We start from the raw sequence: 132,730 nt of genomic DNA, 5'->3' as shown, positions 1-132,730 counted from the left end.
AAATTTGCTATGGGATAATTTTCTAACTGGCACTGGACAGATTATTCCGTTCATTGTTATATTTCTTGCAGTACTTCATGGTGATGCTAATTTATAGAATTGGTCAGAAATTAAACTAATATTTAAGTTGTGCCGCTTGGTGCTGCTTAGACAGTTGGAGTAGAGGAAATAATTAATGGATACTGTGGCTGATATCACTGGTTGGGTTTGCCATGGTGCTTGACCTTTAGCAGGTGCCAAACAAGGTCACTACTAAAGCATTCACAGAACTTATACTCTATTTAATCTTATAATCCTGTTCCATTTCTAACTATATGAACAATATAATTACTGTTACTATTTTTGTATTGATTTTGGGACATTAATTAGAATGAATGCAGAGAAATGAGCAAGGTGAATTCACCTGATTATTTTGTATATCCTAGTATTTAAATTGCAGTATATATAGTGGGGTAGTCATGCTTCAAATAAATTGAAGGAAATATAAAATGATCTGAGCATTGCCACTCTACCTATGATTAGAAAAACGAAGATAAATAATACTTTTTACCCATAGCATGCTTTAAACACAACTGTGTTAAATAACAACCAACTTAGTTTATGTGAATTGGTTGTTGCCCTTAGTACGGAGTTCATTAAAATACAAAATGCAATGATTTCTCCTGCAGATTTTATTTAATGGATTTAAAAAAAATAGAAGTGACCTGTTGGCATATGTATGAAGTGTGTGTGTGTGTGTGTGTGTGTGTATGTGTGAATTTTCCAAACTGATCAACATTTAGTTTTATAGGGATGGACAACATATGGATGAACACATAAAATGATTGACTATTTTACAGTTTTGCAAGCAATAGCAATAAAAAACAGGCTTGATGTAATCCAACATCACAGTTTAAGTAGCTTTTCAATGACCAGGCTGGCATAACAAACTTTCTGGATCTTCCAAAATTGAATTGAATTGAACTTTATTTGGCCAATGATTGGAATGCATATTTGAAAGGCATTTTGGAGATTTTGTTCCAATCAAAATAAGGCTCAAATTTCTTGAGATACTGTGGAGAATACATTTTGTCACAACGAGAAGCCACTTATCATGTCATAAAGTATTTTTCTGGAAATCATTGTAATTAACACTGAGGCTATTTCCACTTATCTTGGTAATCCTTGATTGAACTCAGTGTAATGCATTTTAAGTAGGATAGTATGAATATGTTGATGTCCTGCTTGATGGCTTCCATAATATCTTTTTTTTGTTTGTTTACATTTATACCCCGCCCTTCTCCGAAGACTCAGGGCGGCTTACAGTATATAAGGCAATAGTCTCATTCTATTTGTATATTTTTACAAAGTCAACTTATTGCCCCCCCAACAATCTGGGTCCTCATTTTACCTACCTTATAAAGGATGGAAGGCTGAGTCAACCTTGGGCCGGGCTTGAACCTGCAGTAATTGCAGGCTCTGTGTTCTTAATAACAGGCTTTACCAGCCTGAGCTACACCGGCCTCCCTCAGTCTGGAATGGTCAGCTGAAGAAGCTCTTGGCTTAAGCAAATACATCTGTTCTTACGTTTGTTCTTTAAGATTTACAGATTTGTCTACTGTAAATACTTCTCTTTGACAAACCATTAGAACTAATATTTTTTTCATCTTTCCACCCCTTCATTGCATTTTATAGGAAGATAACACAAAATTATAATACAAAAAAAACAAAAGGTAAGCAAGATTAGTAAATTATTGAGATAGTCCTGGAGTCCTTGGTACTCTGAGCTCTCTCCTTGGTAGTGCCTTGATTAGGGTATTGTTTTATCCTTGATTGTTTGTCTAGTGTTAATTCCTGCTTGTTTGGGTGTTGGCTGTTTGAGAGGATGTGGTCTGGTCTTTTTGTTTTCTTCTGAGTTCTTTATTGTTTTTGTTTGAATGTTGTATAAATGTAGTTTATGTGTCTACTGATGGTTGATTTGTCCACATGCCATGCTTTCAGGAATTCTGTAGGATTTTGGGATTTAAATTGGTCTAAGTTGCTCACAGTTTTCCAGTTAAAACTATGGTTGAGTCTGTCCATATGTTGTGAAATTTATGCGTTTTCATCGTGTTTCTGATTGCTTGTTGGTGTTCATGGTGCACTCTGCTAGTCTTCTGTGTCTCAGTGGCTGTTGCAGTCCTTACATATTATGTTGTAGATGACTCCAAGAAAGCATTTTTCTATGCCTCTCCTTTCCACAACTTATATATCAGTTCTCTTACTAAAAAGCTTTTCTCATCAGTATTTTAATTAGCGGCTGTAAACAGGACTGCTGGGGGGGATTCTATTAATGTAAAGAGCTATAAAAGAAATGCAATCTATGACTTTCTTCAGTTTTCAGCATTTGGTTATGTTTGTTGCTTGATTACATTGAGAAAACAAATACATGACAATAGTTTTAGTCTGTCCCTTGAGGGAAGAAAGCCCCTGGAACTAACAAAGGACCTTGTTGTTAGAATGCTCTTTGATATACAGTACATGTTTGTTATGCACTGCCCAACAACCTAGCTGAAAACCTCAATAATATGGTGATACCGATATGTAGAGATCAAAATTCCAGTACTGCTTCTCGACTGTAATAAGAGCTAGACTGATAATAAAAAGGGAGACGGATTTAATCTCTCAGCTTCATAAAGTGAAGAAGGCAGATATGTGACCTGTCTCAGATTCTCATATTTTTGTTCTTGAATTATTTTTTCATCCAGTGCTTGAAATAGATATAATTAAGTCTTGCTGAATTTTAAAAGAAATCTTAATCTCTTTCTCTTTTCTTTCACTCTAGCTGCTGTCTCAGTCATACAATAGCAATTTACATTATTTATTGTATGTACTCCCGTTAATTTCTGAGAAATGTGTTTCTGTTCTCTCTGGGCCTTGTAGTGGGATAGTGGACATAATGAAATTTTAAGCCAGCCAGCCTACTATTGTTGTCCCACAGGATGATAAAGACAGCAAATAGAAATAAAATGAAACAAGGAAAATGTGATTAAAAACAATGTCGAAGTGTTAGTTGAAAACATGCCTCAGTCTTTTCTAAAGGTAGAGAAACAAGCATTCTCTTCCACTTCATCTGATTGCTAGAAACAACAAATCATTCACAACTGGATAACTGCAGCAGCAGCAGCAGCAAAATTTTATTCACAGTTGTTCTCCTCATTACCATGTTGGTACAGGGTTTCTATTTGGCTTGCATTTTATTGTGAATAAAGCCAGACCTGTAGGCATGCTCTGCAACAAAAGGTTTTGACTAATGTGGTCTCTATACCTTGGACATTAAAAAATAATGTTTCTCTTTACCGATGGGATTTGGAAGCAGCACAGTTCTTTGTTGCAAAGTACCACTCTTGCTTTCGGCTTTCCAGTTTTGACTCTAATCTTGTAAATATTTAATACTTATGATTTTAATTATAAGGCGCCCAGAATTGCTTTGTAGAGTGAATTGGGAGGCATATAAATGCAACAAACAGACAAATAATCCTAGTGTTTTAAAGTAAGCAGAAGTAAAAAATACGTTACAGATCAGCTTCAGCTTAGTTTGAGGGAATTGGGGAATGGTCAATGCAGAAGTGGCCTCAGAGTTATTGAATTACAATATGTTTAAGTTTCTTCGGTGATTCTTTGGGAACAAAAATGGAAAATTACAATAAAATAAATAAACATATACCGTATATACTCGAATATAAGCCGATCCGAGTATAAGCCGAGGTCCCCAATTTTACCCCAAAAAACTGGGGTAAACTGGGGACTCGAGTATAAGCCGAGGGAGGGAAATGAGGCCCCCGCCCCGCCCTCTCACTGCACCGGCAGGGCTTCCCCGCGCTAATGCAAAAGCCCGCCAAGTTTGCACCATCCGGTATAATGTGAAAAAAAGAAGAAAAAAAAAAAAACTCGAGTATAAGCCGTATATACTCGAGTATAAGCCGAGGGGACGTTTTTCAGCACAAAAAACGTGCTGAAAAACTCGGCTTATACTCGAGTATATACGGTAAATTGGTTTTTTACAATAAAACCAATAAACATATAAATGGAATCCAGATTTCACAATTGCAAAAGCCTTGTGATATTCTTAATACATGCAATTGTTCAGTTACGGGCTGAAAAGCTGTTTAGGGCTCTCTGAGTGCACCTACAGGAAGCAGAATCTATGAAAGGAAGAGTTCTAATTGTACTCCCAATAATGAAACATAACTCCTGAGTTGCAAAGTTTGATTCCGGTTGCCAGGTAGGGTTCCATGTTTATTATATGTATTTTTAGTTCAGTAGTCTCTCTGTTTTATTAATAGGAGTCATTGCCTTGGTAAAGTGCTATTTATAAAGTATGTGCAATAAGAAAGGAAATCCGTCTCATGTAGTAAAGAAATGTTTCACTGAGGTATGAGGTCAGAGCATCTATAATTAACATACCCCACACCTGGATGTTTGGTGCATCTTCAGGAAGCACATTTTAACCTAGGATCACTTAAAAGCATGGGGAAAATAGACAACTACTGGGTTATTTAAGGTTATTTTCCTGCCTCCAACTGTCAGCTATTTCCTAGATACAGGAAAATGAGACATTAAATAACTGTTGTGTGTCCTTATGTGCAGTTATAACTGTTATTTTAACACCCACGATGTGTACATATTAAAGAGAACTATGAGAAAGCAAACTCCTACACTATATGGATTGAGTATTCAAACACGGTCAAGTCTTGGCTCCATCTTCAGCAAATGCAAGAATATTTCTAGATTTAGGTTCTTTAAATGATCCTACCTCTTTTTGTTTATTTAAATTAAAATGTTTTAAAATAAATCAAAATCATTTTAATACCAAGCAGTCGGAGCCTTAAATCCCTAGGAGTTTCTTTCCCATCATCCATAAATCAGCTAGAAAGTTTGATGATCATTTGGATTATGGAACATCACAAGGAAGTCAGGAACAGGGAAAACAAGGAAACAGAGAAACAAAATTGTCTCTTACAATAGGTGTGGTCATTCAGTCAGAGGCCTTTAATAAGAATGACAATAACCTATAACAGGGGTCTCCAACCTTGGCAACTTTAAGCCTGGAGGACTTCAACTCCCAGAGTTCCCCAGCCAGCTGCTGGCTGGGGAATTCTGGGAGTTGAAGTCCACTAGGCTTAAAGTTGCCAAGGTTGGAGACCCCTGGCCTACGATGTATTTTTGTAAATGCTAAAAAATAACTCATAAAGACACAATATATGGTAAAAGCTTTGTTCTGTTCATCTTAAAAAGGCTATGAATTATGCATAGGGCAACACAAGTTAAGTGGCTAGGAAACTAAGCTTGTTGATCAGAAAGGTCGGCAGTTCAGCGGTTCGGCGGTTCGAATCCGTAGTATAGGTCTCCTGCATGAGCAGGGGGTGGGACTAAATGTCCTCCAAGGTAGCTTCCAACTCTATTACTATTACTGTTACAGGTTATTTCCATATTCTTAATGATAGAATCAAGGTTTGAAGAAAGTTTCCATTCAGTTGTTTGAAGGGACATCTCCATAAGACCAGAAACTTTGCATTGTTGGAACTGCCAGTAGCACAAGATGTCTGCTATATTCATGAAAATATGGATAGGATTATCTTGAAACTTTGCTACTCAGACTGACAAGTTCAAAGAACGGGGATTGTTAAGAACTTCGGCTATGCTTAATGGCGTAGTATGAATACATCAGGAGTGAAATGCCTCCGGATCGGACCGGCTCATGCGATCCGGTAGCAATGGCGGCTGCTGGTTCAGAGGACCGGTAGCAAAAAACCCTGCCCCCCCCCCGCCTCTGCTGAGCCCCACCATCAGCAGAGGAGGTTTTTTTACTTTTAAAAGCCGGTTTTGCTTCAGCCAAAACATGCCTTTAAAAGTGAAAAAAAGCCTTTGAGGATCCCGCCCCTCAGCTGAGATCGGCAGAGACTTTAAACTTTTAAAAAAATATATTAAAGTCTCCTCTGGCGATCTCACCTGAGTTCCTCATCAGCAGAACCTTACTTGTACTCTTACTTGTAGAAAACATGTTTTCTACAAGTATGAGTAGAGATTCTAAGACACTTACCTGATTACTGATGAACGCATGGCTTTTTTTCCAGCCCGAAAGCCCCAGTTTCACTTTCAGCCAGACAGAATCAATTGCTTAGCTAATCTATTTCCTCGGTGATCAACTGGTTGGCTTTGCTGGCTGAGGAACTCTGGGATTTGAAGTCCACAATAAAATAAAATAATAAAATAAAATATATGTGCAGCTTTCTGAGATTTGGTGTGTTTCTGTAATGTTTCACTCTAACTACACAAACACACAAAATCTCAGAAAGCTGTAAGTGGCATTTTGTGTGTGTGTGTGTGTGTGTGTGTAAAGTGTGAAAGTTGATTTTTGAGCTTTTTATGGCTGTGTGAAGTGTGAAGTGCACTGCTTTTACATTGTGTGTGAGTCAGTTGTGTTGTGTTGTGTGTGTGTAAAGTGTGAAAGTTGGTTTTTGGTACCTCTTATTGTTTTTTATACTTTGTTAATTATTTTTATTATTTATTGCTATTGGCCACGCCCACCCAGTCATCTGACCACCAAGCCATGCCCACCAATGAAGCCACACCCACAGAACCGGTAGGGAAATTTTTTAGATTTCACCCCTGGAATACATCTACTTGAAAATTTGGCCCCTACCCTGTATAATTGAATTTGTGTTATAGCCTTAAACTGAGAGCCCACATAAATGGAGATTTCTTTTTTAATTTTTTAATTAAAGATTCTTTTACAAAATAAAAGCAATACAAATTTTGAGAGAAAAAAGACAATAATGAAAAATGATGAGCAAATAAAGAGAGAGAAAGAAAGAGAGAAAGAAAAGAAAGAAAGATAGAGCAAGAAGGAAGGAAAGAAAGAAAGATGTAAAGAAGTGGTTTCCAATGTTCCTTACAGCTGTTATAAACACATTCATATTTTGTCCTCTTTGTAATAGAATAGAATAGAATAGAACAGAATAGAATAGAATAGAATAGAATTTTATTGGCCAAGTGTGATTGGACACACAAAGAATTTGTCTTGGTGCATATGCTCTCAGTGTACATAAAAGAAAAGATACCTTCATCAAGGTACAACACTTGCAACACTTAATGATAGTCATAGGGTGCAAATTTAAAACTTAATGATAAAACACTTAATGATAGTCATAGGCTATAAATAAGGTTACATCGTGGCTCCCTTCTTTTCATATTCTCTCTTTTTTAATAATCAAATCCATAAACCACAAGTTTTCACCAAAAATCCGTAAAGGGTTTCCAGTCACTAACAAAGGTAGTTATTGTCTTCTCTCAAATCAAATAAATCAATTTTGCCATCTCTTCAGTTCTATTATCTTCACCAATCATTCTTCATTGTAGATATTTCCACTTTTGTCCATATAATAATCTCTCTGCAGTTGTTGTTGTTGTTAGTTGCGAGTCGTGTCCGACCCATCGCGACCCCATGGACAACATTCATCCAGGCCTTCCTGTCCTCTACCATCCTCTGGGTCCATTTAAACTCGTTTCTACTGCTTCAGTGACTCCATCCAGCCACCTCGTTCTCTGTCGTCCCCTTCTTCTTTTGTCCTCAATCTTTCCCAGCATTAGGCTCTTCTCCAGTGAGTCCTTCTTTCTCATTAAGTGGCCAAAGTATTTCAGTTTCATCTTCAGGATCTGGCCTTCTAAAGAGCAGTTACCATATTCAAAAAAATCATTCATAATTCTTTTCTAATTGTTTATTAGTTCCAGCAGGAAAAAACCAGTTTCAGTTGAATTTTAATCTATAAAATTCTTGGCATCACTGTGAGCTTTTGAGCCAAAATTTTCTAGCCTTTTTATAAATCCACCAAGCATGATAAAATTCTTCTTAATGTTTTCCACATTTCCAATGTAATTTACAAATTCTGGAAAGCTTTTACTGGTTTTATGTACCAACAGTACATTGTTTTGTGGAAATTGTCTTTTGAATTATAATGTAATGTGAATTTCAGTCCTTTCACCCACCTGTATATTATTGCAAAAGTTCTTAGCTAATTGTATCATACATTTTTTAACTTATACTTCTTCTGGTTCAAATATCAATAAAAAGTATGGTCCTTGACTTCCTGTAGAAAGCAAAACTCAAATTATTTGCTAATTTTATAAACTAAGTATATATATGCACAAATTATCTCATGTACTATAAATATTTTACAATTTAGTGCATATTTTTGAATTTTTCCTTGTGTCTGATTTCTTTTTATTCAATAATGTAAGCTTTATTTTAGTGATAGGTAAATGTGACGATAATTGGGCATCTCCAGAGAAGAATTCAGAATCAGTGTGAAAGTAATCCTGGGCCTTTTATGATTGCAAGGACTCATTAATGTTTGGAAGCTAATTGATTTATTTACACTTCCATTGGGGTAGTTTGAAATAGCAGTGAAATAACATTTTGTTTGGCATTCTTTAAATGTTAAGCTTTGGGGTGAAGAAATTTCCCATTGGTGGGAATCCTTCTTTATCTTGCCTCTTGACCCAAAATCAAACCCACCTTTACAGATAAAAACAACATATGATTACAAAAATATTTGCTTCCATCCTTGGGCTTTAAATAAAATAAAAGGAAGGGTGCTTTAGCAACTGGGTAGATTCCGCTGGTATCTACATATAGCTAACAAATAAACAGAACCTGTACTGAAAATATGACAAGGTTATAGTAATTTATTTCATTGTCTATGTGACTTTTAAAGGATCTATTACTGCAGGAGCTATGGCCGTCTAGAGGGTGGAAAACTGATTGGGATGCTATTTTTCCATTCCTCGGTCAGTCAACTGGAGGGGAAACTGATTGGATTATAGTTATCTCTCTCCCTCTTCCCCTTCTCAGTATTTCAATATTAGCAGAAGTGACATATATTTGGAGGGTGGGGGGACAAAGAAAGAAGTCAGTTCCAAGTTACTTTTGTGGAACTAAAGAATGAAAATGGCATGTTGTAGAAATTAAAGGTTATCATTTTCAAAAGGATGTCACTTTAACATATTTATTGTTTTTAAATTTATTAAAGCTGGGTTCATGTTCTTTCACTTATATACTACACTGGATTCTCTAACATTTCTCCCTGCTTAGAAAATCCCATCAAGTCCCATATCCTGGTATGTGTTTATTGCTAAATCTTGTTCAGAGAAAGAAAAATTTAATTTAATCATTCTATCTATCTATCTATCTATCTATCTATACACAAACACACACAAATTTGTAAATACATATACAGTAAAGGGAACACAAAAATACTGTAAGACATCCTAGATCTGAAGGAATGAAATATTCTTATTAAATACAGTACATTGTGTTGTGTGGGTGTTGCCTTTATTTTTTTGAGCTGTGTGTATGTATGTATGTATGTATGTATGTATGTATATATATATATACATACATACATACCGTGTTTCCCCAAAAATAAAACCTTGTCTTATATTTTTTTGAACCCTGAAATAAGTACTTGGCCTTATTACCATACGCTCAAAAGCCCGATTGGGCTTATTATCAGGGGATGTCTTATTTTGGGGGAAACAGGGTGTATATATATTTTCTGAGGTTTTCACAGGTGTTTGTATGTAGGTCTTTGGTTGTTCGGGTTTTCTCCCATGTAAACTTGGAAGTGTCTTGGCGACGTTTTGGCAAACGTCGCCAAGACACTTCCAATTTTACACGGGAGAAAACCCGAACAACCAAAGACCTACACACACACACACACACACACACACACACACACACACACACACATATATAGTTTTCTTATTTTTCTTGGATCAATTTCACATGAAAAGGATTTTTCTTGGATCAATTTCACATGAAAAGGATTGCCAAACTTTCAAGGATATTCAGAAAATTGGACAACGATGATGTCCAAATTTAAAAAAAGAGCTAAAATCATAGAATTATTTAAAAGGCACAGTTTGTTTATGTTCCAGTTGATATATAATCAATAGATGTGTGTCATACTTAGAAAAAAAGCACATAAGACAAAATCTAGTTCAGCTAAATCTAAATCTTATATCAGCTGATATCTCTTATATTACAATCTAATTAGGGAATAGCCCATACAATGAATAATTAACAACAATAGGATACATACATATATAAACTATATTCCCATTTCAAGATTATTAATAGAATTTAAATATTGCATTGGTATCATACATCTTTTAATTCTTCACTTTAAATTAGTAAAGACTAATAAATCAATAGACCTTTCCTCAATAAGAAGCTGTTATACACTGTATTTTTGTAATTACTTGTAACAGCTGATGGATACTACTACTATCTTTTATATCTATTTAAATCAGATTGTTGAATGTTCCCCTTTATTTCCAGTGTTCTCCAGGATCAGCATTTGCAGAAAAGGCTAAAACACAACAATAAACTATCCAGATGTCTTACAGTTTTTAATAACCACAACAAGAATTAGAGAACCCCAGCGGGCTGCAAAATATTTCTTACTGTACTATTACCTCAAGAGCTTTTCCTGACTTTTTTATTCTTACAGGAGGGCAGGGCAGGATAGAATCACTTCAAATGATGTTATCCATGTACATATAATCTTCCTTAAGCACATGAAATAAGCATTTCTAACATATTTGAAATTATTAGACCAAATGAGGAGATATACAGTAGAACAAAGACCCTATAAAATGCTATAGAAAATGTGTGAGAATGATTTTAAAAGAGGTTTTTGATCCACGAATTATACTAGCTGGAAAATATATTCATGCAATACTATAAGCTTCTTTGTCTTTGATTGTTCACTATGACCCTTTTCCTACTTTTGATTTTTTTTTTTAAAGTTATTTCATGCTAGGTCTATTTAATCATAACTAAGCTTTTTAACTGGTACCATGGGCTAAATTTACTGTACACATTCCTGACTTTCATCCTCTGTAATCCATTTTATATGAAATTGAGGGCTAAAGCAAATAGAAAAGAGATTTACAAAAAGAAAGGACATAATTTAACTGGGAATTAAATTAGATAGTCACATAACAAAACAAGACAAAACAATTGAAGCAATTGGATTGGATTATGGATGTCTTTCTTTGCCCTATGTTATGATCCTTAATTTGTTAATTTGTGTAGACTAGTGGTCACCAACCAGTGGTCGGCGGACCACTGGTGGTCCACGAGAAAATTTTGGTGGTCCTCAGAAAAATTATTTGCATTTTTTATATTGCACTAAATACTATTTATCTTTTTAAAAAATTCATATTAGTGGTCCATGGGATTTTAAATTATGAATTTAGTGGTTCCTGAGGTTTAAAAGGTTGATGACCCCGATAGACTGTTATTGGCCAGCAGCTAAGCATTGACCAGGTGGCAATTGTCCACACTATTAGTTAAAATAAACTAACGCTGTTTGGCTGGTCTCCATAGTGGTTCTTGCATGTAAATGTAAATTCTCTCCATTAAGTATCATGATGGCCCTGATGCTATATAAACTTTTAAAAAATGCCCTTAATTTCACAACATTATGATACTGTATACTGCAAAGTTCTGATAACTCATTTTGAACCTTTGCTTTTATGTTAGGTTTTTCTTTGGGCTGCTGTGAGGAACAAGGGAAGCTGGAGTGTTATAAAAGTGATGGACTCAAAAAGTGCTCACATTTTAACACTTAAAAAAACAAATACGCAAAAAGCTTCTCTTCTGATTGATCATTACTACCTAACTACCCATCATCTCTCTATATATTGTATCTATCTACAAACATACAAAACCCTCTTCAGTCTTTATATTTAGATCCAAATATAAAGAAGTTTAAAAATACCTCAAGCTTCTACAGATATTAGACACAATCCAGTGTTGTTTCATCCAGAAAGAACCAAGACCCTTTTTCCTAAACAAAAACTTCATTTAGAAATTCTCTCATCAACCACATTTTCATTTAAAAATAGAAATAAGGGGGAATAGATAATTACAGTTGGATGGAGAGATTAAAATACCGTTATTCTACAAATTCTAGGTTCCCTGCTTAACCCTCAAAATCACAAGTAATAGCACTGCAAACTCTTTTGGACATTCAGAAAAAAGACTGAGTCATATATTTTATAATAATAATCTTTGATTCGGAAAGTGCTTTATTAAGATAACAATCTTTGCTATAGAATGAAAAAGATCCTTCTGGTCCTGAAATGGAAAAGAAGCATCAGAACATAATTTCATGGTGTTTAGGGGAAAAATTTAAAGAAATGGTCTTTAAAATGAATTCCATTTGTTTTATTTATGTGTTCCTCAAACTAAACTACAAAAAGAAGATAAAATACCCTAAATATATGAATATATAATAGATAAAAACAAGGCATGCAAAACAGATAAAACCAGATAGGAGAAATATCAATTAAGTACAAAAATACAAATACAAGAATAATTACTATATAATTATAAGACTCCTTTTTAAATTATAAATTTAGCCATAGCCACATAGAAACTTACTGTTCAGTATTTGTTTTATAGAAATGAAGATTTAATTCAAAGACTAGAGTTAATATATCTTATCAAATCAATCATTGGTATTTGATATCAAGTATATTTCAAGGAACATATAATCCCCTTTTTGGCAATCATTTTAGTATGACAAACATAAAGCTTTTCATGACTAAAGTCACATTTTTGAAAGGGTTATAAATTAACAATACACACATACATACACACATTTCTTTAAAAGAACCTAGTTTACCATAGTAATAATTTTCAACCAATAGTAGCAAAGGGACAAGTTCAAAAAATGTGCATTAATATATTTTCATTTATTGCATCTGCAACGTAAAATCAACAACTAATCCTTTAAAATATTTCCTGAAGTATCTAATAACCAAAAAAGAATGCTTTGATAAACTAAAAAGGAACATACTTAACAGTTCTTTAAACTTTAGAGAATTGACTTTGTAGCAACACAAATCCCAATTTTCTGTTTCATATTCTATTATATATTTTTAACATTTTAAAAATGTCAGTAAAACAGAATTGGCCAAAATATAAAATCTCCTTTTTTGTGCACTTTAACTTCTGTCTTCTCTTTTTTCTAGATTAAATTTAGTTTTTTTTAAAAAGTCTTTATAGGTGTTTGAATAAAAATCACAGAAGAATCAGTGCATCTTGACTGATGTGTTCAGGGTAATTTGGAATAAACCAAATCTTATATTTTGTACATTTATTTTGCTGATAAAAAATAGATTGCCAGAGGGCAATAAAGATATTATTATACACAAGAAAACTATTTGAATACTCTGAAATTCTTGATTTGTGACAAAGTCTTTATAAGTAGGCTTTTTTTATCTAAAATTCTGAATTGATCAAACAGTCAATCTTTTTAAAATACTAGCAACTTTTTGGAAATAACTTTATTTAATATGAACAGTACTCTATAACATTATAGCTCTTATGAAATTGCATGGTTATTGGTTTTAGCAGTTCCACTATTCTTTTAACTTGGCTAGCTTGACATCTATTTAAGGAAAAACAGAAACTACACATGGACAGAAACAACAAACTCCCTCCTCAATAGACTTCCAGGCAGGGTGAAATTCAGCAGGTTCTGACAGGTTCTGGAGAACCGGTAGCGGAAATTTTGAGTAGTTCGGAGAACCGGCAAATACCATCTCTGGCTGGCCCCAGAGTGGGGTGGGAATGGAGATTTTGCAATGTCCTGCCACGCCCACCAAACTGGTAGTAAAAAAAATTTCGCCACTGCTTCCAGGGCAGTTTCATGCAAGTCACAGACATAGTTCTGCCATGTCTGGAAAGAAGAATGTATGACCCCTGTCTGAAATTCTAGAGATTGATTTATCTTCACTAAACTTGATTTTCAGGTTTGTGGGAGATTATAACTCCTATTATTCTTTGTCATTTGGGAATTATTGGAGTTATAATTCCAATGCATCTGGTGTACACACACAGAAGGTGGATGTTTAGATGTTCAAAGTAGTGCACTAGAGAGATCCAGCTGGATTCTGATTAGTTCACTAATTGCTACAGCTGAGAATTTTACCAGAAAAAAATTATTTGGAAAATTCTGATTTGCAAACTTGATCAGAATAAAGCCTTGTCTAATTCCTCAGCCTGAAGCTGAATGTGACATTATAGATGTGGCAATGAAGAATTGCTTCTTTATTAAACAAGCTTCTCTTTGCTGATTCCACCCACTGTTCCCACAAACACAACAGCATTGTTCATTTCCAAAATGCATATTAAATGCAGTTGCCACTTAGAAACATCACTCTGTTTTGAATAGTTGTGTGCCAATATTGCTTTGAACGAAATAGAAGGATTTCTTTTTTAAAAAAATGCCAATCAAAATGGCAAAGTTCATGGTTGGGTATGGCAAACTGAAGGTCTCTGTTGGAGACAGTGAATTAAGCTGCAGAAAGTTACTTGCAGTGTGCGATGGGAAGAAAGACAGCTTCCTATCCAGTGGTGGGATTCAGCCAGTTCGCACCTATTTGGGAGAACCGGTTGTTAACTTTCTAAGCAGTTTGGACAACCGGTTGTTGGAAGAAATCTTGTTTTGTTTTTTTCCACTTTACAGGGCTAATCATGTAAGGAAGGCAGGAAAGAAACATTCTGGTGTTCTTTCTAGCCTAATCTTTATTGCCCTGTTTACAGAAACTGCTTCTCTGGTTAACCCTTATTACATTATAACAGCTAAAGGAAAGTGCCCATTGACATGAGTGATGTTGAGTTGGCCACGCCCTCATGGTCACATGACCACCAAGCCATGCCTACCCAGCTGGTCATTAGGGCAGAGAACTGGTTGTTAAATTATTTGAATCCTACCACTGTTCCTATCCATTAGCAAAGGATAGCCTTGCAAGCACAGCAGATTTTGGTGTGTGGCAACATGTAGTATAGTAGTAGTCTTGCATTTATAAGCATCTGTTTCTAACTAAAATACCCAGGTATTGAAATGTATGTCATATGATCTATTACAAACCTTTTATTTATTTGTTTGCCTTACGACAAATACATGCACATTTCATCATTTGATTCGTCTTTGCAAATGCCTATGCCTTTGTCGCTACCTTTAAAGCCTAGGTGTTGGGTGCAAAGTCCTGCTTTGAGTGTACTTTTAAACAGTTTAAGGAAGGAATATATGGTATGCCTCAAAATACAGTCCACCCATAAAGAAAACAAAAGAATTATTGTTTTCCTCTGCTACAAGAAGGGATGTGTCAGTGTTCCAGAACCCTTCCCCCTCCAAGTAAAGACTTCGAAGCAAGTATCTTTCAAAGTTCCATTTACTAGGATAGGTAAACTGGCACATCTGAGAAAACCCGAATCTGAGAGGTCCGGGTTTCCCCTCAATAAATCAAAACCACCAAGACCATCCCCTGACTCCGCAGTCGATCACATGCTCCAATTGCCAACCGTCCCATCTCGAGACAGCACTCCAACCACTCCTCCTCCTGATGCAGGATCGGCCTGACCTTGACTGAAAGGAAGAATGTTATTATGTGTAAAGACAACCTCTGTACTAAATACCCACCCCCTACTTTCCCACACATGAGAAAGTGGCAGCACAGAAGCTTCTGGCCTAGTATGGCTTCCAAAACTGACAGGATGTTTTTCCCCAATGGGAAGGTATGTTTGTCCTGAAAGAAGATACGTTTCATCAGATGATTGCTTCCATCAGAGGCAGAGAAATTTTGAATATAACTTGCTATCAGCCAGATTTCTTTTTTTATCTTAAAATGCATGGGCTGAGGATTCATTAGTTCTCGTGATTCATAAAACATCTCCACAATCAGAAACAGTACACACAAAACACAGATTTACCATCTCAGGAAGTATTAAAAGTATGGCATAAAAATGAGTTCTGATTTGTAGCCTTAGAACATTGTGGACCACGATACATACCGAAAAAGCATTGTTGATATGCTTATAAGAGGAGAAACCTAAGAATTCAAAAATGAACCCACATACCATCATTGGAAGTGATACTTCCCCCAACTCAGCTGGAGAGGATGAGTCATCTGCCACAAAGAATGGAAACCATTTAATTATTTCCTAGTAAATATATATGTTTATATAACAGAAGAGGAAAGTAGGCTTAAAGCAAACAAATGTATCTTTTGGAATGTGGAATGGGCTAATCCAAGATGAAAGAATTTGAGGAGATTTAGATATTTAACACTGATTACTGTAATCTATGTTTCCAGACTTTTAGTCCTCTTCTGCTGCCTTATGTTTCTGGAACTTTCTTGCAATGAAGTCCACAGACAATTAAAACCCACTTTCTTTTAGAAACTTTAAGTTGATTAAACGTGTAACAATATTTTCTGATTCATAAATGATGGTTTATTTTTACTTCTCATACTACCTCCATCTCACCATTACTGCATAAATGCTCAGAACATCCAGGACAATTCTACACATCCCTACTGCTTTCAGATGCCAACTCATCTACAACATATAAAATTGCCATCTACAACGTATAAAGAATTAATTGGATGATTACCAGTGCCATAAACTAGACTTAATAAGCACCTTGTTAGTAATTTGACAGTCTTCCACATACCAACACTTCTTATACCCATCTATAGGCATTCCTTGATTTATTATTGGTTACTTATTGGCCGATAGAAGTTATGGTGGATCTCCCAAAAGCTACTTACGACACAGTTCTGAAGTTATGGCAGTTGCAGCGCCTCACATTCAGTTGCCTTGTGACCAGCCACAGAGACACTACCATTTGGGAGATTCACCTGTATAATCTTTGGTGGTTTAAGATATAAAGGAGGTATGACTTGGCTATGCTCTTACGCATTAATGCATTTTGTATGTGTGTCACAGACCATCCTCAACATCTGTAATTAAGAATTCTAACAATATCCCAAATACCTTTAAAAAAAAACCCCGACTAATTATAGAGTCTAATGTTTGGAAAAAATTAAAAGTTCCTTGAGGCAATCTACTAATCTTCCTTTTATAAAGGTATATATTTAGAGTATATTACAAAGTTCGCAGAATATGTACATTGAGTTACATCAATATTGAATATTACCTCTTTAAAAGCAGCTTGTTTCATGACACAATTTATTGACTGAAATCTAGTGACTCTAATGTCCACAAATGCTGTTTAGGAGATTTTGGTTAATATGCAAACACAGAAAGCTATTTTCCCTGTTAGTTGTTCCTGTTCAAACCACAGCTGTCCTTTTGTACACAGTGTATGATTAAACCTTCTAGGATGGTTGAAGTTAATAACCAGTTGCTCTAAAAGAACTTTTTTTTCCTCTTCCCCATTCAAACAGATGTATTATCTGAAGTCATGCAGACACAGATTTGCAACTAAAAGATAAACAAACTTGTTATCACCAGTCAAATTGGTATGATGCTTAAATGAGAGATTTATCACTGAAGGTATTGCAAGGTCATACACATACAATGCTAAGGGCCTACTCTTACCAACATTTGATCCAAAAAGATTTGACTAGAAATAGTATGGTGGATGTGTTCTTGCCACAATAGTGGCTGATGTCCTAGATCCGGGGTATCCAACCTTGGCAATTTGTGGCTCCAACTCTCAGAGTATCTCAGCCAGCTTTGCTCTCTGATGAATTCTGGGAATTGAAGACCACAAGTCTTAAAGTTTATTTTTATTTTTATTTGTTTATTTGTCAAACATAACAATATATATAAGTATAAGCATGAAATAACTATACGAATTGGATACAACCAAAGGGAACGGTAGGCACGCTGGTGCTCTTATGCACACCCCTTACAGACCTCTTAGGAATGGGGTGAGGTCAACAGTAGATAGTCTTTGGTTAAAGCTTTGGGGATTTTGGGAAGAGACCACAGAGTCAGGTAGTGCATTCCAGGCATTAACAACTCTGTTACTGAAGTCATATTTTCTACAATCAAGATTGGAGCGGTTCACTTTAAGTTTAAATCTATTGTGTGCTCGTGTATTGTTGTGGTTGAAACTGAAGTAGTCTTCAACAGGAAGGACATCGTGGCAGATGATTTTATGAGCTAAGCTCAGGTCATGCCGAAGGCAACGGAGTTCTAAATTTTTTAAACCCAGGATTTCAAGTCTGGTGGCATAAGGTATTTTGTTGTGATCAGAGGAGTGGAGAACTCTTCTTGTAAAATATTTCTGGACATGCTCAATTGTATTAATGTCCGAAATGAGGTGTGGGCTCCAGACAGGCGAGCTGTAATCGAGAATTGGTCTAGCAAATGTTTTGTATGCTCTGGTTAGTAGTATAATCTTTCTGGAGAAGAAGCTATGCAAGATTAGGTTTACAACTCTTAAAGCCTTTTTGGTGATATAGTTGCAGTGGGGTTTGGCACTTAGATCTTTTGATATGAAAACTCCAAGGTCTTTGACGGAGTGAGGGTCATCTACAAGGTCATGTCCGTCAAGCTTGTATTTAGTGTTCTGATTCTTTTTTCCAATGTGTAAGACAGAGCATTTGTTGGTTGAGATTTGGAGTTGCCAAATTTTTGACCATTCCGACACAAAGTCAAGGTCTTTTTGAAGGGTAGCCGCATTGTTGGTAGTGTTAAATAGTTTAACATCATCTGCGAAGAGAACACAATTACTTATAATATGGTCACAGAGGTTGCCAAGGTTGCAAAGTAGCAAGGGTTGGAGGTCCCTGCCCTAGATCACTAATTTGTCAGTTTGTAACTATGACAGAAATCTTCTGATTCAATTGTTCAATCTTTGTAATTCTTATTCCAAACTGGTATCCAAAACTGTTGTTTGTGGTTACATTTTCATTAGGTCAGTGGGCTTGGTACTAAAAATGCATGGTATATTGTCTGAGGTTTTATAGCCAACAATATGTACCATATATCCTCCCACTGCAAAGCATTTCTGTGGACTTTGATAAAAGTTCTAAAGCTTTAGGTTTTTTAAATCAAACCTCCAAATTGTACTGTAAAGTTTTAGTTTGGAACTCACCAAACCTGATACATGACCTATCAATTATCCAAATAAACTTGATTCTTGTTCAGCTCTGTAAATTGATTTGCCTGTAGATGATTTGTTGAGCATGTGGCTGGTAGTCTATGGCCCCTGGCTTATTATGTAGTTTAGTGGATCACAAGTTGTACAAAGAGACCGAAACGGACAGTGATGTTTGTTTCTAAAAGTAGATACTGTACAATCTACAATCTATCTAGGTAGATTTATTAAGTGAACATGGATAACATGGATAATAATTTGAAAGGAGACATGTCCTTGAATAAAATATTCAAGGAAATATCCAAAGAAATCCATTTTTGTTTCTATAGAAAAAATGTGTAAATGAAGCATAAATCAGTGATTAAACTTAGCAGTACTTCAGTTTCCTACAATGGCAAGTGAATGGTTGTGATTCCCCATGAATCAGACAAATGATTTCATTGATGTTAGGGTTGGGCAAGAACTAAATATAGCACATTTAGTAATTAAATATTAATTTATAAATATACAGAATTTCCCTAACTTTGCAATACAGCAATTGCCCTTTCAAGCTTATGTAGGAAAAAATCCTAAAACTTTTGAACAAGTTTTGATAATGCTCTAATTTCCTGTACAAGCCTGATCAGTTCTGTTTTTTAAAAATGTGACCAACCATCTTACGTTGCTTTCTTTCTCTTTGTCTCCATCTCACACACCCAAGAGGTGCTGAACCCATTGTATGAGAAAGCTTGGCACAGATGTTAAAATTGGACTAATTAAGAATGAAACTTTCAGCCTGCCATCTGCCTTAACGGAGCAGGGCTTTTGGTTTTGTCTATTTTGACCAGCAGTGGCATTTTCCAGTCTGTTTCCGGCACCTGCTGTCTCATCTTTTTAATTGCAGGGACCAGGAATTAAATCTGGAATTAATTGTATGCAAATCATGGGCTAAAGCCCTTTCTCTATTACTTATATCTGTAGTATTTGGGTGGTCAAAGGAATATATTGCAGTCTTTCATATGCATATAATCATTACATTAAATTATATTAAGGAGCATTTGTAATTTTTATATCATATTTTCTATTCTGCTATTTCTGTTTGCTTTGTTCAGTTCTTTGGTTGGGCAGTTGATTACTACTGTTTACTGTGAACTGATGTACAATAAATCCAGTACTAAATATCAAGTTAGCTTTTGCCAATTTGCAAAATCAATTGCATTGCATCTGGTTCTGTTTTCTTATTTTCAGAAAGAAATGCTATTTTCATGGTTTAGTCTGAATGTATCCAAATCTATGAGTATCATAGAGATGAGTGTCTTAGATATTCAAAAAGAGGAGTAATAGAAGGAACTAATTAGAAGTTGTAGCCGAAGACTGAGCTAAAGCAAACCATTTTCCTATCTAATTTCAAAATGAAAAAAATTAGAAGCCATAGCTAGAAATCTGCAAAATAGCTTGAAGAAGGTAACTGTTAGCTCTTGCACTAATCATTTTACCAAGTTGGATAATCTTGGTAAAGAGCCAAACTCAGACAGCACCAAGGACTCCCAGTTGAACTCTTAAATGGCTTGTCCTGAATTTCTACTTCCAGAAATGAAAAATGTATGGTGAGTGACTAGATTACGAAGTGTTTCATGATAATACAGGATATTGTGAAATTAATGTGAACTAACTACTTAATGTGAACTACTTAATTGGGGCAGATCTCTATTTACAAGGAGGAAGAAAAGCAGAGTAAGCAACTGTGGAAACAGCAAGCAGTAAGCAAAATAAAAATAAGAAACATTAAGTCCTGAGAAAAGCCAGTAGGAATGTAAGTTACTAGGGAAGTTTTGTGATGGCTCATTGAAATTAGGGTATCTGTTTCCTGTTTCTTCTTTCCTAGGGTTTCCCTTATATTCTAGTCTAAATTATGATCCTAACAATCACCCCCTTTAGGTCTAGCCTTGAATAACAGTAATTGTGTTTCATGCTTCGTGGTATAACTAGATCACCGCAACTCTGGAACAAAACTTGATTTGCTTATTCTGTATATACAATAGTGGGATGGGCCTTCCTGTTTCATACAAAGGGTTAGTTGCTGTTGGAGACAGAAGATTAGCATAGGTGAATTCATGAACTATACTATTTAGCATTATAAAAGGAACAAAAAAAGTCTGTCTTCATTTCTCAAAAGGACATGTTGTCAGACAGTGAACACATCAGAACACAGTGTCTGATGATAGCCTAGCGTTCAGTAGATGATTCAGAGCATGAATACATGTAAAAATATGATAATCTGAAGAATAACAATAGGTTTATCATAATTCTACAATCACCTTTCTTGGAGATTAAGTAGAAAATACTGAAGCATCACCATGCCTATCTTATGAGTCCATGAAGAATGTAGAAATATGTGTCACAATATGTACCTGTTTCAGATGTCAGGATACAAGTACATCAGGGCAGGATTTCTCTAATGATGTTGCTGCATATGTATTGCTTTTTAAATCGTCATGTTGCTGAAGATGCCACTGGAGCCTTCTATTTCAGTGTAATTCTGGTTTTCTGACATGTACTTTATTAAGTGAGGAAGTTTTTCTGTCTTAAGAAAAAGATGAGTGAGTGACTTAACATGAATGGAGAGAATGAATACAAATTTGAGTGTTTAATTATGGATGAAAATGCTAAAACATAATATCAAAATATGAACTATTGTCACATATTGTTGTATAGAAAAAGTGAGTTGATCATATGCAGAATATAAGAATGAATGAGATAAGGTACTCTCTACATCTAGCAGACTTCTGGCCACTAGGGAAAATAGTGGAGGTATATTAGTCTGCAGTTGAATTTGGAATGGCGCTTAAAGTGTAATTTATTAAATCTTCACTGACAGACATTTCCTTTTTCACAGCACTGTAATTTTCTTTAAGAAGTCAGGAACATTTCAGATGATGACATAGGCATGGCATCCCTGGTTTTACAGTTGGTTCCTTTGATGGTGTGATATTCTAAGTGGGAATTTTAGCCAAAGGAAACATGATTGGCCTACATTTCAGGGAAATATTTGTTCACTTATCACACGGAAATTCTATTTCAGAATTTACCAGCATGACAGTTTTGTTGTAAAGTCCTAACGACATAAAGGTCTTCAGATTTTCTTTTCTGTAAAAAAGCAATCCACGTGATATACCTGATATAAAACTGCTCATTGCCCAGATCAGTTCTGCTGCATTGCAATGTTTCATTGCAAATGAAAAGCCAAAACATTTTTGGCCATGAAATATTTATTGGCACAAAATCAGAGATATGTAGACTTCCAGATTTGCATGATATAGGAATACAGGAAGCTGCCTGTGAATAAATATCTTTGTTGTTTAACCCAAGGGGTGAAATCTTCTGAAATCTGCTACCGGTTCTGTGAGTCTGCTACCAAGCGTGTGCTTTGCGCACATGTGCCCCTGAGCACACCCATGCAGTGCTAAAAAAGAAACATTTTGAAGCCTTCCAAGACTGCAAAGGTAAGTAGAACAGCGAGGGGGGACAATCCGCTGTGCCGCGCAATTTAGATTTGCTAGAAAGCAGGAAATCTGTTGTGGCTCCTGCCCACGAATCTGGCCCCATGCCCGAAAGTGCCTTGGAGCATGGCCTGCTGCCAGAAAGTGACTCAGAGCTGGGCCTACTGCCAGAAAGTGATTTGGACAGTGAGGGAGAAGGTGGTCAGGACTTACCTCAGAAGCACTGGCCTCCCTGGATCAGCTCCAGGAGCCAGAAGCAGGCCAAGTGAAAGTGATAACGAGACCTCCTTCTCCTGACTCTTCCCCCCCCAGGCCACGCCTGCAGACCCAGCTGACAGCAATCAGGCTTGGCTCAATCCCAAATTTTGTAGGCAGGAGAGAAGGGAACAACAGAAACAGGGGAGGGGCAGGCCTAGGAAGTGCTGAGTCATGGAACCACACCCCACAGGATATAAAAGGCAGCAAGAGCTGGTGTGTCTCTTTGTATCAGGCAAATCTACGGATTGACTAGAGCTGAAGGTTGTGACTCACCAGCGTCTTGGCAGCTATCGAGGGCTCTTGGCAGACGCTGATTCTTTTGCTGCCAGAGCTGATAAGGGCCGGCTAATTAAGCCATCGTTCGGACAGAGGCGAGGAGGACACAACAAAATCCGACGATTCTAGCTAATATAAATCACACGCCACAGCTGATCATCGCCCAGCTGATCATCGCAAATACCGGTTTGCCCAAACCGGTCACATTTTTTACTATTGGTTCACCCAAACTGGTCCGAACCAGTAGCATTTCACCCCTGGTTTAACCCCATATGTTGACTCTGACTAAAAGCACTTCTTTAAAGGTTCAGATATGAATTTTTCCAGCCCCACCTGAAATGCCTAGGACTGAACCAGCGAAGTTCTGCATACAAAGATTTTACAATTAACCCTGAACTTGTGAGAAGCCATTTAGCTACCATTCAAAATTACAGTGGACAGCTCCCCCAAAGCTAGCTACTACCCAATTTAGAAGTTATAACAGCTGTATCCTATAACTACTTTTGAAATATCAGATACCATTAAAAAGAGGAAAAAACAAGGAAAAATGGACCACCACATCCGTTTAACCACCATGGTGTTCACTTAACAACTACTCTAAAAATCGGGTCCGGTCACATGATGGCCTGACTTCCATACACAATGACTTCCAAACATAATTATGGGCTCAATTATGGTTGTAATGAAGGATTACCTCTATCTTAAATCTATTTGATCACGTGAAATATTCTACTTGATCTATGTACAGTATTATTTCTCATTCTTAGCCTTACACTATTCTCTCATTTCTATTGTTAATAATTTAGGCTACAATCTATACCAACAGTTTTTTACATTACTTCCTAGTCCACCTGAAAGAGGGGCTTTTCTCAGCACCTGAAGTGCTGAGAAATGCTGTAGCATTTTCAGTCAGCCAAATTCAGTACTAACAATTCTTACTTCTAATATCATTTGAGCCTGGCTTTGCACTCTCACACTTGTTTCCTGTAGCTTCAGGGACCCGAGATTTTTCACAGTTGATAGTGGCTAAAATTCTGAACCTCTTGCCTAAATACCACTTATGGTATATAGCTTGCTTTCAAGTATCTGCATCCTGGGCTTCTAGACCCGTGTTTTTCAACTTTAGCAAATTTAGCACTCTGTCTGTAGAATTGTTGAAGTTGAAGTTGAAGATCTTTAAGTTGCTAAGTTGAGAAACACTAGAGCATTTGATAAGGTTTCGTATGACGTAAATGTTCCATTGCCATTAGAGCATCTTTGCTGTTGAAAGCACCCTGTCTCATCAGAGCGCATTTGCTAAATCTTGTCAGAGTTTTCTTTTTGAAACAGCTGACTTGTGATCCTGAATTATGGAGCCCTTAAAGATAAAAAGGAGGGATTTAAAAGAGAAAGGGGGCATGGAAAATTATTTGCCATGTGTCCTTTCTTTCATGCATCCTGAAAAAGATATCCTGAAGTACATTACAAAAGCATTCTCTTAAAAAACAAAATAATTATCTATGTCTTTGTATTAAATCACACATGAGACTGTTTGGAAGAAGATGGAAAAACTTACGCTGGCCAAAAGCTGTACAATATTTCTGTCAGATGAAAAAGCATTATGGTCAGGCAAAGATGCTAAGCAGCAGCATTGAGGAAAGGACAACTGGAGGTCACTTTTAAGTGAAATCTGTTAATCCTATTTCAAGAGCTCAAACACTGTTGTTTTCATGCATTGTTTCAAATGGCAGAGAACTATGTTTTTGATTTTTGGCAGCTGTGTCTCCAAAATAATGTGGCATGGTTAGCGTGATTTTTGAGGTAGATGCAAAAAAAGAAATTACAGGCTGCTAAAACCCTGGGCAGCCCACTTCCAGCTTAAATTGTGTTTATCCGATTTTCTCTGGAATGCGCACAGAAAGATTTAAGTTCACACAGTGCAACTTTTGATGTGTTCCTCTTGAAAGTGACTCTTGTAACTCTGACATAGACTAATAGGCACTAACTTAACAAAGAATCTTTCTATTGCTCCGGAATCTGTTTTACACTTGTGAAATTTATTATCTTCTACATTTCTCATTTGAGATAATATATTTTATTTATTTATTAATTTATTATATTTTTATGCTGCCCATCTAGCCAAAGGCAACTTACAGGTATTGAATTAAAGGCACTGTAAAACATTAAAACAATAAATAAGGATCTTAAATTTAAAAATTCAGTTAAAATAAAACTAAGCAGATTGGAGATAGAGAGAGCAAAGTATGCACAGGGAGAGGTGGGGCGCTATCTATTCTATTAGTCACCTCCAAAAGGCCACACTGCCCTTGATGCCCCAGGTTAGTTGGCACAGCCTTTAAGAAAATAAAAAGGTGGAAGCAGATCTCACTTCTGGGGGATGAGAATATACTGATTCAGCTGTAATTTAAAATCAGCATTGTAGCTTTGTGGAAAATGCATCTCAGGGATGAAATGCTCCCGGTTCTGACTGGATCTCGCAATCCAGTAGTGATTGTGCCCGATGGTTCAGCGATCTGGTAGTGATGGCAGAGCAAAGCTCTGCCTACCCGCCCGGGTGTCATTACTTCCTGGTTTTAACCAGGAAGTAATGTGTTTTTTACTTTCTGTGCATGTGCAGGTCTGAGCGTGGTTGTGTGCACTTCCGAACCAGTAAGGAAGATAAGTAGACTTCACCCCTGATGCATCTGCTCCACATTGTCGTATCGGCAGGGAATTTGTCTCACCCTATTTTAGGCTCCTGAATGTTGGCTATTTTACAAGATCTTTCAAAAGGAAAGGTTGCTTGGCATCTTTGCACTGTCTGCCTTAGAGAGGAACTACTGGTTTGGTTTGGCTTTGCATATGACCAGAAAATGCTCAATGGTAGAAATATAGTGAAGGCAGTAAGAAAACTATTATTAGATCCCAAGGTTTCCCCAGGCTGGCTTCTCCTTGCCCTGAGGTTCCCACAAACCTGGTCAGGCATGGTAGGCAGTGGTGAAATCCAAATTTCTACCAGTTCTGTGGGCGTGGCTTCATGGTTGTGCTGTGGCTTAGTGGGCGTGGCTTAGTGGGCCTGGCCGGGGAAAAATACTGCAAAATCTCCATTTCCTCCCCACTCTGAGACCAGCCAGAGGTGGTATTTGCCAGTTCTCCGAACTACTCAAATGCAAAATGTTCCATCTCTGATGTCAACAGATCAGAAAATTATCTAATGTCTGAGTCCAGTTTCTTAACGCGGTGTGTCAAACTCATATAATTGGCAAACCTCAAAAGCAAGAACCACAAAGGTTTTAGAAAAGCATCTTTAATCCTAGTCAAAGTAAAAACAAAATCTGTAAGGGTAAATTTCCAGACAAGCTTGGAGCAGCCAATTAAGGTGGAATCTCTTTGAAACATTTCCTTCCCACAGCTTCTACATCTGGACTGGTCTGTCTCTTCTGACACCAACTGAACTTCTGTTCCCCAGCTGGTTCCCACAGTTTTCACACCCTGGGGTTGAATAATAAATGTGGTGACTAGTTTTCCTTAATTATGCCGATATATAAAACAGATTGAATAGATTGGAGGAGCGGAAGGGGAGAGATTGTATTCATTATCTCACATGGCATTACTCAGGCATTGGCATTACCAATAGCAGCTATGAAAACCTACATTCTGTGATTAAAATAGAATAGAATAGATTTTTTTTATTGGCCAAGTGTGATTGAACACACAAGGAATTTGTCTTGGTGCATATGCTCTCAGTGTACTAAAAGAAAAGATACGTTCATCAAGAATTCTAAGGTACAACACTTAATGATAGAGATAGGGTACAAATAAGCAATCAGTAAAAAATCAATATCAATATAAATCATCAGGATATAAGCAACAAAGTTACAGTCATACAGTGATAAGTGGAAGGAGATGGGTGGTGGGAAAGATGAGGTTAATAGTAGTGCTGATTTAGTAAATAGTTTGACAATGTTGAGGGAATTATTTATTTAGCAGAGTGATGGCGTTCAGGAAAAAAATATTCTTGTGTCTAGTTGTTCTGGTGTGCAGTGCTCCGTAGCGTCGTTTTGAGGGTAGGAGTTGAAACAGTATGTCCAGGATGTGAGGGGTCTGTAAATATTTTCACGGCCCTCTTCTTGATTCGTGCAGTATACAGGTCGTCAATGGAAGGCAGGTTGGAGGCAATTGTTTTTTCTGCAGTTCTAATTATCCTCTGAAGTCTGTGTCTGTCTTGCTGGGTTGCAGAACCAAACCAGACAGTTATAGAACATGAATCCTATTTAATCCAGTGTTCCAAAATGGGTTAAAGTTGCATGCTTAGGATATGTGCTATATACAAAAACCAAGGAAAGGCATGGAAAGATGAGATTTTTATAAATCTAGATCCATGGGACACTCGCTTACAGAATGATATTCTTTGCTGCTTTTCATTTCATTAGTATTCTAAAGTAGTAAGTAGTAAAAATGTTGCACATTATCTTCAAACTACTTTTGAAGGATTGAGGATTACCAGTTTGGAAAATACCTTGCATTGCTTGCTGCTGTTGAAAGTACTTAGTACAGTTTCAAAAGCAGTAGGCTATGTCTGTAGAGCTTTATTTTTATTATTTCTTGCTTAGAAAAAAAAGAAAGAAAGGAAAAGAAGATATGAATGGTATGCTTTTCTTGAATCAGAGCCCAGATCTGGAAGAAGGGGAAAAAAATGAATAGAAGCTAGATGTGAGGCTTAAAACCCCTAAATGTTTTGCTCAGGAAATGAAATATATTAACAATTGAATATGGTGCATTCTTAGGCGTTTTACATGTATGCATACTCAAGGTTATCGTTTTTTTGGCCTTACCAACAAAGAATATAAATGAGAAGTTATAAAAAAAAATTGGCCTCTAGAAAAAGGATCTCCCTGTTATATCTTTTCAAAAGGAATAAAAAAAAATAGGCCTTCAGAAATGTTTCTATTCATATCAAAGTTCACAGTGCGTCCTTCCCTTGAGGAAAAAAAAAATGCTTCTTTGCATGTGAACCATGCAAGGCATTCAGATGTCTGAGGACTGGCAATGAAATAAACATTTGGTACACAAATTGAGATTACACAGGGCTCTCCTGAACAATATGCCTTTTCTCAAAACTGAGAAGTTTAATTCAGTCTACCAGTCTGTTCCAAAACAGTTATTATGGTTCTGGGATTTCTGTAGACTACAGCATCAACCAAGAAATAACTGCAGCCACCTAATCCTTTGACTCAGTGGAGAAATCCCCAATGCCATTACTTGCTATTTGTATTCCATATTTAGGAATGGATGGGATTATAGACACTGTACTATTCAATTGTTTCCCTGGTGCTTTTAAGGTAACAAGTTCTTCAATATTAGATTGCTAAGCATGGTTGTTTTTTAATCTGTGTTAAAGGCCAAATAATTTACTTCCACTCATGCATATGTGAGGTTGGAATTTAAAAGAAAGCAAAGACCAACTGTCATTCAACATAAATTTTAAATGATATACTGGATTTACATTTCTGGTTTCCAGGCTACCGCTAAATGAATTATCACAAAGATTAATTATAGAAAAAACATTCAAAATTTGCTAAATTTAAAAAAAATTAAATTAAGGAAAAGCGTGGGTTAACAGGCAATAGCAAGTGGTCTATCTCTTTGCAAGATAATAGACAGTTTTTAAAAATAACAATCGGATATTGATTAGATTGATAGATATTTGATAGATCATTACACATCTATGACTCTGGAATGCAGAATTTTCTGTTCTGTTTTTTCCCCTCCACAACCTCCAAGTTTGGTTAGTTTTGCTGTTGGAAACCTCAACATTAGCATGGCTGAAAAGAAAATATGAAGAGATTGAACAGAAAATGAGTCCAAAAAATCAGTACATCTGAAGAATCCTAAAGCTTCCATCATTTCATGTAAAATGGTAATCTTCCATTCTCAGATTTACTGCTAGCAGTACTAAAAGTCTTCAATTCTATTGACTAATGTTCAATCTATATTAGGATTTTTCTTTTCTTCCCTATTTTTTTCGTATTGTATATTTTAACTAAAGGTATTGGAATTTTTCTCTTGTTTAGGTTTGCAGTCTTAAATATATAGTGTTAAATGTGACTGCTTATAATGTGTGCATTAAATTTTTTAAATCCCAAACCTCTTGGATCTTAAAGTAGCATTTGTGTGTTTCACATTTACTCCTTTCACCACAACAGGTCTCTGAAATACATTGCAATGAGAAAAGGAGACTGGCTCATAAAAAACCAAAAAAGTTGGTTTTTGATGAGTGAAAGATTTAAAGATTTAAAGCTTGGATTCCCTAGTCCAAGCCCCCTAGTTCCCTAGTCCAAGCCCCCCTCCCCCCCTTTTTTGTCTTTAAATGATCTGAAATCCCTTGCATCAGGGTGGAGTCGGGGCAACTGAATGCAGCTGAGTGTTTACTGGCCGGATGCCCTTCCTGTTCCCAATGCAGAGTTCGCAGCAGATATTTACTCATTGTGCCCAGAGAGAGAAATATCTGCCGCTACCTAGGATCTAAGTCATAACCTCCTGATTGTGAGGTGAGAGCTCAGGGGTGAAATCCAGCAGGTTCTGACAGGTTCTGGAGAACCAGTAGCGGAAATTTTGAGCTGTTCGAAGAACCGATAGCAGAAATTTTGAGTTGTTCGGAGAACCGGCAAATACTACCTCTGGCTGGCCCTAGAGTGGGGTGGCAACGGAGATTTTGCAATATCCTTCCCCCAGGAGTGGGGCGGGAATGGAGATTTTGCAATATCCTGCCATGCCCACTAAGTCACACCATGCCCACAAAGCCATGCCCACAGAACTGGTAGTAAAAAAATTTGGATTTTACCACTACGATAGCTCCACCTCTAGACCACTGCACCACTCAGTGCAAGACCCAAATATGTAGATAAATTGGATTATAAATTTATTTCTATCAATAGGGATTGACTCCATTCAAACAAAGCTTTTTCACAGTATAAGTGACTTGGCTGGTTTGGATTTTACAATTATCTTGGAAACCTCTTTTTTTAAGCTGTTTTTAAGTGAAAGATATAGATGATGTTTAAATTACATAATGGTTTATTCAAGGAGCAAAGAATGGTTTCTGGCTGGAGACCTTATTGTGTATTAAAAGTCTAAACTTTATATTGTGGTTTTAACATTGTTCCTTCTGAATTGTTTAGCTTGGCTTTAGAAGACTCTTGTGCTGGGGAAATTTGTACGGTATTTTAATTGTTTAATTTTTTCAAAAAAATATTTTATTTATTTACAATAGATAAAATAGATGGGCTTAAAATAGTAAACCAGAGTGAGAATAGACTGAAAATCATTTGAAGAAGAATGTTGTGGCTTGAAAAAAAATACCTTTCACTACTCATTGAATAGCTCCTCTTTTCAAGTTTTGGAACTGGAGAGATTTTTTAAAAAAAGAATCCAACTGCTTTAAGTTAATACAATTCTTAAAGTGGCTGCACCACATGCTCATGGTCATGATGAAGAAGTCTCAGATGAAGAGACTGTATTAATAAAAGAATTGTACTTCTTTGTTCAAAAACACTTTGAAATCATTTTTCAAGTGTGCACAGGGCTAAAAAAAGTAGGGATTCAGAGTAGATATAAGTAAGAAGGATCCATTAAACAGAGTTTATCCATTATAATTTTTCATGAATCATGTTGTGGCTCCAGCCCCCCCCCCCGGGGCCTGACCCCCTGCCAGAGGGTGACTCAGAGAGTGAGGGGTAAGGGCCGTCAGAGCTCCCTTCTGCAGGGCCGGCTTCCCTCCCTCCCTCCAGGAGCCAGAGGCAGGCCAGGTGGAAGAAATAATGAGGCCTCTGTCTCCTGTATCTCCCCCCACCCAGGCAATGCTCCCAGACCCAGCTGTGGACAATCAGTCCTGGTTGGATCCTAGGTTTCGTAGACAGGAGAGGCGGGAACAACAGAAGCAGGGGTGGGGCAGGCCTAGGAAGTGCTGAGTCATGGAGCCACACCCCACAGGGTATAAAAGCAGCAGGGGCTGCTATACTACTCTGTGGAGAACAAATCAACTGCTTAGAGAGAGAACTTGAGCTGAAGTACTGTTTGTTCCTGGTTTCCTGGTTGACTCGCCGGCATCAAGAAAAGATAACAGAGAAACTTGGCAAACGCTCGCTAGTTTGCTGCCAGAGCTGATAGCTGCCGTGGACTGAATTGCCAGCTAATTAAGTCATCGCTCATGCCTCCCGGACTGAGGTGGGGGGGACAGAACAAATCATTTGATCAAAGCATGTTTCCTGATTGGAAGAAAGAGTCAAGAGTATGTTGAAAGATCATTCTGCTAATTTAACCAATGACATATGCTGTACAAATATATTGTGCATTTTAAATATGTAGAATATATATATATATATATTTCGATTGGTCGAAACAGCCAACCAATCTGCAAACACCCACTCCATCTACCAATCAAGATGCAACCACACAGCTAACCAACCCGCTCACAGCAACACTCCCCACCTCCCCACCAGAATTTATGGAGAGATGGCAGCTCCGACCACTCTTTGCTCAAGAAGCATATATATATATATATATTGACCCTGGACCCAGGTCCCAAATTGACCCTGGACCCAGGACAACACACCACGCCACCACCAATCATCCTCACCATATTCAGACCCAAACCCATCCCACAGACGAAACACAACCACCATCCAGAAGCCAGACCATGCTGCCACCACTGGCTGCTGCGCCCCCCTCCGATCCTCACACAAAGCAGGCTGACACACAACAGGAACACATGACAGGACCTCGGACTCGGAGCCAAACCAGGGCCCAGGATGCTGCATCACAGCCATTGTGTTGTGGCCTCTGAAGTTCTGTGATGTGATGTCTTGAGCAGATGGCTGTGATGCAGCATCCTGGGCCCTGGTTTGGCTCCGAGTCCGAGGTCCTGTCATGTGTTCCTGTTGTGTGTCAGCCTGCTTTGTGTGAGGATCGGAGGGGGACGCAGCAGCCAGTGGTGTCAGCATGGTCTGGCTTCTGGATGGTGGTTGTATTTCGTCTGTGGGATGGGTTTGGGTCTGAATATGGTGAGGATGATTGGTGGTGGCGTTGTGTGTTGTCCTGGGTCCAGGGTCAATTTTTGTGGCTGGAACTCGTTTGTTGACCAAGGCTGGTTTCCAAATGTCTGGTAGGCGGGAGGTGTCATCCGGTTTGTTCATATTGTGGGGGTGTTTCTCTACCCAAACCAACACCAAATCTCAGGAACAAAAGACCAGGACCACACCCACACAGGATGCTACGAAACAGCCGACCAATCTGCAAACACCCACTCCATCTACCAATCAAGATGCAACCACACAGCCAGCCAACCCACTTACAGCAATACTCCTCACCTCTCCACCAGTATTTATAGAGGGACGGCAGCTCCAACCACTCTTTGCTCGAGAAGCACGAAGCCGAACACCAGCCTGAAGATAATGAGTGAGACCTCATCAAAACGTCACCAAGATACTCTCAACCTTACATGGGAAAAAACCCGAATACGCCAAGACATACATACATACATACATACATATAATAAATCAGGGGTATCAAACAGGAGGGCTGGATCAGCATTGTAGTTTTCCTCCACGGGCGGGGGGAGATGGGATGGATGCCTCCTGCAGCACTTTACTGGCCAAAACAGGTCATGGGGGAGGCTGCACGCACCCCCCGCACCTTATTTTCACCCTCCATGGTCTCCTGCAACACTCTGCCAGCTGAAAATGGGCCAAAAACAGGCCCATGAGGCCCATTTTCAGCTGGCAGAGTGTTGCAGGAGGCCGAAAATGGGTCATTTTTGCCAGCAGAGGCACCGTGGGCTGGTCCTTTGATATTCCCAGGCCAGCCCCATGGCCCGGATTTAAACACCCCATGGCCCGTGGCTCACAGTCCTTGAGTTTGATACCCCTGATACCCCTGATATAGATATATATAGATATAGGCAGCATGCTTTGTAATTTTGGCACAGAAGCTTTTAATTACATTACACATTTATGTCCTTTTGCATATACACAAGGGTTTGTTTTTGTTTTTCATTAGTATCAGATTGAAATGCCTGTACAGGTAGTCCTCAATTTACAACCATTCGAAGTTAATACAGCACTGAAAAAAGTGACTTATGACCATTGCAGCATCCCCATGGTCACATGATTCATATTTGGATGCTTGACAACTGACTCACATTTATGACGGTCGCAATGTCCTGGGATCATGTGATCACCTTTTGCAGCAAAGTCAATGAGAAAACCAGGTTCACATACCAACTTTGTTACTAATTTAACAATTGCAGTGATTCAATTAACAAATTTGGCAAGAAAAGTCGTAAAATGGGACAAAACTCACTTAACAAATTTCTCACTTAGCAACATAAATTTTGAGTTCAATTGTGATTGTACGTCAAGGACTACCTCTAATTTAAGTCTGGGGTATTCGACATGCAGAGCTTGTGGTCTGTCACTGAGTGATGGTTCCTTGATCATTTTAAATTAGATCATGGACTTTTCTGCACAATATTCAAATAGGAAACTTAATTGGCCATTATGCCACTTATTTACTCTATTGTTTTTACCACACATGGACTTTGTGTGGAAACTTCCTGGACTTTCAGTGGAAAGCCTGTCAAATAAGATCAAATCTTTGCTTGCTACTACCATCTCTAGATAGATAGATAGATAGATAGATAGATAGATAGATAGATAGATAGATAGATAGATAGATAGATAGATAGATAGATAGATAGATAGATAGATAGATAGATAGATACCAATATATCAATTATAACCTCCACTAAACAGGTCTAAAATTGTCACTCTTTTAACAAAGGAAAAAATACATAAGACTGTTGCCTTCAGACTCCTGTAAATAAAGAATTGCAGTCTAAAAGTGTTAAATCTCCACTCAGCAAGATACCAAAGAGAGGTAAATAAAAATATGCATGTCAGGTCCTTTGTGCACCAGATCCAATATTCAGTTAATAAATATTTTAAAGTCTCTTCAGTGTTATTATAAATGAACACTGAATTGGTCCTTTGTAATATCCACTGGGATATGCACAGGCATGCAATAGTATTCCACCACCCAACACAATTCACTCTTGTTTCTCTCATCGTGGATCAGATTTGAAAGGAAAGGTGCATTCCATCCCATAAATATTTTAGATAGAAACTATTAGCCTGCATGCTTATCGGAGAGAGGGAATTGCTCTTTAGTCTACATGAGTGTTCTCCAAACAAACAGAGTAGGAGTGGATTGGATGGTATGTTTCAACATTCCAGATATGAAGTCAGGCATTGTCTCACAGCATCTCAATGTGTGGGCATATTGAGTTTGACAGAGGAAGTCTGGCTAATATTCTCAGACACCAAGAATGCCAATGGTGCCCACCCAGAAATTCATAGATAAATTCAACCTTTCTATCAAAAACTAGTAAGATGGCCAAGATTTTCAAATAACCTTTATTATGGGTCTGCCGAAGCTGCAGGCCTCATCTTCCATAAACCCAGAGATGTCAGGAAGGAAATTTCACTTTGCTGATGTGGACAATGGCTGAAAAGTTAAGTCAAGTCATGAAAATTTTGTGTTATCTTTTTCACATTATATAAGCAGGGCTGCCAATGAAATAATTATGCAGTGTGGCCAAACAATTGTCAAATCATATTTCAAAATATGAGTTAGTAACAGAGTTTGGAAATATATGGCAGGCTATGTGAATGAGACCATGGGATAGTTTTGTTCATATATTCATAATATATCAGTACATTGATAATTCATTGGATATAAAAGGGTTTGCTACGGGTATCTTTATAAAAAAAATCACAGTTGTAAGATTATTATTTTTTATTATGCTTTCATAGAAAGCCCATTTAGAAACTTAAATATGACCTGCTGGTAATAGTGGGAAACATGAAAACCAGCCAAAATAAAGACTATCACCACAGTTAAAAGAACTGGCAGGGCTAGAAGCAATTCAATCAAATCAGAAATAGATTAACAAAAGATATCTTCAAAGAAACTTTATTCCACAAGTATACAAAATCTAATATCTGATAGCGCATTCACAGACATGTATAAAGAAAGAATCAGCATACTTAAACAAATGCTTCACACATACCCAAACAAATGTCAAAATGGATTTCCAGTGAAACCATACAGCAATCAGATTAACACAAAACACACACAACTCTTCTACAGAAGCACACTCCTTCTCTGCAAGTACGCATATATTCTTTCCTATCTGGGACTCCAGGATAAGAACTTTGTAGTCTACCTTTTTGGAAGCCAACCTCTGTGTTGTACTCTCAAAAGGAAAGAAATCTCCTCTTCAAGCAGTGGTCTTCATTTCCAGTTCATTTCCAGTTAAAGTGAAATAGTTAAAGTGATAACAGTATTAATATTTATTATGATTTTTATGTCCTCAAGGATTTTAAAAATATTTTCATGCAGTTCCAACTTTTCTAGTCTAGTTCCAGGGGTGGTATTCATTTACCTTCACTACCGGTTCGCAAATGTGAAGCTTGTGCGTCTCCTCCACGCATGCGCAGGGCCTTCTCTACGTGCACAGAGGGTCAAAAACGGGATGTGATGACATCTGGGTGGGTGGGCGGAGCCTCCCACTGCCGGCACTAACAGATCACATGATTTGGATAGAACCGGCTGAATTTCACCACTGTCTAGTTCCCATAGGTGGTTCAATGGCTGGAACTGTCCAAGTAAACTGAAGTGAAGAAGCTTCTTGGATGAGAAGCGAAACATCCTCAAGGAAAAACTAAGTCCAGTTGCCTTTGAAAAAGTACTTTCGAGACAACCATGACCTGGATGACTGGGAATCTCCATAGATATGTCCAAGAAAAGTTGTACACCAGTAATTCAGTCTCTTTGCACAAAATCCCCAACCATATTATCTTTGGAGACTTGGCATCTTTGTTAACACTTCCAATCTTCATAAGTCCTTATTGTCCAGAAAATCCTGTCATGTATTTGAGTTGTTTCATTCCATATTAATGGGACAAAGGTAACCATGATAGCAGTGCAGATTCTATGCCACAGGACTTGGAAATTGAGGCACTTGAAAGAAACATTCCTGTAGAAATCAATGGCAAACCACCTCCACATTCTTGCCAAGAGACCACACCCTATTGACTTAAAAGTTAATGGAACTCACCAGAAAGCTTTTAGCACAAAAATGTGTTAAGCAAACAGGAATATTGAAAGGGGATGCCAGCATAATAAATAATGAGTGAAATATTGGCAAAATAATATCAAAATAATTCCAGTGTTACAAAGAGGCATTTCACCACTTGGAACTGAATGATCTCTCTTGTTTGAGTTGAAACTAAACAGGTTGAGATTTAAGTTATATTTGGATGAGAGCTCATAGAATATTTTAAGAGAATAGGCTTATTCTTTTAAAATGGATAAATGCAAAATTACCTTTTTTTTAGCCAATGGAACACAAATGTTTGTATTCTATGATGAACTAAATAAGTATATCCACGAAGTTATCAGAAATGAGTTCATCAAAAAGGAGATGAACTTTTCACTTTGGATGATGCTATCTAGTTTTTATGGGAAATTGTGGATCATAATTAGCATTGGACAGAAGCATGCTGATGCATCCTGAGCAAAGGCTTATATTTATTTTCCTTTGATCTTCATAACTTTTTACTCCAGCGTGAATAGATCATTAGAACCTAAAAGTAAACTTATGAACTATGTATAAATCTATCAAAGTAAACAGCTCAATAAAAGTACACTTTTATGATAAATAAGTATATAAGTAAGTTGTCTCTTTCTGCATACCTTATAAACCTGCAGCTAAATAAGCCTTGAAGTCTTCCTCCCGCAGTAACTATATATTTGGAAACCTGGTATCAGAAGATGTTATGATATTTTCTGCCCATTAGGATGTTCTTATGTTTCAGATGATTAAGGAGAAGAGGGCAATTGCAGCATAAAAGGATTTTTCAGTGCAAAAGGTTTTACTAACCAATTGAGCTAAGAGGATATTGCAATCCACACATCACCTATCCGTCACTTTTGACAGACTATGCTATATTTTGCTCAAAAACTAGTACAAGGAAAAACCTGAAGATAATATAGAATTCAATTTGATAAACAGAGAACTGCTTCTTTTATCATAGAAATGTATTTATTTATTTATAACCCAGTGGTGAAAACGGTGCTCAAGGTAACTAGCAATAAAAATAATACCATTCCAAATTATAATTAACATCCACCCAGGCATCCATCTATATGGAGTGGGGAAAACAATGACAAAAACTGAATGACAACTTTATATACAAGTGCTTCAGTTTACATAATAACATCAGATTTGGGATACAAATACATAATGTCAGCATTTGTGTGATCGTATCACTAAAGTACATATGATGATTTGACCTTGTGGTTTGTGAAAGATTCTATTAGATTCCAGTCCAATACACACAAAATGTTGCTTTTCATTAAAAATATTAAAGTACTTCTTTTTATCATTTCCTTTCAATTGTACTAGCTTTTTAAATTAATGGTTTTTATAGCTTTCTAGAATGCATTCAGTTTTCAATTTGCTCTATGCATTACAAATAATGAAAAGGTGTATAAAATATTAATAAGCAGTTAACATACTTGGACAGTTGTGCATAATCAATATTATATACTATGAGTAAGACTGTATCTTCTGCTTCTCTCTTCTTAGATTATATGCATGTATACTCAGAAGTAAATTTCATTATTTTCAGTAGCATTTGTATCACAGAGATTATGTTTAGTGTAATATTGCTACTATAAGCCCTATGGAACCTAACAGATCTTATCTTCTAAGAAACAATACATGCATATGTGTTCAAAACTTAAGTATATATTCCTGGAAATAAATTCCATTAAGTAGTATCATGGAATTTTCTTCTGTTGTAGCATAATAAATCTACAGGCAGTGAAGAAAGGTGTCCACAAGCAAAGAGAAAAGTTTCGATGATAATTGGACTACAGTAGCAAATACCAGCATTAGGTATTCTACAGTAGCAAATACCAGCATTAAGATAAACAATATATCCATTTTTCATTGGTTTATGAGGACCAGAACGTTGCTCCATATGGTTTTGCTCCATATGGTTAAATTTTGTACTTTTTGCACACACAAATGCACTTCAGTCTACTATATAGATTAAAACCTATATATTTAGCCTTCTAAAATCCTGACTGGTCTCTCAGTTGATTAATACAACCAATTTTTCCTGCTAACGTTTTCCAAGCTTTTAAAATACAAAAGATAACTCATGGAGGAGGGGACTTCACTTAGTCTAGATCAGGGGTATCCAAACTTTTTTTGGTGAGGGCCAAATACAGAAAAATAAGCAAAGGCCCGGGCCACACCATTGAACGGGGGGGGGGTCTAAATTTTTTCGTACCAGTTCTGTGGGCGTGGCTTATTTTGGGGTGTGGCTTGGTGGTCATGTGACTGGTGGGCGTGGCTAACTGCTCATGTGACTGGGTGGGCATGGCTAACTGCTCATGTGACTGGGTGGGCATGGCTAACTGCTCATGTGACTGAGTGGATGTGGCTATGGGCATAGAACAGGGGTGTCCAAACTTGGTCTCTTTAAGACTTGTGGACTTCAACTCCCAGAGTCCTTCAGCCTGCAAAGCTGGCTGAGGAACTCTGGGAATTGAAGTCCACAAGTCTTAAAGAGACCAAGTTTGACACCCTGATCTTGGCTTTTGTTTTGTATTTGGTATGAACTTGAAACTCCCTTCGTTATTCCCTGCCCAAGGGGTGGAGGCGCGAGGAGCCTCGCCAGGCGGCCCGAGGAAGGTGAGGGTAGAACTGCTGGGGTCGGGCACGGCCAGCAGCCTCTTTCCCGCTCGCCGCCTCCTCACCTGTTTCTCGATGGCTGTCACTGCCGCCACGCGTGTCCGACATGGGGAGGCGCGAGGAGCCTCACCAGGCGGCCCGAGGAAGGCGAGGGTAGAACTGCTGGGGTCGGGCACAGCCAGCAGCCTCTTTCCCGCTCGCCGCCTCCTCCGCCCCTTCCCTTCATTATTCCCCGCCCATGGGGAGGAGCCGCGAGCCTCGTAGCGAACCACCGGGCAAGCACCGGGAGGCGGCCGAAAAGGGCCATATTCAGTTATACTTTCAGAATTTGCTGCGGGCCAATAAAAACTGACCCGCGGGCCGCAGTTGGCCCGCGGGCCGTAGTTTGGACACCCCTGGTCTAGATGATAAATGAAGATGAAGCCCACAAAAGTTAAAGTTAAATGTTCACTACAATCTGTATTTTCGTATTTCATATTTTTGTCCCATGGAAACATGAAACAAAATTAAAACAATCTAGGAAAAACTTGATTTCTCTGTTAAAAAAATGTTAGAAGAAGTTTCATAAAACACAGATTACGCATCGCTGCTGAGTATATCTTTCTGTTCTATGCAAGATTGCTCTCTGGATAATAGTTACATATAGCATTCTGCATGTTTTAAGTTTAGCTGTGATGTAGAAACTTGACTTCGCTGCGCCAGCAAACTGATTCATTTGCTATTAATGCAATCCATATTTAGCAATGTATCTGCAGCATAAAAGATATCTTATTTATCCCAGGAATCAAACCATGCAGAGAGCAATAGACACAGACTTCTGGATTCTGTTTTGTATGTCCAAATAAGGCAAGACAAAAATTTAAGAAATGCAAACTTACATTAGAATACCCCCAAATTCTTCCAGGAGTTATTTTTAGCTTTAAAAGATCGTTGTTATATATCTGAAGATGCTGCTTGCCTTTGATGATATCTTTTTGTATTGCTCACCAGTTACTGAAACAAATAAACAAACTGAGAAGCCGCAGATAACTTTTAAGCAAACACAGCTAAGATAATGCTGGTACAAATCCTAGCAGCAGCAACAGCAGCACAGCAACAGCTCATGGAATTTCAAAACAAATGTTGAGCCTTTGTTGTTCAAAGATACCTAGATTACAATTCAGACTATAATTTTAGATTGGGAAAGATGCTTTCCAAATAGTTTTCAGTTCCTAGTTGGTAGGGGACTAATGGCATTAGAAAGTTTAGCTTTTATATAGCTGTGGATCTCTCTTTGGATGTTTAGTGACCCTCTTTCCACATTTCCTACCTATGCAGGAAAAGAACAATCTATTTTGCAGTCATTTTTGATACTGCCATATTATGGGCTGTGGTGGCGCAGTGGTTAGAATGCAGTGCTGCAGGCTATTTCTGCTACCTGCCGGCTGCCTGCAGGCTGCCTGCAGTTTGGCTGTACGATTCTCACCAGCTCAAGGTTGACTCAGTTTTCCATCCTTCGGAAATTGGTAAAATGAAGACCCAGATTGTTGGAGGCAATATGCTCTAAGCAAGTAAACTGCTTAGAGAGGGCTGTAAAGTGAGAGAGAGAAGTGCTACTGATATTATCATCTAGATTGTCCACAACTGTGGATAATGGGTTGATATAGGATTGCCTGCCCTTGTTTATGGGTGCTTCCTTCCTCTGGAAGAAGTGGAGGCAATGCAAGGGAGATGTTGCAGTTAGTATATGTGATAAGCTCACTGACTATCCAGTGAGAAAGGCCTGGTATAGTGGACTATTACGATTGTTGGCTGCTGTATGGGAATGGAAGGTAATATGTTGAATTCCTTGTGGTTCTATGTAGAAATGCTGAAATGCCCTTGAGAATGATGGTTAGAGTATAATGTTGTGGAGATCTCCTATCTTGAGAGCTGGAGGGTATGGACCAGAGGGCAGTCAGATATTAGGAAGGAAATTTAGGACAGGTCAAAGAATCCCCATGGTGATAGATATGGAGCAGCATAATGGGTGAAAAGGGTGCCCCTATCACATAGAAGCATGACATATTTGATTAGCCCATTCCTGGCAACCAGTGGACCCTGATGAGGTTTAAAGGGAAGTGGAGATATTTCTGGGTGACTGCTTTATGGTCTGATTGAGACCCTGGATGAGATAATGCCCCTGTGACTTATCTTCTTTTCTGGCTCTCACCATTCCCTGTGGTTTACAGAAGAACTGAGGGAGAAGCCTGGAACATGGTTGAAAACTGCTAAAATGTACTTTTCAGTGATATGGGTGGGATAGAGGGGGCTGTTTTAAATACACTTCCAGGGCCCGGCAGAGGAGTTTATGGAACAATGTATTAGACAAAAAAACACCCCAATTTGTTCTCAGCCGGCTGCCAGCTTTAGTACATGTCCTATTGAGATGTCTGGGGCAGTCTTGCCATGCTATCTGGGAGGAGTTTGAACCTGTTGGGCCTGAGAAAGCAGAAAGGATCCTTATGACTGAGCTTGGCCATTAGAGCTCTTCTGGAAGCTTTCTTGGTTAGTGAAAACTTCCAGGAAAGCGAAGTGTGGTTCGGCTTCAGCAGTAGGAAATTTCTCTCTGTGTGAATGATTCCGATAGCCTTTAAACAGGCTTTGGTCTATTATCTCTTCAGGAAGCCATTGCTGAACCCATCATTCTTGATAATTTTTGTCTAGTTTGAGAAGGTGGTTGCACATCAGCTTTAGAGGTCCTGGATAAAGTAGATTATATGGAACACTTTCAGTTGGGTTTCAGACTTGGAAATGGGACCAAGACAACATTGGTCATGCTTTTTAATGACTTCTGGCAAGAGCAGGATAAAGTTAGTGCATTCATCCTTCCTCTTTTTGACCTTTCAACGGATTTCAGTACCATCAACCTTGGTATCTTTCTGGACTGACTGGTTGTGAAGGTTGGGAATGAGCTGGTTCTCCACCTTCTTCAGTAGCTAGTTTCAGTCAATATTGATTGAGGGCAACAGATTCTGCTCTGAGCTCCTAAATTGGGGATTGCTTCAAGGTTTGGTACTCTTGCTGCTGTTTAACATGAAAGCCTACATGACTTGGGAGAGAGAGCGCAGACGTCCATAGCCATGGGTTGAGGTATCATCAATATGCTGATGATATTCACCATATATCTCTGCCCCTAGTGAAGTAAATAATGCTGCCAATGACTTAGTATCTGGAGGCTGTAAGAGTTTGGATAGTAAACAACAGGTTTTGGCTCAACCCTAGCAAGATAGAGTGGGCTTGGGGGGTGGGGCATCTGGATCTAGGCATTTGCTATCTTTGGTTCTGGGTGGGCTTGCAGATTTGGTACACAATCTGGGACTCTTTCTGGTCTCATGACTCACACCCTTGAAAAGCAGGTGGAGTCATGGCTAGAAGGACCTTTGCACAGTTTAGAGTTTTGTGCCAGATGTACCCTTTCTTGCATAAGGACGCTCTACGTTTAGTCACTATGCCCCGGTCACTTCCCATTTGGATTACTGTAATGGGGCTGCCCTTAAAGAGTGTTCAGAAGCTTCTGCCACTGCAAAACACAATGGTTACATAGTGCATACCTAGACCTATGTATATTACATCTCTGATCCATGTGCTGCATTGGTGATCAATTTACTTCCAGGTCGAATGCAAGGTGCTCGTGGTAACTTATAAAGGCACGGAGCCAGTTATTTGAGAGAATGCCTGTCCCCAGTAAGAGGATCTATCCATCCCATCAAGTCCAGCAGAAAGAAATCTCTTGTCAGTTCTGACCACTAGAGTTTGTCATCTGATTGCATCCATCTGAAGAGGATTACCTTTGCTGTTGCTGCACCCAACCTAGTAAACATCATTTCCTCTCTCCCCTTCCCCATAGGTTACTCTGACTCCAATGTTGATGGTCTTCTGAAAGTGCCTGAAGACCTGGCTTTGCCATCTGCCTTGGGGATAGAGAGTGGCTCGAGCCTGTACAATGGTTGCCCTGTTCTTGAATGACTGCTTTCCTAGGGAGTGTAGTATATGGTTTCTAATGTTTTTTTTAATGTTTTGAGATGGGTGGTTATATAAAATGAATGCATGAATGAATGAATGTGTTGGATCCGATGATGGAAGAGATAGACACAGCTCTTTCAATAACAACAGCTCTTTATTAGTAGAACAGTATAACCCAACAGAGTGCTAGACTGGCAGTGTCCTCTTTATATAGAGGGCTGCCAGACAGCTTAGCCAATGAAACTCAAGTATTTTCTCACCTTTTTGGAGGACCTGAGTGAAAACTATAGCACACTCCTTATATGGTATATAACCGAATGAAGGAATGATGCTGACCTTAATATTCTTCTGAAGCATTTGGATTGGTTGGATAAATTCAAAAGTATGTGTAAAACTGTCTGTTTTATGAATACAGTGAATAAATGCTTGGGTTGAATCAGGAGTGAAATCCACTTACCTTCGCTACCGCTTCACAAATGTGAGTGCACGCGCCTCCTCACAGAGGGTCAAAAATGGGACATGATGATGTACAGGTGGGGGGGCAGAGCCTCCTGCTGCCAGTGCTATTGGTTCACCTGAGCTGCATAGAACTGGCTGCATTTCACCATTGCATTAAATCTATCAACCATATAGAGTATAATATTTATGCAATGTGCTGGGAGTCCAAAGAAGTTCAGTTAGGAGAAAGCTGGCTGTAAACAGGGATTGCAAAATTTGAAGTGTTCAGCAAAGCTATGAATATGCAGATAATTTGGCAGCCTTCCCATCCCACCCCCTTACACTTCTACTCTATCTGTCATTGCATAGACTGTGCAATTTCAAAGAAAGAAATTTCAAATAACTGTGTGTCTGGTCAGATACTTTACAAAATCAAATTGTACATAATGTTGACAAATAAATTGGGAGTTATAGCTTACCACAAGGGTTCTTGAAAGTATTTCAAAAGGTTCAGAAATTGGTGTTAATCAGGAATCATTTAAGCTACAATGGAGAGCATTTTTTCACCCATGAAAACAGGGCTTATATTCAAAGCTTGAATATAAATGCCCTTCCTTCTACAGGGATAATTTTCTATGTGCTATATTTAAACCAGAAGAGCCTGTGAGTAGTGGGTAAATGTTGCCCTTCAGGCAACATAATAAACAATTCCTTTCTTTTTTTAATGAAATCCAGAATTCTGAGAACCACGTCAGTAACTATATAAACCTTCATTTAGATGCAAAGATAAAGATAGCTTAGAGCCATTATCTGTATCCCATATGAGAGCCTGTTGCTTTGAGGACTCAATTTAATTATTTAAAGTGTGTCCAGATGTTTCTTCCTTCCAATCTTTACTCCTCAATTGATAAATGTCCAGATAGTGGCTCAAATCTTTTGCTTCAATTATGTCCAGATGTACCTTCTGGGAGATGGTAGGAGTGTGAACAAAACAGATAATAATAAAGGATCCGTATTCATCCTGTTTTCAGGGTGAAAACAAAATAAATGGTTTACTCCTAGTTCTGCCATCGGAAGAAGTTATACCTGCAAGTTGCCTATAAATATTTGCTTACATGTGGTTTTGAAACCAGCTGAATGGTTTTGGGCCAATGACACTCTGTCAGCCCAACACATCACACAGGGTTGTTGTGGGAAAAATAGGAGGAGGAAGGAGTATTAGGTATGTTCATAGCAGGGGTGGGTTCTTCTTACCTTTACTACCGGTTCGCAGCAGGATTGCGCATGTGTGCTTGCTTCTGCACATGCGCAGAAGCTTCCTGATGACGTCAGGGTCAGTGAGCGGAGCCTCCCCCCAGTTTTACTACTGGTTCGCAAGAAACGGGCCGAACCGGAGGCAACCCACCACTGGCTCATAGCCTTATAAAGTAATAAAAGCAGGACAAAAATTTAATAAATAAAACAAAAAATTGTTTAACTCAGAGATGGAATGAAGAATAATCAAAGGAACATGATTATTTTGTAGAAAGACCCTTCTGAAATTGACCTACTTCCTAACTCAGACAAAAGGTATTCCTGGTAAACATAATAAATGTGTCCTGCAAAAGAATTTTTAAAAAGACCCAGATATAGACACATCCAGGACTATTCTCCATGATATTAATATGTTATACTATATTATCTTGTTTTTCCCCTCAAAAGGTCCTGGCTTTTTATGTTACCAGTAGACCGTTGTACCTGGTTAAAAAAGATCTTCTACCGTTATTTGCCCCAATTACATGATTCATTTGCTACATCCATGAACATATTTTTGCACTTAAATGCATATGTTTCTAGTTTCTCATGAACTCATACTGCTGCAACAGCTTTAGTCTTTTTAGGATTAAACAAAAATATTTTCATGGATGTAACAAGTGAATAATGTAATGGGAAAATAATGGTAGAAGATCTTTTTCAACCAGCTACAACTGTCTACTGGTAACCTCAGAAGTCAGGGCTTTTTGAGCGAAACAAGATAATATAGCTATAACATATTAATATCATGGAGAATAGAGAGTCCTGGATATGCCTGCATATCTTTTTTGAAACTCTTTTGCAGGACACATTTATTATGTTTCTTAAACTTAATGGGAAAAATGTTGTTCAGTGATTGAATGTATGCTGTGCATGGGAAAAATTGTCCTAAAACAACTCAGTCCTTGTTCTGAAACATCATGTACGTGCAAAGAGGCTTATAAGAAACTATATGAAAGTCTTTACAAAAGACTTGTAAACATAGTATGGAAAATTGCTTCCACATGACCAGCCTTCTTTACCTGATACTGCAGGACTCCTGTAGTTCCCAGCTAGTATAACAAATGAAAGTTGCCAGGAAAGCTACCATAGACTGCTTGTAGCCAGATGTGATAAATTAAGAACTATAAAGACTGAGCAGATTGATAAAAATCCAGTCTGCTTTTCTGTAAATGTTAGGATGATTTAAACCAGTATCTTTTCCAATTTGGCTATTTAAAGATGTATGGATTCTCCACCCATTGTTGGCTAGGTAAACTTGGTAGTTGATGTCCATACACATTAAAATTGTCAAGTTTGAAAGACACTGAGTTAAACGTATAAAGCCCAGACCTATATTCACAACTTCTTACAATATTTAGAACCTTTGGACCAGTGGTGAAATCCTACCAGTTTGCACAGTTTCAGATGAACCGATAGCAATAAAGCTACCGGATGGTCCAAACTGGTATTTCCAACGATCAGCTGTGCCACGCCATTTATATTCCTGCTTTCTAGTGAATCTAAATAGCACCGCACAGCTGTTCCCCCCTCGCTGTTCTACTTATTTTAAAAAGCGTCCTTTTTCCGTGTGAAGCCGTGTGAAGCGCATGTTTGGTGCACACTGCGCATGCATATACACATGCATGCAGCATGTGTTTGGTGCACACTGTGCATGTGCATGCAACATGCATTTGGTGTGCACTGCACATGCACGTGCACGCAACATGTGTTGCATGCACACCGCGCATGTGCACACACACAGCATGTGTTTGGCATGCACTACACATGCGTGGGCAGTGAACCAGTAGCAAACCACAGAGGATTTCACCACTGCTTTTGACTGTCTTTGTTTTGTCTTCGTCTAATTTATGTGCCAATGCCGGTACTTTTTATATATACAAGCAAATAGTCCTGCTACATATAAATATCTCTGACGTAGCATACTATTTTTGTCTAATATTAATTTCTGCCTCTGTATTTTTCTTTTATAGCTCTATATTTTTTGCTCTATAATTTAGAGCAATTTCCAATAGCATATTTTCACTTGCATGGCACCAATGAATAAGTAAGTGTTGTAAATGAGATTTAGACCATAGCTGACCTGGATTCCAAGCATATGTGACATATGACATACTTTTTTCCATATAACTTTATTAATTTTTAAAAAGAAAAATAGAAAAAGCTAACAAAACTAACAAAAAACCTAGTGTGTGTGAGGGGGTGGGGAGAGAGAAGACAGAATAGAGAAAGAAATTATAGAAGCACAATAAAATAAAAGAACTATAGACACAAAAATACTTCTATAGAAACAAAAATGACTTCTTTTATAGCAAATATAAATAAAACATAAGTTCAATTGCCATTCTATAATTATAGTGTAATCTCCATTGTTTATAAAAAAATCTATAAATATTACTAATACTTAAACTATTAAGTCATGATTTCAATATTTTTTTGTGTGTGGAAAAAGTCCAAAAGGGGTTTTCAGATGGTGTTAAGTTTAGCCAATTTCTCTAAACCAAAGCTGTCATTTTTGCCATCCTAGTCAGTTCTATCAGCTTTAACAATCACTTTTCCACTGTAGGTATTGTCACATCCTTCCAACTCTGGGTATAGAAGTCTTGCTACTATTAAAATGTACAAGAACAAAATTCCATGCATTTTTTCAGACTTTTTGTCCATCAACTTTAACAAAATATATATGGTCTGAATTGTATATAACCTTGATTTTTTAAAAAAAAAAATTAATATACTGTATATGTAAAAATTCTAATAATTTTTAGCTTTTTTACAAGTCCTCCAAAGGGGATAACAAATCCCTTTGTTGTGTATTCATTTCAAATATATGGTTAAAATCATATAGCTTTTTGACAATATTTCTGGTGATAAATACCACCTATACATCATTTCATAGAAATTCTTCTTAAGATGGTAACATAGTGTACATTTCAACCCTTGTACACTGCAAAATACTCTCTTTCTTTCTTTCTTCCTAGAAATCTCTTAGCATTTTATTCTTTTTAGACTTTACGTGTTAATTATCACCAACAACCTGTGGTTAAATGTCATAGTTTAGACAAAAGTTTTCTACATTTTAAATTATTAACCATTCAGTTGAGAATTTAACTGAAGAGTTTCAGTGGATCTGACTTCAGATCAAACTGGGAGTTTCAGTGCATCTTACTTCAGTAAATATTTAGTGAGGGCAAAACTGCAGTTCATGTTAAAAGTATTTTTAAATTTAGCACGTAACCTATAAATACAAATGTCATGAACTGGAAATTCAGAAGTGGCTGAGATCACATAGAAGTGGAGGCGAAATATATCTCTACTCTGGTACCAATAGAAAACTTCCTCATATGCAAATGTTCTTTCACAGAAGAATTTTCTTGACAACTGAAGCAGAAAAAGAAGTTCAATCTCCTAAATTTACTGCAAACTTCATAGTTATTAGCTGCACACCAAATCAAGCTCCCTGTATTTGAAAAATACTTAGAATGCTGTATTTATCCTTACCAGCTATTTGCACTAAGTCGCCTACCTTGAGGTATTTGGGGTAGAAGAGTAAAAGGGCATCTGGTCTTGGATCATGAAAAACTACAAATTTGTCCAATGTTAATACCATAGTGCTTAGTTGGGATGACTCATGTGAGACCCGGACTAGGGAAATTTGGTTGTATTCTTTTCCTGTGGATTTTGTGATTCATTTTAGCATAGACACACCTTATGTGAGGTGTAGGCACACCCTTTGGAGATGCATAATTGTGCAGTCAGGATTAGTCCCTCTTATCTGACTCTGTGTCAGCCAGTTTCTTTTCCTTGAGTTTTAACTGCTGGTTAAGGATTGTATTGATAGAACTTTTACATCAACTTCCTGCTTTTTAAGTGACTAATTTTTATTTAATCACTTTATTTAAAAAAAAAATCAAAACCACACATTTTGTTGTGGCAAAACAATAGAAAAAATAAACACACAAATACTTACTGTGGATCCAATGCTTAATCCAGTGGAAATTGCTCCTGAACAAGGTTCATCGAATAACATGACATTCCAGGAGGTGATACCTGCACACTTTTAACCTCTTGTTTGTTTTAAGTGGCTTATACATAAAAAGTTATTGTGAACTATGCCCAGCCTATTTAGAATCAAGGTTTGATTTAGAATGAAATTCTAAGAGATTTAGAATGTAACGTTTTGTTTTGCTTTTAAAAAAAATCAATGTAACCAGTGGTGGGATTCGAATAATTTAACAACCGGTTCTCTGCCCTAATGATTTCTTCCAACAGCCAGTTCTCCAAACTGCTCAGAAAGTTAACAACCGGTTCTCCCGAAGTGGTGCAAACTGGCTGAATCCCACCACTAAATGTAACCCATTACAATGCAATATTAAGCAGAACATTTTACCAAATAATGAGTTGTTAAATTATGGAAAATACGTTAAAGTAAAATAAAAAGGAAATACGTCATTTTTTTTCCAAGCAAAATTCTGAGGATTTCAATAGAGTTCATTTTCACTATGGAAATAGGAAACACAGAATATGTTAGTTTGTGCAAAATCAGTCTTATACATGATAAACAATCAATATGTAATTTACAGAAAAATGGCAGTTACCATGTGCCAGTACTTATTAAAAGTTTTAAAAACTGATTGATGATCTTAGGAAATTGGAAATTTCAATTCTTTGGTAATTTCTCGCCTTTGAATAATTATTTGTCAAATGTATTTCAATCTGCTTCAGATAGATAGATAAATAGATAGATAGATAGATAGATAGATAGATAGATAGATAGATAGATAGATAGATAGATTAATTTTGAGTGAGGAAGGTTTTACATAATGGATACATTATAGATTGACTGTCATATTTTAATCTTTCCATTTACAGACCTTTCATGTAATAGGTAAACCACAGTTTACAATTTCTAATTGCTTTTTTTCCCTGGAACTAATGAACATTATTTGAACCAGAGTTAGTTCTTTATAAATTGATGGGAAATGGTGTTGAAAGTAATGTTTGGCCTGTTCACCAAAGTCAAGACTCTATGTTGGGCGATATTGATCCGATTTCCATCTACTGTTTAAATTTGACAAGAGCCAAGATGATACGGGAAAGGTAGCTAGTGGGCAATGAACAGCCAGGAAATCAAATTACACAAATATAGACATCCTTACTTAACTACTGTTTCAGAAAATCTAGTTACATGCAAACCTAGCCAATAAGTGATTCTTGGAGCAGTTGACCAACATCAGGAGAATCTCAGATTCCCTATGTGAGAGGTATATAAGGTTCATTTTGTGACTGCTTACAATAGTCATAAAGTCTCAAATGTACTTTTTCAAGAGGCAACTGGATTTTCTCGGGTTTTTCTGAAGATGTTTCATTTCTCTTCCAAGAAGCTTCTTCAGCTCTGAGGATGAGAAGCGAAACATCTTCAAAGAAAAACCAGACAATCCAGTTGCCTATTGAAAAAGCACTTTTGGGACAGCCATAACCTGGATGACTGAGAATCTCCATAGACATAGTCATAAAGCATTGCAGGATTTCAGAAATATTTCACTAAGAAAATTGCCAGTGTTGATAAATAAAAATATCCACAATAAGAAACAAGTTCAAAGTGCTGCACTACAAATTTTATTTACTGCTGTTTATTGTTATTTGTTAGACATGGGTTCAAATTCAAATTCTAAAAAATAAAAGGTAGTACAAATATAAATGTTTTAAATTATTCCTCCTCTTGATCATGAAGAAATTTTACAATCCAGACAGATTCTCAGGATTTCTTGAACATTTTTTATTTATTTTTTTATTTTATTTATTTTGTCACACAGTATATATAAGCATAAGCATGAAATAAGTAAACAATATATAAGCATATATATAAGCATGAGTATATAATAACTATATTAATTGGATATAACGAAAGGAAACAATAGGACAGGAACGGTAGGCACGCTTGTGCTCTTATGCACACCTCTTACAGACCTCTTAGGAATGAGGTTGGTCAATAGTAGACAGTTTTTGGTTGAAACTTCGGGGATTTTGGGAAGAGACCACAGATTCAGGTAGTGTATTCCAAGTATTAACAACTCTGTTAGTGAAGTCATATTTTCTACAATCAAGATTGGAGCGGTTAACATTAAGCTTAAATCTACTGTGTGCTCGTGTATTGTTGCAATTGAAGCTGAAGTAGTCTTTGGCAGGAAGGACATTGTAATAGATGATTCTATGAATTAAACTCAGGTCATGTCGAAGGGGGCATAGTTCTAAATTTTCTAAACCCAGGATTTCAAGTCTGGTGGCATAAGGTATTTTGTTGTATTCGGAGGAGTGGAGAACTCTTCTTATAAAATATTTCTGGACACGTTCAATTGTATTGATGTCAGAAATGTGGTATGGGTTCCAGACAGTCGAGCTGTATTCAAGAATTCATCTAGCAAATGTTTTATATGCTCTGGTTAGTAGTGTAGTATTTTTGGAGAAGAAGCTACACAAGATTAGATTTACAACTCTTAAACCTTTTTTTGCGATGTAGTTGCAGTGGTTTTTGGCACTTAGATCATTTGATATGAAAACTCCAAGGTCTTTAACAGGGTGGGGGTCATCTGTAAGGTAATGTCCATCAAGTTGTACTTAGTGTTTAGGTTCTTTTTTCCAGTATATAAAACTGAGCATTTGCTGGTTGAGATTTGGAGTTGCCATTCAGATACAAAGTCAAGGTCTTTTTGAAGAGTAGCTTATTGATGGTGGTGTTAAATAGTTTGACATTGTTAGCAAAGAGAACACAATTACTTGTAATACGGTCACAGAGATCATTAATGTATAATATGAAGAGTGTTGGTACAAGATTGGTTCTGCGCATGTCCAAGATGGAGGACTGACCGTTTCTCGGAGCGGCAAGGCGGCATTGTCCCCGGACCGTAGATGCAGCCAGCGGACGACCTGGGCTGCCTGGGCTTCCTGGCCGGATGGTGAATCTTGCCGGCAGCCACGAGGGGTTTTTCGCCCCTGAGAATTTTGTGGCTGCCAAGTAACGAGCCAGGGGCTGAGTGGCAACGGAATGGTGGTGGCCATCTTGGCTGCGGGGCAGGGCGGCGTTCTGGCCTATTCTGGCCTATTCCCCTGGCAGCATGGTTTGAACTTTTGCTGCGGGGGGGGGGGGGGCGACGGCAGCGGTGAGGGCCCCGTTCAGTCTTTTTGCTCATCGCTCAGCAGAACAGCGGAAAAATACAACGTAAGAGCCCCAGCGAGGTCCCTCATGGAACAGGGGTCATTGGGGGGGGGGGCATGGCCGCGGCCGCGACGGTGATGATGAAGACATCCGTCGTGGATACTGGCGGCATCGGAGCCTTCCCGGCGGTAGCAGCGGCAGCAGGCTCTTTTCCTTCTTCGTCCTCCTTTCCCTGGATGTTTTCTGGACCGGATGGGACTGCCTCAGGCCTGGTCGTTTCTGCTTTGACTATGCAATGGGCTATGTACTTTCCATGGATTCTCCTTCCTCCTCCCCCCTAGAGTCTGGATTCTGAATGGGGAGTTTAGACTCTGGAGCTAGTCTCCCCCCCCTTTGAACTCTGGAGCGTCGTGGATGGGGATAGCTGGGGCTGCCTATTAGGATCGTTATAAGATCATGCGTGGGCTTCGGGTCAGCTTTAGTATGTTGCCCGAGATTAGCCTTTTTCAGGCTAATCAGGTTAAGATCAGCCCTATCCTGGGTCCCTCCCCCCTCCCCTACATACCCATTTTGGGTGTGAGGTGTTTAAAGGGGGAGGATGCTGGCAGCGGCTACTTTTAACATCTTGAAAGGGGACTCCATGTGAGAATGTCCATAGTTTTTTACCATCTGTGGGACCTATGTCACCGGCCCCAAATATGACTGCTTTACCATCATCTGCGGATTAGGGACAAACTCATCAATCATTTATGCCTGATTCGAGATATGATTTATTCTTCGGCTGAACTCCATTGTCTGCGAAGGTCCTCCGCCTTGCAGAAATGGCCCTCCACGTTATCGAGGGCCTATCTCAATGACGGGTTTTGGGACCCAGAGAGATGGCATGCGTTAAAAAAGAACCTATGGGATTTTTAGATAAACAATTTTTAAGGGGAGGGAGGGTAAAAACGGTTATCGGGGGAAACCCGTTGGGGAGGGAGCCAGTCCTTGCGATTGCTCGCGGCAATATTCCATCAGGTTCGGAGGTAAAGGGGAAGCCCCTTTTTCCAATTCCAGAGGGCCGTTCCATCAGTATGGGGGGCCGTATCATGTTCAGGGGGTGCGCACTCGCTGCCTAAGAGCGATTGCGCACTCCGGCCCCTCAGACTTTTCCCGTTCCACGAGTGGCCAGTATCCCCAGGGCTTGGACCTTCGGCTGATGTTATGCAATGCTAGGTCTGTAGTGAATAAAGCCCCCCTGATTTATGATCTTATACGGGGGGGGGGCTGCAGACCTTATGGGCATTTCGAAGACTTGGTTGGGCATTGAAGAGGGGTTCCCCTGGTGGAGATGTGCCCACCTGGTTTCCGGGCATTTCATCAGCCGAGGGCCCAAGGTAGGGGTGGAGGGGTGGCGGTTGTTATTAAAGAGAATCTAGAGCCGAGGGAGGCCACTGTACCTCAGATAGCCGGTTGTGAATCCCTTTACGTGAAGTGGGGGCGTAGGATGCAGGTGGGCTTGTTGATCATGTACCTGGCTCCTTGCTGCGTGACAACAGCCCTGCCTGAGTTGCTTGAGATGATAGCCGGGATGGCAGTTGATACCCCTAGGCTTATGGTCATGGGGGATTTCAACTTGCCATCGGCCGGTGTGTCATCAACGGCAGCTCGGGAGTTCATGGCCTCCATGACGGCCATGGACCTGACCCAACTAGTTGACGGCCCCACCCACGTTGGGGAAAGCACACTGGATCTGATTTTTGTCTCTGGACAGTGGTTGAGTGATCTGGAAGTACGAGAATTAGCCATTAAACCTTTGTCATGGTCAGACCACTCTCTCCTTCGTCTGGACTTTCGGACCGCCGCTCAACACCGCAGGGAGACGGGGCCAATGCGTTGGTTCCGTCCCAGGCGACTGATGGACCCGGAGAGGTTCCTGATGGAGCTTGGGCCATTCCCTGGTGATCTGGCCCACGGCTTGGCCGAGGAGCTTGTCGCAACCTGCTTTGGACCGTGTCGTGCCTTTGCGGCTTCTGACCCGGCATAGGTCTCAACCAGCTCCCTGGTTTTCCGAGGAGCTGAGGGAGATGAAACGCCGGAAAAGATGCCTAGAGAGTGCTTGGAGGTCCAGCCGTTCTGAAGCTGACCATACACTAGTTAGGTCTTATATTCAGACCTATCTAGTGGCATTGAGGGAGGCCAAGCGGGCCTATGTTTCTATCCTCATTGCGTCGGCAGAGAACTGCCCAGCCTCCCTGTTTAGGGTGACTCACTCTCTCCTTCACCAGGAGGGGTGCGATGATCCCTTACAGGGTTGTGCTGAGGATTTCAGCAGGTATCTGTTTGACAAAATCGCTCAGCTTCGGGACGGTTTGGACCAAAATTGGGTAGTTTCAGGCGAGGTGATGGAGGCTAGTCTTGTTGAGACCATCTGGGAGGAGTTTGATCCTGTGGCTCCTGAGGACATGGACAGGTTGCTGGGGCGGCTGAATGCCACCACATGTTTATTGGACCCGTGTCCCTCCTGGTTGGTGCTGGCCACCCGGGAGGTTACATGAGGCTGGCTCCAGGGAATTGTCAACGCTTCCTTGGGGGAGGGTGTTGTTCCCACCGCCTTGAAAGAGGCGGTGGTGAGGCCCCTCCTCAAGAAGCCCTCCCTGGACCCAGCTGTTTTGGGTAACTACCGTCCAGTCTCCAACCTTTGCTTTGTGGCGAAGGTTGTTGAGAGTGTGGTGGCACATCAGTTACCCCAGTACCTGGATGAATCTGTCTATCTAGACCCGTTCCAGTCCGGTTTCCGACCCGGGTACAGCACGGAGACAGCTTTGGTCGCGTTGATGGATGACCTCTGGAGGCTCGGGACAGGGGTTATTCCTCTGCCCTGGTTCTCCTAGATCTCTCAGCGGCTTTTGATACCATCGACCATGGTATCCTGCTGCGGCGGTTGGGGGTTTAGGAGTGGGAGGCACCATGTTTGGTGGTTCTCATCCTATCTCTCCGACCGATCGCAGACGGTGTTGGCAGGGGGCAGAGATCGACCGCAAGGCGCCTCCTTTGTGGGGTGCCACAGGGTCGGTTCTGTGACTATCCTGAAGCAATAAAGCTTATCACTTTTGTCAAAAGATCTTCTATAAGATAAAGGAATGGTTACACAAATCAGTATGACTTGAACTGTTCTGAAGATTCCCCCACCCCAAATGCTATAAGTAATAGACAAATCTAAAGAGTATATTACTTTGCAATCTTAAAACAATGTTAAATGGTAGTAAAGCAAGCCTAGATTATGAATCAATAACATTGCCTATCCTGGACTACAAGATAATGTGCCTATAATAAATAAATATATTAATACAAATAAAATATATACAAAAAACAGCCTTTGCATACAGAAATAGATAGCTCCTAGATTCTTTATTCAAATTTAGTGTGGGGCAAAAATCCAGAACAATCCTTTTTTGATCATATGATCAGGATTATCTTGGAGCTAAGAGGTTCATTGGGCTAAAAGGATATTCGTTTAATTCAATTAAGGCTACTAATTCAGAGCTTTGGCAGCTTACATGTAAAAAACCCCAAAAACAATACATATAAAAAGATCATCATCATCTAGAAAGCCATTAAAAAAACCACAAACATTTAAAAGCTCTATCAGGATTCCACACTCAGAGGACAAATAAGGCATGCTTCCAGGATCCCAGAAAATAATATTTTAATTGACCGGGTCATCTGCTTGATGCATGAGATAGGCAGAAACAATAGGAGGCAAGGGAACTAAGCCTTATCCCATGAAGGATTTATAGCTGATAACCAGCACCTTTATTGTACCTGAAGCCAACTGGTAACCAGTGTGGCTCACATGAGCATAATGTTAACACCTGTTATGGCCTGCCAGAGGCCAGCATTACTGGCAGCAGATTCGAACAGTGAGGAGGTTGGGGAGGAACATGGGCCAGTCCTGGAGTCTGAGGAAAGCTCTGATGAGGGTTCTGTGTCGGAGGCAGAGAGGGGGCCAGGGCTGTATGCCAGTTATCAGCTGCTTTCAGAGTCAGACATCAGTGAGGCAGACGAACAGCTGGAGCCTGTTCCCAGTGTGCACATGCGCAGAGTTGCCAGATGAAAGGAACAGCTAAAGAACAAGGATCGACTTGGGAGTAAGGTGGACAATGAATGGCCCCTCCCAGGAAAATAAAAGAGGAGGAAAGGGGAGTGGAGTTTGCAGGAGACAGTTTGCTTAATTGGTTCATGACTATCCAAGGGACACCTTGCCAAGTTTTGAAGATATCAGCCTGGCAGTTCTCCAAGCCAGATAAGGTCTGTGACTGTAAATTCTCCCTTGAAAGACTTTGCTGGCGGTGAATGAGAAGAATTCACAGTAACTTAATAAAAAGGTGTTTTTGTCAGGACAATGCGTCTGCTTCATGTTGTTGGGAAACCTAGGTCAGAACAATACCCCTATCACTGCCAGCCCCATGGCATTCTAAGATTACCTATGGTTTCTGAGCAATCCTCAATGGCAGTCTATCTAGAGTGTATTACTACAATCCAGTCATGAGAAGACCAAGACAGGAGTGACTATCAAAAAGACTTGAAGACAACATTTTCATTTCACACAAGATATCTAATAAAATCAGTAGTAGTATGAATTTTCTTTCAACTAGTTTGGATTATTCTAGATTGCACACCTTATCCACTCTCAAAGGTAAAATGTTGGAAATGTTGTCTCAATAAGATATCTGTCCCTGTTATGTATTGTTCATTTGTCTCCCACAAAAAACAGCAAAAGTTCTAGACCTGATTTGAGTTTTAATGAAGTGGTTATGAAGAGATCAGAGAAGCAAATATTATTACAAGTTCTGTGTACTAGATCTACTTGCTATTACTCAAGAACTATACAAATGTTCCAAATAGTTCAAGAATAAAGATCTTGGAAGGAAGAAACTTTCAAATTTTGAGTAATTTAAAAGATAAAAGAGCAATCTTCTAAATGTGACAACTCTGTGGAACTGAAAAAAATAACTGCTTTTTATTGCATGTGTACTTTTTTCCCCATTTCTGTAAAAACAACTTCTTTTAAAGCAATACTAGTAATCACCAAAGTAAGTTTATATATTTTTTTGTAATTGTTTGTTCAAAATAAAAACAAAGAATATAAAACAAGCTATAATGTATTACATATAAAAAAATGTTTTATTGTATGGTATTCATCCAGATAGCACAGTTACAGCTAGACTTTTCAGGATTAAAAACAAAGCACTAAATAAATGTGAAAGACTTAAAATATCGTAGATATTATGTGCACAAATAAAATGAGGTATTCTCATTTTACAATACTCAAAACAATTGCAATAAACATATAATAGTAAAACTGGCATTCTAAACAAAAGGTTGAAATGTACAATGTTAGGGATAATAATCAAAGTCCAAAAAAAGTAAGAAATCTGAGTTCCTTCAGATTTCACATAAAATGAGATAACAAATACAGTATTTAAAGAAAATATACATAATATTCTAATATTTTATTAATTTTATTAATTTGCAACCATATATACTCATACTTCACTTTTATTAATATAAATTAAAATATCAGTATTAATTGATTTAGGGTACAAAATTGGAAATACAAAAGAAAAGTTTTCTTCATTTCCTATTTATTCTCCTGAATAAAAACAATTATTTCTGAAGATTAGTTCATTGTTTCTTGATGATTAGGAGAATCATACAGTAGTTAAAAATACATATAATAATAAAGAGAAAAAAACATTACCAAAAAACTGGTGCATAAAATTGGCTATTTTTCATGGCATAATTATCTGAGAGACCTGAACTTTTAAGAAGAACAATACACTGCTATCAACAGTCACTTCAGATAAAATAACAGAAATTGTATAACTGAAAAACAGGAATTATGAAGCACCTAAATATAAGAAAAATACAGTGTTAATATGCTACAGATTTCAGAGAAATAAAGTGGATTAATGGTTGGCCATCTAGACAGGAAGGCCACCTGAAGAAGGCTGATAATGCCGAGCCTCATGAATGTATGAATGAGTGAGGTTGGAATTGTATAACATAATACAGTATTTACAATTTCCTCAATGGACAGAATCCAACACTTGGGTTCCCCTGAAATGGTTTCCTGTGGAAAAGTATACAGAGAATACTTAAGGATTGAGTTTGGACCATGTGTTACATTAGATGAAATTGTGTGGGGTAATTTATAGCCCAATGTTTATTTATATAAAAATCTGCATATAGCCTGCTTCAGATAAGCTAGGCAGTTTACAATAAATAAAAGAAATCCCCATACAAAGAAGAAATCCCATTTATACCTAACAAAAAAAATAATATTACCATTACAACATAATCTTAAAAAATCAAGAAAAATCTGAAAAAGGCGGTTCAATCCACTTTTTTGTTATTGTGAAACACTGGTATACTTGCAGCAAGGTTGTGAACAAGTCTACCACGCTGAACCATTATTATCTGGGTATAGAAGTTATGTGACCCCCAGCAATTGTTTTGTTAAAGCGGTCTTGCTATATGATGATAACCATTTTGTGAGATTTTCAGATCATAATAGAACTAATCAAACAGGCCAAATGTCTGCAAATCATGGATAAAGTTCATAAAGGCAAGCACTGAGCTGCAAAATATTTCACAAAAGAAGGTGCAATCCACCAGCTTTTCAATGCCTTTCCTAAGAAAGTCCTATACTCTACTAGAAAGTGAATGTAATGATTTGGAATACTCTATAAATAATTAACAGAAAAATAAATTAACAGTGGAAAAGGCATACAAAGTCCTGACAATGCTGGCCTTGTTCATCTGTATCCTTTTCCAGGTTCAGAATGAACAATTGCCAAAAGAACCTGCTTAATATAACATCTTAATAAAATATTAATACTGGTTTACTTTGGATTAAACTTTAATCAATATTTAATCATCAATAATCAAACATCAAGTGATTTTCATAGGCTACAAAAATGATTTCAGCCCAATGGATTATTATAAATATACCTCAAGTTCAAAGAAGGGAAATTTGTCAGATTCTGAATTAGGCCATAAATAATACAAGTTAGAAAAGGATGGACAATTATGGCAACATTATGTGGACTTCAACTCCCAGAGTTCCTGAACCAGTACGGTTCACCCCTGAGTTAGAGTTTAAAGTGGTACAGATTTCAATGAGGATGCAAACAACCCTGAGCTTTATAGTAAAAAATCTCTCCCCCATATGATAATAAAAGTTCCTTAAGAGCAGGCTTCAATCTTCTTATCTGAGACCACTAGAATTCTTTTCTTAATGCCAATGACAAAAACCACCACATATTTTCATTGTTCTTTTATGCTAAAACTTCAACTTGAAAGCAAAATCTTAAACGGCACACACACAAACAAACTGTAAAATGCTGTTACCATGATGTAACAGGAAATAATTATTTTATTCAAATAAATATATAGCAAAAACTGAGGGGAATCCCTTAGCCATCAACCACCAGAAGAACTTAAATCACTTAGGACAGTGTTGTTCAACCTTGGCCACTTGAGGATGTGTGGACTTCAACTCCCAGAATTCCCAAGTCAGCATAGCATAGTGCAGCTAGCTGAGGAATTCTGGAAGCTGAAGTCCATACATCTTCAAGTGGCCAAGGTTGAAAAACACTGATTTAGGATATTTCTTGTGGATACCCATTACCCAATGATTTCTTCCTCAGGTTTTAACAATGATAAACATCCTGATCCTGCTTAGGCAAATCTTTAAAACCTGGCTTTATTCCCAGGACTTGGATTAGAATGGAGTCTAACCCCTTGCAGACTCTTTTACTTGTTTAATTGATTGCTATTCTTCTCCAGACTTCCTTTCAATTCTATATTGTATGGTTTTGATTGTTTTTCACAATTGTAAATTGCGCAGTGTCTTATGCCATCTATGCATTGAATAAATAAATAATGAATAAATAAATAAATAAATAAATAAAAGATGTCCAAGCCCTGCAGAAAACTAAGGTAGTTAAGTCAGTCTTTTAGGGTGACATGTCAATACTGCCTTCATTGTCTGTTTATCCTTGCAGTGGCTGAAATGATCCCTGAAATAGGCTGGATACTCAGAACATCCGATATGCAACTGGTATTTCTGAAGAACACTTGTTTGCTCCAAACTTGAAGCAAACTTGTTTCAAATCTTTTCTTACTGAAGTCTTATTAAAACATTCAGTGCACATTAACAACGCAAACTACTATAAATGTAATATGAGAAATTTCCAAACAGATATTTAGGAAAATAACTATAAATTCTCCAGCTACGATAGGATAGCATACTTTTTTTTTTACAATAAATAAATAAATAAATATTGTTTTACAATTTGAAAAAGTATTGCATTAATAAATTCTACAAAATGGAAGATACGTTGTACCCTGGAGTGCCATATCCTATTTACATTCTTCTGTGCAAATTCCAATATGCTAGAAGTGAATTATGCCAGAATGAGATAAAGGTTAGGTGGTATTAGCCTCTTACTTCTCAGAAGTGATTCTAAATCTAGGACTTTAAAAAAATCCACAAAATAAATAGTGTTGCATTTAAAATAATTCCTCTTTGTACCCAGTTAGGATACTCCAAAATAATGAATTAAAATGCAAGTTCAAGTAAAAAATGAAGGTCTAAACACATAATTAACTAACATTCATACACATTACTGTAATTACCAATGATTTACCAAACAATATAAATGATATTTCCCTAAAGAATGACCGAGGTAGCAAAATATACACTGTACAGTTGTAATGAAACAAGTGCAGCACATATTTCTGTCTAAGGTATCCACAGAGGTAAACTGTTGGCTAACCTGATGAATCCAAGCTTATAATTTATTATTATCCTTCAAGACAGAGTTCCGGGTTTCATGACATGCAGGATGTACATATTCAGCAAGCCCATGAAGAGGCCTCTGCTAATAATTTCCATATGTTGTAGCGCTGAGCTCCAGTTGTATAGCCAGCATCACATTCTGTATTTCCACCGAGGCAGGCAGAATGTTCTTATGTGTAGCAGAGGTGCTATCCTGCAAGTTTAGCTCTATACATTGAGGTCAATGTAAGTATTTTGTCTTCATACTGTGACAAACAGAAAAACGGTTGGGAGTGTTGAAATAGAGTAATTCATATAAATGGAATATCCCCAAATGAATCTCCCTTTCAAACAATCAGGATTTGTTTACCTTCTAAAAGGAGATTATTTAATCCAATGATGGTAGCTGCAAAGTCTACCTGTTCCACAAAGTCTGAAGTAATGATGTTAACTCCCATGACTCCTGGTTTCTGTAACTTCACCCAGTTCAGAATAAAAGGAAGATTTCTATGAGAAATAAAGAAAAATATATGAGGCATGCCTCACGCTATAGATAATAACATATTGTCTACATATATTGTGTATTATGTCATAATAGAAGAGAATATTTGTATCTCAGGATTGAACTGGGAAGTTCTTGGTGCTCTCTGAGCTAGGTTAACTGAAAATGTTACCTAGCTGGGTAATGAAACGTCTACAAGAAAATAATCAAGGTCAGAGAGCACCAAGGACTCCACTGTAAACTATGTCTATATGATAATCTACAATACTTCTTGGAAATACAAACATTATTTGTATTACATATTATACTTTATTATTTTTAAAAATATCAGCAAAAGTATGCCACATTTGAAGCTGTCACATATTATAGGTCAAGAAGCGGGAAAGAAATGAACAAATGCATTGCAACACCATCTAAATTTTCCATAAGTAGGATTTTAGTGGCACATAGTGGATAAACGATACTTATATTTCTAAAGTTATGTATACGTTCAGAAAATAGCTGAACATTAAAGGCAGGCTACATTGTTTATCAACATTTTTTGTGCATTGTTTTTATATTGTTCCTAAAATTCTAAAATTGACTTTTTAATGTTGATACGCCACCTACATCTTCCCAATAACATTTAAGCATTCAAAATAAATACTGTCAACCTGTGATTTATTCACACACTATGCCAAGTAATAGTTTAACAGTTGGTTAAATTATTTACTAATAGGTTAGACTACATTATGGTTTAGGGAGAGATAAAGGTGCTAGGCAAAAATTTAAGCAGGTGGTGTAATTTAAGTAAGTGCTTTTCCTGCCTGTTTTTTTAAAGTTATTATTTTAATCCTTCCCTACAATAAAGAGAGATGGTGCTATAACATCATGAACACTTTAAGTGAATTTTTGCTTTCAAGTGTTTGGATTTGAGAAGCAAGCCACTAGAGATACAATTGATATGCGAAGAATGACAAGCCTTTTTAAATTCACTCTTTTATCCAGAAACCTCTTTCAAGCAAACTAAACATTGCCTAGTTCATTATGTATCTATGTAGCTTACGTTTATAGTCATATTTTATGTCAGCTATTCACCCTAGAGTAGGAATGATATAATACGAGCAAAATAAATAATATTTTATTGGTTTGCCTACTTTTTGCTGATTTAATATTTTTATATCACACAATTTGGAATATTATCCGCAATTATATTCTTTTTGCTATTAAAATAAAGGTACAACACATTTGGTAATTAGAAAGGAAAATAATTGAGCACCATCTAGTGCCTTATAACTGTATAGCAATTATTTTTCAACAATAGAAATTTGTAGTTATAACAACGGAGCTTTAACTCTGATAGAGATTTAGAGTTTTGTTTGAGCATTCTGTGTATTGCCACTATTTTTCTGTCTATTGAAGTTATAGTAGGTTACTTGCTATATTATTATAACTGATACATCTAGTACTGCAGCGTTAAAATCAACGAGAAATTAAAGTGTTAATAGACTAGATTAAGCACTGTAATTGAAGAAAACAGAACTTTATCTTCAGAATAAAGCTAAGGATTATTACTTATTTTGGCTTTATGTATAATAATGTTGCTTCAGTAGTGGCTTTTGTTGATTCGTACATCCATTAGCACAGATGTTCTGAAATACAACTCCCTCATTACATGATCACTCATGCTGATGATCCTGATAGGAATTGAATATCTGGAAGGCACCAATTGCTTATGAAACAGCACAGACTAAGTCTATATATCTTGCTACATCAAAACCAAACAAACCATGTTATAGTTACTAATAACTTAACTGTTGTTCGCTTGAGTAGTGAAGCGTTAATGTTTGAATTCTAACAAAGTTGACATGAAACTATTTGAAATTACTTATTTTATAGAAATAATTAGAGACATAATTATTCAGACAGAGGTAAAGTAGGATGTGCAAAAAACAGAGAGATGAAGTGGGCAATGAGAGGTATTTGGAAACCATTCAGGACAAACCAAGAGAGTTTTGCCTTGCTCCAAAAAATGTCTGTGGCCATTTGAATTGAGATTTCAAGGAATACCTCTAGTTTTAAAAATGACATATTTTTCAACAAGTGTCCATTTAAGGATAATTAATACTTGTGAAAGGGGAAAGCTCTTAACGAGGATTACATTTTCATTTTTACATCCATCCGCTATTTTCCTTGAGGGGTACAGAAAGAGATGATTCTGTTTGTTTTCTTTTTTGCTCTCACTGTATTTTGTGGTTGTATATTTGTGCAAAAGCTGCCGTCCAATGTACAGCTTCCAAGAATACTTGCATTCAAACCTTTCTTTTTGGGGGTGGGGGTGGGTGAAAATCCTGGTCAACTAATTCTCCAATTATCTTAAAAAGTGCCACCAAAAGGTAAATTATATGTAAGGTGAAATCATCACTGAAAAAGGGCAGGTTAAATACACTTTACTGTGAATGAAGAAAAGGACATTGATGGGAGCAATTATTACATTTAAATTTCTTACTTTTCCTGGTCTGAACTTCCATCCCACTGAGCTAGATGGATTGAATGAGAAGACAAAAATAGTGAACAAACAAGAAGACAAGGGGGCTTTTCCCAGAGTGACTCTCCTTTTGCTCATTGGTTCTTGCTCAAGTATCCAGAAGGAGTAAACAAGAGTCACCTTTTCTTGTTTACTATTGTTCTTGGTGTTAGTTGCGAAGTTGTGCCCGACCCATCGCGACCCCATGGACAACGTTCCTCCAGGACTTCCTGTCCTCTACCATCCTGTGGAGTCCATTTAAGCTCACACCTTCTGCTTCAGTGATTCCATCCAGCCACCTCGTTTTCTGTTGTCCTGTTCTTCTTTTGCCCTTAATCTTTCTCAGCATTAGACTCTTCTCCAGTGAGTCCTTCCTTCTCATTAGGTGCCCAAAGTATTTCAGTTTCATGTTCAGCATCTGGCCTTCTAAAGAGTAGTCAGGGTTGATCTCCTCTAGGACTTATTGATTTGATTGCCTTGCAGTCCAAGGGACTCGCAGGAGTTTTCTCCAGCACCAAAGTTCAAAGGCCTCAATTCTTTGGCGCTCAGCCTTTCTTATGGTCCAACTTTCACAGCCATACATTGGAACTGGGAAAACCATAGCCTTGACTATACGCACTTTTGTTGGCAGGTGATGTCTCTGCTTTTTAGTACGCTGTCTAGATTTGTCATAGCTTTCTTCCCCAGGAGCAAACGTCTTTTAATTTCTTGGCTGCAGTCCCCATCTGCGATGATCTTGGAGCCCAGGAAAATAAAATCTGTCACTACCTCCATTTCTTTCCCATCTATTTACCAGGAATTGAGAGGGCTGGATGCCATGATACTAGTTTTCTTAATGTTTCCATGGTGACTAACTTTCATTTATCAATTCCCAATGATTTACAATAATCTCCCAGGAATCAAAGGATTGTACCCTTACTGACTTTACAAGGTGAACCGGTTTATTTCATTAATTATCAATAGTTAGACAGAAAACGTAAGCAGATACTTACCTGTGAACAAGAGTGTTTTTCAGGCCACGGCTGAGGTGCCGTGCAACAGTTTTGACTCTTGGTGTGAGAATAGCTTGGGAAACATGGAAAGTTCCATGTTTTGTTCTCTCATTCAGGGTGGTCTCCAAGAACTGCAGTAGTTTATGTACATTAGTTGTGTTTGCCCAGGGAGCTGGCATTTTATTCCCTGCCCATAGGATGGGATATGTTTCACATATAGAATGATGGTAGAAAACAAGAACCTGGAAAAATGGAGGTAAAATAAGGCAACCGAAATCTCTTCTTGGATTAAATTCATTTATATTCATATTACTCTCAAACAATGGGCAAAGAATACAACAGTATGGAAAACATTATAGTCTGTGAGGCAGCACAGAGGTATGAAAAGTAAAATCTGGCCAATATCAGGTCAAGTATTACTAGATAAAACTCATAATTGGTTGCTACCACTATCATGTAACAAATGTTCCAAAATTGTGCAATTTCCAATTTGAAGGGCTTTCAACATTTAACAAAACTTGCTATACAATCCTATTATATTTGCAACAAGGAAGGTGATACTGAATTGGATTGCATGAGTTGCCACTCCATTCCATTTTCATCCTGGAATAATCAGTCAGCACTATCTGCCTTCAAATACTTAATCTACTAGTGAACAGAATTAGTGTCTTCACAGATTAAAGGAAATGAAAAGAAAGAATATCACCTTGACTATACTATTTCTTGAAACCAATAACATCTCCTATGCCATACTATATTGTGAGAGCTTTATTTATTTATATGTTTCTCTATATATGGGTATCCTTTTCTTCTTTCTCTGGAACATAAAGGCAGCCCAACAACAAATGGCTGGCTTACTGTTGAATTATCACCAATAAATGTTTGGTTATGATTATGAATTAATGCATAACATTCATTTGGAAGCAAGTCCCTCAACATTCTAATTTTTGATGTTTGCCAGATTCACCATCTTGCTCTTTTTATTTTTGTCTAAATCCGGTTCTGATAAATATTTTTTATAATATTGGTTTTATTTGTGTTGTGAGTTGCTCAAAGTCATTTGTAGTTAAACAGCATCAAACTGAATAAACTTTTACTGCTAGCTTCTATATTCAAATACTGCCACCTGGTGGGCAGCTTTGGTACCTGCTGCTGTTTGATTTATTTTTGAGCCAGCTGAACAAAGCTGAACATGGCTAAAGTGAAAAAGAAATGGCATAGATGACCGAGTCTCTGGAGATGCCTATTTCTTCAGAATACATTAAAGTTGGAGGAAGAATAAGGATAGCTGCCTCCCAGAACTGAAATAATTGGAAAAATTTAAATTTTGATAATCCAGGAGGAACAGAAACAGTGACAGAATTGGGAAAGGCAGATAGTTCATAGGACAGACAATAATGTGGTAGTGTAGCTTTTATGAAACATGGAAAAACAGGATTGAAAATAGATCAAACTAAATGGGTCAGAACTGATTGTAGGGGTAGATAAGCAATTATTAAGAGATGGTCTGTGTTTAGCTAGAATGTACAGAATCAGGAGGGTAGCCTTGAGGGAAATAGGCAAGAATTATTATATAAATAGAAGGCATTCTTTAAGGCCTGAGAAACATGACAGTATGCAGAAGAGACTCAAACAAGCTCCTCTTTGGTTCTCACTGGGATTTTAGGGGTGGGAAGGGGGCAAAGCATAATCAAGCTTTTACGATTTTGTTATTATAGCCTATTTCAATAACGTGAACCCCTTTCAGTACAGGTAGTTCTCAATTTACAACAGTTAATTTAGTGATCGTTCAAAGTTACAATGGCACAAAAAATGTGACTTATGACCATTTTTCACACTTACAACCATTGTAGCATCCTGAGGGTCACATGATCAAAATTCAGACACCTGGCAACTGGTTCATATTTATGATGGCTGCAGGGTCACTTTTTGAACCCTGGGTCACCTTTTGAGACCTTCTGACAAACAAAGTCAATGGGGAAGCCTAACATCTATGGCAAGAAAAATCATAAAATGGGGCAAAATTCACTTAACAACTGTCTTGTTCAGCAACAGAAAGTTTGGGCTCAATTGTGGTCATAAGTTAAGGACTGCTTGTAGTCTTTTTTTTTTTATTCTGGTCTACATAAGGTTGACATAGAGAAGAATCTTCTATAAGCTTTACCATGAGATATATCAATTTTCATTTAAGGCTCCAGAATTTTAAAAAATGTTAATTCACAGTAATGGACAGATTCAAGGTAATGTCTATTCAGTTAAATATCCACCTGAAAAGGAGTTCAGCTATACTAGAAAGACAAGAACACACAGGTATTATAGAATGGAAGAAGTGTTACAGAGAGATTCTGTGCTAAGACGCAAGTAAGATAAACTATTATCTGCTTCACTTTCAGATTTCCTTTTTGAAACATATCTATAACCTCCAAAGATGCTTTCCCAAAGGCCATCTAATAGTAGTTTGAAGTATAAAAATATAGATTCAGATGCAGTTAAATAGGATTTAAAAAATCCTGTACCTGCTGTTGCTTTTCCCAAAGGCTTTGTAGTGTTACATTTTCCACACATTCTTTTTTGCAGAGTTTTGATCCAAATATTTCATCAATCTTGCTGATAAGGTACATATGATGATTCATATCCATGGCATAGAAATGATTGAAATCCAGGAAAATTACTTCTTTAGGGTGATGGGTTAAGAAGTTGTTTATCTCCATAAGTCCATCACATACTGTGGTTCCAAACAAGCCATGTATAAAGTAGATTTCCTGTCCTGCTTCACCTGGTTTGGAAGATACACGGAGGTCAAAATAGCGTATTCCGCTGTCAAGCTGCTCCTTGAATGTCAGATTTTGTGTTACTGACCATTTCTTCATTAGCTTTTTTACCAAAGGAATTTTAGCTATCCGCCGAATTGCTATGGCTTGATCTGGTCCCACAGGAGATTTCTCATCCACCCAGTAGCTGAAGGAATCATGTGAACCTATATGGGGAAAAAAGGCAATATGTTATTCTTGCAAATAAAAAGGGATTCTATTATAGCAATAGCACTTATATATCTCTTCACAGTGCTTTATAGCCCTCTCTAAGCGGTTTACAGAGTTGATATATTGCCCCCAACAATTTGGGTCCTCATTTTACCCACCTCCAAAGGATGGAAGGCTGAGTCAATCTTGAGCCTGGTGGGATTTGAACTCCCAAAATGCAGCAGCCAGCACAAGTAGCCTTTAGTACTGCACTCTAACCACTGCACCACCGAGGCTCTGTTCAACTAAATTATATACATACATAAATATATACATGCATACATATTTGTTCTTATCCAGTGCATGCTTAATTTCTGGCAAAATATTGGAGATAACCTCACTCTGCCAGGATCAAATAAAGAAAACCTAACATATCTGGCTCAAAATATACCAAACAGAACCATGTTGCACTCCTGTGCATTTGGAGACTGAATTTAAATCACTGAACTGACTTATTACATATCTTGAATCTGCCTGGATGCTCACCTCTAAACAAATGTTCTGGTGTCTTAATATTATATTCAAGTATATAGTACATAGATTGTTTAATTTGCCAGGTATACAAAAGAAACTAATAGAAATGCAATTTTAAAGACTGCGTTCATAGGCTAGTAGGGCAAACCTTTAAATCCTAGCAATTACCTAATTATGGTTTAATTCATTTAAAATAATACAAAAATATTTTTTAAAAATACAAGCAGTATCAAAGGGGGATAATTAATTTGAAATTTTCTACTTCAATAATTGATCACTTCTGTGCAAAACAACAAAACAAAATAAAACTGGACGACGACCTGTGCTGGAAGACTATTGGGTAGCATATACATTTAAATAATAATAATGCTTGGGAAGGATTTGATAGATGGCTGAATATGCCAAATCTAGTCTAAATACCTGTTGACTATGTAGCCACCTTGCTGAAGGACAATCCACATATCTGCTTGAAACTGCCTATTTGGAATGTGACAAGAATGTTTCAGACTTTAAACAAATATGTTTTGAAGATGAAATAGCACTGCACACACAAAATAATTCTAATATGAAATATTCTACATGCAACTAAAGTAAATGTAAAGGTTCCCCTCATACATATGTGCTAGTTGTTCCCTACTCTAGGAGGTGGTGCTCATCTCCGTTTCAAAGCAGAAGAGCCAGTGCTGTCCGAAGACATCTCCATGGTCATAGGGCCGGCATGACTAAACACCAAAGGTGCACGGAACGCTGTTACCTTCCCACCAAAGGTGGTCCCTATTTTTCTACTTGAATGCGTTCGAACTGCTAGGTTGACAGAAGCTGGGACAAGTAACGGGAGTTCACCCCGTTATGTGGCACTAGGGATTCGAACTGCTGACCTTTCGATCGACACGCTCAGTGTCTTAGCCACTGAGCCACCGCATCCCTTGCATGCAACCAGGTAGGACCATTGGTGGCATACCAGGTCTCCTTGTGTAGAAATCCACTAACCGCCCAACCTTTTTTAGTATTTAAAATATTGTATCTTTTTCTCACACAGTCTCTTTCTATATGACTGTGCCATGCAGTTTGAGAGTACTTTTTTTTAAATTTGCAAGTAGTGCCCTGCTTCATGTGGCAATCTTATGCAGTGCACAATATGCACACCAGATGGCTCTTCCATAGGTGTATAACTCTCAGCTCTATCCTAGTTATGACAAAAGTAACATTTTAAAAATGTGCTTAAAAAAGTACACATTTTCTTGACAACTGAAATTCATGAGACCTCTAAAATATTTTACAAGTATGAAACCACAATATTTCACAATTAATCCATAAATCAAACCAAAATACTCACAAAATAGTAAAATAAAATAAATATAACATCATCTTTCTCTTTTCCTTACCTTCAGTTTGTTATTGATATTCTGTAATTTGGGGTATTGGAGAAGCTAATTGTCACAATATTTCAACTTTTTCATTCTAAAAACATTGCTCAAAAATATGAGCAAGCAAATAATACGTAACTGTCAAATAGTAAGCCATTAATGGTTGATAGATATCTCCATGTGTACCGTGATTCATTCTTAACATTCATAGAAATTAATATACAGCTTAGTCACATTCAATTATATAAGAACATAATGTGCTAACATATTTCCATATTACATCATTGACGAGGTAAATTATAGCACATGAAGTAAATTATAATGTACTCAAAACAGAAATAATCTTGCTGATGTAATATTAAGAGTTCATAGTGTGCAGTATTTCTTAAACACATATAGAATTACACACACACACACACACACACACACACACACACACACACACACACACGATTAGTATAGTACCTTTACTGGAAGAAAAGTAAAAAGAGATAAAAATAGTGGATACCATCAGCCTTCCTTTAGAACAGGAAGAACAACCAATAAGAAGTTTTGTTCCTAACTAAAGGATTAAAAGAGTACATAGAGAATTTGGGATAGGAAGAAATGTATTGTACTTGTACTTATAGTCTATGCATGCTTTTTACTGTTGGATTTATTGATTAATTAGATTTTTAAAAAAGAGGTACTGCTTTTTAGAAATATTATTTACCAGCAGTGAACATATTCATACCATTGGCTTATTTTGAAACTTTTAAATTATAAAAACTTAAAAATGTTGTTTGATATTTGAGATATTGTAGACAGACAAATCATTGTTTTAAAAACCAAGTGCTGGGATTTGCCAATAACTTTTTTTTAAAAAAATATTTTTTATTAAACAATTTTTTCAAAAAACAAAAAAGAATCTTTAAACAATAGTTTCTTTCCAACAATTTTGCAACGGTCAAACATTTCTTACTTGTCCATTGTTTCTCCCTTATTTCAATGGATCCTTTATACATACGTTTCTAATATTAATTAATTTATATATATACATATAAATAACAGTGTACCCATTTTCATTCCTACAAACTACATTTTTTCTGTTTCCTCTTATTTGTTGTTACATTTCTACTCCTATATCTTCCTTATTTGATCTTTCCTTGCCTTTTATCTCTCTTCTCTAGCTATTCCTACCATTTCTCCCACACTATATAATATTCTGTTTCCTCTTTTTCTTATATCTTCTTTGTAGGTTTATCCATTTCTGCACATTCCAAGGTTTTTCTAATCAAATTATCTTCGGTCGGTATTATTGTTTTTCCAATTCTGTATGTGTATTCTTGCTGCTGTGATAATATGGATGATTAAATATTGAAATTTTTTTTCATAAGACTCTGGGAATATTCCTCATAAAAATGTTTCCGGTTTCATCTCAATGTTGTTTGATTATTTCTTCTAATTGTAATTTAATCTTACTCCAATATTGTTTTGCTTTGGGCCACGTCCACCACATGCGTAGTACTTTCCCCTTTATTGTTTTGCATTTCCAACACGTTGATGAGGTATTGGGAAACATCTTAGCCAGTTTTGCTGGTGGCAAATACCACCTATAGAACATTTTATATATATTTTCTTTATAAGGTACAGACATTGTCAGTTTGTAGTGTTTCTTCCATAATTTCTCCCATTTATCTAATTCAGTGTTAGATCCAAAAATTTTCGCACAGATTATCATATTTTCTTTGACTACCTCCTCTTCCATTTTGCATCTTAATAAATAATTATATTTATTTTATCAATTTAACTTTTAAAACACATTCTAGTGTCCTATTAATTTAATCCCTTTGATGGATTGAACATTGAGAACATAGGTGCTATGATATCTTGTCCTATTAAAACGCATTACGGTTGGTGTCAAGTACTTAAATACTCTTCTTGCTCTTGTGGTAATTATTAAATTTAAGTAGATGCTTATAAGAATGAAACAGAAGGGTGCATTCTAATTGGCTTATTCTATATTCAGTCTCTTAATGCTCATTTCATCTGCTACATCCATGTGCAGCTTTCCCTAACAATAATATGAATGACTTTACAGCTACATGAAGTAGACCGATAAAATCCTTGTAATCTGTGATAAGGATAAATATTATTTCTTACAATTCTGCAAGAAAAAGTAAAAGAAAATTCTGAGAAAAAGTAGTTTTACGTTTTATTTCAAATGAGAAGGCTTTGGTAAAAAAAAGTAATGATTTAAATCTGGAAAAATTGATATGTGAATTTTAAATAAAGATTTAAAAGAAATATTTTTTCTCTCTTCATTCTCTATAATGCAGATTTTCTATAGTAACAATGCAAATTACTTTTAACATGATACACTCTCTAGCCCCATTCGCAGTGGTGAAATCCAATTTTTTTTACTACCGGTTCTGTGGGCGTGGCCAGGTGGGCATGGTGTGGCTTGCTGGGCGTGGCAAGGGAAAGATACTGCCAAATTTCTATTCCCACCCCACTCCAGGGGAAGGATACTGCAAAATCCCCATTCCTTCCCCACTCCTGGGGGAAGGATATTGCAAAATCTCCATTTCCACCCCACTCTGGGGCCAGCCAGAGGTTGCATTTGCCAGTTCTCTGAACTACACAAAATTTCCACTGCCGGTTCTCTAAACTGCTCAAAATTTCCGCTACCAGTTCTCCAGAACCTGCTGGATTTCACCCCTGCCCATTCGTTTGTCAATAATATTTGAAATGGGATTTTTGAGCAAACATTTGACATAGCAGTTGTATTAGCTACTGTTATGACTCATTAGCCCATTTCCTCACTTATATCTTTAGCACCAAGATTAAACACCAGGTTGTGCTAACATTCTCTTTGTTAATTGCAAATAAAACACAAATCAAAGATCACCATGTGCCAGCTATGGATTTTCCAGTTATTTAAGGTGACTAGACTTAAAGGCGAACAAATGATTCATCTAATCTGGTATTCTGAGATTAGTTGAAGTCATCTATGGTTATTGTTAAGTAAAGGTCAATTCTCCTAATGAGCTTACATTTGCAATTATATGCTTTCAATCTCATATAATACGGGAATGTTGTTTGAGCTCAGTGAATGATCAGCTTTTATGAAAAAGATACAAGTACTACTGAATACTTTATCATGAATAAACATATTCCTTCATAGCACTATTAAGCCACATCTATTTATTTTAATAAGTAGAAAAGGCATTCTCCATATTTAATATCATCTATATATAACTGAATATTTAGATATAGTAATACTTGATTTAACAGATTCCCAATTAGCAGACTTTGGAAGCAATGGATAAAAGTTTTGTCCAAACAGGCCTCTGAAATAACAGACAACTCCTTGTTTTTTTGGGATATAGTAAAAGAAACAAACCAATAAATAAATCTATTATTTGTATGCCAATTTGGAAATTAATGTTCATTGTCCCAAGTAGATGTTTATTCCAGGCCTGCAATCTCTGTTGTTGTTGGTTTTTTTGGTGGGGAGATGATCTTTTAATTGCTTTCTAACTTTGGGAAAAATAAATTAAATGTACCCTTCATTGATTTTTCAAGAAGACCTCTTTGTTTATCTCGTCTTTATTATTTTTATCAATAACTCAGGACAGCCATCATATCCAACACACTTTCCTCCTCCTATTTTCCCCGACAACAACAACCCTGGGAGGCGAGTTGGACTGAGAGTGGGTGACCGGCCCAAGGCCACCCAACTAACTTTCATGGCTAAGGTGGCAGTCATGGTCTCCAGTTTTCTAGCCTGGTACCTTAACAACTAGACGAAACTGGCTCTAATTTAAACCAACATATGTGCAAATTTCCTTTAGCCAGATTTAAGGTTAGTCTGGCTGTAGCCAAATTTCTAGCTGCTGCATTTATATGCAGGAAGAAACTATTTCCTGAATAATTTTGTATTCTATGACGTCAACATGTGTCTCGTTTTCTTTCTTAGCTATTACGTTTCTCTTGGCTCCTTTGACTGTAATAAACTTTTCATTCATTCATTCATTCAATGAAATGTATCAAATTCTTATTCTGGGATAAAATTTCTCAAACCCCACCCCCACCCCACACTGTATTCTGTAAATCTTAGTCTATTGTATAGAACACATATTCTGATTTTGTGAACGAAGGAAACATTTGCAAAATGTTTTATAGTCCATTTTGAAGATGATACTAATTTAGTAGATGCAAATCGATAAGGACATTTCATTTTCCAGTTATTTATTTATTTTATTAAGTGGAAGATAATAACTAGGTCTTTAATCTGCTCAACCCCACATCCTGACTTCTGGATCTCCCTTAGATCAATGGCACTTGCCTCCACATAATTATCATAACCATTCCCCACCCCCTCCAGATAGGTTTAAATTAACAACTTTCAGAACTCCCTGGTTTCCTGATTCTTTAAAACTCAGTTGGCCTTTTCCTCAATCTGTTGTCCTCCAAATGTATCAAACTCCAGTTCCTACTGGCCCTGCCCATCCCGGGTCTCGCAGGTCAGCACACCTGGAGGGGATTCTCGCGAGGGAAGTGCCCTTTGCTATCTTTTATTTTAATTTTATTTTTTGCCAAGCACGTTTCATATTCCTGGGATGCAGGCTGAGCCCCGCCAGGTGTGCAAACTCCCTCAAACGAGGGATGGGCGCAAAGACAGGCAAGGGCGGTCCGGTCGTCGGTTACCTGGGATGGCCAGCGTGGAAAGCGGCAGGGCGCTGAGGACGGGCGGCAAGGAGCCCATCCAGTCTGCGTTGCTGCGTTGGGTTGTCATTCCTCGCCTTCAGCTCCGGCTTCGGGAACGCTGATGCGCCGAGCGGCTGTTTCTCCCGTCCCCGCCGGTTCGCTCTCCTAGCTGCACCGCATTGGAGTAAGCACCGGCAGAAGCTCCTCTTCTGTCACCCTCCGGGAAACTTGCCAAACCGGGAGAGCGACTGCCGCGCCCTCGCTCTGCCTGGGACGCCGCGCCTGCCCGGCGCTTAAAGTCCCCTGCATCCCTGTGGCGAAGATAAAGGAGGCTGATGAGGACACCGACCTCGCGCGGCGGGGGGCAGGCGGCGGGAAGAGCTGCCAGGTCGTGGGGGGGGGGGACTCGCCCCCCTCCCGCCGCCTTCTGGCTTTCATGAAACGGCCCCTAGTCCTGGCGGGCCTCTCCAAACTTGGGCGCCGGGATTGCTTGACAGCGCCACCAACCGGCCGTCCAGCCGTGGCGTCACTGCTTTCGTGACAGCCGTGGCGGACGGCGATTTGGCCTGACGGGACTACTGAGCCGGCTGAGCGCTTACGCGTCGGCTTTTTTCTTCCGGAAATTCTGGCTTTCCCTTTTGCGCGGTTTTGAAGGCAGCGAATCGTCCAAAAAAATGATAACACAGCCGTCGTTGTCCATTAATTATAGGTGCCTGACCTAAACCCGATTGCTGATTGGTTCATCGGACTATAATTTTCTAAACACAACCACCCATCAAAATCAAAATCGCCAAATCAGTATATGCGAGCCAAGTCTACACTGATATTGTTTGACACACACACACCCCTCCAAAGCAGTTTGGCCCGCAATCGTAACTCTGCTTTAGCCTTAAAATCCTGGAGCTGCAGAGAATGAGAGAAAGCAGTCTGTGCTCTGAGGGGAGCTCAAATAAGATGCAGAATTGACTTCTGCGGACTTCTTCCCAATCTTCTCCAATCTAGGTCATTCTTGGAGAAAGAAGACAGAAGGAATAGAAGAAGAGAAGCTCTGGAAAGATGTTTTTCTGGAATGGCTTTTCCCCCCCCACAGCCCCAATCAGATCGGATCTTTTTTTCAAACTCAAAATTTCTTGCTACCAGTAGTTTCTCTCACCCTACTAAACTTGGTCCCATTCTATTCAGTTTTCCTAATAATGCACAAAGTCCATAGCTCCCCCCCCATTCCAACATTATGTCTGGCTAGGGGTGGGGAAAGCATTTAGTCAAACTTCTGGAACCAGGAAACATTGTCTGGCCAACACATGGCACAACACAGAAATAAAATGAATTTTATTTCCACCCTGTGGTTGACGTTCATATTGCACGCTTTTGACGGTCAGCCAAATATCTGAGTGATTGCTAAACTTTTGAGCTTTGCTGTTGTCAGGTGATCTATGCTCTGCAGCATTCCACTGCCCATGAGAACTATAACCTAGAATGGAGAGCAGCCCAGCAATCAGGTCCTTTCCTCAGTATAGTTCAAATTATAGATCTGTGTTCTGGTGGTGGCTGAAGTGGAGGACACACATCACTGATTTTCAAAGCTGGCAACTTTAAGATGGATGGACTTTGATTCCCAGAATTCCCCAGCCATTCTGATAGTTGAAGTCCACCCATCAAAGTTGCCAAGTTTGAAAAACACAATGTTAAATTTTAAACAAAATGGTGGATGTTGGGGAGAGATTGTCTTCAATCTATTCTCTGAGAAGCAAGAGGATGAGCTAGGATTTCCTGCTAGTTGTAGAAAAAAATATATCCACCAGAGCTGTAATGTTAAACAAAAAGAAATAATTTTTCCTCTTAAAATAAACTATAGTGGAATCAGAAAAAAAAACATTTAAGTGTTTCAAATAAGTTAACATTATACAAATAACCAAATCTAGAACTAGTTCCAGAGCAAAGCAAAACTTTTTACGTGGTGCTGCTGTTAATTATATTTTCTTTAAATAACAATGTATACATTCTTTACAAACGAAGAAAACCAAAATCTAGACATTGCAGTCCAAATACTCACATATATATAATATTTAATGAAACTGGTTTTAATCTATAAAAGCTTATGCCACAATAAAAGTCTCATAGAATTATTTCTACACATGTTCATTCCTACATTATTAAAAAGTTCTCTTGGAATCCTAGAGGGTTGCTTTAAGTCTTCCTATTCCGGCAATATCGTGGACTGGTGATAGAGAATAATTTCTGTAAAAAAAAATACAAGAATGTCCATAATATGTCTAAAATTTTCCTTCATTTGCTATTGAACAATTTATATATTTTTCTAATGAGGTAACTATGAGCATGTGTTATTTTTTGTTGTTGCTGTGAACACTACTTAGCATGTGCTCCATGTTGCTTAGAACAATAAGGCCGTGTCTGTGTGTTTTCGCATGGAAGTATTTATGTTTTAAGTGAAAAGAACAAGTTTGCCAATTCTTGATTGAACAATACTTAAAATAAGAAGTTTATAATGCAATGACATATCCTGTTGCCTTAGTGTTTGCCATTGTTCAATCTCCAGCTGCCTGTTGTCTGCCACTTTCCAACTGGGTGGGATGAAAGAAAGAATTGAATAAATTGAAGAACCTGAACTATAGCCCTAAGGTCCAGGGTATAAGTCAAGAATTTTTGCCTGCACATATGTCCCCCCAATTGAGTTCTTCTTATGTGCAAACCAGAGTTTAGGTATTTTTATTACAAAATTTTAAATGGTAAATTTTCTGGAAGGTAGGAAATCACCATGTCTGGAAATTGCCAACACTTATCATATTATATAGCTTTCAACCCAAATAAAACAGAGAAAACAAACAATTCTGTGGCTGCCAAAGAAGTGTTGTCACTCAGAAGGAGTGGAATTCTCTATTGACCCAGAGGACAGGATAAGAATCAGTGGCAGATGTTCAGGATATACTGTACATGAGGAGTAACTTCCTGACAGTGCAAACTGGCAGCCAGTGGAACAGGCTGCCACATGAAATGGTTAAAATAGCTTCATAAGAGTTCTTCATTCAGAGGCTGGGTGGTTGTCTTTTAAAAATGCCATTGTGCATTCTGCACAGAGCAGGCTCCAACTCTATGATAGTGTAATATTTCCTTAACAGCAATTAAAGTAGCTGCAATCAATAAATTCTGTAAGTTTAATCATAATTTAGTCACAGCTAAGGTTAGCCAAACTGGAGACTATAATCTAGCTTTCTTATGATCAAAAAAAGAAGGGAATAAAAAAAAGGAGGGAAAGACATAGATTTGTGGGTGGTAAGTAGAATTTCTTTGAAGATTTAAAAACTGTCAAGATTGACATTCTGAAAATGTGATCAGGAACCAACCTCTTGCTTAAATGCATTCTGATGTGAGCCCTAAAATATATTATGGTATATGAACTCAGCCATTGTGGCTTTAACCATTTCTTAATGGTTTAGCATGTTGTGTGAATCTACCAATTATATTTCATTCAGCAAACCATGAACCACAACTTAGTGTTATGTATAATCCCACTCATTGTCTTGCCACTGTGATGAAGCTATTTATATTTATGGAAGCATTCAGAAAATTCCACATTCTGAAATATCTAGAGAATTCTTTGGCGGCTTTATTTGATACTCATAACCTTTTTCATCATAGGATGTACCACATAGTTTCATAGTCACTTGCAAAAACTCGTCTTGCACTTGCAACCTGATAATAGTTTACTAATAGACAGACGCAATGCTTTGGAAAAGAGCCCACTGTCTGTAGAACTAAAGGGTACATGTACTTTATCAAGCATCTGACAGATTTAGGTTTCATTCATTCTTGAATGACCACTATGTCTACTGTATGAAACTGGGTAGTTTTGAAGTGACTAGCAGTGATTCTGATTAAGTTTAATTCATATGACCGATTTTTATTCCAGCTATTAAATCAACTTAAAATGGGCAAGGATATTTCTGCTAAGAGTTCTGCAGTCACTGAACCTAACAAACAATATTATCTATGGGCTGGCTCTCTGTGTTGTGGATTGTTGTATTGTTTTCTTTGTAATGTACCAGACACCAGTGATTATCCTGAGATCTCTAGGGTTTTAAATGATCAATCCTTTATGTTAATAAATCAAACAGCCTTGAAAATACATTATCGTGTGGTGTTATTGATTCTGAATAACAGTGTTTTCAGTCAAACCTTTCATAAAAAGGCATATGGAGGAACAGTCTTTCTGTTTGTGGGAGAATGAGAACAAGTGAGTGAGCAAGATGAATGTGGATCCACAAAGCCAGGTATGCAATAAGTTATCAGCTGTTGTTCAGATGAAATCTCATCCCCCCAGGCATCAAAAAGAGTCTCTTATTCCTACTGGCAGGCTATTTAAGTTCCCCTGAGTCATACTGATTTGATCTCACCCGGTTCCATGCAACTTCCTCCCGCTCTTCTTCCCTCAGTGCATCAGTGGAATAAATTATTGCATTCTGATTTGTACGTGCACAAGTATTTATATAAGGGACTATGCCTCTACTAAAATGTATTATAAGGTTGTAATACATGTAGCTAGCACATATCAGACGTAAAATGGATGGTATTATATTACTATTTCAAAAGCTGAACAAAATTTATTATAGGTAGTCCTCGATTTACAACAGTGACTGAAGTTACAATGGTGCTGAAAAAAGTGAGTTATGAGTGTTTTTCACACTTACAACATTGCAGCATCCTCATGGTCACATGATCAAAATTCATATGCTTGGTAACTGGTTCATATTTGTGACAGTTGTGGCATCCCAGGGTCATGTGATCCCCTTTTGAGACTTCACAAGCAAAGTCAATGGGGAAATCAGATTCACTTAACAACTGTGTTCCTAATTTAATAACTGCAGTGATTCACTTAACAATTGCATCAAGAAAGGTTGTTAAATGGGGCAAAACTCACTTAACAAATGTCTCACTTAAAAACAAAAATTTGGGGCTCAGTTGTGGTTGTAAATCGAGGACTAGCTGTATTAGAGCTCTCATATTGTTTAGCTAAACATACTCTGAAAGGACGCCAATAGAATAATAATTATAAGCATGCTAATAATTTAAGTTCATGAGGACAAAGTCCTATTGATATTGTCCATGAGACTGGCGTCTAAACCATCCAGAGAATTCAGAATTAGCTGAATAACATTTATCTAACATAAGAGCCCACAAGGGTGCCTTTGCCTTATTTGAAAAGTGATTCAGTCGAATACATTCCCATGTATAGCATTACTTTGGGCAGGCAGCTATTACATATCCCATCACTTTCCCTCTTTCTAACGAAAGAATCAGGGCTATGTGCTCATACAAAATAAACCATGCCATCCATATTTGAGCCGGTACTACATGTATCCAGTTTGTGTGATCCCATCTATTGTGAAATGACAATCCTTGAAAATTTGATGGAATAAACTTTATTTCAATAATCACGAATATGTTGTGCAAATGTGTATTTTATATCAGCATATAACAATATTGAATTCTACAACTCCAAATTACCTCAGCTGTCAAGCAGGTGAATAGTTCTGTAAACAAATGTACACACACACCCTTTCAGATTTTCTGAACAGTTTGCATTATCTTTGTCACTAAATGTTATCTGATAAGCTTAATGTTGGTCCTACAACTTATAATGAAGTTGAATGAACAAATAAGAACAAAATACTGTGCTATTTCCATTTATTTCATATATGAAATCATTCATATATGATTTGCCAGTGTGAAATAGTAATTTGCAAGGTGGGGCTGGTGAAACTTTGATGGACTGATCAAATATTCTGGAAGTTATAAACATGTATGGGAAGTGTAATCCTTGGGACATGTAGAAAAGTGTTCTCTATTGACCTTTGTCCTGTTCTTCTGGAATTCAAACTTAGCAGGATAGGCTGATCATTAAGTGGGATTGATATTCATGGTGTGAGGGTAAGGTGCATGAGTAGAACTTTTGGATCAGGAAGTAAACAGTAAAAGTTGTAAACATGCATTTGTTTCTACACATCAGTGTCTCTAAATAAACAGAATAACACATTGGCCTTCAACGTGACATAACTACAAGTTTTCTCAGGATTATATTTGCATGTCTGAAAATAGCTATATGAAAGCTCTTGTTTCTTATACTTTTTAAGAACATTAAATGCATACATTTAACTGCTCACCTATTACTTCCATCACAAGAATCTGTGAAATCAACTTAGTGTTATTTTGCAGGTTAAATTGCCTCGCTGTGGTATTTGAAATAAATCAGAGAACAACCTAAATGCTCTTATTAGTTGCCAGAATCCATTAATTCCTAACTGAAATATGAAAAGTATTCTTCAATATTATTAACTCCACAGGATTTGAAATGTGGTAGACTGATCGTAGAACAGCCCTAAAAAATTTGTCATACACAATTGCAAGTTTTTAATTTAAACTTGTAGTTGATATATATTATATGTCTTTTCTTTTTGTTGGAATGGAGACATATATCTGTCTATATATGTATGTGTGTACAATCATTCATACATACAAATCTATATACATATATATTGACCAGAAGCACTATAACATAGTACAGGTATTCCTTGACTTACAGCAGTTCATTTAGTGGCCATTTGAAATTTCAACGGGATTGAAAAAATGACTTATGACCATTTTCAAACTTCTGACGGTTGTAACATTCCCATGGTCACATGTTCAAAATTCAAATGCTTGGCAATTGGTTCATATTTATCATGGTTGCAATGTCCTGGGGTCACGTGAGCACCTTCTGTGACCTTCTGACAAGCCAAGTCAATGGGAAAGCCAGTTTCACTTAACAACCATGTTACTAGCTTAACAATTTTAGTGATTCACTAAACAACTGTGGCAAAAAAGTTGTAAAATGGGGCAAAACTCACTTAACAAAACTTTCACTCAGCAACAGAAATGTTGGGATCAATTGTGGCTGTAAGTCGAGGACTAGCTTGTACACGGGAAGCTATATTATACCGTATTAGATCATTGGTTTGTCTGGTACAGTACTTTTACCTCCTTCTTCCAACCTGATATCCTTTAGCTATTTGGACTTTATTCCACAATCTGGGAATATTGTTTGACATAGTGTAAGCCGCCCTGAGTCTTCGGAGAAGGGCGGGATATAAATGCAAATAAAAATAAAAAAAATAAATAAAATAAAATTATGGAGAACACAAGCTTAAGGAAAATTTATTACAACAGCAACGCTCCATTTTATACAGGGTTTCTTTCCTTTCTAATCTTTCTTGGAGATGGCAGGACTTGAATGTGAAATTTCACATTGAACTATGTCCCTTTCTTTATGATAAGTCTAAATTTCCCAGAACTTATCAAAATCACTGATTAATTTTAATTTTTAATGATAATATGGCTTCCATATTTATGCCAAGTGCATTGGTTCCAAGTAGCATGATTAAATATTCAGATCTTCATTTAGCTGAAGCTTAAGAATGAATCTTCAAGAGTAGAGGCATGACAAGTAGTGGTTTGCAAACATCATTCAAAGCATACTTTTATACTCTATGAGCAAGCCTCATACGTCTCGGCTGGATTATTGCAATGCTCTCTACATGGGGCTGCCCTTGAGGTGCACCCGGAGGCTGCAGTTAGTCCAGAATGCAGCTGCGCGAGTGGTAATGGGAGCCGCTCGAGGCTCCCACGTAACACCACTGCTCCGTAGTTTGCACTGGCTTCCTGTGGTCTTTCGGGTGCGCTTCAAGATCCTGGTTACCACCTTTAAAGCGCTCCATGGCTTAGGACCCGGGTACTTACGAGACCGCCTGCTGTTACCGTATGCCTCCCATCGACCAGACGCTCACAGAGAGGGCCTTCTCAGGTGCCGTCCGCCAAACAGTGTCGGCTGGCGGCTCCCAGGGGTAGGGCCTTCTCTGTGGGAGCACCGACGCTCTGGAACGAACTCCCCCCTGGCTTACGTCAAGTTCCTGATCTTCGGACCTTCCGTTGTGAGCTAAAAACATACTTATTTACTCAAGCAGGACTGGCATAAATAGTTGATTTTAAATTGGGGTTTTAGAGATTTTAAACATTTGTAAATTTTTTAAAATTTTTAAATTACCGGCCATTTATTAATAGTTTCTTTTAATTTCTTTTAATTGTATATACTCTGTATTTTATTTCGGCTGTACACCACCCTGAGTCCTTCGGGAGAAGGGCGGTATAAAAGTTTAATAAAATAAAATAAAATAAATAAAAAATACACAGTTGACATCAAATTTTCTTTCCTCTTCTTTCCATAGGAAATTTATCTCTTCAATGATGGTAAGTCTTTTATGATCAGGATTGTTTTTGAACACCTAATTTTAGCTTAGCCACATAATTAAGATGACTGATTTGGACTGCAATTACACACTTCTAAATATAAACAAAACAATGAGTACAGAAGCAAGTTTTACTTCAGAATATACTAGATTCACCACATTGTTGAAACAGGTACCTGTGCAACCCATTAAGATGTATTATTCAGTGCCAGTTTACATGATACATGTAGAAAACTTTTGCCTGTATTGCTTATTAGCAAGCCTCTTGTCTCATGGCCAATAAACCACTTGAGACCTTTACATGGGAATAGTAATCAATTCTTATTCATTGGAGAAATAATACTGCTGTTGAAAACCAAGATGGCATTTTAATTCAGTGTTCCACTCTTGAGAGTTTCTATTATGTACGGGTTGTAAATACTCAGCATCAAATGATTTCCATTCCAGTTAAAATAATTAAATAAATAAAATATTGATATTAAAGTTTACTACTATAGTAAACTGTCATCATGAGCCAGATATTCAAATACAAGTCTGATTTGTAGCATTCAGATAGATACATAAATAACATGTATATAAAAATCAACTGGCATTGGTGGCTAAACTATGATTTCACCTTTATATAACAATGCAGACTTGTGCCACACATAATTCAGACACGTTCTGAAGTGTAAGAAGCTAACTTACTGAAAATCTATTTTTTAAGGAGGCTTCTAAGGCAGTTCAGCTGAGTGTTTTGCCATTTCACTTCTTGGGGCACTTTTTTTTCTTTGAAAATCCATAATAAAAACTAAAATATAAAAAAATCTAGGTAATGACATGTAAAATAACAGGAAAATGAGCCTTTATGTGGGACATTCAATCAAAAGTAGAGGTGTTCCAATAGCTGCTATTTGGCTTCATTTCACCGATAATTTGATGGATTCGTCTAGTTCAATTGTTTGGCATTTATATTTTATTTTTGAATTATTTTTACCTTAAATTCAAATGAAACAACATACTGATAAAAAAGCTGTTGATCTGAACCAACTAGCAATGTCCAGATTATATATTTGTGCCATGAAATTATGCCTGGTTAGTCATACCGGATACAACTTCATGGCTCAAATATATAAACAGGATGTTGCCAGTTGGATCAAGTCAATAGTTTATCAGTATCCTGTTTCTCATAGCAGTCAATTATTTCTTGCTGGGAAAATGAAAGTTAGGATGACAGAAATAATTCTTTGATATCCTCCTCAACAACTTTGCACAAGCATCCAAATACTTTCTCCAATTTAATTTGGTAAAGATTGGGAGCTCATTTTACTTGTTCAAATGGCACACCCATGACTCCTAAAGCATCTTGTGGGTTGAATTTAGGCTGAGAAACCTGAATGGATGAAACATGAGCTTTTCAGGAGTCTGAAGGTTCTTGAAGAATATACAGAATCGTAACAGGCAGATTTTTAGTCAAATTACTTTTCCTCAAGCTTGTGTCTTCCTGATCTCTTAGCCCTTCTCCCCAAATCCCAGCTATCAAAATTACTAGGAGACACCACATTGAGAAAAGTTGCTCTATATCAGTGTTGGCAAGTTGTGCCGAAACGGGAGCGTACACGTGGGAGCCCCGGAAACCAGAAGAACAGTTCCCTGGCACACATGTGTGCACCGGGAAGCTGAGCTTCAAGTTTCCGGCATGCACATGCGTACCGGTCACCTGGTCTTCCGGTTTCTGGCATGCATGCGCGCATAAAGATCAGCTGGCCAACGCGCATGCCCGCACCAGAAACCAGAAACTCAGCTTTCCGCCATGCCAGGGAGCTACTCTTCCAGTTTCCGGCACTCCTGCGCGTACAAAGACCAGCTGGACAGCTGGTATGCCCAAAGTGATGGCTCTGCGTGCCACTTCCGGCACGCATGCCATAGTTCGCCATCACGGCTAATATCATACCAAGTGCTTTCCAAGAACGTTTTTATTACACCATTGCTCTGTCTCGTTAATTCACAAAGTTTAAGAGTGACCAGAAAATATTATTTCTTGTAAATTCCCCGTGTTCTCCTATGGCATTTCTCATCTTTGTTCCTTCTACTAAAGGCTGCTAAGAAAGACAAAATAACTATTGCACACTTTTTGTTCAAACCATCTATTTGAAAACACCCACAAACCTCTTGAAAAAAAACCTCTGATAAATACTATTTTCAGTTTACTTTGTCTGTATGGTTATTCCTTTTTAGCCTCACCTATTCGTTTTTCACTTTACTACATTAGCAAACTTAGTGGCTACTATTAGTCGGAGTTCTTATCATAAAACACGTGATTGACTATTTCTGAGACCAGGCCTGGTTAATACTTAGATAGGATAGACTCGACTGTAGACTAGAGTTTCATGTTGTGTATGAAGCTGGCGAAAAATTGCAGATCACAATGACAAATTACTTCCAAATTGCTGCCAAGAGAACTAAATAGATTATAGATAAAATTCACCAGAAATCTTTAAAAGACATGTCATTTTTGTTATGCATGAAACAAGATAAAATGTTGAACTATAGAGCCACCTTGTGGTAATTAGACACTATTACACACGCATCAACATAATTTATTACTGTTTTTCCATCCATGTTCCAAATATATATACTTCAGTTTATGTGTATATGTGTATGTACGTATATATAAATTAAATGACATAACAGTTGCACATTACAGCAAAATAATAAACTGTCAAATTAATTCCTAACTGCCTTTTAGGATATGCAATACTAATTTGAAGTATATGTGAACACTGAAAAAAATAATAATTGCCCAATGCTCATAAAAATCATAACTAGAACATGAATCAAGGATTAAAATAAGATTTGGTAACAATGAAATAATAATATTCTTCTTGCCCTGCTATTAGAGCATTTAGCTATTTGTCACTGTATTTCTCCATTTTGGAGAGAACATCCATGTGCACCAGAGACCTGAATTTAGAATAAAGTTGAATAGAAGGGAATGATATTCTTAACCTTGATTCTCATGTTCTTTTTTGTAGCATGATAATTGTGATTCCACAATATGTTGAATCGTTATTGGGTGGTAACCTTCATCCCATTCAGGACACAACTGGGCAATCTCTGAGTTTATACAGACCTCTTTCCTAAAACTGGGGTCCTTGACATTTGGGAAAATTTGCTAATTTTCCCTTTTAGTCATCTAAGAAGGGAATAAGAATTGGCTTCCCTGTGAATTCATAGTTAGGGCAGGCTCACTAAAAGCAGGGACATTTAAGCCACATTTATGACCTTAACATTCTTGGTCCAAGAATGTTGAAAAAAGCTTAATTCATGATCAAATACTTAAACCTAATGTTGAGGCTTTTCCTACTGAAGGGTCAGTATTGTCTTCTAAGGTTATGCAAGGAAAATGCAGCAGAAGACACATGTTCTCACAAAAAGATGTCTTAGATTTAAAACAAATGCAACATATATGTCATGTCCACTCACAATCCTTTCCTGTTCAACTCTGGATGGTTGCATACCCTATTTTTCAGCCTATAAGATGCATAATGTATAAGACGCACCTTAATTTTGAGGGGGGAGGAAACAAGAAAAAAAGAATTCTGCCTCTGCCTATCAGCATCAGGATCAGCCATGTCCAGACTTCCACTTGGTTTTGATAATGAACAGCACAGTTATCTGTTTAAAACAAACCCTATAACTCTACATGCATTTAACTGGAATGAGTGGGGTGGGGGATGATTTTCCTTTCTTTTCTTTTCTTTTCTTTTTTTTGAATTTAAGTTTTATTAATTAGGCAGTACAGTGATAAATTACAAATCATTCTTAGCATTGCAAACATCTTTAGTCCATTATCTATTGTCAGGTCAGAATCCTAAAGTCAAAACCATATTATGAAACAAAGTGCATAGCTAAATGCAACCTCAGCACACAAACTGCATAGATCAAACAATGTATTTGAAGCTGTAGGTGTTGTTGCAAGATAATCTTTTGCCTTTACAGCGGCCACATAGCTCTTGCCGATGGGGTCTCTTGAGGTCAATGTGCCTTTTTTCCTGGGGACAGCTGACATGAGACAGCAGCGTCTTTAGCTGCGCTCGCTTGTAAGTGTCCAAATAACCCGGCCAAGACACCAGAGGAGTCACGGAGGGGGCCGTGAGCACCCCTTGGAAGGGATTAGAGATGCCGCTGCACTTGCTTTGCTTCCAGCTTGGCTGCTTCTGCTTGGGCGGTAGTGCATATAAGCAGGAAGCAAAGCTCACAATACAAGTAGTCTTCGACTTACGACCACAATTGAGCCCAAAATTTCTCTTGCTAAGTGAGTTTTAACCCATTTTATGCCATTTTTTGCCATAGTTCTTAAATGAATCACTGCAGCTGCTAAGTTAGCAACATGGTTGTTAAGTAAAACTGGCTTCTTCATTGACTTCGTTTATCAGAAGGTGGCAGAATTGTATGACCCTGGGACACTGCAACCGTCATAAATATGAGTGAGTTGCTAAGCATCTGAATGTTGATCACATGACTAAGGAGGGGCTGTAACAATCATGTGAAAAATAGTCATAAGTTACTTTTTTCAATGCTGTTGTAACTTTGAATGGTCACTAAATGAATTGTTGTAAGTTGAGGATTACTTGAAGTGATGAAGTTACCGAATGCAACATCTGCAAACAAATAATCAGGCTCAAAGAGCACCAAGGACTCCACAGTTCAACTCTGAGATAAACATATTCTCTTCTATTGAAGTTTGTGTCTTTCATTCTCAGTTTTATGTAAATCTATTTATTTGACCATACAGCTAGTGGAAATGAATTCCCTAATGGAATCTTTGCATTTGTGCCTAATTTATTATTGATGCTTTCTATTCATACACAATAATGCAGCTTTCTCATTTTAGGCCACTGCCTGAAAAAAACAGGTAACTCCTGCAAGCATCTCCACTCTAGCAAGCATGTAAGACAGTGGGGGGTTCAAAATTTGTTACTACCAGTTCTGTGGGTATGGCATGGCTTGGTGGGCGTAGCTTGGTAGCCGTGGCAGGGGAAGGATAATGTAAAATCTCCATTTCCTCCCAGTTAGCTGGGACTCAGGAGGCAGAGAATAGATGGGGGCAGGGCCAGTCAGAGGTGGTATTTACCAGTTCTCTGAACTACTCAAAATTTCCGCTACTGGTTCTCCAGAACTAGTCAGAACCTGCTGAAACCCACCTCTGATGTAAGCTATAAGATGTAAAGAAACATAGTTGAGATTATCAATATCATACATATAGCTCATGCATTCATAGTCTTTCAAACAAACAAAATGAATTACATTTGTATATTGAATACAGACGCAATGTTCCCCTGCAGAGGCTCAGTAGCTCTCATTTGCCATATGTTTGATTTCATTACGTGCCAATTACAAAAGGCAATCTGGGTTTGTGAATGTGCTAAATGTCATACACTTTAGCACAAATACAACATTAAGCGGTCCAAATGGGAATGTGCGTCACTACCGCTGAATGCTTGCCATTTATTATAAAAGCCATACACTATAAGCATGCCATTTGATGCTGGATCATTATAGATTTTCAGGCCGATTTCAGATTTTCCAATTCATCACCGGATGAGTAAATTTCATTATAGACTTGGATGGAGGAATACTTAACTGGTGGAGGAGGTGGCTTGAAAGACGGAGGTTTATTCATACTACAATGAAAATAATCCTGTTTAAAATGTGCAGCAAATGAACATACACAATAAACAATCAGAATAGTTAGATACAATTAAGAAGCAAATCAACACCATGAAAACATAATTAGGCATAAAAATAGGTCCACCTTGCCACTAATTTATGTTGAAGCAGGGACCTAATATACCTTTTCGATGAAAGGTGAACTATTAAAATTATTAGTATTGCTAAGATACTTGCCTTCCTTTTCGTTCTTTTGAGTAATACCAAATCAATGCATAAACAAAGCCACCAGGTTGTTTTGTGATAATGAAATCACAAGGTAAACCAAAAATAAAGTGTTGCAGTAGTGGCATATTCAGTTGCCCTGACATACATAATTTTTAAATATAATAGATATGCCATTTTTAAACATGAGAATATAGCTTAATATGAACCAGATTTCAATAATATTTACTCTCATGCTGATAATTAATATTATATGGACCTTATTCTGTGTTTTTTATTTATTTAAATGACTATAAGGTACAGTATGTAGGATTTTTAGTGGGCAATCACTGCCATAGTTTGTTGTCATAGTAACTCTTTGTTATATCTTATTAATAACTTTTTTAAAAATACAATAAAGGCTGTTGATTTCTTTCATTCTAAATATAAAGAAATCTTTTTGCAATTAATCTCACTGTTTTGTATGAGAGTAATTTCACAATGATACACAAAATGAACTCACAATTTTGGGGGTAGGTACAATGTACTTACATTTTTCTTTGATGCTGACACCATTTTCTGACCCCACAAATGATTAAGCATGTGCAGAAGAGAAGCAGAAATGTCACAACTCCTGGCCAGGGAAATGTCTTGTGTTTTGGAACCATTGCAGAACCTGGAAAGGGCACAGTACCAAAATTATTATGACGAAAACCATAAACAAGCTTTGTACAGTTATTTTTTCTATATTTCTAAATTATGAATTTTTTTTTTTACTATCACATGGAAACAAATTATTCTAAGTAGTTGACTATAGTGGAGTCAACATGAGACAGGATCCAGGACAGTAGTGGGTTTCAAATCCTGTCGTTACCAGTTTGCTTGTGGGTACGTGCAGAGACGCCGATGCTACTGGTTCGCCCGATCTGGAGCAAACTGGTAGCAGCCCACCACTGATCCAGGGGCCATCTTGGTGGCAGATACTTTGAGACAGGCCCTGGATGTTGCGAGAGATGGCAGGATGTCATGCAACCCCCTTGTGTTCTCTGTGCTGGTTGCCTTTTACAACCAAGGAGACCACACATATTGGCAGCAGTAAAAGGACATTTCACCACCAGCCTTGTTCACAGCAGCTTTAAAAATGATACCTACAGATATAAAAACAGGATACAACTATATATCTCTTGGGTTGACTCATTGGAACAATTGGGTAAGAGTTTTAAACTAATGCCTTATCCTGGTACTGTTAATGTGCAGCTTACTGACATAACACATGATCTAGTTTCCAACTTATTATCCTATCGCACTTCATATCTCTTACAATAATATATTGTGGCTTATGCTACGTCAGTGGTAGGAGACATGATACTTAAAAAAAAATCTTTTATTTGTAGTTTTGCAACGCTGTGTGGCATAGGATGGCATTTATGGGGCAAGAATCACACCATAACACATTGGCATTTGCAACTTAAGCAACAATGGGACTAAGATACTGACACAAGATAAATTAGAAACAAAAAGGCACTTAGAATTTGCCCTCATCCTAAGCAGAGCATAAATTTATACAGGCAGTCCTTGTTTAGCAACCACAATTAGATAACTTTGTCAGTAAGCGAAGCAACCACAAGTGAAACCATGACAGTGCTTATGATTTTGTTTCAGCTTTCCTTTCCTCTCCTACTGACCTGCAACTGACCTCCTACTGACCTCACATTAATGTGAGGATTAGTCGTAATCCTTCTCATAACCATCACAACTGAATGGTTGCTAAATGAGGCAGTCGCTAAATGAGGACAATTTGTATGTTAATCATGCAGCTTTTGAAATAATTTCTGGAAGTACAGCCCATCTGTCTTCCTCCCTTCTTAAAGACTGAGTCATTGGTTTAGATGTGAAAATGATTTCCAAGCATGGAAGTGTCTAAAATCTATACTGCTATATAAGCAAAGCCAAACATCTTGCAATGATCTTAACAAGGATTAACACATCGGCTTCCCGGGCAATCATAAATTCTCTCAATAACTTTTGTTCAGAATATGGACAACCACATCTTCAGCTTTTCGTTCTTTAGTGGCAGGTACAGGTAGGGTGATACATGTCAGAGCTCCTATGAAATAAATCTTTTCAATCTTGATTATGACATAGAAATTGTGAGGAAATTGATTAATATACAGTACCTCCCTTCCCTCAGCTCCCTCTCTGTAGACTAGAGCAATCTTGCCAAAACCAGCTGCAACAACCTTTTTGCCCTGCTCGTCCTCCTCCTTTCATAGAGACTCCTTTACAATTGAAGCAATAACTTACCAGTATTAAGGTCATTTTTTACAGTATACAAATTAGCAGGGCTATTCATGGTAGTTAGTTCAGTCACTCTTCTGATGGACAGGTTTCCTTAAAAACAGACATATTCTTTATGGTTTTAGCCAGTTTACCAGTATTATTATAGTAATAATGATTACATCTGGCTGACTGTGCAATCAACCATAATAAAAGATGGGATATTACGGTTGGTGGCACAATCAGTCAGATGTTGTCTTGGTCTAAAACTTGGCAACTCCAAATCTCAACCAGCAAATGCTCAGTCTTACATATAGGAAAAGAGAACCCAAACACTAAGTACATACTTGATGGACATTACCTTACAGATGACCCTCACCCCGTTAAAGACCTTGGAGTTTTCATGTCAAATGATCTAAGTGCCAAAGCCCACTGTAACTACATAGCAAAAAAGGCTCTAAGAGTTGTAAACCTAATCTTGCGTAGCTTCTTTTCCAAAAACACTACACTACTAACCAAAGCATATAAAACATTTGCTAGACCAATTCTAGAATACAGCTCGCCTGTCTGGAACCCTCACCACATCTTTGACATCAATACAATTGAATGAGTCCAGAAATATTTTACAAGAAGAGTTCTCCATTCCTCTGAAAACAACAAAATACCTTATCCCACCAGACTTGAAATCCTAGGCTTAGAAAACTTGGAACTCCGTCGCCTTCGACAAGACCTAAGTTTAACTCATAGAATCATCTATTGTAATGTCCTTCCTGTTAAAGACTACTTCAGCTTTAATTGCAATAATACAAGAGCAACCAACAGATTTAAACTTAATGTTAACCGCTTTAATCTAGATTGCAGAAAATATGACTTCTGTAACAGAATCATCAGTGCTTGGAATACTTTACCTGACTCTGTGGTCTCTTCCCATAATCCTAAAAGCTTTAACCAAAAACTTTCTAATATTGACCTCACCCCATTCCTAAGAGGACCATAAGGGGTGTGCATAAGCGCACAAACATGCCTACCCTTCCTGTCCTATTGTTTTCTTTTCTTCTTCCTATATATATATATATATATATATATATATATATATATAAAGATGCTTATACCTCCTAATATTTACTCATATATATATAGCCCATCTGTCTTCCTCCTTCTTAAAGACTGAGTCATTGGTTTAGATGTGAAATGATTTCCAAGCATGGAAGTGTCTAAAATCTATACTGCTATATAAGCAAAGCCAGACATCTTGCAATGATCTTAACAAGGATTAACACATCGGCTTCCGGCAATCATAAATTCTCTCAATAATTTTGTTCAGAATATGGACAACCACATCTTCAGCTTTCCTTTCCTCTCCTACTGACCTCACATTAATGTGAGGATTAGTCGTAATTCTTCTCATAACCATCACAACTGAATGGTTGCTAAATGAGGCAGTCGCTAAATGAGGACAATTTGTATGTTAATCATGCAGCTTTTGAAATAATTTCTGGAAGTACAGCCCATCTGTCTTCCTCCCTTCTTAAAGACTGAGTCATTGGTTTAGATGTGAAAATGATTTCCAAGCATGGAAGTGTCTAAAATCTATACTGCTATATAAGCAAAGCCAGACATCTTGCAATGATCTTAACAAGGATTAACACATCGGCTTCCCGGGCAATCATAAATTCTCTCAATAATTTTGTTCAGAATATGGACAACCACATCTTCAGCTTTTCGTTCTTTAGTGGCAGGTACAGGTAGGGTGATACATGTCAGAGCTCCTATGAAATAAATCTTTTCAATCTTGATTATGACATAGAAATTGTGAGGAAATTGATTAATATACAGTACCTCCCTTCCCTCAGCTCCCTCTCTGTAGACTAGAGCAATCTTGCCAAAACCAGCTGCAACAACTTTTTTGCCCTGCTCGTCCTCCTCCTTTCATGGAGACTCCTTTACAATTGAAGCAATAACTTACCAGTATTAAGGTCATTTTTTACAGTATACAAATTAGCAGGGCTATTCATGGTAGTTAGTTCAGTCACTCTTCTGATGGACAGGTTTCCTTAAAAACAGACATATTCTTTATGGTTTTAGCCAGTTTACCAGTATTAAGGTCATTTTTTACAGTATACAAATTAGCAGGGCTATTCATGGTAGTTAGTTCAGTCACTCTTCTGATGGACAGGTTTCCTTAAAAACAGACATATTCTTTATGGTTTTAGCCAGTTTACCAGTATTATTATAGTAATAATGATTACATCTGGCTGACTGTGCAATCAACCATAATAAAAGATGGGATATTACGGTTGGTGGCACAATCAGTCAGATGTTGTCTTGGTCTAAAACTTGGCAACTCCAAATCTCAACCAGCAAATGCTCAGTCTTACATATAGGAAAAGAGAACCCAAACACTAAGTACATACTTGATGGACATTACCTTACAGATGACCCTCACCCCGTTAAAGACCTTGGAGTTTTCATGTCAAATGATCTAAGTGCCAAAGCCCACTGTAACTACATAGCAAAAAAGGCTCTAAGAGTTGTAAACCTAATCTTGCGTAGCTTCTTTTCCAAAAACACTACACTACTAACCAGAGCATATAAAACATTTGCTAGACCAATTCTAGAATACAGCTCACCTGTTTGGAACCCTCACCACATCTCTGACATCAATACAATTGAACGTGTCCAGAAATATTTTACAAGAAGAGTTCTCCATTCCTCTGAAAACAACAAAATACCTTATCCCACCAGACTTGAAATCCTAGGCTTAGAAAACTAGGAACTCCGTCGCCTTCGACAAGACCTAAGTTTAACTCATAGAATCATCTATTGTAATGTCCTTCCTGTTAAAGACTACTTCAGCTTTAATTGCAATAATACAAGAGCAACCAATAGATTTAAACTTAATGTTAACCGCTTTAATCTAGATTGCAGAAAATATGACTTCTGTAACAGAATCATCAGTGCTTGGAATACTTTACCTGACTCTGTGGTCTCTTCCCATAATCCTAAAAGCTTTAACCAAAAACTTTCTACTATTGACCTTACCCCATTCCTAAGAGGACCATAAGGGGTGTGCATAAGCACACAAACATGCCTACCGTTCCTGTCCTATTGTTTTTCTTTTCTTCTTCCTATATATATATATATTGCTATTCATGGTAGTTAGTTCAGTCACTCTTCTGATGGACAGGTTTCCTTAAAACAGACATATTCTTTATGGTTTTAGCCAGTTTACCAGTATTAAGGTCATTTTACAGTATACAAATTAGCAGGGCTATTCATGGTAGTTAGTTCAGTCACTCTTCTGATGGACAGGTTTCCTTAAAACAGACATATTCTTTATGGTTTTAGCCAGTTTACCAGTATTAAGGTCATTTTACAGTATACAAATTAGCAGGGCTATTCATGGTAGTTAGTTCAGTCACTCTTCTGATGGACAGGTTTCCTTAAAACAGACATATTCTTTATGGTTTTAGCCAGTTTACCAGTATTAAGGTCATTTTACAGTATACAAATTAGCAGGGCTATTCATGGTAGTTAGTTCAGTCACTCTTCTGATGGACAGGTTTCCTTAAAACAGACATATTCTTTATGGTTTTAGCCAGTTTACCAGTATTAAGGTCATTTTACAGTATACAAATTAGCAGGGCTATTCATGGTAGTTAGTTCAGTCACTCTTCTGATGGACAGGTTTCCTTAAAACAGACATATTCTTTATGGTTTTAGCCAGTTTACCAGTATTAAGGTCATTTTACAGTATACAAATTAGCAGGGCTATTCATGGTAGTTAGTTCAGTCACTCTTCTGATGGACAGGTTTCCTTAAAACAGACATATTCTTTATGGTTTTAGCCAGTTTACCAGTATTAAGGTCATTTTACAGTATACAAATTAGCAGGGCTATTCATGGTAGTTAGTTCAGTCACTCTTCTGATGGACAGGTTTCCTTAAAACAGACATATTCTTTATGGTTTTAGCCAGTTTACCAGTATTAAGGTCATTTTACAGTATACAAATTAGCAGGGCTATTCATGGTAGTTAGTTCAGTCACTCTTCTGATGGACAGGTTTCCTTAAAACAGACATATTCTTTATGGTTTTAGCCAGTTTACCAGTATTATTATAGTAATAATGATTACATCTGGCTGACTGTGCAATCAACCATAATAAAAGATGGGATATTACGGTTGGTGTCATTCCTCGCAGACATTACAGGGGTTTCAATGGCTCAGGCGGAGGTATCATCACCACACAGCATGAACAAACGAGATGATACCTCCCGCCTACCAGCCATTTGGAAACCTGCCCTTATTGACAAACGTGTCCCTAACACGAGGAATGACACCAGACCCACACTCACGAGGTCCACACAGGATGTCACCACCACACATCCACCCAGAAAGCACACCCAAACCCACACTGATCAGGAAGCACGACCAAGGACCAGAAGCCAGACCGCAGCTACAACATTAGCCACTTCAAACCCCTCCAATCCATACATGCAGCAGACTGACACCCACTACGAAGATGTAGCACGACCACGAACACGAAGCCAAACAGCAGCAGTGCAGCTCACCAGCTCAAATCCCCCTGCAGCACAGATTAGACTGAGCACAACCAAGCCCCCACCAACACAGGACACACCCCAGCCAATCAGAGCACAGAAAACCCCATCCAATCAGAGCACAGCCAAGCTCCCACCCAATCAGTTCAAACCCCACTAGCAGTTAAAAGGAAGAAACAGCTGCGATCACACATTGCTCCCAGAAGCACGGTTGAAGCCTGAAGATGACGAATGAGACTTCGTCGAAACGTCGCCAAGACACTTCCAATTTTACACGGGAGAAAACCCGAACAACCAAAGACCTATATATATATATATATATATATATATATATATATATATATATATATATATATATATATATATATATATATATATATATATATATATATATGCTTATACCTCCTAATATTTACTCATATATATGTTTATATACTATATAATCTTTTTATATGATGTTGTGACAAAATAAATAAATAAATAAAATAAATGTTTAGGCTCAATCTGACATTTTTATTCATCTACCAAGTCCTTCCTAAAAACCTAAGATAGGCAGTTTTGTTGTTTGTTGTTACATACACTGTTGCAGGATGTAAGCTGTTGCAAGTAAAGCTGCCTTTTGCAATTGATTGGTGATGATTTTGTCAGTGCTGATTTTGTTTGTTTTCGTATGCCACAATCGTTTTACTTCAATATGCAGATCTTCGTATTTTGTGATTTTTCGCCAATAAGTTCTCTTTTATTTTGCTGCCTCCAGGTACTGCCATTTCCACTATCCAAACTATTTAATCTTTCTTATTGATAATTGCTTAGTCTGAGGTTTAACATGTAGCAGGTGCTTGTCTGTTGGGATTCTAAAGTCCCACAGCATGTTAGTCTTCTGTTTTATTGCAATATACCACTTCCAACTATTTTCCTTGATAAGTAGAGTCTGTCAACATCACTGCATGGATAACTGGCATAATTCAATTAATTGTCATTACTCTCCGGTCTTCTTATTCCGGTATTTCCTCCACTGAATTTAGGCTTAAGATCTTTTTAATTTTCATGACATATTTACCTCTGATCCTTCCCTTTGACTTCAATGTGCTTGATGTTGTCACCTTGAAAGATGCCCGTATATTTGTAACAACCATCTTCATTCAGACTCTTAATGTTATTTCCATAAGGATCTTGATTCCTTCAAATTTTCATTATTTCCCCCCACCACCACCACCACATTTTGATAGGGTAGCACATTTGTCCAGTTCAAATTCCATTGCAATATTCTGGCTCTTACATATACAGATATATACAGACAGTGTGGAATAGCAATTCTATTTCAGATGGTGATTTCCCACACAGCTTCAGATTGTCCGTGTAAAGGAGATATGATGGTTATAGCCTGAATTGTTCACTATTGTTGACGGAGGAATCAATGCAATGACAAATTAATTGATTTCTTTCTTGCTGGTACTTATATCTAATATTACAGCATTGGCATCTTTTAATATTTGTGCTAGCAGTTTCTTTGGAATAAGCTTCAGTTCAGGCAATGTTATTTGGTTGTCTTTATATTGTTCTAGATGCTCAGTTATTCTTTATTTCAGTTCTTATGTTTTAGTCAGGAGGCCTTTGTACTTTCTATGAAGAAGGCTGAGGAGATGGCTCACATCAATGCATCCTCAGTTTCCTCTGGTATTTTCATTGGAAATCTGAAAAGGCAGCTATACAGGTAAAAGTGGAAGACAAATTCTTCTTCTTCAAGTCAACCTACCTCAGGTGATTTAATGGATAGGTCTGTGTTGTTTGCTTGATAATAATCCCTAAAGGGTTTGCAAAATTGCTTTCTTTCAGAATTTCTGGAAGAAATTAGTTGTATGGTCTCTTTTCCAGAACCAATCCTACTTAGCCTTCTCAAGTCAAACAAGATGGATTAGGTGCATTTTTGTGTCTCAATATGTTATTGATCGTTCACAAAATAGCTTGCATGACTTTCCACAGGCCCGATCTGATTCTCCCCCCTCCCTGTTTCTCACTTTCTCTCTCTTTCATTAGCTATTCCAAATTATCTATCCTGATTTAAGGAACCTAATTTTACATATAATTAAAATGTAGACAATATATTCTAGTTTATAAAGTTATGCAAAATCATGTTAATATTTTCACAGCATCTGCGTATGTTGTGATGACATGGAGTTATCCTGGAAGTGAGTACAGTGGCAGCATTTTGATGGGTTGTTACCCTGGAATTCTTGAACCCTTTGTCAGGATAATGACATTAGACCATAAGAGTTTAAATAGAGTCATATTTATTAGAAAGGATATTTACCCCCTTAGACTTTACTTAAACATGACTGGAAATAAATTAAGATAATCCCTGCTCAAGCACAAATGTGGAAATCAGAGAAAAAAATATACTTGGGTTGTAGTATGTTATTAGATCTGGGCTGTAAAAATCCTGTGATCATTAGATGGCAGCAAAGAGAAAAAGAACAGTCTACCTTTTTGATGTGATCTAAAGTTTGTCTGGATTTCACCCAGATCTAGTAGCTGTATTTAAGAGCTAGTTAACAACTGCAACAACTTCACATCATCAGTTGCATATATAAAACATCATCACAGATGTATCACTATTGAGAAGTCTTTCATATCACCTAACTAACCTTATCCAATTTGATTCCCATAAAATTCAAGAACTGTGAGCCTTTAATGGACGTTAGCTTTTCAGTATTTCAGTAGGAATTTTTCTTTGTTATCAGGAGATGTCAGAAATTGAACCTGAGATATTCTTCAGGTTAACCTATGGTATTTTTATTAAAACCTTCAACTATGATAGTCGTCTTTCAGCAGGTACATAGTAGTATAATAATTTGGAATTATATACATTTTGCTAGAATAAATTAAACTTCTTCGTTTTTGTTAAAACCAAAATCTTTTTTCTGTACTGAAATACATTTTATTTTTATTCCTAACTTTTAATTCCAGGATTTACAGAGGATTAGAAGCACACACAATTTACACTACCCACATTGAGCTTTCTTTACCTCCCTTCCAAAGTGAAATAATTATTTATCCTCTAAACATGAAACTTCTGCCTTTTGCTCCAGGAGGCAGTGGCACTAATGTAATTTCTTTACACTAATACAAGATGGACAGTACTGTGGCAAAAGTTGGATTCCTATCAGAAATTCACACAAGAACCTTGAGCTACCTCCTACAAGTTTAAGATTCAGAAATAGATGTCAAAAGCAGTTTGAAAATGAGTAATCAATATTACTTTGCTTGATTCTATTTGAGTGTGTGTTATGCATGTGAAAACAGAATGACTTGCCACAGGGAATACCTTTTCACAGCTTATAAATCAAGTAAGCCTCTCCAACCTAAACAAGCAGCAGCCCTTTAAAGATGTTAGACATGGGAAATGATCACATTAAGAGGATTGTAATTGTGGGCAGCAGGCATGAAACCTCAGGTCACTGCTTATACTTTTCTCAATAAGAACGTTTCTTAGCAGCAATAAAAATCAGATTATCTAAGGAAATATATCTGTATGCCATGGTCGGTGAAGATTTAGCCCTAGGAAGAAAAGGCAGTTTTGTCTCTTGGCTTCCCTGATGCTGTGATGAACCAAAGAATGATAACTACTACTACTACTACTATCTTTATTCATTAAATATGAAACTCAACATTCAAATATGAACATTCAAAAAAGCATCACAAATACCATTGACTGGTGCTGATGGTTGATATGGGTTGTTGCCAGCATCCCAAGTATCAACCAAGTACCTTCTTAAGATAGATGATGTTCCAAATAGTGCAATTTTTTGCAGTTCTGCTGGTGTGATTGCAGAAAGCTGCAATTTGTTGATGTATCTTATAAAATTCTTGGACATGGTACCAAGTGCCCTGATGACAATGGGTGCATCACTGTTACATGTTTAAGCCAAAGCCGTGTAGTTTCGATGGCCAGGTCGCAATATTTCATGATTTTTTTTCCAGTTCTTTTTCTTCAACTCTGGCATCTCCTGGTACCGCAATGTCAATAAATTGCATGTTTCAGTTTTCCACAACTGTGATATCTGGTGTGTTGTGTGTGTGTGTGGTTGTTGTTGTTGTTGTTGTTGTTGTTGTTATTATTATTATTATTATTATTATTATTATTATTATTATCTCTTTTATTCATTAAACATGAAACTCAGTCAACTGATCATTTAAAAATGTGTCACAAATAAGAGTAACTGGTGTTAATGGTTGATACTGGTTGCTGCCATTGTCCTAGGTATCAACCAAGTATATTCTTAAAATATATGATGTTCCGAGTAGCGAAACCGGTATTATTATTGTTGTTGTTGTTGTTGATGATGATAATGATGATGGATATCAAGAATCAACTTTCTTTAAACTGACTTTGTTCCTTGATTATTGTCAAATACAGCTCATCTGTCTGGAATCCACACTGTATATCGGACATTAATACAATTGAGGCAGTTCAGAGGTATTTCACGAGAAGAGTACTCCACTCCTCCACTCACAAAAGAATACCAGGCTTGACATTTTGGGCTTGGGCAACCTAGAACTACACTGCCTATGGTCTGACCTAATTATCTGCTACAATGTCCACCCTGTCAATGACTACTTCAGCTTCAACCACAATAATACACAAGCACACAATAGATACAAACTCAAGGTAAACCACTCCAAACTTGATTGCAGAAAATATGACTTCAGCAACAGAATGGTCAATGCCTGGAATGCACTATCTGACTCTGTTGTTACATCCTCAAACCCTCCATAATTTTAACTTTAAACTGCCTACTGTTGACCTCACATCATTCCTAAGAGGTCTGTAAGGGGTATGCATAAGTGCACCAGCGTGCCTACCGTCCCTGTCCTATTGTCCCCATTTATTCGTACCCATTTCCTGTGTTCATATCCATGTTTATACTTATACCTCTTATCTCGTACATGTTTGACAAACTAAATAAAATAAAAATAAATTATAGATTGGATACTTTTGTTGCTATCCAATCAAATGTATTTATGGAATCTCTAGACTCCAATATGTAAGTTAGCATTAGCATTAGATTCTTCCATGTTATATAGCATATCAGGCAGCCCAACATGTAATTCAGATTCAAAAACTATATTAATTTAAGAAAAAAATAAATTGCTTTGATAATGTGAGATCAGGTATAAGATATTGATCCCTATTATTTATTGCAAATATTGCTTTTCTGCTTCAAGTCAATTGCATTCCAAGTAAATCCCCTTGAAGACCATTCTTGTTAATCCAATATCCTGATATTTAACCATATTGCTACATATGTTTTATTATGGATGCTAAAGAATACTATGAGTGGGAACTGTAAATACAATATCATAGCCAGTTGGCCTAGTGATCAAGGCACCTGGCTAGAAACCATGAGACCTAGTCCTGCCTTAATGTTAGCCTTGGATAACAGCCAGTTGGCCAGTTCCTGTTGCAATCAATAGATCAATACTTTGTTGATCTCAAAAAAAGTGGACCCTTCATTTGCAGGAAATACTATAAAGGAAACCTCTACAGAAATAAATCTAATGCTCCATGTTATTTGGAACGGTTTTCCTAATGAGAATAACTTTCCTATATAAAGTGGATATTTCTATTTTTTATGTAGTTAAACTATGATTATGCCTAGGATTTGAAATAAATATGGTTCTGCTTTTCCCACATTGAATACAAATAATTTAAAAAATGTTTATAACTTACTTTGTGGTATTGTGGAATCACTTTGAGGTACCATGGTCTCACCGAACAATGTAATAATAGTATCATTTTGCCGGGGTTGCATAGAATGCAAGGATTCTGTAGAAGACATATTTTCTTTAAATTCCTTGTACAATGTGATGATTCAGTGCTTTGTTAGCTAGATGCTAACAAAGAAGTAAAACTAAAATGTAGACTTCATTTGGATAATAGAAATTTCACATTATGGAAATGGAATGGAATACTAAAGGAACAAATCTAACATTTCCTATTTTCTGGAAAGATTTCCCTGATAGTAATAACAAGAGCACTTAGATTTATATATCTCTTCACATTGCTTTACAGCCCTCTCTAAGTGGTTCACAGAGTCATCATATTACCCCCAATAATCTGGGTCCTCATTTTACCCACCTCGGAAGGATGGAAGGCTGAATCAACCTTAAGCCTGGTGAGATTTGAATTGCCAAATTGCAGGCAGCTGGCAGTCAGCAGAAGTAGCCTACAGTACTGCACTCTAACCACTATGACACCATGGCTCATAATAACTATTGAATAATATGAAATTATATAAAATGATATTTCTACTTCTGCATGCTCTAAGCCATAATTATTCTTTTGATTTGAAATAAGTATGGCACTACCTTCCCCACACTAAATATAAATAATTTAGAAAGTGTTATAACTTACTTTGTGGTACTGTAGAGTCACGGAGAAACATAGCAGTAGTACTACTTTGCAGGGGTTTGGTAGAATGCAAGATTTCTGTAGAAGACAAATTGCCCTTAAGTTCCCTGTTCAATATGAATATTCATTTTTTTATTGACTATTGCCACTAAGAGAAGTAAAACTAAAATGCAGACTTCATATTCAGTACTATAAAGAAGAGCCAACTTCACATTATTCAGAAAGGCTCTCCTAATAACTCTCACATATAGCAATAGTAATACCACTTCGACTTATATAACTTTTCACAGTGCTTTATGGCCTTCTCTACGCAGTTTACAGAGTAAGCATATTGCCCCCAATAATCTGGATCCTCATTTTATCGACCTTGGAAGGATGGAAGGCTCAGTCAACCTTGAGCTGGTGAAAATTGAACTGTTAGCAGTTAGCAGAATTAGCCTGCAATATTGCATTCTAACCACTGCACCATGGCAGCTCTTGGTGTGGTGAAAGTACATATGGAAGTATATAAAGCTGATTTTTTAAAAATAAAATCCTTGATAATTCAGCCACAATTATTGAAATCTATTATGTTTCTACTTTCTACACCAAATACAAAATTTAGGAAGTGTTCATCACTTACTTTGGGGTACTGTGGAATCACTGAATAACTTCGTAGTAGTATCATTTTGTAGGGTTTTAGTAGAATGCAAGTGTTCTGTAGAAGACAAATTGTCTTTAAATTCCTTGTTCAATGTTTTGTTAGCTTGATTCTACCAGGAGAACATGGTGTGAAATTATATAAAACTATTTTTTCTACTTCTTGGTACAGCTAATCCACTATGCTTAATTGGATTTGAAATCTACAGTATATGGTTCTTATCAAATCCAATCCATATACGTAACATTTTGCACATGCAGGATAAGAAAAAGATGCTAATAAATCTAAACTAAATAAAAATAATAATATTCTTTATATTTTATTTTAATAGGCACAGTTAAAAGTACATTTTGAATCTTACTGTTGCCCATTATCCGTTTCTAATAAAGGTTAATTAAGATCCTTTAAAAATACAGCTAGAAGATGGAGGAGGTTGTTCAGTAGCTTTGTCTCCTTTGTCCACTGAATTAAATTATGATGAATAGTGATTGCCTTACAACCGTGATGGCGAACTATGGCACGCGGAGCCATTTCTGCAGGCACGTGAGCCGTTGCCCTAGGTCAGCTCCACCACGCATGCACGTGCGCCTCCTGCCAGCCAGATAATTTTCGGCTGGCCCCACCCACGCAGCCCCTCTCCTTCCAGGAATCTCCAGCCTCCGGAGCCTGGGGAGGGTGAAAAACAGACCTACCGGATATACTGGAAGTCTGGAAATGGGCCATTTCCGGCCTCCAAAGGCTTCAGGGAGGCCTGCTAGGCCCAAAACGGAGTGGGGGTGTCGCACGTGTATGTGCACGGGGGGAACGGGGCAGCGTGGGAAGTCGTATGCAAATATGCAGAGGGCAGGGCAGCGTGGGCAGGCATTGCATTATGGGTGTGGGCATGCACGTGCAGGCTATCTCATGCCCGCACCCGCTTTCAGCACCCAAGGAAAAAATGGTTAGCCATCACTGCCCTACAAGAAAGTTTGAGCCAGTGTAAGTAAACATACTATATAACTATACTGTATGCTCTAACTGGACCATGACAGTTCTTAATTTCACATGTACACAATGGCTCAATTGCAATCCTTCCTCCAGCCTCTCAAGATATTCTCCTCTCCCCACCCACCTTACTCCACCCGTACCTCATTTCACTCCATTCCACACAACAATTAGAAATATGAGAAAATTTGAAAAAGAAGTGGGCTTGCCAAATCTGTCTGGAAGGAGAGGGGAAAAAAAGACTACAAAAACAAAACAAGTTATACTTTCTTTTGGAACCTTGAAACTAAGGTATAATAAAACTTGATGTAATCATTAGTTATTGCATTGTTACTGCTCATTTATAAAAAGCTGTATAATGACACAAAATTACTTTAGAAGTACTCTAAGTATATTTAGAAAGGTGGAAGGATTATAAAAACAACCAATATAGTTCCTATTTTTTACCTAGAAATGCTATGCTAGATGGTAATATAAAAACGAACGAAGAGACATAGTGATGACAGGTGATTGTTGTACCTGCCTTCTCTTACATGCAAGTCCTGGTGAACAGGACCTATGTGAGATAAGGGTTTGTCTCACAGACTTCAGCAATATAAAGATTGCCCCATTCTTTATGCATTTTTGGGAGCTTTCACCATAAATAGTAAAGAATTAGATACTTTCCCCTGAAGCAATAAAGCTAACAAAAATGAATAAATGAACCGTAGAAGTGTTGAGACAACAAGATTCAGGTATGACTGAATTTTTATTGTGGATATATGTTGGAGAAAAATAAACATAATATTTATAATGGACTTACTTTCTGAAGAGGAATCTGGTATGGGTGTTAGTTCTGAGGCTTCAGAAAGTGTAGTCTGTAACCCTGATTAAAATAAACATAGCTTGAAATACAGTGGATGAAATAGAAGAGCTTTAAAAGACAGCAATAAATGAACCTTGGAAATTCTTTAAACTGCCAAAACAATGACATAAACATGACTTTACATCAACATTTTAATGATGCAAGTAGTAACATATGTGCCTATGTTTTGTACATTTGTAAACATATGTATATTTGCCATATAGACATGAGGCAAATATATAGATATATTCTACATGTTTTTCTAATAAAGATATCACAACTTTTGCTTTCTATTTTTTTAATAACATAATACTTGTAACTGTTGAAACACTTTTCATAACCATATTTTATTTTGGCATTGACATTTATACCATTATTTTGTCAAATGTTTAAAGAACAGATAATATTTCATAGAATTCAATAAACAGCTACTTACTTTCTGGGGGTGAATTTGAAATGGTAGTAATGTGACTAATGAATTCTGAATATGCCAATGATGTATTCTGAAATCCTGTTTAAAATAACCAGTTCAGAGAGTGTATAATCCTTAATAGCATCATGATATTGTTGGTTATAAGATGGATAGCTATATAAATGTTTTAAGTAAATAAAATAATAAAATAATAGAAACCAATAAAGAATCACAAATCTTAAGTTTTCATTTTAAATATAGTGTTCCTATAATATATATCTATATTTCAATAGATAGTGAAATAAAAATAGAATTGAAGGAATGCAGAATTACTTTAATGTTCAAAGAAACGCAGATATATTATGAATTTTTAAATTATGGCACTAAAAATCAGAAAAGCATGATGGCTTTTAGGGAAACACTATATTACACAGCGTAGTGTAACTTACTAGGACAAAATATTAAAAATATTACATATATATTTTAAATTGATTCCAAGTACCATTTGACTAGTGCCCAATACTTGAGATAAAGATAAAACAACTGCATTTGGTTAAATTTATCTTTAGCTGTATACAAACAAGAGAAGGGCAATTAAAGAAATTTTATATTGGAACCTAATTTGAAGTCAGGCTGAATTATAAATAAAAGCCATCTGGGCAGTCTTTAAAAATTGTCTAATGGAGCAACTGCTAATTCCCTTTGCCTTCTTTGAAACCCACCAGGTGAGCAAGGAAAGTTATTATGCACTAGATTCATAAAAATGACCTATTCAGATCTTTAGTTGAACTCATGGAAAGTTCAAAAGGGTTGGGAAAAAAAAGAAAGTGCACAATAGCACATCTGCTCTTTCTTCCCAATCTGTTTGCATTCAGATGGAGAGAAGCTATAATGTACAGTAGCTACAGCTATCCATGCAATTGAACCTGATTTATAAGCTCCTGGATTACATAAAGAGGTGAATTTAGAGTCCAGCCAATTACTTAATCATTTCCCCCTTTAGATTTCCAACTATAAATATGGAGATTAAGGAACCTGGGGAAAAGTTTTGTGATTATCCAACTTGAAGTTTTCTTATGTTCAAGTGAATTCCTCAACTGCATTTGAATTCATCAAACATACCACATATTGAGACTATTCAACCTTTAGATATTGCACATATGCTGGGATGAAATAGCAATGGCTTAAAGTGCATGACTGCTAGTGACTGCAAAATAAATTCCAGTAAACTGTTGGTCTCTAGAATTAAAAAGTCCTTCAAATTCAGCTTCACATAGTTGCCAGTTCAATTAAAGAACGAACAATGTAGCTGCTGAATATGCAACAATTCCCTTAATGGGATGGAACACATGTAGTATACTTTCTAAGAAGGCATGCATTTTTATTTGTTTCTGCAGAATTCACATTGCCAAAAGTGTGTTTGACTGAACATATATACATGAGACACTACTCAGATTATAAATGGCCCCTAATTTCTCAAAGTTACTTACCATGAGGAATAAGTATTTCTTTAGATGAAAATTTCCATCTGTCATTTCTACTGAAGTGATATGCAGACATGCATTTGAAGGCCTTATTAATGGATGAATGAGTTATATTCCATATTGACAAGACTGATGTCTTTTCATAAAAACTTCCTACCCGGTTTATATTTTTATTTTCAATTAATAAACCTTTGGAAGAAAAAAAATGATAAAAAGAACAGGTTTTCCTTTATGTTCCTTCCTCTAGCAATAATAAAGTAAATAAGTTCCTGAAAATAAGCTGTAAAATGCTTAATTACATAATCAAGATAATATAACATTTTTATTTGTAAAATGCCTTAACAAGCAGGGAGTATACGGCAATTGCATCCAAAGATTACAAATATTTGGAAATTTATAATCCCCCACCCAAATAAAAAATTGGTATGTTTTAAAAAAGAAGTATGGAAACTGCAGCTTTTCAAAGCCTTTTATATTATAGTATTCCCTGCCCCCTAGAATAACCACACTGATTGGAAGAGATAACCGATAGAAGGATTACAATTTCCCATACTATTCCTGAAGAATAGTACGTTTAATAGTTGGGCATTTGTTTTATACTAGTCGCGCCCGTTAGAACATTTATTTTGCATTACCTTCAGATTTTTCATTCAGAATCTTTCCACCCATGTACCACATAAGTTTTGGTTTTGGATATGCCTTCTTTATCACACATGTGAAGTGTGCCTGAGTAAAAATAAACAAAAATCGAATCAGCAGTTCAGACAAATAGTATAATAGAAGGAATACTCTGTATTCCTTCCCTGCTTTCACCTTTGTCTTAAACTTGATTATCTGGGTTAATCCCCCTGATAAAGAAAATCTCCTTTGAGCTGATTTCATGGTCACACCACTTTGGTTAATTTGGGGTACTTATAACTACTGTTTGATTTTTTTTGTGGGGGGGGGGGCCTTCCCACTGTATTGGATTTTGAGCTCGTTTATTATTTTAAGGATTTTTAAAGAATATTTTTTAACCATTGCATAATAGCTTTTATTATAATGCTTAATTTTTTGTATCCAAGACTTGGACTTTCATTAATGATCGGACACTAGTGAAGTCCTATACTAGGACTTACCTAGTGGCATTGAGGGAAGCGAGGCGTAGCTACGCCTCCTCCCTCATTGCATCGGCAGATAACCGCCCGGCCGCCCTGTTTCGGGTGACTCGCTCCCTCCTTCATCAGGGGGAGCGGGATGACCCGTTGCAGGGACGGGCTGAGGAGTTTAACGGTTATCTATACGATAAAAACGATCAACCGGGATGGTCTGGACCAAGATTGCGGTGATGCGGGTGAGACGCCGAGGGTGGTCTTGGCGACATTATTTGGGATGAGTTTGACCCTGTGGCTCCCGAGGACATGGACAGGTTGCTGGGTAGGTTGAATGCCACCACGTGTTTACTGGACCCGTGCCCCTCCTGGCTGGTGCTGGCCACTCGGGAGGTGACACGAGGCTGGCTCCAGGCGATTACGATCGCTTCTTTGGTGGAGGTGTCTTCCGGCTGCCTTGAAAGAGGCGGTGGTGAGGCCCTCCTTAAGAAGCCTTCCTGACCCGCTGTTTTAGGTAATTATCGTCCGGTCTCCAACCTTCGCTGCAGCGAAGGTTGTAGAGAGTATGGTGGCATATCAGCTTCCCTTGCACCTGGATGAAACTGTCTATCTAGACCTGCTCCAGTCCGGTTTCCGACCCGGTTACAGCACGGAGACGGCTTTGGTCGCGTTGGTAGATGATCTCTGGAGGGCCAGGGATAGGGGTTGTTCCTCTGCCCTGGTCCTATTAGACCTCTCAGCGGCTTTCGATACCATCGACCATGGTATCCTGCTGCGCGGTTGGGGGATTGGGAGTGGAGGCACCGTTTATCGGTGGTTCTCCTCTATCTCTCCGACCGGTCGCAGTCGGTGTTGACAGGGGCAGAGGTCGTCCCGAGGCGCCTCACGTGGGGTGCCGCAGGGTCGATTCTCTCGCCTTCTGTTTAACATCTACATGAAACCGCTGGGTGAGATCATCAGTGGTTTCGTGTGAAGTATCAGCTGTATGCGGATGATACTCAGCTGTATTTTCTACACCGAACCACCCCAGCGAAGCTATCAAGTGCTGTCCCGGTGTCTGGAGGCCGACGGGTCTGGATGGGGAGAAACAGGCTCAAGCTCAATCCCGCCAAGACAGAGTGGCTGTGGATGCCGCATCCCGCACAGTCAGCTAACCGCGGCTGAACATCGGTGGCGAGACATTGGCCCCGATGGAGAAGGTCCGCAACTTAGGTGTCCACCTGGATGAACGGCTGTCTCTAGAAGAGCATTTGACGGCCGGCTCCAGGAGAGCGTTCTACCAGGTGGGCCTGGTACGCCAGTTGCGCCCCTTTCTGGACCGGGATGCCCTATCCACGGTTACTCACGCACTCGTGACGCCTCGCCTGGATTACTGCAATGCTCTCACATGGGGCTCCCTTGAGGGGCATCCGAGGCTACAGTTAGTCCAGAATGCAGCTGCGCTGGTGATAGATGGAGCCCTCGTGGCTCCCATATGACACGTAACCTGCGCAGACTGCAGAGGCCTCCTGTGGCCTTCCGGTGCGCTTCAAGGTTTTGGTGACCACCTTTAAAGCGCCCATGGCATTGGGCCGGGTTATTTACGGGACCGCCTACTGCGACCGAATACCTCCCACCGTCCCGTGCGCTCTCACAGAGAGGTCTCCTCAGGGTGCCGTCAGCGAGGCAATGTCGTCTGGCGACGCCCAGGAAGGGCCTTCTGTGGGGCTCCCACCCTCTGAACGATCTACCCCGGACTTCGTCAGCTTCGGACCTTGGACCTTCCGCTGGCTTAAAACATACTTATTTAATTGTGCAGGACTGAGCTAGATTTTAAATTTTGGGTTTTAAATTGGGTTTTATTTCTATTTTTAATTGGACGGGCTTTAGAATAAGTTTTTTAAATGTTTTATATTGTATTTATATTCTATTTATCTGTTTTTAGTGCCTGTAAACCGCCCTGAGTCCCTTGGGAGATAGGGCGGTATATAAATACGATTTAAAGTAAAAGTAAAGTAAAATGAAAAGTAGTTTGTAATTCCCAACAAATTTGAAAGGCTAGAATTTTATTATCCTGTTCATCCTCATCCATCTGGTTGCTTCCACCTCTATTTCCCTTCTGAAGTTTATTCACCACAATCTATTCTGCTGTAGTGATTGATGACTGTGTATAAGGTTTTCAGACGTATATAAATATATAATAATGAAAAGAAGAGTACAACTAGTTAGAATGACACAAAAATTTGTAGATATTAAATCTGAACACCTGTTCCATGATCCTCTTGACTATCCCATGCAGCATTGAATGTATAACCAAGCCACATAAATACCATATTTAAATAGTACATAACAGGAAGGAAATTAAAAACATCACTGTCTACCATGTGGTTTTGCTCCTGCTGACAGAGTTTAATATCACAAGAGTCGTGTTCTTTGTCAAGTAAGATGTTACCGCTTAGGTAAAGATGAAATATCAAGGAAACAGTCACTGTAACAGACATGCTTACTAAATCTGTGCAATATTTTGTTGAGATATCTGAGGTACAAATATAGTTATGGGAGCATAAAATACTTCCATTAGTTTTACATAATTTAAAACCACATTTCAATCCCTGTTGACTATATAAACAATTAGACTTATCTTCATAGATACTGAGATTCTTCATGAAGACAATGGTTAAAAGGAGAGTGAGAAAAGAATATCAAACTTTCATTGGATACTAAAGCAGCATTTAAAATATCTATGTGTTGGAACATAGCTAACTCTGGAAAATTATTTTACAGATGCTTAGCTCAGAATTCTGCAAAGAAGAATTTAGAGGTAAATTAGAAGTTCTATCAGAAATAGGACACAACTCCCAAGAATATTATACCATTATTCTAATTACCGATAGCATTATAAGTTTTAGGAAGCAAACATGCAAGCAAACAAACAAATAATTTTCCAGTAGGTTGAGAAACTATAGGAACCAGAGCATATAAAACATTTGCTAGACCAATTCTAGAATACAGCTCGCCTGTCTGGAACCCTCACCACATTTCTGACATCAATACAATTGAACGTGTCCAGAAATATTTTACAAGAAGAGTTCTTCATTCCTCTGAAAACAACAAAATACCTTATCCCACCAGACTTGAAATCCTAGGCTTAGAAAACTTGGAACTCCGTCGCCTTCGACAAGACCTAAGTTTAACTCATAGAATCATCTACTGTAATGTCCTTCCTGTTAAATACTACTTCAGCTTTAATTGCAATAATACAACCAATAGATTTAAACTTAATGTTAACCGCTTTAATCTAGACTGCAGAAAATACGACTTCTGTAACAGAATCATCAGTGCTTGGAATACTTTACCTGACTCTGTGGTCTCTTCCCATAATCCCAAAAGCTTTAACCAAAAACTTTCTAATATTGACCTCACCCCATTCCTAAGAGGACCATAAGGGGCATGCATAAGCGCACAGATGTGCTTACCGTTCCTGTCCTATTGTTTTTCTTTTCTTCTTCTTCTATATACATATATGCTTATTCCTCCTATTATTTACTCATATATATGTTTATACACTATATAATCTTTTCTGTATAATACTTATATATATTGCTGTGAGAAAATAAATAAAATAAATAAATAAATAAATAAACTTTATATTTTCTAGTTATTATTCAAACTGAGAAGATATTTCTTAAATATGTAGGTGGCCATTTAAAGAGGCTGTATTCAAGGAAGCTTTGCAACCATCTTATAAGATTCCTCTCTTTCACTTTTCTATTTCTTCCTATTTTATTTTCTCAGCCAAGTACAAATGCTTGACTTTTCTAGAGCATCCTAAGATTGAGAAAGAAAAGCAGGAGATTTTTTTTCCAGTGGAAGAAACTGTTGAGAAATTAGAGGGCAAGTTTCAGAAAAAACATATACAAATTATTATGCAAAATGTACAAATTCTCAATTTACTTGTAAAGCGGTTTAAAACATTTAAAATTAATTTTTGCTGCTTTCAAGGCGTAATATAAAATTGCACAAACATTTACCTTTCCTTTGGAATCTGTATGGAACACAATAGAGATTTCTGGTTTTGCTGCAGCACCAAAGGGAAAAAAAAAAGACAAATTATACAGGATTTAATTCAGCACAATGACTTTCTGTACAAAAAAACATTAGTATTTTAGAGTTGAAAATATCAATTTGTGTTCCAAATAATAAAAAATAGATGAATCTATAACTAAAGAGTATGCGATATCAGGATTTCTTCCATAGCCTGTTTGATCAATATACATTATTTTAGCAAATTTCAAAAATATCTCTGATCAGTCTACCTTGTGGCTTCCACTTCTTGTTGTATCATTGACTTGGATGCCTAGCATTTATTTGTACTTTTTAATGTAAATATATATACATATATATTCTATATGTGTGTGTGTCTCATGTATGTGGTGCATTTGTCTATATCGGAATTTTATAATGATTTTGTTAAGCATTATAATTACAGTATTAAAAACTAGATATTACAATACAAACTAAAAAAATAGGGGGGAAAAGAAAAAGTGATGCTGCAGAAAAGAAAAAAATACAAATGAAAGAAAAATAAGAATATAGTAAAGGAAAGAAATTTATAAAAAAACAACCCTGACTTCTCTTTTCATTATAACAAGTATATACATATTTTTTTAGAAACTTATCACTTTCTCTTAAAATAGATCTGGGTTATTCTGTGTTGTTCTTGGGCCTGGCCTGTCAAAAATCAAAGTTCAAAACAATTTTTAAAGAAGGTCTTTAATCTGTAGTTAACTTCATTCACTAAAGATGAAAAGAAAGTCATCAGGCACTGCTGATTCTAAAAGTTCCTAATAGCTGAAAAGCAGTTAACAAGCTATTTCTGAAAGTGATTAGAAAAAAATACGCACACATAGAATCCAGTTTGAGCAAGGTGTTCCCTCAGCTCTAAACCAATTGGAGACAGCTGTCTTGTAATCTGCTCACGAGGAGCAGCTGTCTGGGGCCCTTCTGGATGATCTCAATTTCTCTCTTTACCCAAAGTGAAATTATTAAAAATTATTGGTGTACTTCTCAGCTCTTCGTTCCATTAGGGTCATTGGTTCTACAGCCATTTTTAGTCCGCAGTTTATCCCCTACATATCACAAACTTAAAGGTGACATTAAAACTGGCATTCAGAACCTAATATGGATTTTTTTAAAAAAAATAGCTTAATCAACAGGCTTTTTCCAGTTTGAAGAAGGAAAGAAAGGGAGAGAGAGAGAGATCATAAAACTACAATGCTTGGGGCTTCCGGTTTGACTCTGCTTCGTTGATGGCAGTCTTTTTTAGACTGCTAACCCCTGTAGAGCTGCCAGGACACCGTAAATCAGCTGTCCGGCAGCTTGTAAATCTCTCCCTTGGGCAAAAAGGGAGAGATGAGCATTCAGGCTGAAATTGAGCCACCTGGAGAAGCCCCAAAAAAGTTTCTGGAGGCTTGAGGGGAGTGCTCCTTCTAAAGCCTGAAAGAAGCTCCAGACTCAGAGGGCATCTGCCTTTTGGCAGGAAAAAATGCAGCGTCCAATCTCTGCAGCAGAAATTGATTTGTGATGGATTGTAGCGGACAGAGCAGAAACTGGAGTTCTAGCATTTGTTTGTAAGAAGACTGCAAGCCCCTAATAGAGGATACATTTGTTGCGAAGATAGGAGAGAAGAAAGCAAATGGTGTTTTGTGGAATGAAAGCAAATGACGATTTGTGTATTGGAAACGAAAGTTAAGGAAATGCTTATTAACAGCTAGTGTGGAACTAGGAGATATACAAGAAGATACTGACTAAATGGAAGAAATGAGAATTTTATGATTTACATTTTTTCTTCTTCTTTGGGATTATAGTGATTTAGAAGAAAAGTTTTTTGAATCTTTCCTTTTTAACCCCTTTTTGTCCTCTGTTACTGGGTAGATTATATGTTTTAAAAAATGGCTTTTAAGCAAATAGTACCAAAAGAAATTTCTTCAGTTCAGATCAAAAATTAAAAGAAGAAATCAAAGAGGAATTAAGAAATTTTTTACAGGAGTTTCTGAAGACTCGTTTTTCAGAAATAGATCAACAATTTGATGAAATAGAGAAAGAGATGTTGGATTTTAAGGAAGTGGTGGAAGAGCAGAAGAGGGAAATGAAAATGGTAAAGGATGCAATTTCGCAAATATTAAGGTCTTGTATTCAGATGGAGGATAGTTTGGCAGAAGTTAATAAAGTTAATTTAGAGTTGCAAAGGAAAATAGAGGAAATTCAAAAGAATCAAAACAATTGGAACTTAGATAATAAGATGGAAGATATACAGGCAAAGGTAGATAGGGCAGATGAAGAAAGAGTAATATTACAGTATAGATTAATGGAATATGCTATAAGGGTGAGGGAGTTGAGGGAAAGTAGGAAGGAAAATTTAAAAGAGATTTTTACGCAAGCCTTTGCTCAGATAAAGGGTATGGAGCCAGAAGACTTTGAGATTAATATTGAAAGAATTTATCGTGTTAATTCTTGGTGGGCAAGACAAAATAGATTACCGAGGGATGTGGTTATTTATTTTACAACTAAAACGGTTAGGTATGAAATCTTGCAAGCCTTTTATAAAAATAAATTTCAAATATTGGGACAAGATATAAAAATGATGAAGGAAATTCCTCCTAAAATGTTAAGAAAGAGAAGAGAATTTGCTTTTTTAGTGGATGAGTTTAAGAAACATCAGATATATTTTAGATGGGAAGTTCCAATGGGTTTGTCAGTGAATTTTAGAGGTAGAAAGTATTTTCTTAGTACAGTTATGAAAGCAAGACATTTCTATATTAATGTTTTAAAGAGTGGGAATCCTTTGTTGTTAGATGCTAAGTTAACTGGTTTGGAGATAATGGAAAATAGAATAGGAGAGGGGAGGAATATTTAAGATGTGAATATGATGATTATGGTTGATTTCTAGAACTGATTTGTTTAGGATATAAATTATAGGATTTTTGTTATTTGTTATTTGTAAGGTATAAACCTATGGGATGATATTATCCAATTGTGAAGGATGGAAAGTAAAATTTATGAATTTAGATAATGTTATGGATGTAATGATTTTAATTGTTTACTGTTATATTGTGGATGTAACTTAAATGATTATTCGTTTTAATTGATACATTTATAGACAGTGAAGTTAAGTTAGAAATATTGTATCTGAGAGACTTTATTCGTAATGATATTTGACTGATGGAGTAATATTGGAAGATCGGACATTAAATGTTATGACAATTGAAGAAATATATAAGTGATGAAAATTTGAGCTCGAGAAGATGGATTGTAATTTAAGAAATGGACTATACAAGTGGAGAAAATTTGAATTTGAGAAGATGGACTAATTTTAAAAATGGACTGTAAGAAGAACGGACATTAAATGTTATGACAGTCGAAGAAATATATAAGTGATGAAAATTTGAGCTTGAGAAGATGGACTGTAATTTAAGAAATGGACTTATGAAATTTGAAGGAATATACAAGTGGAGAAAATTTGAATTTGAGAAGATGGACTAATTTTAAAAATGGACTGTAAGCAGAAGTAATATGTGAAGGGAAGATTGCATTGGTATTGTTCCTTTTCTTTTTTCTTTTTTATTATTCTTTCTTATCTCTTTATTTTTATTGTGAGGGGATTTAAAGTTTTAGAGAGGAGTGGGAGTTTATGTATATAATGTATACTTTAGTTTGTGATTGTTGGTCATAATACCCGGTATTTGCTCTGGGAAGTCCGGGGGGTGGGAAGGGGGGAGGAGCGGGGAGGGGGAGAAGGGGAAAAAATGATACATGGATTGGTTATTAATGTACAGTAATGATTGAAGATACGAAATTAAAATTTGAAATGATATTGGGGCTGCCCGACTAGAAGGAGGGAAGAAAGTAAGTACGAAAGAGTTGAGAAGGAGGAGGGGAATAAGAAGGTTAGAAAGGGTGGAAGAAGGGAGGAGTGGAGAAGGAGGAGAGGAAATAGTAAAGTGAAGGAGATGAAGGAGAAGGTAGAGGGAGGTTGTGAAGAAAGGAAGTGGCAGTCGGGCACGCCCGAATCAGCAATAAATAAAAATTAATGATTAATGATGGATAACAGTTTGTACATAAATATGATGTTGGAAAATGGAAATATATATATATATATATATATAAACTACAATGCTTGCATTAATCGGTACTGAGCATATTAAATCAAGATAGGTATTTGCAGCTGTCTATGAGGATGTAAAAATTATAATCATTTTGGTCCTTTTTAAATTAGCCCTTAAAATCTGGCTCCATTCTAAGGCCTGGGTTAGAATTGGTGGTAGACCTCTTGTAGGATGTTTTGGTTGTTTAATTGATCGTTGGCTTTTTCAAAACTCTCTCTTGGATGATATATTCTGTTTTTCTACTATTGGTATCAGTATTCTGTAGGCCACTCTGGGTTGTATAGATTGGGGCAGAAAGAAAAGAAAAAGTGCAGAAAAAAGACAGAAAGAAAACAAAAAAGTGAAAAGAGTAATATAGGCACGGCAATACAGATAATCCTCATTTAGCACCACAAGTGGGGCCAGCAACACATTTAATAATAGATGCTTGAAAATTCATGATTGATAATTCATGACAGTGATTGTGCTTATGACTTTATTTCAGTTTTTCTTTTTGCTCTTTAGAATGCTCACCCAAGTTCTGAGATAATTAGCAAGAATGGAAGTAATGTTTAAATTTACCTTCATTGGGCAGGAAGGAAGAGAGTAAGCAGCATACAATGGAGAATACATATTGAAAAGAATTCACTAGCACAGGCAGCTGTGAACACACTAGGCAACCAGTTAGTGTTTTTCCCATTATATGTATGCCTGCTTTCTTATAATCCCTTCCTCTCCAATCTCTCCACTCTGCAAGGAGAGAAAAAATGATCTAGCTGTTTAAAGTTTGCATTACAGGTTTTTGTGGAGTTATGGGGAAAAATGTCTCTTGTAGAACTTTAGATACTATCTCTAAGCCGTAAACCAAGATTTATATACCACACTGCCTCTGTTCAAATTGAAACTAAACTACTTCACACAATAAATCTAATTGCCTCATATTCTTTTTAGCTACAGATGGTTTATATATTAACTTCCAACCACATTTTTTAAAATTTGAATTTATATCCCACCCTTTTCTGAAGACTCAGGGCGGCTTACACTGTGTTAAGCAATAGTCTTCATCCATTTGTATATTATATACAAAGTCAACTTTTATTGCCCCCAACAATCTGGGTCCTCATTTTACCTACCTTATAAAGGATGGAAGGCTGAGTCAACCTTGGGCCTGGTGGGACTTGAACTTGTAGTAATTGCAAGCAGCTGTGTTAATAACAGACAGACTTAGTCTGCTGAGCCACCAGAGGCCCCTAAGCCACCCTGATGGCCCATCAAGACCATTGGTTTCTATATGTATGGAAGTTATAATGAATTGGTAGTATCTATTAGAATTGACTATATGGTGACATCTGCAATGGACCAGAAAGTTATTGCAGAATTAGTGGCTGCCCACTAATGGACATTTCTTGGTGTGTTGCTTCCCATTTTTTTGTAAACTGAAAGCCCAGTTATTGTTCCCCTTGAAAGGAGAACCACTCAATATATTTGGTACATACTTTAGGTTAGTAAACATGTTCCAAATTATATATCTGAATGATTGCACTATCAACAGTCCCAAGAAAGAACTAATCAAAGCTGAAATTTCTAATATTGCTAAAGCCTTTATGGAAGGATCAGATATTTGCATAGTTAAATTGTCCTTTCTCTTTTATAACATAACATAATAACAGAGTTGGAAGGGACCTTGGAGGTCTTCTAGTCCAACCCCCTGCCCAGGCAGGAAACGCTACACCATTTCAGACAAATGCTATCCAACATTTTCTTAAAAATTTCCAGTGTTGGAGCATTCACAACTTCTGCAGGCAAGTTGTTCCACTTATTGATTGTTCTAACTGTCAGGAAATTTCTCCTTAGTTCTAAGTTGCTTCTCTCTTTGATTAGTTTCCACCCATTGCTTCTTGTTCTACCCTCAGGTGCTTTGGAGAATAGTTTGACTCCCTCTTCTTTGTGGCAACCCCTGAGATATTGGAACACTGCTATCATGTCTCCCCTAGTCCTTCTTTTCATTAAACTAGGCATACCGAGTTCCTGCAACCGTTCTTCATATGTTTTAGCCTCCAGTCCTCTAATCATCTTTGTTGCTCTTCTCTGCACTCTTTCTAGAGTCTCAGCATCTTTTTTACATCGTGGCGACCAAAACTGAATGCAATATTCCAAGTGTGGCCTTACCAAGGCATTATAAATGGTATTAACACTTCACGTGATCTTGATTCTATCCTTCTGTTTATGCAGCCCAGAACTGTGTTGGCTTTTTTGGCAGCTGCTGCACACTGCTGGTTCATATCTAAATGGTTGTCCACTAGGACTCCAAGATCCCTCTCACAGTTACTACTATTGAGCAAGGTACCACATTTTGGTTTTTTTGCCTAAATGTAGAACCTTACACATATAGCTATGATTTTTCTTTCAAAATGAAGAATACCAAAAAGGGGCAAGTGTTGACGGCATCTTTACTTTTTTCCTCCAATTTCATTTTGTTTCTAGTTCTTCCTTCTTTATCTAAATTCTCAGGTACACCATAACACTCCATTCATCTAATGACTTTTAATTATTCTTGCTTTATCTTTTTTTTTTTTTTGCTAAATCTGTGCAATCATTGTTTATAAAACACAGCCAAGCTCAATTTGTCTATAGGCTTAGCTCCATTTGTTAGTAGTGATCTATATTATTAACCTCTACTTTCCATTTGTATGAGCTAATTTAATTCATTCCGGAAGTTGATTGAAAGAATTGTTAAAATATAATCAAAACCCTGTACATCTTATCCTTCTCTGTCTATGAATAAATTACTTCTCTCTTTAAAAGAAACTATTGCATCTGTGTTTCCTGGATAAATTAATCCAGATATGCTGTTGTCAATATCAAATTCTTCAAGATGTGTATCAGGTGGGGCAACATTGTAGTATTCAAATGATGGCTAACAGAAAACAAAAACAAGTAATACCAATAAAAATCAACATAAAGTTCTTAATCACTGTGAGGATAAAATCAGAAATGGATAGTAATATTAAGATATTTATAGCACACAAATAATATGCCTCCTCTTGCTAATGGCAGCTTTTTAGATAAAATTAGAGCACTATCATGTTCCTTATTCATTTTGTTTTATTACAAGTTAATAATGCCCTAATCCTTTTTCAACTGTTACTCATAGGGCTTGGTTTCCAAATCTCTTAATATATTGGTACTCATTTCAGCTTTTGCCCAGAGCTGGACACATTAATCCAATTGTAATCTAACCTATTGAAGTCCTAGATAAGTTATCAGCAATTAGTACCCTAGGAAAAACAGTGCAATGTGCCAAACCTCAATGCCAGGATTAACTTTTTTTAACTTAAAAGCTTGCATCTTGCTTAACTTGGGGACATGCAAAGTAGAATTGAGCTGTGCAAAATTTGGATGCACTGCTTCCATTAATACAGTTCAAGATTACCTTGGGCTATTTAGCTAGTTCATATTAAGCTAGTGGTCCATATGAGATATTCATCATATGCACTGTCACCAAATGGGTTTTCATGTTCTTGAACTATGTACATTTTTTTATACTTGTGATTCAAAAACCTAAATCTATTATTGGGCCAAATCTAACATAATCCTGTTGCATTTGATCCAATATTCAAGCTTTTAAGAATCATTTGAATTGTGATTTAGTTCTTAAGTTATTAGCCAGTATCCCTAGTTTGGTGTTATCTGCAGATTTGATAAACATCTTTTTCATCCCATCTCCCAGATGACTTTTAAAGACATTGAACACCATTGGGTTTAAGATGGAGCCCTGAAAAACAAATTAAATTGATAAATTAAACCTTTAATTTTATACCTAAAATATTTTTTTGTTTTGCTTTTATGAATAGGAATTAATTGTTTATTTTGTCACTGGGAATGAAGTCATTCATGAGAACTGAAAATAGTTCTCTAGAAGCAGACAACATAGCTCAAACCCCTTCTTTTATATATGCATAAAAGCTGAAATGGACCTATGCTTTCTGGCCCTTCACTAAACAATTGTTCCCTGGTCTATCTGCAAAATTATTTGGAACATAAACACCTGTATAAACACACTTGTATAGATCTACACATTTCATATAATTGGGTTCCAACTAAAAAGAAGAACTTGATAGTAAGAGAAGATTAGCCTACCTAGAGAAGACATTATGGAATAAATGAGTACTTTAAGGCCTTTCTTGAGGCATTCATTTTACCTTTAAAACACTAATACTTCCCAACCCTCCAATGGATAGAAAATGTTGGATCCTTGGTGGAAATTCTATGAGTCTTAAAAATGCTGGGAGAAGGTCATAGGTCAGTGTCCGTGAACCTATGGCACACGTGCTGGAAGTGGCATGTGAAACCATCCCGCGAAGAATGTGCGGCCTCATTGGCTCCTATTCTGCATTCCTGTGATCACATGCGTGCCGGTCAGCTGGCGGTCACGTGCATGGGAGCAGCGGAACCCGAAGTCATGCACAGGCCGGCACCCGATCTTCTGGGTTGATGTTGCACGCATGTATGATGGCCAGCTGTTCGTTGTGCATGCTTCCATACTGGTATCCGGGTGTTCAGGTGCTGGCTTGTGTATGCGTGATGGACCACTGCTCGTCCGGGTATCGGCGCTCCTGTGCACGCGAAGGCCAGCGGGGCTGCACATACCATGCGGGATGGTTTCCTTGGGGGATGGTTTCACATGCCACGTCTGGCATGCAGGCCGGCACGCAGGGACATCAAAGGTTCGCCATCACTGTAGATGGTGCATATGTCAAAACTTATGCATCTATATCTTATTCTAGAAGAAAACATGCATGTGTAGGCTACAGTGCCAATTGTGAAGGCTTTCAGAAAAGATGTCTTTAGGTCTCATAGAAGAAGCCTAATATGGATTCTTAGATTATCTATCCTAAGATGGATATATAGGGTGGTTGTCTTAGGTTATTACATGATATCATGAGTAAGAGACATGTTGTGCTCTGCTATCAATTTGTGGCACAGAAGTTCCTTTGCACAAAATAGAAAAATGTGAAGTACTGTTAAGCAAACAAGCATTTAAAGGAATCAAGTCGATTTCATCAAGTAACATTTGAAAAAAAAAGTGTCGATTAAGTTTTTAGTCCATTAGCCCCTCCTCACCAAATATTTTCACTTGAGTGGCACTTTCCTGAATTCTTCCGGAGAGAGTGGCAATTGAACAGACAAACTTCTTGCCATCATCAATAACTGTCACCGGAGAAATCAATAACGCATTTTTTGAACTCATTTGGATTCTGCCCTTGTACACGGTGAGATTGGCTGTATAGCCTTGAAGGTAATAGGATGGTTTCTTGATTAGGATCTCTTCATTTCCATTTTCTTTCTGCTAGAAATGGGAGATATGTCAATGATGCATTGCCAAGAAAAAGCATGAATTATCATCATTTCTTTCTTTTTAATGTAATAGAAGATGCTGATGTAATAGCAATTGTACACCTGGGATAGGTGAATCACTGATTCTTCCTTCCTTCCCATAAGAGCTACTAGCTAGTAGGTAGCCTATCTCTCTTTCCCATCATCTACAGTATATTTTACAATCTGTCTCATGAACAGTCCCTTTCTGTTATAAATTTCACTTTAGGACATATCTCTTTTGTTACCTAATTCAGATAGAAAATAGATCTGGGACTGCAGAATGAAAAAAAAGCATTTTTTTCCCTTTTTAATATCTCCTCAGCAGCAATTATAAAGAATGTTTACTTAGAAATAGAAATAAAATAACAAGCTTCTCTAACAATAGTACTGAATAGTCTGCAAGTGCCATCTCTGACTAAAGCAATGAAGAAAGATTTTATTCTTGAGAACCTGTGTCTCAGTGTGAGTCTCTCTGTGTGCATGCCCACAAACCCAGAGACCACACAAACACACAATAGTCAGTGATGATCTAACAGTTTCCAAAATCTCAAGCTTCAGAAGCTGTAGAGGCCGAAGTGATGACTAATATTAATACTTGGCCCCAAATTGAAAGTTCCCAGACATACTTTACACTACTAAAATTCTAAAAGTTCAAAGGACAAATCAAACCTAATGACAGAATGATTTGATCAGCAATTTCACGTAAATATTAAAACTGTATTGGGATAAAGTGGAAATTTGCAGAACTGCCGCGCAAGAATAAAATATTCTAGTATCTACACGCAAAAATGCTTAACCAGGAGAGGCAGAAATTATAGAATTGCCAGCTCATGCACAGGGGCATCTGAAGCAGGTGCAGGGGTAAAATGCTACTGGTCTGGACCAGTTCGGCCGAAACGGTAACGATGCCAGCAGGTGGTTCAGAGAATCGGTAGCGATGGCAGCACGAGGCTCCGCCCACCCACCCAGTCATCATTACTTCCTGGTTTTAACCAGGAACTAACCTGTTTTACCCTCTGCACATGCGGAGAAGGGTTTGTGCCTGCATGTGACATTCACTTCCGAACTGGCAGGGAAGGTAAGTAGATTTCACCCCTGAACAGGTGGGCAAATATTATGTATCAAAGGCATCAAATTAGCACATATGAACAGAGTAACTGAAGCTCCATCCATTTTTATGTAAGTATGATGTATGTTTGATGCACATTAAAACAAAGGATGAGACTTTATTGCCTAGACATACCTGTTTTTTTTAAAGCTGTTGACCTCCCCACCCCCTTTGGACAACCAGCTCATGGCAGTGGTATGATTATATACTAATAAAGAATGGAGCTGGACTTTTTGGGCCCTTTAAATAATTGGGAGGGTTAAAAAAACCCTTAAATTCTAACCAGATTCAATGAAAAAGTTTATATAAATTTAGATATCTCAAAATAAAAATCTATTATGAACAGCCATATACATATAGCACTAATATGCATGCTGGATAATTTATATAACATATTTTCAGTAAACATATTTAGTGCTGCTAAGACTAATAACTGCACTTTATTGTTACTTGAATATGAGATGCTTTGGTTCATATCAGATATCTCCTAAACATGGATAATCTATGAGGAACATGAGATCCTCAAGATTACAGATTTCCAGAGTCACAGCCTTCAGCGCAAACTAAGTTTTAATAATAATTTCCCAGCCATTTTAAAAAGCAAAATAACAAATAAGATATATTCTGACAGTGTCGTGTCCCACTCCTCCGCTGACGGCCGGGTCAGGGAAATCCGAATCAGGCTTGCCTCTGCAGCTCTGCCCAAAGTCCTAGCAAAGTCCTCAGAGCAGGCAGGAGACCAGTAAGTGACTTCAGCAAGATAAGTTCGACTTTGCCTGACTCAGAGACTGCCAGAAAGCAGATCCTTTATATAGGCCATGGGGTGTGGCTCCATGACTCAGCACTCATTAAGGCCTGCCCCTCCCTTCCTTCTGTTGCCTCCGCCTATCCAATCTTCTGATGCGAGGGTCACTCCAATCAGCTGTTGTTGGAAGTAAACTTTCCTCAGGCTCACATGCTGTGGAGGAGGGGGAGGGGTCTAGCTGCTCCGTTTGCCTGGGCATGGAGCCAGGGCTGGGGTCGGGGGATGCTCCCTCCTCTGCAACCTGCTTGGGCATAGAGCCAGGGCTGGGACCGGGAGGTGCCCCCTCCTCTGCAGCTTGTCTGGGCATGGAGCCAGAACTGGGGCCGGGAGGCATACATTCCTCCGTGTTCAGGAGCAGATAAGCAGACCCCGGCTGCGGTGAGAGCGGACAAGACACAACAGACAGGGTTGGTGAAGCCGCTTTGGTCTTAGGTCTCATCCTACCCTTATTTTATTGAGAAAACGTTACTTACCAATAACCACGTTACAGAAGCATTTGTCAGGTTTATATAATGAGGCATACCGTTCACGCATGGAATTTCTAAGGTCTCATTGAGTAAAGCTTGTAACACAGAATTCTTGTAATCTTTTATCAAGCAGAAAAAAAAGTAAAATAAGAATATTATGTAGACAATACCAATGTACAGTGCATGTAAAAGTCTGCAAGTCCTATACATTCATCCGCATTGTGAATATAAAAGAATAGTTCTCCAAAATAAGAATAGATCTTTTTTTGAGAGATGGAAAGCAGATAACTATCATAGATAACTATAAAGAGAGGTCAGTGATTTCTTGATATTTCAAGATTTAAAATGTTTTGCTTAGAACAAACAACTTTAATTTTATAGCTCTTTCATCTGCTACTGCCACAAGGAAGCAAACAATTTATTTTGGGACTGTAAACATATTTTAGGTTCTAAAATAGATTTGTGCGTACAATGAAACAGATAAATGAAAGCAGAAAGTCTTCTTTACAAAGACAGAGTTTATTAAACAGTATTAGAACCCAAAACACTATTCAGACATTATGTTTACAGTAACTCTAAATTAGTCTAGTTAGTGTTATAGGAATGAACTTGGGCAGTCAAAAATCCCTTTTCTTCCCCTAACGTATTTGTAAAATTATCAGAAATATTTGCTTCCAATTTTATGTTTCATGTTAGTACACACAATATTTACAATACTAGACAACACAGTATCACCTGTAGAGATGTTCAAATTTCTAGGTTCTACCATATCTCAAGATCTAAAATGGACAGCTATCATCAAAAACATCATCAAAAAAGCACAACAAAGAATGTTCTTTCAACGCCAACTCAGAAAGCTCAAACTGCCCAAGGAGTTGCTGATACAGTTCTTCAGAGGAATTATTGAGTCTGTCATCTACACCTCTATAACTGTCTGATTTGGTTCTGCAACCCAACAAGACAGACACAGACTTCAGAGGATAATTAGAACTGCAGAAAAAAAAATTGCTACCAACCTGCCTTCCATTGACGACCTGTATACTGCATGAGTCAAAAAGAGGGCTGTGAAAATATTTACAGACCCCTCATATCCTGGACATAAACTATTTCAACCCTCAAAATGACGCTACAGAGCACTGCACACCAGACCAACTAGACACAAGAACAGTTTCTTCCCAAACGCCATCACTCTGCTAAACAAATAATTCCCTCAACACTGTCAAACTATTTACTAAATCTGCACTACTATTAATTTTCTGATTGTTCCCATCACCCATCTCCGTCCACTTATGACTGTATGACTGTAACTTTGTTGCTTGTATCCTTACGATTTATATTGATATTGATTGTTTCCTGATTACTTATTTGTACCCTATGACTATCATTAAGTGCTGTATCTTAGAATTCTTGATGAACGTATCTTTTATTTTATGTACACTGAGAGCATATGCACCAAGACAAATTCCTTGTGTGTCCAATAACACTTGGCCGATAAAAAATTCTATTCTATTTCAATTTTTTCCCACCAAATTGGCAGTTAAAGAAATTAAGTGGAAAGAAAGTTTCTTCAATAATGTTGCTTATAATGTCTTCCCTGGGACTGAATAGGAAGACCAGGGGGCTGCATACATCTAAAAGAGAAAACATTCTTATACATACTGTAATAAAATAGTGCAAAGCTAGTATTTCCTGCATGAGAATCCTCCGAAATTTATGTTATCTTTGAAAGAAATTTCAAAGCTAATTCTCTTTCATTAAATTGTATAAGAAAAATATGATTTTTTTTAAAAAATCAGAAAATTTCTATGCCTAACAGTATTATCTAAAAGCTACTTAAACTTGTTTCAACTTTTGTGTTGAACTGGTTTGGAAGCAAAATAAGATTAGAAACCTATAAAGAAACCTCATCTAGTTTCCAGGCAGATAAATGGAAAAGAATGAAGTACTGGCTTACATTAAAGTTAGGAAGTGCTTTGTTAAATGACAATATTTAAGAAAAAACTTGCACTTTCATAATGGCATATAAATCTTGTTCTTGTCTTTGCTTGTTATTGACCTTATGGTAATGCTTTTACCTATTACTTTTGGCCAGTTATCAGCCCCTAAAGATCTGGGGATGGATATTAATCCAGATGGGCATACAGGTAGTCCTTGACTTACAACCATTCCTTTAGGAATTGTATTTATCTTTCTTTTCTAAATGAATGCCTATGATAGCATAGTCCTGCCTACTAGCATAAGAAACAGACTTCTCATAAACTAGGCAGCATGAAGGGAAATAGAATAAACAGACTAAATACTGGAACATCAGTTGAGAGCAGATGGTCAACTTAGACTGCATAAATAACAGCACACTATCAATAACTTAAAGTAGAAATTAAAATGAACAACTATAGCACTCATTAAGATATTAACAACTACCATCAAAACTGGTGTACAAAAACAAATTGAAATAAAGAAAAACAAAACTGTAAATCAAATTGTTGAAGCTAGCCTGAATAGGTAAATATGAAACTGAACTAGAATGGAAGATAAATATCGCCAGCCATTCCTTAACTATTTCAGAACAGAATATTCTCCAGCAAGGACTAAACTACAACACGGAGAATGCCAACCACTTACAGCATCGCTCAAAACAACTGACCAATCAGTAAGAACCAATAAAATGTATTAAACCCCTGGTCAAATGGGCACAGGGTAGAAGAAAGACAGATCCTAAAAACATTAAAAACTAATCAAATTATCTCAATACTTGTAATAAATTATGCACACAATTAATATTGACAGAACATAGTGCATCCAAAAAGCAAAAGAAAAATGGCAAAGAAACCTACCACCTCACAAACACAAACACAGTGGAAAAACTGAACAACCAAGTCTAGAAAACCCTCAACCAGTGGTGGGTTGTCCCCAGTTCGGACTGGTTCTTGCGAACCAGTAGTAAAACCAGGGGCAAGCTCCACCTACCCACCCGGATGTCATCATAGATGATCTGCGCATGCGTAGAAGCTTGGTGCACGCGCAAGCGAAGCAAGCACACATGCATGCGATCCCATTGCAAACCAGTAGTAAAGGTAAGTAGAACCCACCCCTGCCCTCAACAATATCAAATAAAGGACCTATCACAAAAGAATAATGTTGTATGAAAAGCAACTGTGGACTAGTCCATGTATTCTTCTATGGTTACCCTAAATGCATAAACTTGGCAGAATTGTGTCTCATTTCATAAGCAACTGTAACTAGGGAGAATGTCTTCTCTGTTGTAGCACCTAACTTCTGGAAAAACATCTGCCACAGTATTCAGATTACCTCAGCTCTACTAATATCTAGATTTTAAAAAAATAACCCTAGCTTTGATAGACTGGTTGTTTTCATTTGGTGTATAGATCTAGCTTGGTGATGATATATGGTCCCCCAGTTAAATTTGTTAAACTGATCTGATTGACTTTTTTTAACTATGTCCCAAATGTATTGGACGAAGATGGTGCTGTGGACTTAAACTACCTTGATTTTAGCAAAGCTTTTGATACGCTTCCATATAACGAGTTCGTAAAAAAGCTTTACAGACTAGGGCTTAACTACTGGGAGTTTATAAGTGTTATGTAACAGAAGGATTCTTAGGTAAGGCTCATCTTTTTGCTGATGACATGAAGGTGAGTACTAGGGTTGATGTTCCTCGGGATATTTATAATAGCCATTTTACCCAATTATCTAATTGGATGCCTGGTTATAATGACTATAAATTCTGATCTTAAGTTTTACAACATTCCCACTATCATCTGATATTGCCAGAATGTAGGAACTCTTTTGATTAATAGCAACAGCACTTAGACTTATATACCACTCCACAGTGCTTAACAGCCCTCTGTAAGCAGTTTACAGTGTCAGCATTTTATCCCCAACAATCTGGGTCCCCATTTTATGACCTCAGAAGAATGGAAGGCTGAGTCAACCTTGAGTCAGTGGGAATCAAACTGCCGAACTGCTGGCAGCCAGCAGTCAGCAGAAGTAGCCTGCATTCTAACTACTGTGCCATTTAATACTAGACCTTTGGCCCCAATTTTGTCTTAATGTCCCGTTCTCCCCCGCCCCCTCCATTTGTACCATTTTCTCTATAGTTTCTGCATAATCATTTCCAATCCTTATCAGTTTATATCATTTACAACAAAACAGTTGTAATACAAACATGCAATCAATAGGACCATAAAAATGAAAAGGGTAGAGCGAGACATTTTTTAGTATCCAAGTGTTGCATTTACTGAGACCAGTCACATGATGTCAAGGAAAATGAAAATCAGCAGCAATGACAATGTAGAAAAATAAATATGCTAATAATAAATTGATAATTTGACTTGTATAATGGCAACTCTGAGGGCCACATGCAGGTTTCCCCCCTCTTTTTAGAGTTACACTACATTACTTTTTTGTATATTTTTTCCTCATTTTTTTTTAAAAAAAAAATATTATTGTACTTACCTCTTTTCTTAACAAAAAGGCGTATTTTTGAGCTACTTGTTCCAACTGGAAATGTGGTAAAGATACATTCATAGGAGCCAGAGAGCTCAAGTGTGACATTCTTCAGTTGTAGAATCCAGTTGTTGCATTCTAGGTTGTTTGCTAAAGAAATATCCTGTTTGGAAGTCCTGCTGAAGTCAGTCAAACAATCATGGAAGCCTTTCTCAAAAGTTGCTGAATTGTTGTAGGCCGCTTCAAAATATTTTGTACCATAGAGAGGGTTATATACAGCTATTATTCTTGATAGACCATCAGCAGACTTAGACCACTGAATCTGTGTTATATGGGTTCCTTTTTCTTGCGAGATGCTGCATTTTAGAGTCACACTGCTACCAGCCAAAGCAGAGACAGTTTCTTTATTTGTAATTTTAACCGCAGAACATCCTACAAATCAATATAGTGGGAATATTATTGCAGTCACGGATAATAGTCCTTGCATTAACTTAGCCTTCCCTGTTTGATGTTCTCATTGGAAAAAAAATGTTCCATATCCTTATATTTATGATTTATAATTTTAAACAGTTATAAATAAATATCATATAATATTTATATTATTTATAAGTAAGTATATTTAAGATTTTGGCTCTGTACAGAGGAAATAACTGTAAAGGACAATGGCCCAAAATCACCCAGTTACCATGTAAAAGAGCGACCAAAACATGGGCTACACTACTGCTAATCCAGAGCCTTAGTGCCCCCCACCCCATGTTATGAAAGATTGCACTGCCAACAACAGGTGAAAACCTGACAAAACCTAAATGAAAATTAAAAATTCTGTACAGTTCATTAACATTCTCCTCCCCGATCTATCACATTAGACTTTAACTTTGATGGCAAACTGTGCAGGTCCTCTGAAGTCACAACCAAGATTTTGAAAAAGATTGGATTAAGTCCTGGAATAATAGGATTTTTTCCCAGATTTTTTAAAATGTTACCTTTGTTATTTGTATAAATAGCTCAACGCAGTTACCTAATACTCCTTCTTCCTCTTATTTTCCACATAACAATAATCCTGGGAGGTGGGTTTTTTAGGCTGAGAAAGAATCAGTGGCTGAAAGTCATCCAGCTTGCCTACAACCTAAATCAGGACTAGAACTCACAACTTCCTGCCTTCTCGTTTGGTCTCTTTTAATTAAACTAAACTGGTTTTGGAGTTTTAATATAAAATTCTGCTTTATTCTGAGCTCTAACATGATGGGACTGAACCTTGACTAAAAATTTAAACAAGCAGGTATATATTTCTAAACAAATATATATATACAAAAAGAGCAATATAAAGAGGCCTGGAAATTTAAAAAATGATGTATTTTGTTCAGCATCTTAGTTTTAAGAAACTGCTCTACTTTTGACAAAGCTTGGCACAGGCAATTCTTCCTTGTAAGTATCTTTGGTTCATATGGAGGATCAAAGTGGTACACACAGGACATTAAGAATAAATATTTTATCCCAAAGCAAGAGACTATTGGTTAAAAATTAAAAAATGGTTAGAGGAAATGACAGAGGGAAAAATTGATATGAAACCTGAACTGTTTCTTTTGGGGATTATAACAGGAAAAATGAGTAATGAAATTCAATACCTCATAATTCACATAATTACAGCCGCTAGAATTTCATTTGCCCAAAATTGGAAACAAAAATATGCTCCATCAAACACATTGATTGTAAAAAAGGTGCTAGAGTGTGAAGAATCAGATAAGTTAACAATGGCATTTAAAGATAGAGAGGAAACGATTTATTATGAAACATGGAATAGGTGGTACAATTGGCTGGAAAAGAAATCTAAAATTAATGTATAATGTATAGTATAAGAGAAGATATTATAGTGAAAAGAAATATTTAAAGCATAGTAGATATGTATATAATGTAGTGATTATAAGAATGAATAAGTAGCAAACAAAATGTATATGTATATAAATGGGTCGAAAGATAAAATGGATATTATTAAAGATGCCGGTATCAGAAAGCTGTAAAAATGTAACAAAGTTTGTTTTTAAAGAAGTATATGTTGAATAAAAATACTTTTTAAAAAAGGAATAAATATTTTAATAGGTAACTTTTATTAATAGCTTTTTTATTTTAAAATGTGTTGCCACTCTTTGTACTTTCTCTTTCAAGTTAGGAATGTTCTATTATCAGGCCAAAGTTGTTAAGGCTGGCTGGCAGACATCTGACTGTTTGGTCTGTATTCTGGCTAATATCCTATATAGAGAATCATCTGGTTACACTATCTGTTTGTTTTCTCATACAGGAGAAAAAATAAAAAGATAAAATAAGACTGTCAACAACAAAAACATTTTTCTTGCATTGATTTAGGTCACATCCCAAAATGATCACCTGTTCATGGTCAATTAAACTGCATTGTGGGAAGGAGACATTGTGTAAGCTTCACTACAATAATGCAGTTAACACAGATGGGCAGTTCATAATCTTATTTGAAAGACATGTTTTCTAATATTTAGGGCAGAAGCTGCATTGACAAGCCTACAGACAGGATTTCCTGATTGTCTCTTCAAGGTACTCCCCGAGTCTAAGTTTGCTTCGGTTATCCACTAATGAGCTGATAATGATATTCTTTAATTAAGAACATTTGTAGTTTAATCCCATAAACCATAATTCTTCACTTTTTAGAAAACTCATAATGGAACTAAACTACTTTGGTTCTTAGAAGAACAAACACCTTATAATAACAAAGATCCAGCAACTTTGAGCCAGAAAATATAATTTTGTATTTAAACAAAAACAATAACCATGTACACTATCTTGTGCTCTAACAAGGAACTGAAAAAACAAATTCATACACCCAGATACCATCATTTTATGGAAAGAACTTACCACTGAGGATACATGCTAGGATGAGTAAATAAGACATCTGAAATTCCATCTTCAGAATATAAAAAAATAATACTGCTAATAACAGTCTGTCTCAGTATTCAACAACTGATAAGTTTCATTCCTTCAACAGTGAGTAGGCTTTTTATACTTTCTTTTTCGAAGGTTTGAGAAGAAACATACTTACAGGAAATGAAACCACCCACTGAGGATGTTTTAAAAATGTAAATGTATTTTGCCTTTTAAAAAAGAATAGATAAAACCTCATGCTATATTAACTTGTCCTACTGCCCAAATATTATTGACACGCTGAGTTAAAGAATTCAGTTCTCAGTAAAGCATTCTTTAGCAACCAGGGACAATTGACAGTAGAATTTAAATGGAAATTTACTGGAAAATATGTAGTCTGATTAGTGATATAATATGCGTGATAACAGTGGGTGTTTAATCCTTATTAGTGCTCCTTCCCTCACCCTTCATTTTTGTGCTAGTAATTCAGCATTAGATACCTAACTCTACAGTGAGGTCTAGACTAGACAACTTTGGGTAGATGAATTTGACTATTCATAGCAGTATTTAAATCAAGAAAAACTTTACCAGGAAACTATAATGAAGTCCACTTTCTTAAAAAATTTAGGATATGTTATCAATAGTGTACAAACATGATTATTAGGGATTCTTTACTTTTTATTCTTCTTTACTCTTTACACTGATCTACTTTTGTGGAGTAGAGGTAATATAATACCTCAACAAAAACAAAGCCAACAAAATATCTGGTCACTGGTGAACCTGTATTGCATAGGTTTGGGGCCAAATCTGGAAGAACTCTTGTTTTTATGAATTGTTGAAAGGAAGTTGAGATAGCACTGTGTGAAGTGCTTTAAACAATCCAAAGCCTTATTACAAAGGAATAGGAAATCTCTGACCTGCTGGCCTATTTTAAACCATTTGCTCTTATATTATAGGTTATTAATTTTGTGACACAATTGTCTGTTTTCTGTAATTGCTTTCTTCAGATCTCCTCTCCTTACCCCTTGTCTTATCTGGAGGAGAGCAAGAAGTCAGCATATGCCCTATCTACATGACTCACTAGAAAAATAGCTTCATCACAGTTCTATTGATCCTATAACTATTCATCACAATTGGACATGACAGCACACACACAACATGATATATGCCATGAGCACAAGTGGTTTGATCTATCAGTCTCAGTAGTTCAGAGGTCATAAGTTCCTATCCTCAGAGAGGCATGCTGAAAACCATTATTCTTCTGCATTGGCTTTGAGTGGCCCATATATGCTGACACTTGTCATACCACTGGGAATTTACAAGTCAGTAAAGATAAGAGAAGAATAATTTATCTTGCTTAAACTACTACGCAGAGGATAAGTAATTACTTAGATGTGAGATAAAAGAAATCAGCAAAGGGGAATTTTGCAAAATACATTTTGTATTGCCAGTATTATCTTTTTGAGTGGTTCTTGGTGCTCTCTGAGCTTGGTTGCATTTTTGTTTTTTTTTTGCAAATGTTTCATCACTCAAACTAGGTAACAACCTCTGTGCTAGTGATTATCTTGTCCAGCGCTTCTTTGCAACAATCATGAAAGTGGAGCGGTATCTGCCATGTAAGAGAGAACGCAGATTTTGTGTGTATTCCCTCTCTTTCTTGGCATTGCATTTCCTTATGATCTTGCAAAATCTATGCAAATCTGAAGTTCCAAAAGAACTTTTATTGTCACTTTCTTATAAATGCTGAATTGATTATCAGTGAAACCAGAGCTTATTTGTTTATTTGTTTCCATATAATGGAATAAATTAGTGGTCCCCAACCCCTGGTCCATGGACCGGCACTGGGTGATGCCATGCCAGAAACTGGGTCATGCCATGCAAACAAGTGAAACCCCATCTGTGGGATGCAGGCAGCACAGGAAACCACACCCTCTCCAGTCTATGGAAAAACCTGTCTCCATTGAACCAGTCCCTGGTGCCACAAAAAGTTGGAGGCCACTGGAATAAAGGATGTAATAAAGAATAGATCTAGTTCCCAAAACACCTGGGGATGTCTGATGTACAGAACTCAGAGGAACATCACATTCCTCCACCTACTTCTCTCTCTCTTTTTTTTGCCTTGTCAAAGATGGAGGTTTTTGTGGTTTTGGTTAGTTTACGTCTCCTCCCCAAAATAGTTTTATTTTCATTTCCATCTATTTTATCCCTCCTCCACATGTACTTCGGATTTAAGAATGGCTAAGGGCAAAGACAAGCTATCTCTTATTTCCTGCATTCTGCAACTAACAATGTTAACAATTTCTGGCTTGGATTAGCTTTCCTTATCTGTCTAATTAGAAAGACTTCACAATCAGAGTTCACCTCCACATTAGTTCTGCAAATTTAGGGAGTGAAAATGGAATTGATATGGAAGTGTTCTGTGAAAGAAGGAACCAGTAATTTTTCAGTTTATATTTAGATGATTCCCACTAACAATAAATTATCTGGACAGTCAGTAGGCTCCTACAGTGAGTTCTATCCAATCATCAATTCAGCATTTAATGTTTTGGTAAACAGAGTTTATTGCTAACATTAAATTATTGCTAACATTAACATTAACAAGTCTACTTGTTTTTATTGC

The 132,730-nt window shown here is 37.4% G+C and overlaps 2 protein-coding genes and 1 long non-coding RNA gene across 4 annotated transcripts; all 3 read right to left on the bottom strand.

The window, feature by feature from the left end:
* Window positions 1-17,989: 17,989 nt before the first annotated feature.
* LOC131199301 (uncharacterized) lies at window positions 17,990-25,463 on the bottom strand. The gene is made up of 3 exons (XR_009155321.1): window positions 25,335-25,463; window positions 21,344-21,512; window positions 17,990-18,565 (listed from the first exon to the last, which is right to left on the bottom strand). It is a non-coding gene; the product is annotated as an uncharacterized LOC131199301 (long non-coding RNA).
* Window positions 25,464-56,822: 31,359 nt separating this feature from the next.
* PLCXD2 (phosphatidylinositol specific phospholipase C X domain containing 2) lies at window positions 56,823-74,638 on the bottom strand. Of its 2 annotated transcripts, XR_009155482.1 has the most exons (6): window positions 74,020-74,638; window positions 66,983-67,443; window positions 64,467-64,708; window positions 60,837-60,973; window positions 60,465-60,732; window positions 56,823-57,754 (listed from the first exon to the last, which is right to left on the bottom strand). XR_009155482.1 is itself a non-coding variant. In XM_058186348.1 (5 exons), the coding sequence occupies exons 1-5, from the start codon at window positions 74,105-74,107 to the stop codon at window positions 60,728-60,730; spliced, it is 933 nt and encodes a 310-aa protein (XP_058042331.1). In that variant the 5' UTR covers window positions 74,108-74,638; the 3' UTR covers window positions 56,823-60,727. The 2 variants fall into 2 exon arrangements, 1 of the variants encoding a protein (XP_058042331.1); XM_058186348.1 differs by having other exon boundaries at window positions 56,823-60,732.
* An 11,096-nt stretch (window positions 74,639-85,734) lies between these two features.
* CD96 (CD96 molecule) lies at window positions 85,735-130,229 on the bottom strand. Its single transcript, XM_058185744.1, has 14 exons — window positions 130,105-130,229; window positions 127,234-127,656; window positions 122,764-122,876; window positions 120,123-120,348; window positions 110,886-110,932; window positions 106,420-106,510; window positions 105,791-105,973; window positions 104,325-104,399; window positions 103,847-103,909; window positions 102,043-102,117; window positions 101,424-101,498; window positions 100,740-100,835; window positions 88,725-88,848; window positions 85,735-87,982 (listed from the first exon to the last, which is right to left on the bottom strand). Exons 1-14 carry the CDS (start codon window positions 130,151-130,153, stop codon window positions 87,865-87,867), a joined length of 1,758 nt encoding a protein of 585 aa, XP_058041727.1. The 5' UTR covers window positions 130,154-130,229; the 3' UTR covers window positions 85,735-87,864.
* Between the last annotated feature and the right edge of the window lie 2,501 nt (window positions 130,230-132,730).

This window comes from Ahaetulla prasina, chromosome 5 (genome assembly GCF_028640845.1).
Source record: "Ahaetulla prasina isolate Xishuangbanna chromosome 5, ASM2864084v1, whole genome shotgun sequence".
NCBI lineage: Eukaryota > Metazoa > Chordata > Lepidosauria > Squamata > Colubridae > Ahaetulla > Ahaetulla prasina.
Note: the sequence above shows the minus strand (reverse complement) of the source record. Positions and strands in the feature narration are given on the sequence as shown.

What these genes read in the sequence shown, in the direction of transcription:
- PLCXD2 (XM_058186348.1), bottom strand. Translation starts at nt 74,107, where the DNA reads ATGACAACCCAACGCAGCAACGCAGACTGGATGGGCTCCTTGCCGCCC. An exon ending in TTTGGGAAAAGCAACAGCAG is followed by an intron (nt 64,709 to 66,982) that starts GTACAGGATTTT and finishes CCATTTTTCCAG; the next exon opens with GTTCTTGTTTTCTACCATCA. An exon ending in AAAAACACTCTTGTTCACAG is followed by an intron (nt 60,974 to 64,466) that starts GTAAGTATCTGC and finishes TATTTCTCATAG; the next exon opens with AAATCTTCCTTTTATTCTGA.
- CD96 (XM_058185744.1), bottom strand. Translation starts at nt 130,153, where the DNA reads ATGGAATTTCAGATGTCTTATTTACTCATCCTAGCATGTATCCTCAGT. An exon ending in CCTAGCATGTATCCTCAGTG is followed by an intron (nt 127,657 to 130,104) that starts GTAAGTTCTTTC and finishes ATTGATTTGTAG; the next exon opens with GATGTTCTGCGGTTAAAATT. An exon ending in TTCAAATTCACCCCCAGAAA is followed by an intron (nt 103,910 to 104,324) that starts GTAAGTAGCTGT and finishes TATTTTAATCAG; the next exon opens with GGTTACAGACTACACTTTCT.